General features: G+C 47.2%; 8 protein-coding genes and 1 pseudogene across 10 annotated transcripts in view; 4 read left to right on the forward strand and 5 right to left on the reverse strand.

Moving 5' to 3' along the window:
* Positions 1-13,689: 13,689 nt before the first annotated feature.
* On the reverse strand, positions 13,690-36,441 carry GABBR1 (gamma-aminobutyric acid type B receptor subunit 1). 2 transcript variants are annotated; one of them, XM_022562178.2, is made up of 18 exons: positions 36,005-36,441; positions 32,477-32,611; positions 31,937-32,107; positions 30,775-30,876; positions 30,129-30,194; positions 29,494-29,685; positions 24,264-24,506; positions 23,577-23,640; positions 22,230-22,307; positions 20,734-20,884; positions 20,107-20,239; positions 18,695-18,811; positions 18,491-18,598; positions 17,987-18,080; positions 17,234-17,361; positions 16,529-16,657; positions 16,202-16,345; positions 13,690-15,501 (listed from the first exon to the last, which is right to left on the reverse strand). In XM_022562178.2, exons 1-18 carry the CDS (start codon positions 36,308-36,310, stop codon positions 15,328-15,330), a joined length of 2,535 nt encoding a protein of 844 aa, XP_022417886.2. In that variant the 5' UTR covers positions 36,311-36,441; the 3' UTR covers positions 13,690-15,327. The 2 variants fall into 2 exon arrangements, with proteins under 2 accessions (XP_022417886.2, XP_089774615.1); XM_089918489.1 differs by having other exon boundaries at positions 16,529-16,688; positions 17,175-17,361; positions 36,005-36,165.
* Positions 36,442-40,955: 4,514 nt separating this feature from the next.
* LOC149748171 (uncharacterized) lies at positions 40,956-44,655 on the reverse strand (annotated as a pseudogene).
* A 12,004-nt stretch (positions 44,656-56,659) lies between these two features.
* On the forward strand, positions 56,660-66,255 carry MOG (myelin oligodendrocyte glycoprotein). Its single transcript, XM_022562171.3, has 6 exons — positions 56,660-57,359; positions 58,512-58,859; positions 62,623-62,736; positions 64,059-64,079; positions 64,406-64,426; positions 65,927-66,255. Exons 1-6 carry the CDS (start codon positions 57,278-57,280, stop codon positions 66,100-66,102), a joined length of 762 nt encoding a protein of 253 aa, XP_022417879.1. The 5' UTR covers positions 56,660-57,277; the 3' UTR covers positions 66,103-66,255.
* On the reverse strand, positions 61,568-74,314 carry ZFP57 (ZFP57 zinc finger protein). Its single transcript, XM_022562170.3, has 4 exons — positions 71,120-74,314; positions 70,534-70,660; positions 69,983-70,063; positions 61,568-68,929 (listed from the first exon to the last, which is right to left on the reverse strand). Exons 1-4 carry the CDS (start codon positions 71,462-71,464, stop codon positions 67,710-67,712), a joined length of 1,773 nt encoding a protein of 590 aa, XP_022417878.1. The 5' UTR covers positions 71,465-74,314; the 3' UTR covers positions 61,568-67,709.
* Positions 74,315-75,334: 1,020 nt separating this feature from the next.
* LOC149748172 (putative uncharacterized protein ZNRD1-AS1) lies at positions 75,335-82,164 on the reverse strand. The gene is made up of 3 exons (XM_089918492.1): positions 81,816-82,164; positions 81,089-81,164; positions 75,335-80,694 (listed from the first exon to the last, which is right to left on the reverse strand). Exons 1-3 carry the CDS (start codon positions 82,043-82,045, stop codon positions 79,924-79,926), a joined length of 1,077 nt encoding a protein of 358 aa, XP_089774618.1. The 5' UTR covers positions 82,046-82,164; the 3' UTR covers positions 75,335-79,923.
* A 3,535-nt stretch (positions 82,165-85,699) lies between these two features.
* POLR1H (RNA polymerase I subunit H) lies at positions 85,700-89,088 on the forward strand. Of its 2 annotated transcripts, XM_022562175.3 has the most exons (5): positions 85,700-85,843; positions 85,963-86,118; positions 86,347-86,447; positions 86,645-86,754; positions 88,859-89,088. In XM_022562175.3, the coding sequence occupies exons 2-5, from the start codon at positions 85,983-85,985 to the stop codon at positions 88,881-88,883; spliced, it is 372 nt and encodes a 123-aa protein (XP_022417883.1). In that variant the 5' UTR covers positions 85,700-85,843; positions 85,963-85,982; the 3' UTR covers positions 88,884-89,088. The 2 variants fall into 2 exon arrangements, with proteins under 2 accessions (XP_022417883.1, XP_089774606.1); XM_089918480.1 differs by lacking the exon at positions 85,700-85,843 and having other exon boundaries at positions 85,856-86,118.
* Positions 89,089-90,538: 1,450 nt separating this feature from the next.
* Positions 90,539-99,959, reverse strand: RNF39 (ring finger protein 39). Its single transcript, XM_022562197.3, has 4 exons — positions 99,399-99,959; positions 97,713-97,735; positions 97,411-97,502; positions 90,539-95,885 (listed from the first exon to the last, which is right to left on the reverse strand). The coding sequence occupies exons 1-4, from the start codon at positions 99,882-99,884 to the stop codon at positions 95,305-95,307; spliced, it is 1,182 nt and encodes a 393-aa protein (XP_022417905.1). The 5' UTR covers positions 99,885-99,959; the 3' UTR covers positions 90,539-95,304.
* Positions 91,351-93,623, forward strand: PPP1R11 (protein phosphatase 1 regulatory inhibitor subunit 11). Its single transcript, XM_022562199.3, has 3 exons — positions 91,351-91,626; positions 92,727-92,835; positions 93,275-93,623. The coding sequence occupies exons 1-3, from the start codon at positions 91,558-91,560 to the stop codon at positions 93,475-93,477; spliced, it is 381 nt and encodes a 126-aa protein (XP_022417907.1). The 5' UTR covers positions 91,351-91,557; the 3' UTR covers positions 93,478-93,623.
* A 28,132-nt stretch (positions 99,960-128,091) lies between the features above and the next one.
* TRIM40 (tripartite motif containing 40) overlaps positions 128,092-131,175 on the forward strand; it is a 14,210-nt gene continuing 11,126 nt past the window's right edge. Inside the window, exon 1 of the mRNA XM_022562344.2 lies at positions 128,092-129,231. Coding sequence (XP_022418052.2) covers positions 128,857-129,231 — 375 coding nt within the window. The 5' untranslated portion in view covers positions 128,092-128,856. The remainder of the gene's footprint in view (positions 129,232-131,175) is intronic.

Genomic DNA, 131,175 nt, shown 5'->3' on the forward strand with positions numbered 1-131,175 from the left:
ACGGGCCCAGCCGCTCCGCGGCATGTGGGATCTTCCCGGACCGGGGCACAAACCCGCGCCCCCTGCACCGGCAGGTGGACGCTCAACCACTGCGCCACCAGGGAAGCCCGGAATTCCTTTTTAAACAAGGATTTTATCTCATTAACCTATCAATTCAGTTATTTGGTTATCCTGAAATGTCAGTTCAAACAGGAAAGACAAATGTTTACTTTTCTATTTAATTGCTAATTTTCAGAGTAAAAAGTTGTGCCCTAGGTGCCAAGGCCACTGATACATTAGCCATTCTTCAAAATGGCCATCAATGAGCACTGCCTTCGAGTATTCATACTCTTGTGTATCTCCTTCCTACATTTTACCAGTGTTGGTTTGTGTGACCAATTGAGTATGGCAGAAATGATGTTATATTACTTCTAATATTAGGTGATAAAAGAAACTGTGGCACCCCAGTGTTCACTGAAGCACTGTTTACAATAGCCAGGACATGGAAGCAACCCAAATGTCCATCAACAGAAGAGTGCATAAAGAAGATGTGGTACATATATACAATGGAATATTACTCAACCATAAAAAAGAACGAAATTGTGCCATTTGCAGAGACATGGATGGACCTAGAGACTGTCATACAGAGTGAAGTAAGTCAGAAAAACAGATATCGTATATTAATGCATATATGTGGAATCTAGAAAAATGGTACAGATGAACCTATGTGCAAAGCAGAAATAGAGACACAGATATATGGACATCAAGGGGGGAAAGGAGGGGTGGGATGAATTGGGAGATTGGGATTGACATATCTACACTATTGATACTATGTATAAACTAGATAACTAATGACAATCTACTGTATAGCACAGGGAACTCTACTCAATGCTCTGTGGTGACCTAAATGGGAAGGAAATCCAAAAAACAGGGGATATATGTATATACACAGCTGATACAGCAGAAACACACACAACATTGTAAAGCAACTGTACCCCAATAAAAAAAAAAAGAAGAAAAAGAAACTGTGGCTTCTATCTTGGTCTCTCTTTTTTTCCCTTTCTCTCAGATCACTCACTCTAGGGGAAGCCAGCTGCCAGGCTGAAAAGTGAGACCCAGGTGGTGAGGAACTAAAGCCTCCTGCGAACAGCCATATGAGTGAGTCTAGAAGTGGATCCGTCAGCTCCCTGTCAAGCCTTCAGTTGACTGCAGCCTGGGTCAACATCTTGGCTGCAACCTTAAGACAGAACTAGAACCAACCCCTAAACTGCTCTCAGATTCCTGACCTGTAGAGACTGTGAGAGAATAAATATTCAATATTTGATTCTAAATTTGGGGGTAATTTGTTATGCAGCAATTGGTAACTAATATTTTTTGTTGTTTCCTCTTTCTGAGCATCATTAACTCATGGATTTTTAAAGAACATTCAAGGACTCTTAATCAATTGCACTTTTCTTTTTTTTTTTCTTTTTCTTCTTGATGTTCAAATGATTCCATCTTTGGCCAGTGGGAGTCCCTTTATTTTATTTCCTGTGCCCTTTTCATCTAACTCTAAGAGTCTTTGATGGTTTTCTTGCCTTCTGGCAGCACAAGATATTTCAGGCTCATTTTGTATATTTCCTGCTCCAGACCTGGAATCAGCCATTTCTCCAAGGAGTCCTGGTTCCTTTCAGAGGGAAGAGTGATTGCATAGCTTTGTGACTGGTCATAACTTCTTTTAAAGCTTATCAAAATGAAATAAAATTAATTATGGGATTGAATCCAGGCTAAACCACTTGGTACCTGTGTGCATAAGAACCTAAGCAAGGTATACATCGTGCCCCAGTTTCCCCAACTGTAAAATAGGTCCAGGGTGAATATCTAATTTTCGGAGTCGCTATGAGGATTAAATGAGACAATATACAGAAATCATTTAACACATCACCTGGCATCAAATTTCATCATTAGAATAATAGAATTGGAAGTCTGAAAGATACCACAGTGATGACCAAGTACAATTCATTCATTTCACACTTGAGAAACCTGAGGGCCAAGAGATTATAATTTTGTCTAAAACTACAAAGGAGGATAAAATTAGAAGAGAAACTAATGACTCCAGAGTCTTGGATCTCACACTTGGGCTATTTTGATAAAAAGCAGTCCCTCCAGCCTGATCAGGGCTTTTATTTATTCAAAAACAAAAGAGGTTAGAAAGTACTAGGCACATTAGTTATAAAATGGTATTATGGAAAGTTCATCAATCTTATGTTCTGAAGACCTGATTCCTGGCTCTGCCACTCACTAGCTTGATATTTTGGTCAAGTCATTTAACTCCTTTGCATCTCAATTGCTGCATCTGTAAAACACTAACAATAAATCCTTTAATCTCAGCTCATTGTGAGAGTGAATGTACAATATACGGTTTATGAAAGTGCCTGGCTCATAATAATTGCTAAATAATGATCATTATATTAAAAAAATTCCTTCAATCCTCCAATTTAATACAAATGTATTCTTCTCCTCTAAAGGAAATTGGGTCTTGATTAGACTGATCCCTAAGTCCCTAATTCTGAAACTGAGTTCAGTGAATACTGCACAAAGGCACTGAGCAAGAGGCTGCAGGAAAGATGCTATGCATGGTCACCCACTCTTCAGACTGTAGTCTTTCTTCCTGATATCAATCTACTTAACAGTACTAGCGTCCAGTACACATATACTCACAGGGTATATTTATGAGAGGCTTTGCTATAACCTTTGCTGATATGAAGATACTTTACTTCCACAGCAGATCCTTAGTATATGACTTTAATAATCTAGTCCACTTGAGATATAATTTATTTACATTTTTCTTGGTTAACCCCAATCTCATAAAACCTCATAAATAATCTCCTAAAATAATTAATGCTGGAATTTTGCCAGGGATCCATGTCAAGCTTTTCAGCCTAATTCCACAGTTCATCTTTTTTCAGTTTTTGAAAATTTGGATATTTGCCAGTCTTAGGCATGAGTCACACTCCTTAAAAATGGCCTCCAGGGGCCCTGTGGCTAATCTGCCTGGAATTCAGGATCCTTCAAGCAATTTTATCTGGGTACGAAGACTTGCACTCATTTAAGGCAAGTAGTTACTCTTTTACTATCTCCTTGTATGTCCTGAAATTTAATTTCCTCATATTAATGTTTGTCCTGCCATTCCCAATTTGAAGGTCATGATCCTTGATGGAGAAACAGAAGCCTGATTGGTGTTAAGTAATTCTATGGCCCCTCTGCTGTCTGTTGAAATTACCAAATTCATTTCCAGGGGCTTTTTAAAAAAAATAACAAACATTTCAGGCATACAAAACAATAATAAAAAAAACACTTAACATCTATCTTAAGATATAAATATTACAGATATAATTATATCCCCTTGTCTACTCTTCTCCAATTCCTCTCCTCTTCCTTCTCAGGTTAACTACTGTCTTGATATTGATGTTATTATTCCGATGCATATTTATATATTTTTAGTACATATGTGGGTAGCCATAAACATTTTATAATATAATTTACGTTTCCCTAATTTTATACAGATAGTTTCACTCTGTACATATTTAAGTTTGAAAGGTTTGATCTGATTTAGGTTCAATATTTTTGGCAAGAATGCTTCATAGAGGTTATTATGTACTTTGTACATACTCAACTTCATGGTTTTGAGATATATCCTTAATGAAAAATGTATCCTTAGCTCATTCATCTTATCTGTCACAGGTATTTTTCATTTTCCTTCCAACAGTCTTGTTCATTATTCTGATTATTTTTTCAGTTCAACTCAGAACTTTAGCAAGTATTTGTTTTTTGTCTTTGAGTTTATGGATTTCATTTTGTTTATATTGGCTGTCTTTTTGAAATAATTTTCTTGGAGTTTCCCCTTCTAAAAAGGTTATGTCCCATAATTTTATGCTAGCCAGTTCATATTCTAGTGTAGGAAAGAATAATCTAAAAAGTATTTGCCACTTCCTCAAATTTTTAAATATATCTTTTGTGCTTATCTTAATTACTTAAGTAATTAACTTAATTACTTCTCTTCAAGTTTCTACTGCTAATCATTATACTGAAATATAACATACTGAAAATATATTATAGAAAAATATAATACTTTAGAAATATAATATTTTGGAAAATACAGCATACATTACTTATAATGCATGCTTGTGGGTTTTCATAATCCCCAAATTATAAGATATTTAAATGTATGTGACACATAGTTCTCTTTTAAATAAAGCTACTGATCAGAGGCAAATACTGATATTAGTCAATGATGCTTTGCAGCAATATTTTTTCAGAATCGTTTCAATTCATTCATTTAACAAGAATTTCTTCAGCAACTGTTATAAGAGCTTGGGATACAGGAATGAACAAAACAGTTAAAGATCTCTGCGTGGTGGAGCTTACGTTCACGTAATTCTGATTAACTCGTGCTTCCATTTTCTTTCGTTGTTTTCCCTCTTCACACGCTGAAGAAGATCAATTTCATATTCAAGCTCATCTGTTCTCCATGTGGCAACAGGTCCAAACTAGCAAGCAGGGACCGGAACCGTCCAGCTTCTCAGGGTTTGTAGTGCTGGACCAAAGAGAAGAGTCCTCCGGGGGTCCTAGAAGGGCGAGCCGCGCGTTACCATGGAGACCGCGGAAAGAAAGGCTCTGTCTGCACTTTGGAGTTCAGCCCCTCGTCTCTGAGGTGCGGGTGGGGTTTTTCGGACCTCATCTGAGGAGGCCTTTGCGCTCCTTCGGCCCCACCGCGGAGAAAGCAGGACCCGCAAGGTCGGCGGAGAAGGTGAGGTTGCGGGGCAGGTCTGTGAGGCCCTGCCCGGGGTCCTGGCGGGAGCCCCTCGCTGGCCTTCTGGGGAGGGGCGGGGCCTGCGGTCGGAGGTGGGATTGGATGGGTTGGGACGTAGGAGGGCCCGCCTGCTGGAGCATATTTTACCTTTACCTCTTCTAATCTGTTTTTCTCTCCTTCTCCTCCTCCTTTACGCCATCCTTTAATATTACAATTAAAGTTTTTTTATTTGGCAAACTGGTGAATATAGCGCTTATTCTGGGTCAGGGCTTGTCCTAAGTGTAGTATACATATTGATATTCATTCGTTTAATTCTCAAACAACCCAATGAGGTAGGTACTATCACTACCCCACTTTTTAGATAGGCAACTTGAAGCCTAGATATGCTAAAAGCTTACCCACAGTCGCATAGCTGGTAAGGTGAGGAGAGGAAACCCAAACGATATGGTGCTCTTAGGCTTTTCTCACGAATTCTGAAACTCTCATCAGAGCTTTAACTTCCTTCCTCTTTGCCAGTTTCTTTCCCCGTCGGGCTGCTTGGTTCTTTTGTGATTTTTGTTGATGTGGTGCTACTCCCATTCATGACTTTCCCTCCCTCCCTCTCTCTTTTTTTCCTGCCCTTTTCTTTCAGGCCAGTAACCTAACATGCAGAGTGGAGCCACTGAACTTCACTGGTATCTAAAGCCATACTGCCAATGGGCAAAAAAATGCAGAGCAGCTCCTGCCCATTGGCTCAAAATGTCAGTCACTGGGAGAAGGTAGTTACTTCTGATGGGTGTTCACAGGGGTTTGGCCCCCTTGAGGAGACCTGTCCTGAGCAGCAGGCCCTGGAAGTCCTACCTGGAGAGAGATGGGACTGGATGTGGGTACATGATTCACCTAGCAGAGAGAAGGTCACAGTAGTGATGGGAGATGAAGAGCGAGATCTGGATGGAGAAGAATGGGTAAGAGGAGGTAGTGTTTCTACTGGCCAGGGAAGAGAAACAGTGAATGATGTGGTTTTCTTAAGGGCTAAAGAAAATAGTGTCTACGTGCTTCAATTGAGTTTCTTCCTTAACCTTTTTGTTATTGACTGTATTGATAGTCTTTAAAGTTGCATGCTTTTGTAGGAAAGACTGTGCGTTTCCTCTGTCTTTTTCTAAAATGGAATGAGAATTGGATTTTCCCTTTCTCTGTAGTCCAGAGAGATTGCTCTGTCATATCTTTCCTAGGATTTTAATTTTAACATGTAAATAATCCGTTTTGCTTTCCCCTTTGATGACATTCCTACATCTAGGTTCCATCCAGTGCCCAGGAAGGGCAGAGCTTGTCATGTGAGATTTTGGCATCAGCTTTCGATTCACCAGTTATTCAACATTGGCCCATAGTCATCCAGCCTGAAAACGTCATTCCTTTTTCTTGGGTCCTGCAAAAGAGAGGTGGGGAGCTAGCAGTCATCCTGCTTATAAGGTGAGTTCTGGTGGAAAAGGAGCCAGAGCATATCTTTGAAATTATGGTACCAAGAACTGATTCTTAGTTGTTATACATATGAATATTTAAAAAAATAGAACTAAGTGAACATTGGGCTGTATTATACCTGATATATCTATGGGAGGAGAGGCCAGCCCTCAGTATTATAGGGCCAGCTTTCCTTGTCAGCCCCTTGTACATCTGGAGCAGATGCTAAACAATTCATTCATTTATTTATTCATGCATTTAATTCATGCATTCATTCATACAACATTTGTTGAATATATTTTTAGTGCCAGATAATTATTCTGGGCAGTAGAGATATAAAGTTGAAGGACGTTTGGCTCCTGCCTTCAAGGTACTTCAGTCTGGTTAGGGAAACAGACTAGGACATCTGTGATAACAGTCCAGTGTGATGAATACTGTGATAGAAGCAGGTACAGGGTGTTGTGAGAGTAGGGTCAGAGATAAAATGGGAATAAAATATTTGGCTTTATGTTTGAGTAAATGTGTAGGGTACAGAAGAGAAAAGGGTTTGAGAAGCATTGTGCTAGAATGTGAGCTTTATGAAGCGAGGGACTGTAGTTATCCCTAGAACACAGTGACATATGATTCATGTTTAATAAATACCTGTTGTATGATCACTGAAAAAAACCCATGTGTATACCAGTCTCTTATTTTAGGTGTCACCGCTTGTCTACAGTCTATAGATAGCATCACTGCAGCAATATACAGTGGACTATTTAGGTTGTTTCCATGTCTTGGCTATTGTAAATAGTGCTGCTATGAACATGGGGTGCATGTATCTTTTTGATTATAGTTTTGTCCAGATATATGCCCAGGAGTGGAATTGTTGGATCACATGGTAATTCAGTTTTTCTTTAGTTTTCTCAGGAACCTCCATAGTGTTTTCCACCAGCAGTGTAGGAGGATTCCCTTTTCTCCACACCCTCTCCAGCATTAGTTATTTATAGACTGTTTAATGATGGCCATTCTGATTGGTGTGAGGTGGTACCTTATTGTAGTTAGGAGGAGACACCACCTACAATGAAATTCAGTTAGCTGTGTCCAGTGTCATCTTCCTGGTCATGCCACTCGCCCTCATTCTTATCTCTTATGGTGCCATTGCCTGGGCAGTGCTGAGGATTAACTCTGCCATAGCATGGAGAAAGGCTTTGGGGACCTGCTCCTTCCATCTCACTGTGGTCACCATCTTCTACAGTTTAGTCATTTCCGTTTACCTCCAGCCCCAAAATCCCTATGCCCAGAAGAGGGGCAAGTTCTTTGGTCTCTTCTATTCAGCGGGCACTCCTTCAGTTAACCCTCTCATATACACCCTGAGGAACAAGAAGGTAAAGAGAGCACTCAGGAGGCTGCTGGGGAAGGACGAGGACTCCAGGGAGAGCTGAGCAAGAACTGCTTGATGTGCATGAAAAGTGAGAGCAACTTCTTCATGGTTTTGTCAGGAAGTCTGTGTTCCCCGCACCTCTGCTCTCACATCCGTCATGTCACAGAAATGGATGACAGCCACGTATGTGTGCATGCATGCAAGTGTGAGTGTGGGTGTGTGTGTGTGTGACAGAGAGAGAGACACAGAGACACAGAGATTGAAAATGTGCTAAGGGGAAGTACTTATCTCTGTATGAAACATATGAATCAAATTTAATATTTTCTCTATTTTGTATTTCATACATTTCACCTCCATGGTGATCTCCCCAATTTTATCATTTCCATTTCCAACTCACCTCCTTGTCACATCATTACTATTTCTTTACCTCCACTTCTCATTTCTACCATAGTTTCTTTACTTCTCCCTCGGGTTTTTTTTCCACTTCCTTAAGTGTCTGTTTTGCATTGTTGTTCTATTTTATGCCCCAAATGACAGCAAGGAAGGGGGGAAGTTGAAGTCCAGGGGTTCAGAAACTTGCCCAAGGACATACAGTGTTAGGACTAAAACCCAGGCCTGGTGACTTCCATCAGGCAACTTCTCAAATACACACTGTTGCTTTCATACCGTCGTCAAATATTTCAGTATCCTTAGGCTGGAATTCAGAACAGAGCCTTAGTAGAAAGCTTAACTTCTTCAGTTCTAGTGTTTCATCTTCTACTGCACCCACAAATCGAAAACAGCTCAGACAGAGAGGGAGACCTCAAAATGTTTATGCCGGCAGGACAGTTTTAACAATGTGGGCTTTGGTGCCATCGACTGGCAGTATATGGTATTACAACTGGCATTCCAGACTCCTGACCTAAGACCTCTCTAAGGTCATCAGGTTTGTACTCTTGCTCAGAAAGGTGATTTATCATATTGTTATTATTAGGTATTTATATAGTGATTATGATATCCCAGGTACCATTTAAAGTAATTTTCACACATTGACTCATTTAATCTCTATTACAACACTATGAAACAGGTAATAGCGCCATCCTTTTTCAGATGCAGAAACTGAGACACAGAATTTAGTAGCAGCTTAACAATTTCAGGCATTTGGACCCAGGAGGGCTGATTCAAGTCTCCAGGCTCTTAACCCTGTGCTTGAATACAAATAGTGTCTCCCCGGCACGGGTGAGAAGTCTCATATCTCTCAGTAAACTTTGAGGAAATCATCCCACTCTAGAAATATGTCTAATTTATTAGACCCCCCAGCTGAAGGAGGTTTGCTTCCCTGGAGTAAGAGTTTATCAGATGCTCCAAAGCATCCCCTGAGAACAAGAAACATAGCTGCCTGGAGGAAGTTTTGGTAGTTCATGTAGTGTGTTCCTGGCTTAACTCCCCCACTGGATTTCACTCATAGAAGCAAGGACCAGAATGTTGCAGAAAATTGGCCCCCAATTAGTTCTATAAATGAATGAATGAGCGAGCGAGTGAATGAATGAATAAATATCTCCAAAAAATGTGTAAAGTTTCCTGGGGTCCTAACCTCACAGATGCTGTCTCCCAGCTTTCCCCATGGCAGTGGCAACAATACCAAATTCTCTCGGATACATGCTGATGAAATAAGAAAAAGGGAAATCCTAGTTTTATTCTAGTCCCAACACAAAATGGCTTTGATTCAGCATTTACTCTGGCATCAGCACAGAACGGCAGCATTAACTCTATTTTAACCCTAATCTTCATTTTAGCCATTCATGTACAAATCTTCTTGCCTCCTTGACCTCCTAATTGGATTGTATCCTATACTAAATGTAGATCCCCTGTTTTATATTTAATAATCCCAATCTCAACCCTACAAGAGATGCTAACCCTAGTTCTACTTTTCAAATCACTTATGTAATACATTTTTATCATGATCACCTCTGTCGTCTTTCTCTCACTGGGACCTGGAAGCCTCTACCTTTTTGGCCTGTTTATCAGCTCCCTGTGCCCAGAGGCCCTAATGTTCTCATACAGTAAAATCCTTTCTAGACAGACTCTAGGGGAAATACAACAGAGAATTAAATGAAGCAGTGTAAACAATCTGTTTTAATGAAAACTGATTTGTTGAATAAGTGGATTAACAGAGGTTTTAGGGCTAACATCTTATTCTGAATGCATTCAGTCTGTGTGGACAGTTATCTACTGGATACCCTAGGGGGAAACCCAGCACAAGCTTACTCAGTCACAACCCTCAAAGTGTCCAAAGCAGATCACGATGGTCAGAGACACAATTCCAACATAAGTAACCACTACACAACTGAGTTGGGGGCAAGTACGAGGCCAAAGGCATAGAGAATGAAAGAATAAAGTGTACGAGCGTTGGGTGGTGTGGGCATCAGAGAATTCTTCCCTGAGGTTTCAAACACAGCAGAGGGAACAATATTAATATGAAATATTTGCTGATTTACTGTGTGGAAAGAGCTGGCATACATATGTTGTGCATTAAGATGGGAAGATGTGGGGGAAGGAGTTACACCAGGGAGCCAAATGGCTTAAGGGGGAATATGGATTATTTTAGAAATACAGAGAAGCTACTGAATTGGATACAAGTGGAAAAGTGTGAGTGTGGGCACTTCCCTATCCAATACAGCACACGAGTTGGAAGCACTTAAGGGGACATTATTCAAGAACCTCAGGGTGTAATCACCAGTTCACTTCTGAAGGGCTCACTGAACCATGAATAGGCCCTGAAGCACAGGGCCCAGCTTCTGTTTCCCCTGTGCAGAATTAGTCACTCATGCCTGAAGGGTACCAGGATATGCCACCCCAAAATATGTCTCTTTGGCATATGGATTATTTTAAGCTAAAGGCCCATTGAGAACCAGCAGCTGCAAGAAAACCTCTAAAACAGGCCACAAGTTTTCTTTTTGTAAATTTCCTTTTCTAAAGGTGTCTCCCTCTCCTGTACCTGGAAGAGGAGGACTCTTAACAACTCTTATCTAAGGAGAAGGCACAGACAAATCTGCATAACAAACCTTACTAAACAATCCCTATTTACCACACTTTTCCTGATCACCTTCCCAAAGCTGGCCTCCACTACCCAGAAGCCCCAAACCCCTTAACCCCTTTTCCTTTGTTTAGCTCGAAATGGTATATAAGCCCCAGTTCTAGCCACCCCTCCGAGTTCCTCAGCACTGAGTATTCCCAAGCATATTCACGATGCACGTGTTAATAAACTTCAGTTTTTCTCTTTCTAATCTGTCTTTTGCTGGTCTCCACTTGCAAGGCCCCAGCTAAATAAAGAACCTAAGATGGGTTGGGGAGAAAGGTTATTTGTCCTCCCCTCCACCCCCGAGAACACTCTGTGCGCTGCTTAGTGTTACTGCCCCTCGGCTCCCTCTCCCCACGACGTCGCAGTTCCGGCACAGCGCCCCCTCGCGGGAGCCTCCGTGCGGTTCACGGCAGCAACACAGGTCTCGTCTCCCACGACCGTCTCTAGTGTTCCCTTCCTGGCTCCAGGGGCCGCGTAAGTGGATGCCTCATTGGTTAAGTATTTTGAATATCACCCCTGTATGGGGGGGGGAAGCTGTCTGATATGAAGCCCACCCTCCGATTCCCCTCGGGTTAATGGACCCTGAAGTACAAAGTAACAGAATTCCCTGCTTCAAAAACCGGAGAGAATAAACTCTATCCAGAGTGTCCTAAAATTACAATAGACAGTGGGAGGAACCACAATTGGCAGAAACGGCGAGGTGTGGGACTACCGCTGGCCTTGAAGCATCCAGAAGAAATCAAAGACCTGGGAAGAGGCTGAAAGTCAGCAAATAGACAAGACTGGGTGATGGACCTGCGAGGGTAGACAGCAGCGTGCGAGGTGCAGTGAACGGTCGCTTTGGAGTAGGCAGACCAGATGCAGTGGATCATCCTTTCCAAAGAAGGCTGCAGCAACATATTTATTGCATCCCACGTGTTCTTTTCACAGTGGGACTGATGCTCAGCCCACCATGACGTGAGGTCCACGTTTCCTCTCCTTGAATCTGGGCACAGCCTTGTGACTGCCCCAACCAATGGGATACACTTTCTCTCTCTCTCTCTCTCTCTCTCTCTCTCTCACTTGCCTTTATAACCCATGCACCATGTTGTAAGAAATTCCAGGCTGCATGGAAAGGCTAGGTGTAGGGGTTCCAGCTGACAGCTCCAACTGAAGTCTCAGCCAACACCCATCTTTAGACCCTTCTGATGATTCCGGCCCCCAGCCTTCAAATCTCCCCACTGTCCCCCGAGTTCCTGACCCACAAAACCGTGAGAGATAATAAATGATTATTGTTTTAAGCCAGCGTTTTACGGTAACAGGTTGTGCAGCAACAGACAATAGTTCACTCAGCCTGGATGCTGGCTCTCCTCATCAGCTGTGTGACCCTGGACAAGTCTTCCTCTCCGAGCTGCAGTCTCCTTGCCAGGTAACAGACATGAGTGCACAACACCTTCCCACAGCACTGTCCTGAGCAGCAGAGGTAACGACTGCAAGATGCCCACACTCCTGGCTGTTCTCTCAGGCTACCTTGTTTATTTATTTCACCTGCCTACTTACTTACTTCATCTTCCCTCTTTGAGAATGTACATCCCACGAAAGCCCATCTTGCCCACTGCTCTACCCCAGGGCCTAGAAGCACCTGCCACAGTAACTTCCCCAACAAAAGTTGTTGATTGGGACTTCCCTGGTGGTGCAGTGGTTAAGAATCTGTTTGCCAATGCAGGGGACACAGGTTCGATCCTTGGTCTGGGAAGATCCTGCGTGCTGTGGAGTGGCTAGGCCCGTGCGCCAGAACTACTGTGCCCATGTGCCACAACTACAGAAGCCCTCGCTCTCTGCAACTGAAGAGAACCTGCGTGCAGCAAGGAAGACCCAACGCAGCCAAAAAATTTTAAAAAAACAAACAATAAAACAACTTTTGATTGATTGAAAAAAATAACAAAACTAACATAGTAGCCAAGTGTTCACAAAATTCTTTCTGTTAGTAAATGACTAGGGCAGGGAGGCAAGAGGCCAAGTCAGGGCAGAGCTGGGGCCACTGAGGCCTGGCAAGCAGTCTAGAGCCCACAGTGCTCTATAGTCAGGAGGAGATCTGAAGCCTGAGGGTGAAGCCCATCCTGACCGAGGCAGGGCTGGAGAGGCCAAGGGAACAGCTCCTCCCAGAACTGCTGAGTGGTGGTCACACCACCCGGCAACACAACCTCATCACACCAGGAGCCTCTGCTGGCCCTACCATTTGACCTGGTCCCTGTCTGTGCTCCTGCCAGCAAAGAAGGTCTGGCTTGACCTTGGCACAGTAGAACTGACCCTCTGTAATTTGCAGCTCCGCTAAGTGCAAAGAAAGCTCAAAGTGGTAACTCTGGTCTGTTCTGCCCAGGGCTGGGATATAGCTGCTGCTGCTGCTTCTGAAGCCAACTGTTCACTTTCCACACTAAAGGCTTACCTAATCCACGGGCTTCTTCCCCTTTTCTCGAGAATATTCTATTGTGGGAAGAGGGGAAACTCAAATCAAGTCCTATTGGTCCAATGTGGATAATCACAGTAGAATGGTTTTCAAGTACTGCTGGTCCAAGATTTAAGCACCCATGCTCTCAGGGAACTTCAGAACTTGGCTCTTCCACAGGATGGTGAAATGAGGGCCCATCCAATCCTTGCAGCTCTTTTGCAAAACAATGAAAATCGCTTTAAAAAAATCAGTACTATGGGGAAAGAGAAAAATTGAGCTTCAAAAAGGCATTTCTCCAAGAGGACACAAAGAATTACAAAAGTCTCAAGCAATGTTTTGTTTTGTTTTCCATTGACCATTCAGTACTTTCTTTCATGTGGATATCCAGCTCCTGCCAAGATGCTCAGAGTTCTTAGACAAAGACTTTTAAGGCTGGAAGCACTCAGGGGCCATCTCATCTGCTGCCTCCTAGCAGTCATATTTTTTTGTTATTCTTAATTCCTAGGAAGAAGACTCCTCACATCTGTTCAGCCAAATGCTCCAGGCTCCCATACCTGCCCATCACTGTCAGAGAACTCATTAAACAGTAGCAACAGTGGCTAGTGTTTACCCAACATGCTCCATGAGCCAAGAACCATCGTGAGCACTTGTCCTTGCAACCACCCTGCGGAGGGCTGGGTGATGAAGATGGTGATGATGGTGATGAGTCTTATCTTCATAAGTGAGAACTTGGAGAATAAAGGACATTTTTTGCATGTGGTAGAATCTGAAGCTCGGGTAGTTAAACTCCAGTGCCCACACTTTTAACCACTAACGTCATCCCTCACTAATCTCAGTCCTAATAGCGTCCTGCTTTGCCCTGCTAAGCCCTCAATAAAACACCTTTTTCCATTCCCTCCACTGCAGTGCCTTTTCATCAACGTGGAGTCTCCCGAGCCTCCCTCCCTGGGCTGAAGCCCACTCTGTTCACAGTAAAGAACAAGGTGCTGAGTCACTCCGTTCACTAGTTTATTGAGATCTGGGGAGCTCCTTCCCCAAGAGACACCACAGTGCAAAAGGGATGCCACCTCCCGCCCCATAGGACCATCTTCCATCTCAACAGTCAGGGGTGCCTTCCTTTGGTCAGGATTCTCACCGAATATCCACTGGAAGCAGCTCCCCAAACCCGCCCCCATTTCTTCTCCTTTCTTTCCCCCAGAAAAACACAAAACCAAAGGGAGCACTCTTGGGAGAGGATGATTGTGAATGGGGACCGAGGGTGGTCCATGAGCGCAAAGGAGAGGCTGGAGAGTGCGAGCGGAAACCAAGTGTGACAAAGAGAGGATGTGGGCAGCCACACCAAACATGAATTGGGGAAAAGTGCGTAACAGTGGCCAGGGTGGGTGCATATGACTCTGTTGGAAGAACAGAATGATTTTAAGGTGCAGAAAGAAGAGGGTACGCAAGGCACCACGAGGGCACACAGGGAAAGTGCATGGATAAGCTTGGATGTGTGCACACAGGGAAGACATGCTAGACAAATGGCACACGCCCACCCACACATGCCCTCACAAGGACACACCCATGACCATGAGAGGGGCACACACAGCCATGAGGGAAGGGAATACAATGGAGCATATGCGGCCACAGGAAGGGTGGAGAAAGCACGTGTGAAACGCGTGCGCACACAGGAGCCTGTGCAGTGGGAACGAGCAGGGGAGGGGAGGATGAATGTGTGTCTGGCAGAGAGGAGAATGTGAGCCTTGGCAACAAGAATGAGTGCCCTGCAGAAGCAAAATTCAAGAGGAACAAAACTTGTGGATGTGTGGAGGGGCAAGTGGGTTGGAAGGAGATTAGGATGGTGCGAGAAATGGCCAGGCCCTGTTAGGGTAGAGAGAGCACTCTGGGGAGACCCCTGCTGGATGGGAGCAGAGCACAAAGGCAAGGGAGCTGTGGGGTTGCCGTGGCAACGAGACAGAGGAAAAGAAAAGGGTGTATGTAGTGAGGCTGCTGAGGAGCCAGTGAGTGAGAAGCTTCAGGCCAGGTACAAACTAGGTTATGAAGTAGAGATAGAAAATCATACGAACGAATGAGAGAACAGGGCCTGGCTCCGGGAGTACTGGAGACCCAGAAAACCCCGGGGCTTGCAGAGGGGCAGGTATTTACAAGAGATGGGACGGAGTACTGTTCTTCCCACCTGGGGCTGGTATCCCCTGCTTCCTCCCAACCCCCCTCCCCTTCTCCCTCTCCCTCTCCCTCCGCCTATTGGCCTGTCTCCCCTTACACCGCCCTCACTTGTAAAGCAAGTGGACTCGACTCCCATCACAGCTAAGCCGGTCGGGGGGCTCAGGGGGCCCCCTGGGCAGGGCCCCCGAGGGGTCTGGGGGTGTCGGAGGGTGACGCCGGGAGCGGAGCTGCTGCCGGGACTGGAGCTGATGGCGCAGTTCAGAGACTCGCTCCTCTTTCTGGAGGAAGAAAACAATTGGGCGAGTGGGAGACAGGAAGTCAGGAAGGGCTGGGGGAGGGAAAGAGAGGCAGAGGAAACTATGTGGGAGACGCAGGGGCAGACTGGCAGAAGAAAGTAACGCGAGGCATGGGGGAAAGAACAGGGAGAGCCGAAAGAACACAGTGGGGCACCAGGTGAAGGAAAGAGATCAGGGAGACACAGGGGCTGGGGGGAGGGGACACAGGTCCGTGCACACAGCTTCCAGTAACTCACGCACAGATTGGTGTCAACCCAGCTTGAGCACCCCCATAGCCTGACACTGCGCTGGCCTCTAGCTACAGCGGGGGCACAGTGGACACCCTGGGGACCTGCCCAGACCCCTCTCGCTGGAGGGTACACTCAAGGCCCGCAGCCAGCCACCCCCAGCCCAGGGCCACCCCCTCGGCTCCTCCGCAGGTGAAGCCAACCGTGCAGCTGTGCTCCAGAGCCGCCCCCACCTGCCCCCACCTGCCGAGGCTAGCACCCGATTTTACCTGAGGCCAGCTCCACCCTTTCCCCTTCCCTGTCCTCCTCCGCTCACTCCCTGGCCGCTTGTCTCCTGAGACCCTCCCTTGGTAAACCACAGGCTCCGGAAGGCTGATCTCAGACTCTGCCTCCAGAAGCCGGACCTGAGACATGGGCCTCCCGGACCCGCCACCAGCCCTGCCTTCACCGCACACCTCAGCAATGATCTTCTCCAGTTCACGGTTCTCCTTCTCCAACAGCCGGGACTTCTCCTCCTCGTTGTTGTTGGTCGAGGACCCCGTCTTCATGGTGTCCTGCGCCTCTGACTGCCACTCCCCTCGGGTGATCAGCCTGCGCATCTGGGGGTGGAGGTTAGGGGCATGGATGGCCGAGCAGGGGCTGTGTCAGCGCTTAGCTGACGGCGGAAAACAAGAGGAACAAGCTGGGCCCGAAACAAGGGATGAAGTGGGAGGAGGGGACATGCGACGAAGGCGTGGAGGGGACACGGGCTGGAGAGGGTGGGAGGACACCCAGAACCACACCTTGGGCACGAAGAGCACAACCAGGGTGATGTACGAGGAGAAAACTATGGCGAGAGAGGCAAAGGCGAAGGCCGCATCCTGCTGGCTGGACAGGATCATGGTGACTGGAGCCGTGATGAGACACAGGACCTGGGGGCAGAACATGTTTGGGGTCGCAGATCTGCCGGCTCAGACGAGAGCCGAGGTCTTCTTTCCCCGGGAGAGAGTCTATGGGGACAGGTTCCTGGGGAAGTTTCCATTTGAAAACGACCCAAAGTCAGGATCGTCCTCAACTCTAGGTTGAGAAGAATGCCAAACAAACTGTTCCAACCCAGCTTCAGCTCTAGGTCAACCCCTCCCTCAAGGCAGGAGCTCCCAGGACCTCTATACACACATCAGAGTCCCCGAGAGCCAGTCCCTGGGCATCCCTGACAGGAAATCTCGACCCAGATTCCAGCCTGTGAACCACAGACAAGTAATTTCACCTGTTTCTGCTTCCTCATCTATCTAGTGGGGATGCTAACATCCACTTCACTGGGTGGCTGTATGAAGATTAATGTGTGCTTTATAGACTGTAAAGTGCTTAACAAATCCGAGACATTAAAAAATGTTTGAAGACTTCCACCCAGCTGACCCCACATCTGGCACCTGATTCGTCCCAGGCCACTCCACCTGGGTTGCTATAGTCCGTCCCCAGGGTCGATGCCAGGGGTCCGGGGAGCTCACCGCCACATTGTAGATGGCCATGCCCACAGCCCGGTGGTCGTTGATCTTCTCGGTGGACACACTCTTGGTCTCATAAGCAAGAAAGATACCCAGCAGCAGCAGGAGCCCCTTGTAGCCATAGAAAATGCCTAGGATGGCAGGAAAGGGTCACGCGGGCAACCAGACCTTCAGGCTGCACTCACTCCCCTGCTCTCTGTGCTCTCCACCTGCTGCTACTCCTCCTGGTCGCCCCACAAGGAAAAGGGGGCCTCCTCTCCAATCCACCCGTTCTGACCTAGCACACCCCTCCCTGTCCGCTGCCCCCACTGTCCACCCAACTCGCCCCGACCTCACTCACACAGTGTCTCACTCCCTTATTCTCCAGGTGGGAAGACGGCTTTCCACACTGAGGGTAGGTTTGCCATTTGTGCTCATAGGTCAGAGGGATGCTAAAAAGGCCAAAGGGGGCCTGACCCCTCACAGCCCCAGACAGAGATGGTGTCAGGTCTGGAGATGAGGGTGAGGCATCATCACTGATCCCTCTGATGAATACAAGCTCTGCCTCATCCCTGCGTTAGACCTAAGCTCCTCACGCAAAAGACCAACTCTCCCCATTCTCAGAAAAGATTAGTGCAATGACAAACAGGACGACATTCGCACTGGGTGGACGTGAGCTCTCTGCCTTTTTCCAAAGACACTTCTCCCTCCAAAGCTACTGTCCCTGCCCCACCCCACCCCCTGCCTTAGTGGCATCTTCCCCCACGTCCCACACACCAAGCCATGTATTCATCTTCTTGGAGCTGCAGTGCTCCAGCTGGGGCAAAATAGACACGTCGATATCTTCCTTCGGTTCCTCCTTGGCAAAAGTCTAAGGGAGAGACAGGGCCACAGGAAAGACGGTTGCCATCCTCCCCTTCCCACCTCTGCTCAATCCCTGACTCCCAACTCTGCCCCCTCTTTCTGATGAGATCCTCAATTCTGATGCCAGATCCCGGGAGCATTTGCCTAAACACCTTAAAAGTGCTTGTTCCCCCACTTTCCATGATATCTGAAGTCTGCACATCCTGCCAGCTCCCCACCACTTCCTTTCTTCAGGGGAATCCAGAGCCTCTGGTGCAGCTCCCTCCAGGAAGGAGGTAGAGCTGCTGAGAGGCACTGGGCTGGAAAACACCTCCCACGAGCGGCTCTTCTCCTCAAGACCACATGCAGCGCCGGAGGCCCTTCCACCACTGAGCCCCCCTCGGCCTCCTGACCACAGGGCCTTCTCCCAAGCGGTACCTCAATGGTCCGGTGCAAAGGGTCCACGATCTGCCAGATGGCGAGGGTGAGGACGTCCATGCCCACCAGCAGGCCCACCGTGGCATACAGCTTCCAGGGCTCCAGGGTCTGGGTGAACACACGGAGTACAGGCATGTTGGGGTGGGGGTCCTCCAAACCCCGAGAGCCAAGGCGCTAGGGACCGAGGCATCGGAAGCAGCTCACCTTCCTCCACTCCTTCTTTTCCTCCTTCTTTGTGAAGACCGTGTGGACCCACCAGATCTTGGTGAACATGGAGCCGTAGCCCAGGCTAAAGCCCAGACCCAGGAGCCAGAGGCGGGCCTAGGAAAGGAGAGAGGGCAGGAAAGAACAGGGCGGGGCAACAGGTGGGACTGTGCCAGGATGGGGCAGGCTGTAGGAGGGGAAAGATGACAAGGAAGGCGGGACGCAGCTGGTAGGGGAGCCGGGGGGAAGGGGAGCAGCGGGGTGGTGGCGAGTCTCCCTACCTTTCACAAATTCCTCCCATCCACCTTTGCTACTTTGCCACCTGGGTGATCGTGCTAAAAGACTGGGTTTTAGTCGCTTCTGACTGTTCTCCAGTGCCTACAGGTTGCAGCCTGAACACCTCCAGATGTGGCAAGAGGCCTTTCACAACACGGTCTCACTTAAATTCCCAGGCTCATCTCCCCCCAGGCCCTCACCTGCCCCGTGCTCCAGCCCTGCTGAACTGCTCATTTGCTCGCCCTCACCCTTGAGTCTCTGCTACCCATAGGATGCTCCCTCTGCTCCTGGAGTAACCATCCTTTATTTCTCCAGCTGACAAAATCTCCTGCATCCTTCACTATTCAAATGCCGCCTTTGGTGAGGTCCGCCCCGCTACTCTGACAGTGAGCTGCTTTCTCTTTGCTCCCACAGCAGAAGCCTCTCATATGTCACTGCAGCTAATTGTCTGCTCTCCCACTGCATTAGGTCTCACTGGGGACAGAGAGCCTCTGAGGAACTGTAGGTGTATGTGTGCACAAATGCCATGTGCATGATCAGGACAGGCACAGGGCAGAGGAGAAAGGAGTAAGGAGGGGCAGGGAAAAGGGTGGGTGTTTCCCACCAGCATAAGAGAGAACCAAACAAATATTGTTGCTGAAGCAGCCCCAGAACCTTCCACGTACCAAGAGTCCCACAAGGCCTCCTCCCTGTGTGAGAGTGGTCCCTTCCCCCAGCTCTCCTTGCTGTTGGTTCAGATCCCCGCCTCCGTCCTTCCGAACCACAACTAAGGCTCCCACGGGAAGTCCCCAGTTCTTGTTCTCAGCCCCCATGCCACAGACAGGCCACCATTGTCCAAGGGTTCTCTGCGCAAGACCCCCTTCCTTCGCCTTCGATACCTTCCCCCTCTTCTCTGCAAGACATGCCATGGCAACCTTGGAACTGACAAGCGAGCTCCAGAATGAAAAGTTCTGGAGGCACAGAAAGAAGGGACGGAGCCAGACAGAGACCAGAGGGGCGATGCCAGGAGAAGGAACTGGGACAAGGGTCAGGGAAAGACAAGGAGAAGGACAGGCAGGGGATGGCGCATCACAGAAGGCACTCCTGAGGGGCCGGGAGAGCCATGCTCTGCAAGGGACCTGCCACCCCCTCCTCACCTGGCAGACGAAGGGGAACTGGCTTCTCCCGATGTGGTAACCATCCAGCCCGAGGGGGAAGACGGCAGCTAACGCCAGAGAGCAGCCCACAGCAGTCAGATTATTCAGGTTGGGCTGTGAGTTCTGGATGTAACTAGGGCAGAGGCAGAGGCAGAGGGTGGGAGAGGGAGAAGAGCAGAATTACCCCTCCTCTCCAGGGAGGCTCAGCTCCCCAAACGCCCTACAAGGGCCTGACCCCAACCTCAGGGCCGGGGGCAGAGGAAGGCAGGTTTGGAGCAGGCAGCGGAGCCTCGAGAGACAAAGCCAGCTGGGTCGTGGCGGGGCTGCAGAGGGCTTCCTGCACGGGACCCCGCCACACACAATCTATTAGAGCCGTACACTGTGCTACCCGGTCCCAAAGGCTTTTTTTTTTTTTTTCCGTTAGTTGCTTTGGAGCAAGGATGGGAGTTATAGCTGGTTTCTCCTTTTTTGTTCCCATTGGTCACTGGGAAAGCAATAATTCAGAGTGGAAACCTCAAGGATGCACAGCCTCAGAAGCTACACAGTTTCCTTCTCACTCCCTTCAAGCAAATGACTGTTATCTTGGAGAAGCAGAAAGGACAGGGAAATGTCAGAAGAGAAACTTACCGGACATGGGAGTTATAGATGTTAAAGGACAGACAGACAACAGCTAGGACAATGCCCAGGCTGGAGAGAACGGATACGGAGATAAAGAGTTTCTGTGACAGGAAGCGGAACGTCTTGATGACCAAGGTCTGGTCAGCTGGGGGGGACCCTCCTGCATGGCACAGGGGAGGGGGATGAGAAAGGAGGGAGGACAAAGGGATGAAGGTGGGGCGGGAGAAAGGGAAGAAGGACAAAGCTGCTGATGGGCACCCAGGTCTTAGCTCTGAGGACAGGAGACCCTAACTGCCCTGAATAGGGGCCGCTGCAGGTCAAATGCTCTTTGATGCTAGGGCTCTTAGGAAACAATCAGAAATGAGGCTAGAAGATGGAGCTAGAAGCTGAGCTGTATCACTGAAGTTGTAGTCTTTTTTTTTTTTCGTTACTGTTTGTTCTTTGTGTTTTTCTGTCTTTCTTGTGGCAAAGGAAAACAGAGGGGAAAGAAGGGGATACTGAGAAATAAATTTTATGAGGTCTCTTACAACTCAAATCGAAAGCTGCAAAAGACAATCACAGAACCATGAAGCTAAAGTCCCTCAAAGTACCGAGTCTGGCCTCCTAACCTCAGGAGGAAATTTTTTTCAAAAACGGATCCGTGATTTTACTGCTGTCGGGGTGATATTCCCAAAGGTGTTTTTCAGTTATTATTAAAGGGAAGCTCAAACTTGTCAAAGAGTTCAAAGAAAGGAAAAAAAAAAAAAGACTAATTTCAATTTGCTTAGCTTTTTTTAAAAAAAGCATAATTTAGGCCATGAAGCATTTATAGCAATACAGACACTGTCCTAAATTCAAATTATAAAAAAAATTTCCAAACTCCAGCAGTACTGAGAACTACTAGATTTCAGCTGGGCAGGGCAGATGGCAGCTGTCTTCCACGGCTGTGTCTCCCCTCCCTCCTCAAGATGCCAAACCTTTGTTTGATCAATAGAGCCCTCCTTTCGCCCACCTCGAGTATCTTTCCCATTTCCTATCATTTAGCTCACCAAGCACACAAAGAACATAATTGCTTCCTTTTTCTCTTTAAAAAGCACATTTTAGCAGAAGACAATTCAATGAGGTTTTGCAGCCTCTCCTACAGTTTAAGCAACCATTTTCCTATCAAAGCTGAAGAGGCAACTCTAGGATTAAAGTAGCTGGTTTAGATACCTCAAGTCACCAGAACATCTGGGAAACCCAAATGGAGTTTCCATTTCCCACCCCCTGCCTCTAATCCCCAGTCATCCCAGCAATGTACTATTTTTAAGAGTGCATTGCTACCAACCGCCTATTCCTTCTCCAAATACACCAGTCTCCCCTACCCACGTCTTGGTGGTTTTATTCCCTTTCTCTGAAACCCAGCCCCTGGCCCATCTCCCGGCATATTTCAACCTAATGGCACCTACCACCCCACCCTCATTCAAACACCATTTTTCTGAATTGTTCAGAGGGGTTGAAGGAAAGTATAAACAGGATCCACTTACCAATCCACTTATCCGTTTTGGACCAGGAAAGGTCATCCTTGGTGCTGTCATAATAGCCAATCTTCTTGTAGCTGCCACCTGGATGGACGATCATAGGAGTGACCACAGGTAGGTGAAGAGCCGATCCCAGGCATTCTCAACCTCCCACTTCCCTAAAGTAGTTCTCCATGGTCGTATCTGATTTTCCCTTCACCCGAGCCCCTGAAGGATACTTGGGAGGACCTGGGGGTCACTTGAATCAGCAATCTGACTTAAAAGCACTATAGGGTGGATTCCAAGGCAACGCAAACAAATAAGAATATCTTATATGCTTAAAGCCCTTCAGTGAAGAAGGCTGTACAGTATGTCTGCCACCCATTCCACAGGCTCACACCTCAGCAAGATGGCTCTCACTGTGATTCTGGCTTCTAAACCTTTCAACGTGTTTCTGCTTATTCCCCCTCTCATGATAGACAGAATCACAGGATCTATTTTCCCAGAGGCTTTCATTTTAATTTTAGAAATTTCTCTTCCGTTGACTTGGCTTCTAATTCCTTAGACAAGTTGCATCTGCCTCTTAAAAAGCCACGAAGTGAAATTCAGTCACTCCTAAGATTTCTAGAGCTGCCCCAGTTACCATAACTCTCCCTTCTAAAGCCAATTCACACCCCTTTGACCATGACTGAAGTCTATTCCCTCTTGTCCTGGTTACAAAGAAGATCTGACAGGGTGTGGGAGGTGGGGGGAAGGAAAGAAAGAAACTTTTCACAGGAGGCCAAGAAATGGTTCTTTTGGCCCTGCTCTAAGAGGCTGAGATGGGGGTGGAGTTGAAAAACTAATTCAGAAGTTTTGCAAATACGTGAAGTGTGCTAAGGTATAAGAAAATACCATCTAGAAAAGCCAAACTATACGCACTACAGAAAAATTAGAAATAATTATTTACAAATCAAGGAAATGCAATGGATTCCCTTTAAAAATAGAAGGTTTCCCAGATTCGGCTTTTCTTGAGTCCATGAGTGTGCCACTAACAATTCATGAACCCCTCAACTCAAGCCACCGAAGGGAAATCTTTCAAATCAAAATGGGGGCCACTGCGGAAGGAGAGTGGCTGTTTTCAATCTGCATGCACAATCACTGCAACTCAGAGAAACCCACCCATAGCTAAGCTTTTTATTATCATTATTATTATTATTACTATTATTATTATTTAGAAGCTTGATGAAAACAATTAGAGGAGCGGGCAGGAGGTAGGGAGGCACGAAGGCAATCTTTTGATGTCTCCTCCTGGTGTTCTCCTCCCAGACGGTGCCCTAGCCCAGCCCCAGCCTGGCCCCCGACCTCCCCGTTCCCTCACCCCCCTGTGCTCACCCTGTAGCTGCTCGATGAGCGTCCACGCCATCCGAGAGCCACTGGCATCAAACACCACATGGCCCTGAGGGGGAGAAACATGTGGAGGAAGGCAAAGCGATAAAAGCAAGAGCAAAAAAGAACATCAGGAACTCTTTGAATCCTTATGTTTTTGATGTAATCGAGCTTCTGAATGAATTCTATTTATGGCATTTGCCTGCATATAGGACATACCCCAGATGCCTATACCCTAGATTTTAGAAACATTATTCTTTTGAAAAGAAGCTTCACCCAGGAGATTTGAATGGGAAAAATCCCCAGATAGAGCACCAGGGGACCTGGCTTCTGGCTGTGTGACCCGAGAAAGCCACCAAATCCCTCTGGACGCTGTTTTCCCCCACTTTAAAAGGAGTAAGTAGATGATCTTTCAGGCTGTTTCCTCTTTTAAAATCCTATAATTTTCATCTGACTCATAAATATCGGGACTGAAGAGAAGTGAGGGGAGAGGTTGAAAGAAACGGAATATACCATTTCCCTTCTAGCCTTCCATGGGGCTTTCTGGTTTGGGGGCTCCTACTTCCCTGGTCTGAGGCCGATTATTGCAGAGAGGTAACTGAGAGAGACAGAACGCGTGTCTCCAGGAGAAGGAGCTGCGAGGGCTCTCTCTGGACGGGAGGACAGAGGCAGGTGAGGGTTGCTGTAACTCACGGAAACACCCTCGAAGGACGAGGAGTTCATTGCCCGGTAGATCTGGTCTGTTATGGTCTGGTTGTTGTAGTTGAAGTCTTCCAGGCGCACTCCCGAACGGCCGCCCCCTCCAGACGTCTTGTTCAGGGCCAATGCCAAGGCCCAGATGGCATCATAGGCCAGGGGTGCCTCCTGGAAGCCTCCCGTCTCCTCAGGGTGTCTTTTTAGTCGTTTGGTCAGTTTCTCCACAAACTCCTGGGATGTCTGGGGAGGGAAGAACAGGAGGAAAGGATTGGAGTGGGGCTGGGCTTCTGATTCTGCTCCGGCACTTCGACTTGAAAGGATGGTTTGCGTGCATGTTGTCAGATTGAGAGTATGTACATTCAACATCTTTAACTATACCCACGTGTCTGTCTCAGATCAGAAGCTACTAGACTAGAGCAGGAGTTAGCTGGGTCCGATGGCCTTAGTGTGCACAGCTGCTAGCTCAGAACTGCAAACAGAGAAGTTTAATAAATAGATGCTCTGCATAATGAACAGCAAAGGATAGAAAGCAGAGAGGGCAAAGCAAAGACCTGGCTACACCAGTGACGAGTGGCAGCGTTGGTGTTCTGTCAGCCTTCAGACTTTCCCAATAGAGCTGACGCAGGAACTAACAGCTCCTCCAATTCTGAAAGAGCCCGGAAAAGGTGACACCACAGCCTTCCTCACTCTGTCAACCAGGAAGATTTTTCTTTAGCATGCTAACTTCCTGCCAACCTCGTGTGCTTTCAGTTCACTGTCTCTTGGAGGGTTTTCAGAAGACTTGGGACTGCAGGAACACCCTTCACACATTTGAAGTCAATTATTCAATCCTTACCCACACCCTTCCCAACCCTCCGTCTTTTTTTTTCCAAGAAAGCTAAAAAGAATAATAGCTCCTTTAGCTCTGTCATGAAATGGATCAAGAGACCTGAATTTCTATACCTGGCAGTAACATTGTTTAGCTAAATGACTGTAAGTAAATTGCTTCAGTTTTTGGAAATGTCTTCCATGTAATGGGGAAAATCACTTCTGCCCTTCTTTATCTCCCAGAAACTGTACGAGGAAAGGTTCAGTGGCCACCTCGTGGCATGGCACAGGTAATACACAGGGGCATTACACAACTCTGTTTAGATTTGGAATTTATTAATATACAAACATACTCTAATGAAGAAATGAATAGATGAATGAAGAATACATATAAATCTTTGTTCCTGGTGCCCTGCCTACTTTTCCTTCTATTCAACTTTCTGGAGACACGGGGGAGTGGGAAATGCAAAGGACGGGCAGTGTGGTGCAGTGGAAGCAGCCTGGGCTTTGAAGACAGGAAGGCCTGGGCTCTACTCCCCTTGAGGACAGGACCAGGTTCCATTCTGCTCTTAAACCTCAGCATCCAGCACTATGCCCAGCCCATTCTGGACAAATAATAAGTGTCTATAGATTAGGGCAGTGAAAATGCTCTGTTTGGTGGGTACATGTCATTATACATTTATCCAAACCCACCCAGTGTAAAACACCAAGTGAGCCCTCATGTAAGCAATGGACTTTGAGTGTCAATGATATATCACCGTAGGTTCATCAGCTATAACCACTCTGTTGGGAAAAGCTGATAATGGGGGAAGCTATCAATGAGTGAAGCAGGGAGCAGACAGGAAATCTCTGTACCTTCCTCTAAATGGTGCTGTGAACTTAATCTGCTTCCAAAAAATTGTCTTTAAGAAAAATGTCCATTGGATGGATAAATGGAAGGATGGCTTCTAATTCTAACTAATCCACCTACCTGCTATATAATCTGAAACAAGTTATTAAACCTCACTATGTAGTTATTCAGCTTTAAAATGGGAATAATATTAACTACCTTGAAGAGTTATTATAAGGATGAAATAACAACATGTATAAAATGCTGGGTATAAAGTAAGTTACATTTTCTCTTTCAACTTCATTTTTGTTACTAACATTGAAATCTATAATTCCAGCTCAGTATTTCAAGTCCTGAATCTCCAACTGTCTCTAAGGCATTTGTAACTATATAATCAATAACCTGAAATTATAAGTATCTAAGAATAAGCCCTATTTTTCCAACACTCCCCAGTTTATAAGATTGAAACCTTAGAATCACCTTAGACTCTTTGAAATCTCCAAGTCCTCTTAATTCTTTTGTTGAAATGTTTCATTAATATCACCACTCCTTAAACAGAATAATGTTAATCATAATAATAGCTAACATTTATATTGGCCTTACATATATCAACTTGTTAAATTCTCAAATAATCCAATGAGGTAAATACTATTATATGCCCATTTTAGAAAGAGATAAGGAGACTAAGACACGGAACAGTTTCACTTGCCTGAGGTTATACTGCTAGTACGTGGAAGAGCTGGGATTTAAACCCATTCAAAGTCCATACTCTTCCAACTACCCTACACTGTCTCTGTAAGCTGAAATGTCTCTCTCCGAGAGCACCCATTGACAGACATTAGATAGCCTGAGACTTTCTGAGTCATGCTTCAGCCTCCAAGTCCATCCGACCATCAGTTCAAAGTAAACACTGCAGCCAAAAATCACCCAGATGGGAAGAGGATCATCTGCTCCGCACGTCGCCGTCCCCTGCCCGGATCCTCATACTCTCTGCTGGCTCCAGGTCACCACCACTAACACACTTGACCACTGGGGGCACCACTGTCCCCACCCATGACTAAAATTACCAAAAAAATCTCTCCCCTTTGGATCAGCAAAGATGGTTGTAAATTTTCAAAAGCAAATGCTACAAGGCGGCTTAAGGAAAACTGAAGAACACAAATTCTGCAACCCATAGAAATTAGTGAAATGACCAAGTACAAATTTACGACCCTAAATTTTTAACAGCCCTGTCTGGCTGTCTCTCTGCATGAGAATAGGTGCCCAACGGTGATCTAAAATGTGTATCCTGAGGTAGATTTTTATTTTCTATCATACCCAGGTCTGACGGGACCTCTATCCCAATCAGAATCTACTGACAATCTTACCCCCAGGTGTGCTGCCTCGTACCTGATCTCTAGTACAGCTCCAACCCAGAGCTACTTTTCTCCAAAACCACTCTAATCCACTCTCCCATATCTGGCTCCTAAAAACTCTTTCTCTAAACCAGAGTTTCTCAATCTCTGCACTATTGCCATTTTGAGCAGGATAATCTTTTGTTGTAGGGACGATCCTATGCATTGCAGGTTGATTAGAAGCATTCCTGGCCTACTCACTAGATACCAGTTGTGACAACCAAAATTGTCCCTAAACATTGCAACCTCTGATTGAAAACCACCACCCTAAGCGTCCCCAAAGTGTGTTCCCCAGACCAGTAGCATCTACATCCCCAGGGAGCCCGGTGAAATGTGAAGTCCCTGTCCCCACCCCAGACCCACTGAATCAGAACTTCCAAGGGAAGAGCCCAGTTCTGGTTCTGACAGAAGCTAAAGTTTGAGAACTACTGATCTAAACATAAGGCCATCCTTACAGAGTGAAGGCAACTCTGCTTCTTTTCTAAATCTCCTTGGCTCTGGGCCATAGACTCGACCCTTGCTTCTGGTCCACTTCTCTTGGTCCTATTTGATTCATCTACAACCTCTTCTCTAGTCAATTGTTAAGATGGCATCTACCCTCTGAAAAATCTTGGCCTCTTCACCTGGCATTTTAGGCTACTGAGCAGGCCTAGCAGTAGCTCTAGACCTCAAAGGCAGACACCATCTTTCTCTAGAGATGAAGAGCCAGAAAGAGACCCTCCAGCTCATCCTGTTCAAAAGCCCAGAAGTCCCCGTACACCCCCAACCAAATCCTTGTGTCCTATCAGGAGCTCCTCTAGTTCCCTGCTATGGGGCAGAAGCCACTATTGGCAGGTCCTGGGCTCAGGGTACCAACAAGCCTTTCTGGCTTTGATTACCAGCTCCTCTACCTCCACAGGTTCTCAGGGACAACTCACTTCTCAGGTGCTCTACAGGGATGTGATCTTGCAGAATTTTTCCATCGTATTTTTCAACCAAGATCCCTTGGAAATGTCCCAGGACAGTATCCATGATCAGAGTACCTGTGGCAACTGACCTTTCCATCACAATCCACGGCAGAATAAAATTCCTGGATTTTATTTCTCCCTTGCTCAAAAACTGTCATCTGCTAAACAGTGTTAGCTGATAAAAGTACAAGCTTGTTAGTGAGACTTCAGGGTTTTCCATGGGAGGTGATAGAGCAGAGGGTTTGGAGTTAGATTCAACTAGAATTCAATTCCAGCTTCACCACTCAGTAGCTGGTGACCTGCAATAAATCACTTAACCTCTCTGAGTCTCAATTTCCTGGTCTATAAAATGGAAATGAAAAGTCTACATCAGAGTATTGCAATGAGGATCACTGAAATCATGTATCTAAGCTCCTGGTTTACTACATAAAAGTGATTATTACTACAACTTTTAACAAATAAGATATTAGGTGGCTTTACAGTCATTCACTCGCCCCTAGCATGCTCTCCAAAGCAGGTATTCCAGACCTGGGGCTACACTTGGAATAATAAGCAGACACATAGGTTGCCCTTATCAAGCTCACCCAAGATTCTCGTACTCTTTAAGATGCAGTGCAGAGCAAGAAAGCGGTCTCCCCGCCACACCACACCCTACTCACTTGTGCCCCTCACCTGTAGGCTGATTCCCACGCCAGAAAGTGTGTCTTTTAGCTCCAGGTCTGTCACTAACCAGCTATCTGGGGCTAACTGATTTCAAAAGTCCCTTCTACTTCTAAAATTCTAAAAGAGAATCATTAAAAAAGCATCAGAAGCCAAGCTAATTGAGTATCAGTCAGGAGTGAATATTAAGCAACTCTACAGTGCTCTGAAGTCACCAAGAAAATAAAACGAATTTTTGCCCAGGAACAGCGCTCCTATAAAGGTGTGCTTGCAGATACAGCATCTATATTGTCATTAGCGCCTCTCCCTCGTTTGACTTCTTGCCGACTGCTCCTTATTTCCATGGTAACAGCTCTGCAACTCACAGGGGCCCACTGAACACACCACTCTCTTAACTCTCTCTTTTCTGCCCAAGGAAGTCACAGCAGAGGTGGAATCCACAGGAAACACGATGCAAACAAGTTCTGGGTAGGCAGAGGCCCCTTGCCTTCCTAGACCTCCAAACTCCATACCTGTTCCCCTCACCTAAGAGACCGCTTCAGTCCCCTCCATCTGCCCAGGTGCCAGCTTCCAAGTCCTCACACACTCACCATGTTGGAAATGCTGCGGGTGTTGGCAGGGTTCAGCATGACAATCTCAGTGGTGATGTGGCCCTCCACCGCCTCGGTCATCTCGTCCACTGTGCAGTTGATGGACGGGTCATAGATCTTGAACCAATTGTCGGCATACCACCCGATGAGGAACCAGACGTACTTCTTCCCGAAGAGCCGCTCCTTGTACACCTGAATGCAGAGGAGGAGGGGGGCTGGGTCTTTGTTTTGTTTCTTTGTCTTATCTCACTTGACACTATGCAGCCTCTTCAGATTCAGAGAAGAGCAGAGAATTGAAACAAGAAATCTACAAGTCTGGGGGTAGTAGGGAAGGCTGGACTCCTCCTCCTTCTAAGTGCCTCCCCAGCCTCTATTTTTAAGTGGTCTTTTCCAGCCAGACAGGGAAGATGGGATTCACAGGCTCCTCCAGAAACACAAAGCGATAGGAAAATAAGACCTGGAGAGAGTGTCACATGTGTGAGAAGACAAGGTGTGGAGTCAGAGCCAACAGACAGGGATTTCGTATTAATCCTCACCTCCGATCATTCGTTCAGAGATGCAGAGGGGACAGCCCAGGAGACACCCAAGGCAAAGAGCCCACCCAGTGCCCCTCCATCCTCAGATTCCAACTCCACCTCACAAAAAACTTTCCGGGCTTCGGTCTCATAGAAAAGTCCCACGATGATCCGGGCGTCTTGGCGCTACAGAATGGAGAGAGAACAGAGCTTCTGAGGGACGCCGGAAGGGACTAAGCCAAGCACTTTCACAGCTTTGATTTCCTGTCCCTAAGTGCTTAGTGCAGGGTTCTGTTCAATGGGTAGTAGATAAATGTCAGCCAGAAGATGGAGCTAAACTTCCCCAGGAGATGCTACTGCCTCACAGAATCGAAATTATGTGACATGATGCAGGTGTTAGCTAATGCTACAACGGTAATAAATTGCAATAGATTAACGTACCAAATCAACACATTGTACTTTTTTTTTTTTTGGCCGTGCAGGCATGTGGGATCTTGTGGGACCTTAGTTCCCTGACCAGGGATCAAAACCACGCCCCCTGCAGTGGGAGCACTGAAAGCGCGGAGTCTTAACCCCTGAACCTCCGGGGAGGTTCCAACACGTTGTACTTCTTAAACTTACGCAATGTCATATGTCAATTATACCTCAATACCAAAAAAAAAACAAAAAACAAAACCTGTCCCTGCGTGACTCTCCTTTCCAACCCACCACTGTTTTCCCCACCCAGACCCTTGCAGGCTGGGCCCATCACCCCCTGCCATCCCACCTTAAGGTTTTTGACGGGCACAGCTGGATCTGAGAAGAAACTCTGACGGAAAGTAATCTCGATTCCAGCCTCCTTTACCCGTTCCTCCAGGTCGTCCAGAGTCTTGGGTGGCGATGAGGAGCAAATAGAAAAGACACGGGGTGCACAAAGGAGTAAAGACCGGAGGTAGTACAGGGGGCTGCGTTCTCAGAGCAAAGGAAGAGCCGTTCTGAACCTCCCTTCAACAGCCCTGTCCCCGGTGGGGAGAGTTCGAAGGAAAGCATCTGGAGTCTTAGGATGTAGCTTCCAGCTGGGAAGGTGCTTGGTGAGCCCCTCCTGAGGATCTGTGCCCAGGGAAGTCACCCCATCACCCCACTCCTACCTGACAACCAAAATGGGGGAAAGGAAAAGAGAGGAACCAGAAAAGACGAGGCAGGGTCTAGTACAGGCAGGATGATGTCAACCTCAAGAGGCAAGTGGGCAGACAGACAAAGGCTCAGAGAATGTCCTGAGTCACTGAGAGAAGGTTGGGGGGAGGATTAAAGAGCCACTGAACATGAGAGTGAATAGAGGACCCAAAGAACAGAACTAAAGAGAGGGAGCAGACTGTCTTCTCTGGGTACAGAGCCAGGTGTTTCCTTTCTTCCCCCACAAGTTTCCCTCTTCCCCTCCACCTCTCCTTGCATGTCCGCATCTCTGAATCAATTACCAGACCATGTACATGCATGCGTCTGTCTGCCTCTTTCTTCTCTTTTCTCTCCTTCTCCCTCCGTCCTCCTTCTCTATTCCCTCTCTTCTCTTCACACACGCCCACCACCTCCCCTTGAGTGCCTCTGGAATCTACTACTTCCATAGGTTCTTATCTCATATTCTCTCCCTTATCTTGCCTCAACTTTAGAGTGAACCTACTTTAATAGAACTGGGTCACTTGGAATCTCTCTGTCTGCGGGACAGAACCTCAAAGCAGGAAAAAAAAAAAAAATCCTAAAACCAGAAAGTTGGAGAGGGTCCCAGAAACTCAACTTGTTCATTCCTCTGGCTACAGGAAGAACATGCACTTAACCCACTCGGAATGTGGGTTTTTGATAAAGAATCAAGGTCTTTGCCCCCCAAATGAATCCCGTGTCACATCTCTCTGTGCTGGGATTTAAGCGAAGGCTCCCTTCACCCTGTGCCTCCTCACCGAGGTGAAGACCTCAGTGGTCTGCTGGATGGTGGCGATCTTCTTCCAGCCCCACTTTTCGAAGAGTTTCACCCGGGTAGGATTATGGAGTGTGGCTGACGGGTGAGTTCGGAAGAACGTAGGAAAGCGTTGCCGGTTTGACAGGGCCGGTGAACTGGAGCCATAGGAAAGCTACGAGAGATGGGGACAGGATGACGTGTTTACGGCAGCCTCACTAAGGGCTGCCAAGAATTCCTTCAACCCCTCCCCGCCTCTGGGATTCTCTCACTCTATCCAAGCCTCCCTACCTCTGCCCAAGGAAAAGTGATTCTCAAAAGCCCCCTCCATCAGGGTGCCCTTTCACTGAGCTGACTTCCACTCCTTCTGATGGAGAGCAGGTCAGCTGAAGCCCTGGCAGGCCAGTGTTGCTAGGAGGCCAACTAGCTCAGGTCTGCAAAGGACTCTATCTCGGAAGTGGGCCCGCTGTGGTCTGCAATACCCGCCCTCTTTAGTACAGCCCAGGGGACAGCCCCACCTTCTGGCCCCCAGGGTCTTGCTTACCACAATGAGGTTCCACATCCTGGCAGCCTCAGCCACGAGCGTGGACACGGAGCTGCAGCCAGGCATGAGGATGATCTTGATAGGGTCATTGTAGAGCAGCTCGTACAGGTACTTGGTGGCTTGGCCTGGGTCACACTGAACAAGGAGGAAGGGGATGAGGGAAGCTCCCCCAGGGCTCCTACCCTCCCTGCAACACCTACTCTTTTCTTTTCCCCCAACAGCCTAGTTACTTCCCCCACTACCTATCCCTCTGCTGAAACCCTTTTGTCATTATCACCATTTCTTCTCCTTCCTGAGTCTCCTTTCCCCTCATTCGTGAAACACCCTTCTCTGTCTTCCACCTGGCGCCTTACCCACACCCTCTCCTGCACACCCCCCATCAGTGTGTATGCAAACACTGCCTTCCCTCCTTTCAGCGCATCCTCAGACATCCCCTAGCCCACCTTCGCTCCATCACCCCGCCCCCTTTCCCCGGGTTTCTATGCTCCAAACATCTGTGAGTAGAAAAGAGTCTGCAGGAATATGAATAAATTTTTCCTCAAGTCCCCAGACAGCCTCCATAAAGCCATATTATGAAGAGTCCTCCCTCACCTCTGCAAACACCCTCTCCCACCTACTATTTTTTCTCCCTCTTCTTTTTTCAGGGCTAGAGATAAATAAACAGGAGAGAACAGGGACAAGACCACCAGGGGGTCCTGGCTCAGCGGATCCATGTCCTCCTGCTGGGCTCTGACATTTGACGGGTGCATTAGAAAAAAAAGACATTCAGGGGCAAAAGGGGGTGGGGAGAAACAAGGATGAGGGAAGAGCTGGGGAGAATAAATAGAATGGGATGCTCAAGAAACCAGATGCTTTTAGGGGTGCCTGAAAGAGAAGAATGGAGCTGGGAAAGTAAACAAGGCGCTGGAGGGGAGGAGGGGAGGAGGGGAAGTGAGGGGAGGAAGAGCCAGCCATGGAGCTCCCACTGCCTGTTCCCCTCCTGCTGAAATATGACATTTCAGAAGCTGCTGGAGCCCCAAACGAAGTGGGGAAGAAATGGAAGCCAGTGGGGAGCCAGGGCAGAGGGGACAGACAGGGGACAGAGGGGACTGGGGAGGGTGATATGGGGGTGGGGGGCAAGCAGGAGGAAATAAAGAAGGCCCCCTAGGGCCTGCTCGCTTCCCACTGAGGCCTGACATTTGGGACACGGTGGGAAGTTGGAGAAGGGGGAGCCAGGGGAGGCTGGCCCAAAGAACCAGCTCCCTGCTGCCCGCCCACCCACACCCCTGCTAAGGGCAGCGCTCAGTGTCTGCTCCACTGCGCGTTTGGAAGGTTCTGCATCCCTCCCACTTGGGCATCTTTGTGTATCTTTACCATTCTCACGTCCCACCTTCCCGCATCTAACACTCCAGATCCTGCCCCCAGCTTCTCCCAAGGGCCCTCTGTGGCCCTCTCTTTCTTGTCTGAAGAGAAGGTTAATAGAAACAATGAGGACAGATAAGAACACATAAGATACAGGCAAACAGGGCAATGTACGCTACTCCAGTGTCTCTCCTGTCTCCTCATTCCTTCCCGACCTTCTCTTACACCCCTTTCCCCTTCCACGCCCTATTCATCACCGCACATCCCTTGCGCCGCGTGATTCTCACCCCCTCTCCAATAGACTTCCTCCGCTGCTGCTCTCGCAAGGAGCAAGGATCCGGATTTGCAGGCAGGAAACGACACTTTCCAGTTTGTCTGCCTTTCCATCTCCCCCTCGCTGCCTCTGCTATTTTCTCTTCCAGCCCCCCTTCTCTTGGGTCCCCATCTGCTCCCCAACACCTCCAGGGAATCACCTGTCATGGTGCATGAGTTTGAGCTCACACCCAGGGCTCCCCTAGCTCCCTTCAATCCCCTGTTCTAAAGCCTGCACCCATCCCTCCCTGTCCCTCTCCCCATACTCCCCCCAACCCCCATAGCCAGTTACCTCTCTTGCTCTCCTAAGCTTGACTCCTCCACGGGATCTGACCCTCTTTCTCTTCCTGCCTCTCCTACCCTAACTAATTCTTTTCCTGTGCCCTGCGGCCCTTCCTATAGGCATCCTGGGGTTAGCTTCATGGGATTTTGACTGGAAAAAGTGCAGATCCTTGGGACTCATCCCTGACCAAGGATTTAGAACCTGTATTTTTAACAAACTCCTCTGGGGATGCTTAGGTACACTGAAGTTTGAGAATCACTGTAAAAGCATCAGAAGGGATTCAAAGTTCCCTAAGAGTCCTTGTGCCGTCTTCTCCCCAAGCGCCCTATCTTCAACCCCGCTTCTGCCCGCTCCTTCCTTACATACCTATATCTAGGTGTAGATTGCTGTTCTAAAGAACGAATATAAATCCTCAGTCCACCCCAGGTGTTAGATCACCAAGGGCTCCCCTCTGTACTCTTTCACTCTCCCCCAATCCCTTAAGTCTCCGGGGCCTCCTATGAGAGAAGATAGATTTGAGGTCCCAAATCGCCTCCCTTCCATGTGCCACATCCTTCCCCCATACTCCCAATCATTCATGTAGGGGATAGGGGTGGGAAAGGAATCTTGCAGGACTATCCCCTACTACCCCTGGACCCAAATTTTCTTACTTTCCCCCCTCTCCCTCTTCCCCACCCCCTAACCCTACATCCCATTTCCCTTCTCACATCTGAGAGGCCACAGTGCTGCAGGGAAGACACTTAGGAGCCCAGTTCCACATGGTGCCCCAGGGTCTCTCCCCAGGGTCTCTCCCCAGGGTCTCTCCCCAGGGTCTCGCTGTCCCCAGCCCTCCTCCTGGTCCCCCTTCCCCACTGCCATTCTTTCCTGTTCGCTTTCTCTTCCTTGCGTCCCGACTCTTCACCATCCCCATGCTCTGCGGGGGCTCCTGTGTGGACCTGTAATCCCATCATTTTCCTAGTGCCTCTGCCCATCCCTTGACCATTAGCCTTCCCCAACCATAATATGCCATATAGTCCCACAATCCAGGAATCTGCGACAGGGCTGGGGATGAAGGGATGAGAAAGAGTCAGGTAGGGACCACAGCTACCTTGCTGTTTGTTGTGATACATAAACTAGAGCGCTCAAGTCCCTCCAAATTTTGCTCATTGGGTCCCTATTCCTTCCAGCTCCGACCTGCTGCCAAGATTTACCTTGTTACCATGGTAAATGTAAACCCCAGATCCAGCTCCCGCCTCATTCCCTCTATCCCCCAACCCATCCCAGGGTTAGTTTACTCTCTGGAGGAACTGGATCAGCTCATACCCCAAACCCATCCCCAGTTTCTCCAACCACCCCCTAACCCCGCACTTCCAAGGGTCTCCGGGAGCAGAAGGGTCAGCCTTGCAGCGTGATTAACCACCTTGAACCCCTAGACCCTCATCTTGAACCTCCAGCCCTTGAGACTCTCCCCGAGCTCGCGCACCCCCAGCCTGTCTTCTGCTAGTCACACATGGGAGGGGTCTGCCTGGCAACCCCAGGAGCGACTCACGCTAAGGTACATGCAGCTGGCCCCCTGCCCCCCACCTCCCACCCACTCCCATGTCCGGGGCTACCTTGCTGTCGTGGTGGATGAGCTTGAGCTCATAGTCCGGCAGGATGTCCCTGCGGCTGTTCACGTCCTCCAGCGCCATCTCCACCGCGGGCTGGCAGGCCTGGCCCCCCGGCCAGCCCCCGCTCATGGGAAACAGCGCCCCGATGTACACCGCGCGCCGTTCTGAGGAGGGGTGCGGGGGGACCCGCGGGTGAGGCCGCGGGAGATGAGGGGAGTGGGAGGCCCACACCGGAGCCACCCCCGCCGCCATCACCACCAGGAGCGGCAGTGGCCACCCCAGCCGGGGAGAGGGGAGCCCCGGACCCATGGCAGGGGGCGGGGGTGGCTGCTGGGGGAGGAGGAGGAGCTCAGGGAGGACACTTCTCCCGGGGAGGGCTGCTGAGGGGATGTCGGGGAAGCGCCTCCATCCCTGGTTTTGTGCGGAGGAGGGGGATAGGGCCTCGGGGAAGCAGGGGAGGTTGGCTTCGTACGGCCCCCACGGCTCTAGCTCCCGCCACCGCCACCGCCACCGCGGACTCTCCTCGCGGACTGACTGACCGACCGAGGGGAGGAGGAGGAGGGAGATGCAGGGCTGGGAGGGGGCTCTGACGTCAAGGGCGGCGCGCGGCAGCCGGGGTGGGGGGGCAGAGTTAGGGAGGGAGGAAGCGGGCGGGGATGGAGGCGAGCGCCGCTGTGGGAACCACAGTGTGAGAGGAGGGGAGGAGAGGGAGGATGTGACCCCTAGGGTGAAAGAGATGGACGAGGAAGGGAAGGATCCCACCTAAGGGAACATCGGTGGAGGAGGAACGAGGCGAAGGGGCGTGCCGGGAGGACGGGGTGGGCGGAGGCAGCCGCGGGAGGCTGAAGCCACGAGGGGCGAGCGATGGAGAAGGGGAGGACGAGAGTGGGACGCGAGAGAAAAGGGGCTGGCGCCTAAGCGTCTTAATGGGGGTGTGAATAGCTGGGGTGAAGGACTGAGGGTGGTGAAGGAGAGGGCGATGGGAAAGGTTTTGGAGAGAGAGGGAGAGCTGGGTGGGGAAGAGGGAGGGCCGTGGTACAGGGGGAGGTGATGGGGGTAGAGGAAGGGAACACGGGGCTCGGTGGACAGAGGCTGAGAAAGGGTGGTGGGAGAAGGAACTGAGATAAAAGAGAAGGGGAAGGGCGTAGGGAAGGAAAGGATGTGGGGAGGAGCTGAAGGAGGGAGAGTGAGGCCTGGCAATGGGTGAGATGGCTGGGCCAGGCTGATGGAGTCAGCAGGTGAAATCCTAGGAAGGGGGCAGGCAGGGAAAGGTTCCAGAGAAGGTCGGAAGGAACCCCACAGGGGAGTTCGAGGTGGAAGCTCCGGGTCTCCCAGCACTCTGCCGCCCCCTGCTGGGGCTCTGCCATTAGGCCGAAGCGGAGTCTGGGAGGAGGCGGAGCCGAGGGGCGTGCAGCCAAGCGGGGAGATGGGAGGGACCGCAGCCTCGCAGAAAACCGGGACTGGAGGCTGGAAACAGGTAGGGAAAGAAAGGGCCAGCCGCGTACTGGGGTGGGTGGGGGAAGGTGGGGGAGGAATGGGAAGGATGAGAACTCATAGCCTAGGGGCAGAATCCCTGGGGGTGGAGGGTGAAGAGTGAAGGGTAAGGGGATTGCTGTGCACGCGATGAGGGTTTCCGATCTCACCTGAGTGTGGCGTTCGATTCACTGGCAGCAGGAAAGACGGGGATCAGAGAAGAGTTACCAGTGGTGCCCGGCTTCCCAGGCCTGATCCCCAGCCCCCTCCCACACCTGTCCATGCCGAAGAAGACCGGGGTGGGGGGGGGAGCAGAAGCCTGCGTTTCTGAGGGGAAGGTGCCTGGGGATAAGAGCAAGGTGGGGCTGTGGGTCAGGACTTGTTGGTTTTCTTTTATTGCTCATAGGACAACAGAATTTGAGACAGGTGTGCCAACAGCTAAAACATGGGCAGATCCTGGTTTTGTGGAGCCTAAATATTATAATTTGGGGGTCTCTCTTTAAGTGAAAAAAATTACAAATGCAATTGATTTGAAACTATTGCTGTTAAAATATCTTACTTTTGCAATTTTTACAAAAACCTATGACCATGTGAACACATTATTAGAACCTTCTACATTATTCGAGCACAAGAAGAGGCCTGTGTAAGTGAGGAACCCTGGAGCTTAAACTTCATTAGCTTCGTAGTAAATCCACCCCTGGCTGGGAGTCCCACTTTCCAGAATGGAATGGCAAACTACAAGCAGAATAATTAAGTGAGGAAAGCCACGTCCAAGGATCTTGAAAGGTAGAGTGTCTACAAAGGTAGAGGAAGCATGAAGTATGCCTGCATCCCAGGAGAGAAGACTGCAGAGGGAGAATCTGGGTGCCCAGGAAAGGGGGAAGTTTGCAGAACTAGATGGAAAAAAAGGGGGTGGTGGACACAAGACGGATTCCCTTGGGGAATGATGGAGGTTGTCCAGGAGGTATAGAAAAGGACTGTCCTCTTCCCACCCCATCCCTTGGTTGTCCTTAATACTCTGACAATTCTGCCCCCACTTTTAAGTCTTTTAAATTTTTACCCTGATCATTTTCCACCCCGGATAGTCTTTTCAATATTATTGATTTTTCTAAATATGATATATGATTTATTGCTGAGTCTTTACAATAATTCAGGTATAATGAAGGGAGAGGGATCAATTCTAGAAGAAGGTTATGCATAGAAAGTTCTAAGTTTCGAGAAAGGAACTGAGGCTGGGGAAAACTGGAGTAGTTAAACCTTAAGAAGGGTGATGGAGGGAGAGATTCACAGGAAAGGAGAAAATGTGAGACCCAAGGATTGGGAGCACGGGGAAGATATTAAAAAAGAGAAAGGTAAAGGAAGGAAGCCACCAGCATAGATAAAGTGGACACGGGGGACTGCAGCAGCAAGTTTGAGGCAGGTGGATGGAGGAAAGTGTTAAGCATTCACCTCTGCCTCCCCCATGCCCCCCATTTTGTATAGCACCCTATGTTTCCCCACCATCCATTCCCACCCCACCCCCATCCTCTGACAAGCGTCCTCATCTGCTGCATGCAGGCAGCTGTTCCCCTCACCCTGGCAGTGGGGCTTGGGGGTGCTCCACTGGCCCTGACTACAGATGCTCCGGGAGCTGCCCACCAGATGGAAGTCGGAGTCACACCGGAAATCCACCCGGGCTCCGTCCAGAGCTGGGAGGTCCCCACCCGTCAGGAAAACCTTCCCATTTTCCAGGGTCAAATAAGACTTGGAGCAGATTCGGACTGTGGAGACAGGAAAATAGAGACAGGCGAGTTGGAGAAGACTCCTTCCCCCTAGGGAGCAGGGAGGGGGCTCAGATTTGAGTTTGGGTCCACAAGCGTCCTACTCTGCAGGAAAGCAGGCGTTAAAAGGATTAGCTTCTCTAGCCGCCACTCCTCCCTTAACCCTGTAAGCATCCACGCATTCCAAAAAAACAGAAAAAGAAAAAGCATTTCCATCCTAGGAACCCGAGATGGAGCTATAAGCACATAAAATGGGACCTCTTCAGAGTCAGCTACAGTGGGCGGTTCTTTGGCTTTGAAATGTGTGGCTGTATGTAACTTTAGATGCACAGTCAGATTTGCCTTATTATCGTTGGCTTATACTCATGTTAAACTGGGTTTTAGTTTGGGGGTATATGGTCTCTCCGTTGGAGACAAGTATTCGAAAATGTGATGAAATCATTTTAGAATATTTTTGCATAATCTGCCACTAATAATCCTCAAAGAGACTAACTCACAAGATGAATAACCAAGTTATTTTCTCAAATGGGCAGTGGCCTAATGAAGGGAGGATGAAATAAAATGTGCAGGCTGCTAACTTTGCTGCCTGCAACTGCACACAGCAAAGCCCCTCTTACATAGTAGTTGTTCAGTAAATGTACTTGTGAATTTAGTTACAATGGATTTACAGTGCTGACTTGCAAGCAATGATGCTAAGTTTGAGACAGGAAGAAGAATTCGCTTGAAGAGGAGAGGGGCTTTGAGAGGCTACTCACCACAGCGGCTGGGTGTGTCCATATCTGTCCAGGAGCCGTTGGCCAGGCACTTGCGTACCTTAGGCCCCACGACCTCGCGCTCCCCCCGGCACACATACTCAATCTCATAGTCCACGGGCAGGAAGTTGATAGCCTTCACCTGGTCTCGAGTCAGGCCCCTGTACCTGATGCCCCCTTCCCAGGGCGGGTGTATGATCTGGCAACCTGAGGGGGTGAGTCCAGAGGCAGGCGGAAAGAGAGGGATGGTGGGGAAAAAGGAAAAGGCAGAGTCAGCAGCGGGAGGCAGGGGAGGGTAGGGCGTGGTCAACGGGCAGGTGGAGGACAAAGGGGATGGGATGAGGTGCGAGAGGGTGAGAGTGGGGAGGGGTACAGACCCTGGGCGGAAGGACACAGCGGAATGAGCCACAAGGAGCTCACAAGTGGGAAGGGAAGGGTGCTGGTTGGGGTAATGGAGAAAAGTAACTAAGAAATCGTGAAAGGGTATGCTATGCGAGTGAGTTTGCTAAGAAAGGCTAAAGGAGAATCTGAGTTGAATTAGCATGGGGGGGGGGTCTTACAAGGCCACCTGGGCAGCAAGGTGGGACCAAGGAAAAGGCGGAACTGAGGTAGCAATGGGGGGCCCAGAAAGAGGGGCGGGGTTGAGGGAATAATGCGGGGTCACAGAAAGGGGGCCTAGTGTGGTAACCGGGGGCCAGAGAAACGGGTGCTGGGTAATAATGCGGGGTGATGGAAAAGAGGTCAGGAGTAGTAAAGTGGGGCCGAGGAGACGGGGCTGCCAGGCCGGGATGCTACGTAGGGCCGACGGGATAGTAGAGGGGATGTGAGGAAAGGGGGAGTGGAGTGGAGGGGTGCCCGAGGTCGCCGGAGAAGGGTGCACCTTCCGAGGTGGCGTTGGGGGCCTGCGCCCCGCCCGCGCCCGGGGGGCGGAGGAAGAGTGGCGCCAGCGGCAGCAGCAGCAGCAGCAGCAGCAGCATCTGAGTGAGAGGCGGCCGTGAGGACCGGACCGAGCCCCGCCGGCGCTGGCCGGGACCCGGGAGGCGGCCCGGCCTCCCTCCGGTCGCCTCCCGGGCTCCGACCCGGCTCAGCCCGGGGACCCGAAAAGCGCCCCGTGGAGGAGGCGGGGGCGGAGCCCGGCGCGGGGTGGGGGGAGAGGAGGAGAGAGAGCCTGTCCCCACCCTCCTCCTGCCTCCCTCGGCCCCCCCCACCCTCCCGGGACTCCACCTCTCACCACCTCCTCTCCCCCGGCCCCCGCGGCTCGCCGGAGCCCGGCTTCCCCACGCTCCCCGGATCGGCCGCCTCGCCGCTCCCGGTTCCTTCCCCGCCGCTCCTCTTCTCCCGCGGCCCCCCGACCCCCGGCTCGGCCCTCCCCGCGCGCCCCTCTCCAAGCACTGCCTCCCCCGGGCCCTGGCTCTTACCTCGGCGCTCCGGCCCAGCTCCCCGGCTCTCCCGGGCCTCAAGGCCCCAGGCCCCGCCGCTCCTCCCCGCTCCCCCCTCCTCTCTCTTCCACCTTCCCCCTCCTCCCGACCCTCCTCCCCGCGAATCCGGGCTCCTCGCCGGCCAGGGTCTCTCCTCCTCTTTCACCTCCCCCAAACCCCACCCCCGTCTCTCCTTCCCCGGGGCAGCGGCGGCCGCGGGAGCGGGGGGCCGGGAGGGAAGGAGGCGGCGCCGGGGACCGGGGAAAGCTCCCGGGCGGAGGGAAGAAGGAGGGTGCGGGAGGAGACAGGGCGGGGGGAGACCGGGGAGAGGGCACCTCCCACAACCCGAGCCCCGGGAGCCGCCCGGATCCCAGCCCCGCCCTGGACCGCCCACAGCGCCGGGGGGCGGGCGGCAGGGGAGCGGGGCTCCGAGGTAGGGGAGAGGGACGCCGGTGCACAAGCACACACGCGCGGGGACCCGCAGGCTAGACCACTGGAAGCTGAGGTGGGGGCGAGGGTGCCCGAGCCAAAGGCCGAGGAGCTGGCGCTGAGACAGGGAATCTGGGATGCAGGTGGAGAAAGACGGCTGCACAAAGAGAAGGCAGCCCTGGTTCGGGGTGAGACGAGAGAGGCAGAGGCCGAGGGCCAGGAAGAGAACGAGACGGGTGGGAGAGAAAGGAGAAGCCAGGGTCAAACAGGGGATGGGCGGGGAGGGGAGGGGGTGAAGGCCGGGAGCCGCCTCAGCGCGACAGGAGTTGGGTGGAGAAGACAGAGCTGGAGACCAGAGCTGCTCCGTGGGTCCAGCAGCAATGCTACTCGCCTGCTTCGGGGAGGGAAGGCGGAGAGAGGATTGGAAGCAAAAGATGGAGAGGGTAGCATCAAGGAGAGAAATTGAAGTAGGAGGGGAAAAAAGAAAGAAAGAAAGAAAAAGACCAGGAAATAAAGAGCCTCCAAGTGGGCAGAAGCCAGCATTATCTCTACTCCAGCAGGGCCTAGCAATCAATATTTCTTGACTAAGGAAGAACTGGGAGCTCTAGAGACAGTGGGGGAAGTGCAGGCCTTTTGACAGTTCCGGAGGCTCCAGGCTGTTGTCTGGTGATGGAAGGTGTGTGCCTGTGTGTGTGTGTGTTTGTGTGTGTGTGTGAGAGAGAGAGAGAGAGAGAGAGAGAGTATGTGCGTGCGCGCGCACGTGTGTATATTGTTCATGGGAATGAGTTTGGGCTGCCAGAGGAGAGAGAGGGCGCCTTCTGGAGGATGGGGTAAAACAAAAAGCTTCTTTCTGGCTTGTCCTGGGAAGGAGGTGGGGAAAAGCCAAATGCTGTGAGACTGATTAGAACTGAGGTTCTCAACCTTCAACCCTTGAAACATTTTGTCATGACTCCTTTACTGTGCTGAATTGAAGCTCATAGAGGAAATAACCTACCTACACACAGAACTTTTTAAAAAATCAACATGATTCCCTGTCTGTGACATAAGAAAAAAAGTAATTTGTAGTAAAAGAACATAAACAGTATTTTAACGAGTATTGAAGTCATGATGAAGTAGGCAGATGCTTGCACTTATCCATAGAATTACGGGGCTGGAACTGCTACAAATGCGGGATGATACAGGTGCTGAGTTGGTGACTCAACTACCTCCAGCACGTCGCCATCAATGAGGTGACTTAACGAAATGTTGAACAACTCTTGATAGCAAAGACAGTCTTCCCTGAATTCACGCAGAACCATAATTGCATTCCTAGAAAGTTCATTGTATATTAAAACCACTTTTAAAATTGTATTAAATTCTAGGCTCCGATAATTAAACACAAGTTTTCACCTACATGAATGTCCTAGGGGACATTTGAGAATCTGGAGGAGGGACAGTTCTTCATTTGTTCAGGCTGTGCTTTGAAGAGTATCTTATTCCCCTACCCTACCCATAAGGGCCCACAGTTCCCCCCTCATCACTGTAATTACAAAAAGAAAGCCCACGAATCTTCAAACTGTTCCCTAGGGAGTGGCTGAGAACCACTGAGCTAGAAAATGGGCAGAAGAGAAGAAGAGAGTGGGGCAGGATTTCTAAACACTGAAAATGATAGCAACCCCTCCTCTGAGTGCCCTGCCGTTCTTTCAGCAGGGCAGAATAAAAAATGTGTCTGTCAAGTTACTGGCAGCAGAAAAAGCATCATATGCATGAGAATTTTCCCAGATTGCTTTAGAAAGAAGAGTTTCCTGTCTCTGTGCCCTGTCTATGGGCTAGGTCAGCTCTCTGGTCTCGGTGTTTTTTCATGGTCCTGGCAAGGTTGAACGCCCAGAGGACACCCTTCCCTGTCCCAGCAGGGCCTTTCTGTAGGGGAATATCTGAGTAGGCATTCTCTCAGGAGCCCACAATTTCCTCACCTAGTTTTTGTGTTTTTTGGTTTTGGTTTTTGTTTGTTTGTTTTGTTTTGTTTTTTGCCACATGCAAGGCTTTTGGGATCGTTGTTCCCTGACCAGGAATTGAACCCGGGGCCCTAGATGCTGAGAGTGCCAGGGAATTCCCTTGTCGTTCATTCTGGAAACTTGTCTCTGGCTTCCCTGAAGTCCTGAGTCCTTTACTATGCTGAATTGAGGAGGATGGAAGGATGGAATCCCCCCCTGGAAAAGAGGAGTCTATGATTCTATGAACTTGAAAATTATCTTGGTAATATTAATCACCATACTCCTGATGCTAACCCAGGAAAGGAAACAACTTTAATGTCCAAATCACAGAGTGTTTATTGATTCAATAAATTAGAATGTAGTCTGTTCAAAGGAATAGTTATAAAAACATGTTCAAAAGAGTATCTAATGACATTTACATGGGAAAACATGAGAGTTTGGAAAAAAAAATGCAGAATACAAAACGTGTACAACAGTGATATAATATGTGTTTAAAAGCTGAAAGAAAATACATCAAAATGTTAGCAGTGATTACCTCTGGGGCCATGAATTATTAGATAACCTTTTTTGGTCATATTTGTTCAATTTTTGTTCAAATGTTTTACAAGGGTTACCTTTATAATCCTTTCTCTTTTTAAAGTTGGGTTTTGTTTTCTTTTAACCTTCCAAAGTACATTGAAACAGTCTAGCCAATATCTGTTATTCAGTGGGCAGAGGCATTTGAGGGTGTGGAGAGAGGCACCAATTATATTCACTATACAAACCACTCACCTTTTTCCACCAGTAGCTGCAACTTCCTCCTTTCACACTTTTTATCTTCCAATATAGCTTCCCAGCTTCCCGGTCCATATTCCTCAGGGACATTTATTGAGGTCCTTCCCCACTCACGACTTGAGTACCCTAACCCCACCCTCCCCACAGCCAATCCACTTCCTCCTTCCACACCAGGCACAGAAGTCCTCTCCTCTGGAAAAGTCCCTGGACCTGATTCCATCCTTCTGCCATCACTCCTGTATTCTTTGTGCCTTTGGAGAAGCCACCTCTTTTCTCAGTTTTTGACTGTTTTTCATAGAGATGGTGGTGTTCCCACTTGAATTACCTGAGAATGACCAATCTCCTTGTTCATTTTATTTCCCATACTTCCACTCCCTTTCCTGTCTTCTGCCCAACCCTGAGAGCAAAGAGCCCAGAACTTAACACCTTGTAAGCTCTGGAAACATATTAACCAAAGTAGCTTAACTTATTGATGATCTGCTAGATACTAGGTGCTTTCGGGGTGAGGGGATGGTATCCAAGTTAATTCTCTCACAACCATGCAGAGTAGATGTTAGTGCTTTAATTTTGGAGCCAAGTAAACTGTGATTTAGAGAAATTAAGAAGCAAATCAAAGGGCATCTAGCTACGAAATCAACAGAGCCAATATTTGAATTCAAGTCTTTTACTCCATTTCCAAATTCTTTCCAAGGCATTCAGAGACTTAGTCTCAAGGCACTTCTCTCACCCAAGTCCCACCTCAAGGCATTCTTTATCAAAGGTCAAACTGCATTTCAGTTCTGTCTTCCATCTAAAGCAGCAGTGGTGGCTGTGTGAAGGGAGGATATTGGTGCTCTCTTACATTAGGATGAAAGACTTACCTTCAGGGGGGGCGTTTCTGTCGTACACAGCTCTTGCTGTTTAGAACATGTATGGGATGAAGATTTAAAATTCAAACATGAAGTTATTTACATGCTGGACTTCACTCAGGCATATACAGAGGAACCCAGTCTGGAATTCACAAAACTTCAATAAAATAAAAAAGCCACACTGTGAATGCCTGGTCGAGGGCTTACCTCCCCTACCCACAAGGTGCTCTGGGGTCATGGGGAGCACTGTCTCACAGGATCTCAGGGCCAATAACCAGATTACAAAGTTGACACCATGAGTTACCTCTGCAAATAATTTCTCCATAAATAAGCCCTTCTATAATAATGAATGAACACAACGTAAACCTAAACCACAAAAAAGGAAAATGGTAAGTTTGTCCCTCTTCTAAAGGGTATATGAGGTCAGGTTAACAGATTTAGAAAATATTCCATTCTCACAAACAAATTTAGTGTGTATTTCTACTCCTGGAACTATGAGACAATTGGATTTTTAAGGATTTAAAAATAAACAAGTATTATGTTTATTTAAATATATATAATTAAGTAGATACCAGGTATGAGTACCTATACATAATTATTCATACCATTTCGAAAAGTACGTGCATCTTAATGCATGTATGAAATTGGTTGGTGGGGTTTTTGTTTGTTTATTTTGCTGCAACAGATTTGTCTCTTCTGATATGTCCAATTCATGTACCCTATAATGATTCTCACTTATGCTAAACACGCTAGTACACTAACCAAATAATACTCAGAGTAAAAAGACACATCACCCAGATTTTTCTATTAGAAGCTACAAAATGTTGGTAACTCTTATTATTTGATATGTATATGCAGGTCTCAAGCCCATAATAAACACAATTATGTTTCTGCAGTAAAATGCATGACTATTAAGATTAGGTTGAGTAAACAAAGACTATAAATAGCGTCGCCTCTGGCTTTGCCACAAAATGGATGCAAGTCAGGCCAGGTTTTGCCACCCAAATGAGTTAGAAACAAAATTTTTGGTTTTCAGAACGTTGCGGACTTTGGAATTACAGAAAAGCATGTGTGGAAACGACTGTATAACCATGAGAAAATTTTTACAAATAGATGTTTTTAGGAGTCAGATGAACACATCTGAGGCAACAGACTAGAAATGTCTTTTTATTATTTTTTAAATTTTTATTGAAGTATAGTTGATTTACAATGTTGTATTAGTTTCCAGTGATTCAGTTATACGTGTGTGTGTGTACACATACAGACTAGAAATTCTATTTATGGAAATACCATAAAAACACCATTGAGATGGGGCTTCCCTGGTGGTGCAGTGGTTGAGAGTGCACCTGCCGATGCAGGGGACGCGGGTTCGTGCCCCGGTCCGGGAGGATCCCACATGCCGCGGAGGGGCTGGGCCCGTGAGCCATGGCCGCTGAGCCTGCGCATCCGGAGCCTGTGCTTCGCCACGGGAGAGGCCACAAGAGTAAGAGGCCCGCGTACCGCAAAAACAAAAAACAAAAAAAAACACCATTGAGGATCTCCATAAAGGCACTATATGAAAACCATGACCCTATTACAGTGGGGCAGGTGGGTCCTTCCCTGGTCCAGAGAACCATATGTACCATTCAAATCCTAGCAGAAGGCAATGCCTAGAACAGCTGTGAAGCAAGCTCTGCTTTTAGCAACCTAGAGTAAACAAACACCTGCTGAGTTTTAACTCTTCCCTATTCTTCCAAGCCATCACTCTGAAACTCTAAAAACCAACATGACTCATCCACACCTTCAGATGCTTTCAGTATTCATTGCACTTAGATCAGCACAGAAACATAATACCTTTATTGGTGCATAATTTACAAAGAACTCACATCTCTCTTAATCCTTTCAACTGCTTCAGTGTGGTAATATCTCCATTTGTCACATGAGAAAACTGCTGCTCAGAAAGTTTAAATGACCTGCCCAAGGTCACACAGGCAATAAATAGCAGAGCTGGGCAAAAAACCCAGGTCTCAGGTCCTCCCTCCTCACTCATGGTGCTCCAGCCATGCTGGCCTGATTTCATTTTTTAAGCTGCTCAAATACAATACTTTCAACTCAGGAGACACCAGTCTCCTCTGCCTGGAGATGCCCTCCTCCTCCTCCACCTCCCCACCCCATACCATCTTCACTTCATTAACAGCTTAAATATCACCTCCTCAAGGAAGCCTTCCCTGAATTCCTCAGACTAACCTAAACCCCCTCCCCACCCTGCTAGGTGCTCTCTTGGCACACTGTATTCATCATTCAAAGCACTTATCTCATTGGTAATTAACTTAATTGTGGAATCATTTACTTAACATCTGCCTTCCTGACCAGATCTTAAGCTCCATGAGGGCAGGGACTTATGGTGCCCATTTTTTCCCTCCTACGAGAGCTGCACAGTGCCTGCTATTTGGTTAGAAGTTTGATAAAAGATCAATCAATAAAAACATCTTCTGACTCAAAGATCAGTATTCACTCCACTGTACAGAATTATCACACCATTTTCCAAGCCTATTACCCTCTTGGTGGTCTTTGTTGTTTGTCAAAGACCTTCTAGTTATTGGTGAAATGGGTACTTTATTCCACAGGCCATAACGGTGATACACCCTCCACGCATTTAGGTCTTTCCACTCTGTGAGTTACAGGGTCATAACAATAGCATTTATTATAAACAGTTTGGGGTTGTGTACTTTACTTGGATTGTCTCACTTGCTCCTTATAACATTCTCTGACATAGATATCTTTATTTCCATTTTGTAAATGGGGAAAATGAAACGCAAATAAATGTAATAATTTGCCCAATGTCTCACACATAATAAGCCAAGATGTGAACATTTATCTGACTTTAAAGACCCTGCTCATCCTGATGACCAGCTGTGGGAAGCATCCCCAAGGCACCTAGGGGTCTGTCTCCCTGAGAGTTATCTGCACATCAGCATTGCTAATGTGGATAAAACCGACAGGGCAATCATTATGTGGGTAAGATTTCTGTTAGGAGTAGATTCACCCTGCCACAGAGCAGGGAGCTTGGTGGGGACACAGGCAGGGTCCCTCTCCAAGAAGACTTCTCCAGTGTTTTTCTGTATGTTCCCTTTTAGCAATATCTCTACTTACTTGCCTTATTTGCAGGTGTTGTTGTTTTGCTGTCCACAATGCTGGGATGCCCATACCCTTCCCTTGCTTCCCAGTACCCTTCCCTTACTGCCCAGTAGCCCTTACGGTTAGCAGACTGAAGCTCCCTCACCGGCATTAGGCCTGGCAGGACCGCTGCTCATCTCCCACCACTCACAAGTCCTCTAATGGCATTACGGGTATAATTTCTGAGGCATGCACAAGTTTACATCCACATGGCAGCTCTAATGGTGGCCCAAGTCAGACCACTATACTAGTACAGCAAGATGCTACCAGGAAGATGGTCCTGCTGCCTTTCCTGCTGCTCTTAAGGAAGTGCCCTTCCAAAGATCAGCCTTCTTGGTCTTATTCCAAGATCCTGCTGTGAAATAGGGACAAAGGTGGAGAATTTCCAACTGTATCTGGAGCAAACTTTCATTCTGTCTTGATAATTACAAGTAGGACAGAAGAAGGGGACAAATAAAAAGAAGAGGGAGACCAAGACCCAGTAGACCTTAGGAGAACAGGTGACCCTCTTGTCCCTGGTTGCTGTAAAACAGCCAGCAGGCAAGACAGGGTGTCTTCTTTCATCTTCCTTCTGTACTCACTGTCCTAAATCCTAGAACCAATGCCCTTTGAAGTCTCCCTCCCTAAATCCAACCCAACTGAAGCTATTGTGGGGAACTTTTTAAATAGCAGGAATGTACCAAGCAAGTATCCCTGAGTTTGCTAGCTTCTTACCAACATGTTACTAAAGGGATTGAGGGTAACAATGTAGCTTCTAACTCTAGGGGCCCATGATGGAAGAGCACAAAGTAAACTGGAGGTTAAAGTGGGAAGAGCAGGATGGTGGTCAGGAAGGAGGATGAAATGGCTCCAAATAGAAGCACGACTAGCATGGGCTGAGCACCTACAACCATTTTTCTCTAAGTCCTGAGTAAATGTGAGTTCATTGATGCATTAATATTTCAGTAAGTATAAGCTCTGTACAACTTTGTCAAACGACTATGGTATGTCGTCCACTAAGTAAGTACTCTCACTGGGGCAGATCCCGACTGAACTCCACCCAGTGTCTTCCCAGCGCTAGCTTTGTGTCCAACCCAGAGCAATAACTTAACCTGACCACTAGATGGCACTAGTTACAAGGCAACCTTAGATTCCCTCCAGAAACAGTATTTTTCCCAACTAAGGAGACTTTCCAGGTTTGTTTGTTTTGTAACTTTTTAAAAAATCATAATTATAAAGGCCATATGCTCACTGTGAAACTATATCAAACAGTGTATGAAATAAAAAGGAAATGCCTCAATTCTGGCAGCTTCCTAGCCTTGATTTGAATACAATAGTGTGTAGCCCTGATTAACCCCAGTTAGGCAGAAAGCTGTGCTGGGCTAATAGAAATCACCATCATATCTCAAGGCCACACCAGAGGTATAGCCATACCCAACACAAAACCACTGTACCCAGGACTATTCCCCCCTCCCCGCCCCACCTACCTCCAGACACACATGTCTCCACGTTCAACTCCACTCTCACTAATTTTAAGGCCTCAGTCCCCTTTATAGTTTATCATCTCCTTTCAAAATCCTTGTCCTTCTTTGAGGGAATAGCATCACCAGACTAACTGAGCTGGTTGAACTTCTGTGGTTTGTTAGTAAGTCAGTACCTGAATCAACGGTTTCAGGAAGCGTATTAAAAATCCTACAGTCAAAGATATTAACATAATAGTTTTTTTTCCTCCTCTATAACATTTTTTTCTGAGATAAAACTATACCTAACATGCCTCCTTTATCAGATGACTTGGCAACACCAACCATTTGGAATGCTGCTGAGAACCAAGGGTAAATGGGAATCAAATTGATCCGGTTGGTCAAAATGGCTGTCCTAAAGCTCATTCAACAAGAAAGACTAAGTTTGAGTCAGCTTGATTGATTAAAAAATCTGGACATCGGTTTTCTCATCTGACACTTGAAGGATTCTTGAGCAGCTGGGTGCTGTGGCTCCAGAAGCCTCAATGTCCCCTGAAATATACACAGAAATGGGATTGCTGCTGGTGGGTAAAACTAATGTCTTCCTTTCCTGGAGCAGCAGGGAAGATGACACAGAGAGGAAGACTTGGGTCCTGTGAGAGTCTTGGAAGCGGTGGAAGTGGCCATGGGGAATAACATTAAGAGAAGGGAAAGGTGAGGGGGAAGTGAGAGGAGATGCTGGCTCCGGCTAAACCACCTTTGGCCCCTGAAAATCAACCAAAGTCATTTATCATTTGTCATCCCTACCCCTCAAAATAGCTCCCTCCAGGCTAGCAGACACCTGAAGTTCCTCATCACACAAAGCCCTTAATCCAGGATTCAAGGTCAAAAGTCAAAAATACTAACCTCTGGGAACTTCCCTGGTGGTGCAGTAGTTAAGACTCCGCGCTCCCAATGCTAGGGGCCCGGGGTTCAATCCCTGGTCAGGGAACTAGATCCCACATGCATGCCACAACTAAGAGTTCGCATGCCAGAACTAAGGAGCCCGCATGTCTCAACTAAGACCCAGTGCAACCACACACACAAAAAAACAAACTAACCTTTGAGTTAACAAGTTGGTGTGATCTAGATCAAGTAAGAGCGTAAATATTGACCTAGAGGGATTACAATGCAAGAAGGTGCATGAAGGGGGAACCCACAGCCTGAAAGGGAGGAGACTACAAAGCAAGGAGAATAAAAAGGCTGGAGATCAGAAGGTTAAGATTCCAGTTTGCCATTCATTCTTTCCACAAACTTATTCTATTATGTATTCCTCACTCTTCTAGCCGAGGAGGATACAGGGAAAACAAGATAAAGTCCTGCCCTCATGGCCTGACTTTCTATGCCCAGGCCCTGCACAAAAGGTGTTATTATGGTTTTTGAGAGCCAGACACAGACCTAAGTACTTTGCATACCTTATATTCAATCCTCACATCAACCCCATACTCCCCATTATACAGTTAAAGACACGGAAGTTTCTTTACTTTCCAAGGTAACAAGTCCTCCCACAGGACAGTAAACTGGAGTCTGGCATGTTTATCGATCAGCTGCATGGAGCTGAAATTTACATCTGAGCATCCAGGTATATATATATTTATTTATTTATTTATATATATATAGATATATATTATATATATCTATATATATATGGAGACGCAGGTCCGCCATATTCTGGAATAGGGATATAAGGAGTCCTGAAAGAGCTTTAAGATTTCCATACTACAGAATTCTCTCTCCATATAGTTTTCTCTGCTGGGGGGCCGGCGGGGTGCTGTAGGGGCCAGGCTTTAAGATGATGGCCAAAATGACAGTCGCCCAGCTCCAAAATGGCCACCACTGTGTTTTCCTTCTATCGGAGCAATCGTGTAGTGACTGAAGGGCCATCACTGGTGGGTGCTCTCAGGAACTGGGCCAGATGCCAAAATGGCCACCTGGGTCTTCCCTCTCCTGAGCTATTCGCCCCGCAACATTTACGCCTCCATAATCCAGGCTGGACAAAAGCAGAGGAACGAAGCGGACAGGGGAGGAAGGCAGGTAACCAAGGGCGGTGGGTCTGAAGTGAAAGGGCAAGAAAAGGTTTCCCTTTGGAACTGGATGTCACTGCACGGTCCGCAGGCGCCTCGCTTTTGCCTGAATATGTGTAGTCACCGCCTTATTCTCCGCCCCCAAGGGCTCCTGGCAACCAATTATCGGCGGGAAGTTGAGTACGTCAGCTGTTGCGGGGCAGACTGGGAGTGCCTCCTGGGCCTTCCCCTGCAATATCCTTAGGGAATGTTGGTGGAGAGTGAAGGCGTCGGGGAGATTGTAAGGAGGCGGCAGGAGGGGGAAAAAAAGACGAGAAAGGAAAATGTATATTCTTGTAGGGTCTTATAGCTAGGGAAAAACCTTAGAGTTACCTAGCCTAACTTCCCATTCTATGTTGGCTGGATGTCCAGGGATGGGAAGCGCGCTCCCTCAGTCTCTGCCAGGGCTGGACGATTCTGATGGAGAGAAGATTCTCCTTTGTATTGAACTGAAATCTACGGTCGAGGACTTGCACCTAATTGTTTTACCCCACGAGGACCTGCAGAACAGTTTAATGCCTCTTCCATAGGACAACTCATAACATTTTGCTCAAAATCAGCACAAATGCATTCCTGTTTATTGGGGGGCGCGGGTAAGTAAGCTTAAGTGTTTGACTCACCTGATTCATAACAAGCTGAATGTTTTTCTTTTTGAAAAGTGAAAATTTTTCAGAATAATAACAAAAAAGACACCAAAAATGGGGGAAAATGTTAATAGATAAAATGTAAACCTTTGGGTACAAGAACTCACTTGCTGGGTACCTGCATCAGCTTGATTCAGATCAGTGTTCTCATTTTTCCTGCAGACCCATGAAACACGGGGCTAAACAGATATAAATTAGACATTTTACAGCCTATCGGTCATTGAGTCTCCATGGACTTTGCAGACCAGTTTAAACACACATATACTATGAAAATAAGACCACTAAAGTGGAAAAGAAAATATCAATTTCCTCCTGAGATTTATACCACTAGAGGGAGTTCCAGAAGAAAAATCACTGCAAGTGAGAGCTAATAACGGCACTTACAGAATGTAAGTGTACCATTCACAGTTCCCATGGGTCATTCATGTAATTCTGTTCACAGCCCTAATGAGGTGGATGTCAGTATCCCCCATTTACAGAGGAGAAAGCTGAGAGGTATAGTGTGTCCACCTGTACGAAGTATACAACTTTGTGCTGGGTAATTTATCAACATTTATTAAAACTGCAATTGCCCATGCGCTTTGAGCCAACAACTTCACTTGTGTAGAAGGCAGTGAACTTCATGGGCATTTGACGGGCAGTCACGCAGGGCCCATGCTTAGGAAGGGACACTATGTTTGGGCCATGATGCTCTGTGTCACTATCTTGAAATTCTTAATAATTTTCTTTCAATTTGTGTTTTGTCAGTGAAGTCTGATGGGGTAATAGAACATGTGCTGAGGGCTTGGAGCCGAGGTTCAAGCTTGATCTCACTTCTCAGCCTCCCCAGGACTGGTTTTTAGTTGCCTTCAACTCCCCCCAGGAACCATTGCCACTCTCTGTGCTGCCCTCTCCCAGCAGGAGCCTGGGCACAGGGGAGAGGTGGGGTCAGACATATATACCTGTCTTGCCAAGTTGAGAGGCAGGACCCCAGGCACATGGGAAGGCCTGCATTCACCCCCCTAAGTATCCCAGTGCCTGAAGGAATGTGATATTAAATAGCAAAAACAAAAACAAAGCCACCATGACAGGTCAAGAGTAAAACCACAAAGAAAGCAAGAACATTCTTGGGAATTCCCTGGCTTTCCGGGCTTCCACTGCAGGGGGCCGGGGTTCGGGAAGCTAAGATCCCACAAGCTGCAGCACAGGGCGGCCAAAAAAAATTCTTTTTTCTTCATCTTACTGAAACTTTTACAATCAGAGCCTAATATAAAGCTTGACGCACATCGTTTCTGTTAAATATTTATTGATGTAAATTAATTGAATACATTTTTATTTAACCTAGTAAAATGGATATTTTAAAAATTGAAACAATCTAAATGTCCTGGGAAACTAGTTAAATAAGTATGATACATTCATGCCATAAAATATTGTGTAGCTGTGTAAAATAACAAGGATGTTCTTTAGGTACTAATATAGATTGTCTCCAAGATAAATTGTTGTTACCATTTATGTTAAAAAGGGAGGGAGGGTAGATTAGTTCTCACACGAAGAAACTTTCTTGTGGGGCTCCCTCTAGTGGCACATATGTGGAAGGATTCAGAGAAAACAAGTTGGCCCAGGATGGCTGGGCGATTTTCAAAGTATGTCATTTTATACCTTTTGGATTTGGAAACAGAAGCAAATGAACACCCAAATAAACAAATAAATAAGAACCCATTTTCAAAAGTTCAAGAGGGCTATATTATGTATTAATATGGAATTATGCATTATTAAGTAAACACCACAAGAAGAACACAAGAAGCAGAACAGGGCAAGATATATATTTTACACATTCTCTGGAAAAGCTTACGCAGTACTGCTATTGGGTAACATCTAGGTAAGCTCCCATTTATTGAGTGCTTACTATTTTACATACGGATAGTGTGTTAATATACACATGAACATATTTATAGTATGTCACTTTGCATACATGACTGTGTACACGGCCTGTTATCAGACTTGGTGAGAGGTGTAGATCAAATGGAAATTACTGAGGAGAGTAAGAAACAACCCAAGAATATTTGCAAGATCATATAACATACGCCACACAAAATTAAAGTAACTTTTAAGAGCTGAAGGAAATGACCAGCCTGACCAAAAACACAGGGTTGTTAGACACGTCCACACCATGCACCATGCCCAGCAAAACCCAGATGTTCCTATACCCAGATTTCTGTAAATGGCAACTCCACTGGCTTTGTTTTGCTGGTAGCCCTGCCCCTTTCCCTTGTCCAGAGACCATGTCATCCAAGGGACTGCTCACCCCAGCTCCAGAAATCCACCCCCTTTCCAAAGATGTGAGGCAGTCGAGGACGTGGAGGCAAGTGAGGTGAGCTCTTCAGAGGTAGGGGGTGTAGTCGTTATAAGTGGTTTTGGTTGGTTAGCTCCTGACCCTCTCTGATCTTTAAACCCTCCACTCCACCCTGATCTCCTATCCAGCTTTTTTTTTTTTTTTTTTGTGGTACACGGGCCTCTCACTGCTGTGGCCTCCCCCATTGCGGAGCACAGGCTCCGGACGCGCAGGCTCAGCGGCCATGGCTTATGGGCCCAGCCGCTCCACGGCATGTGGGATCTTCCTGGACCGGGGCACGAACCTGTGTCCCCTGCATTGGCAGGCGGACTCTCAACCACTGCGCCACCAGGGAAGCCCCCCTATCCAGCTTTTGACAACTGGACGAGTGCCAGACAAATTCAAGCAACTTACGACCCCCAAACCCTGTCCAGGAAAGCATCTTGTGCATAACTTTCTTACCTGAACCTGAACTTGTATCTTGGAGGAAGAGCATCACAGGATATGTTAGGTTCTAGAAGGAGAGAATCCCCACGTGAGAGGAAGTCAGGCAAGCACAGAGACTCCTCTTCCCACCTCGTTCATCCCTCCAGACCTTGACTTTCACCCTCACGGCTTCAGAATAGCCAGCCTGCTTGTGCCCAAACTACAGCCGCCTTGCAGAAAAAAAGAATACACCACTCCCAGACTCAGCTGACTGGAGTCCATCCTTCTAGCCCCTCATGCTCATCTCAGACAAGAGCAGAAAATGTCTGTCCCTGTTCTGTTCCTGGCCCTTGAACGGTGCTGCCCAATATAATTTTTTGTGATGAAGGATCTGGTCTATATTTGTGCTGTCCGATGCAGTAACCACTAGCTGTATGTGCTACTGAGCGTTTGAAACATGGCTAGTGCAATCAAGGAACTGAATTTTAAATTTTATTTCATTTAAATGGGCACTTGTGACTAGTGATTACAGTATTGGGCAGCATGGCTTTAAATTGTCCATCCTGACTTTTTTTTGATGAGACATCCTTAAGATTGGAAAATATATTTTTCAAACTTGGTGCTGATACTGGTCTTACTCTTTAGTGATCAGCCGCCAAGTCTGGGGATAAGGAGAAAGATCGTATTCCCATCCCAGATCTCACTTTCCCCTGTGACAGAGGAAATTGGAGAGTGATGCCCAGGCTGGGGGCTGTGTCCTGACTGCTGATCTGTCCTCAGTGCCTGTATTGATTGACAGCCGCTGACTTTGCAGATCTTGCTTTCTTCGTGCCTGCTTCTTGGAGCACAGGTGACCATCAACTCCTGACACTTGACTTGTGACTTTATTATTTTTTTAAATGCATTACTTTTATATATATATATATATATATATATATATATATATTTGGTTGCACCAGGTCCCAATTGTGGCAGGCAGGCTCCTTAGTTGTGGCATGAGAACTCTTAGTTGCAGCATGCATGTGGGATCTAGTTCCCTGACCAGAGATCGAACGCAGGCCCCCTGCATTGGGAGCATGGAGTCTCATCCACTGCTCCACCAAGGAAGTCCCAACCCCGTGACTCTTTGAAATGTATTCTTTGGGAGGGAGAAGCTAAGTCCAAGCAACACATCTGAACATAAGGAAGGGCGTTTGGATTTGCGGTGGGAGAGAGAAAGGTCAGACATCAAGAGGAAAGAATGCCCTGGTAATGACAGTTATGAGACCATAGAAATAGGAAACCAAGTCTAAATGTTCCTTCCTTTTTAAAAATCCAACACAGATCCCTATCTTTTGGCTAATACCTGGAGGAGAGGGATTGAAGGGACCTTGCAGATTGCACCGACAAGCTGTAGCCTGCGGGCCAGTGAGTGATCCATCCCAACAGGTCAGATCCTAGAAGCCCCCTCAAAGGCTGGCCACCGGGAGAGAGTGGGGGAGGAAGACCTAGTACCAGGCAGCCTCTGCTCCGTAGCTCTGAGGGGGTGGGGAAGGCAAACCCTGGTCATCCCCTGGCTCTGTAGTCCTTTTGTGTAAGTGCCTGGCAAGGGTAACGTGGGACTGTGCCTGGGAGCACAGCTGCGACTCTGCTGGGGAGGAAGCAGGGCCAGGGCAGCTCTGTCCTCCCCGATCCTCCCCTGGGGCTTCTTCAGCCGTGGGGACACGCACCCCGAGGGCCTCTGTTGGCCTGACCCTGCTGCAGGGGCTCTCTTTCCCCACTGACAGTGGAGATGGCCAGTTTTTTGAGCTCCTTTCTGCCCAGCTGCCTCCCCTCCCTCCTCTTCCTCCTCCAGCTGTCTTCCAGCTCTGCAGGTAAGATTTCTCTTTATTCCTGCCCTGGGGAGACCCTGAGAACAAGAAGGCTAGTTCCCTGGGCTCACCTCCTTCAACTCACCCTCAAGTTGCCATGCAAGTTATCTTTTCAAAACATAGATGTGCTGACATGGTTCCCCTCAGATACCACCAGTGCCTCCTACAGCCTTCAGAAGGAGACCCAAATCCATCATGCGACCTTAACTCAGGGCTCTCCTTGAACTTGGTCTTACCTATCTTTCCAACTTTGCTTTCTCACCTATCAAACGGGGAATATCATAATAACAGCCTCTTGGAGTTGCTGTCAGGGTTCAATTAGATAAGGTATATATAATATGCTTAGTTGTGCCTATCCCATGGTAAATCATGATAAATGTTTGTTGAGTTGTAGTGTCTCATCATGTTTGAGAGTTCTGTCTCACACTATCAGGCACTAATAAGTTTTTACAGAGGATCCCTGCTCTCCGAAGACAGATTCCCAATCTCAGGGAGCCGCCTAACAGAGAAGGCTCAGAACATACACTCCCTCGGGAAATGGCTGCAGGTCTAATGGAGAAACTAGCTTCATCTTCTAGTAGCTCCAAGGCTGACAAGGAGATATATCCCACAGAGGAAAAAAGACTGGGAACATGTACAGGGCAGGGTCCAGGAGCTGTAGAGAGGGCTGAAGATACAGAGGAAAAGAAGAAGGAGGAAAGAAGGAAAGAAGATCCTCCACCTCTAGCGTGGAAGATCTCAGAGGAGAAGAATTTGGGACCAGGGTGTGAACAAATACAGAGGGCTGAGAAGTGATGGAGAGGTGGTGGTGGAGGAACGACCAAAGCAAAACCTCTAAGGGGAGAAGAAGGATCAAGTTGGCCAAGACTGAACAGGGAGGCCCATGGGACAGTTAAACTGCAAGATGCTGGACCACATTCCAAGGTGGGACCTAAAGGCTGGGATGACCACATGCTAGAATGTTCTGTCCAGGGAACTCACGGTATCTCTATAACCAGAGACCTTTAAGAAAAATTAAGCTTCTCCCTGGCTCTAGAATTCTATTTAAAAATCAAGTGTCTTCTTTTCCTGTTTAGAAGCAGCCCTTCCCATGAAGGGCTTGTTTGCCAAGGTTCCCTCTGATGCTCAGTTTCTTTTCTTTTGTGTCTTGGATAGGACAGTTCAGAGTAATGGGACCAGGGCAGCCCATCCGGGTGCTGGTGGGGGATGAAGCGGAATTGCCCTGTCGCATATCTCCAGGAAAGAACGCTACAGGCATGGAGGTGGGATGGTACCGACCCCCCTTCTCCAGGGTGGTTCATCTCTACCGAAATGGCAAGGACCAAGATGAAGAGCAGGCACCTGAATACCGGGGCCGCACGGAGCTGCTGAAAGAGACTATTGGGGAGGGAAAGGTGACCCTCAGGATCCGGAATGTAAGGTTCTCAGATGAAGGAGGTTTCACCTGCTTCTTCCGAGATCATTCTTACCAAGAGGAGGCAGCAATAGAATTGAAAGTGGAAGGTGAGTAGTGTCTATAATAGTAGGTATTGTCTGTTGGGTGGCCAGGACCTCCCTTTGAGCCTTCAGTCATTCTCTCAATTGAGATGAGATCCTTCAACCCAAACAGCTCATTCCTGGGAATTAACTCCATAGAGATACGTACATCAGTATCTCTGGGAATTCATATGCTCACATTGTCTGTTACATCATTATTCTGTAATGATGTAAGGAAGCCAGAATCAGAGTCCGTGCCCATGAGTAGGGAAGTGACTGAGTAAACACTGTTACCCATACAGTGAATATCATGATGCCATTTAAAAGATTGCTGTAGGGCCATTCCAGACAGCTTGGAGGCATTTTACAAGGTATTGTTGAGTGATAAAAGCAAGCTACAGAATCTAGGGAACAAAAAATTTATCCATTTATATAAAAGTGTGTATATAACATGCACATTTGTGGGTACGTACAGAGAACTTTTAAAATTTTTTAAATAGAAAAAATGAAAAATGTAGGCAGCAAAATCCAAAATAATCCATTTGTGGTTATTTTGTGCTACTAGAGGGGAATATTACTTATCTGAAAGATAATCAAAGTATGCAAGTGGACCTTTTCCTTTCTTGTTTTGCTTTGGATTGTCTTTTCATTTATTTGTTATAAACAAGGGCCTTATTCCTAAGGAGTCAAACTGGTCAAATCCTATTACAGTGAATTCCTCAGTTGATGTGTTTGTGGTGTTTTATTAGATGAGGAACATTATTAAACAATATATTCCTGGTAAACATAGTTGCAAGGAATTAAACAAGTAGAACTAATGTCTGAATATAATCATAGAAAGAGATGTTACCTATAGATTTTACCTCCACTGCTTTCTTTCTCCAGAATTTCATTTGTGGTATGTTTGTTTTGTTTGTTTGGTCGGGTTTTTTTTGCGGTATGCGGGCCTCTCACTGTTGTGGCCTCTCCCGTTGCGGAGCACAGGCTCTGGACGCACAGGCTCAGCGGCCATGGCTCACGGGCCCAGCCGCTCCGCGGCATGTGGGATCTTCCCGGACCGGGCACGAACCCGTGTGCCCTGCATCGGCAGGCGGACTCTCAACCACTGCGCCACCAGGGAAGCCCTGTGGTATGCTTTATGTGAGGGATGACTTTGAAACTTATTTTTTTGTTTTATCCCCGAGGGGTTAAGACACGGACAAGGAGGGGGAGATTTGCAAGTTAATTGCTATTTAACTGAGGAACAAAATTATTCTGAGGCCTGGGCCTCAGGTCATTTCCCTTCCCTCCTCCCCACCTGCTGGGCAAACATCAGACAATTGATCACTTTTGTATCTCAAGGGCCACTGTTGCAGTACTGGGACCAGAAGATGGCATTGTATGCAGGATAACAAAGCACTATTTCTAGAGACGGATCTCAGGGATGTGAAAACAGCTTTGTGTGTCACAGAATGTTCTTCATACAGCTGTTTACACTGGGGGATTTTTACCTGCAAGGAAGTCCGATAGTGAGGATCTCTCCAGTTTTCCGATTTTCCTCATTCCTGTTCAGTAGCTTCCTGGCTCAGTAACTGCCTCCCCCAGTACATCCCCACCCCACCCCAACAAGCAAACAAACAAACAAATGAACTGCCCGGGGAGAAAGTTTTCCTTTGGGTGGATTTCCACATTCCCACCCTCTTCTCCTTTCTCATAATCTGCATGCCTAAGAGTCTTTTAAAAAAGAGAGTTTAATGATGGACCACCCACCTAGCGTGAGGAAGCTGAGACAAATTTAGGACTGAAATGCAGTAACTATGTGATTGCCAAGTTTCAGGTGTAATTACCTCACCTCTTTCTCTAAAGAGTTTCTAATCTCTCCTTCCAACTTTGTATTTTTCTTGTCAGTTTTGTGATTTCATTACTAGTTGTCTCTAAACCTTTCTTTAAACTCTTCATTATGAAACTTAAAAATATATACAGAAGTAGAGAGATTATTATAATGAGCCTCCAAGTTCCCATCACCTGACTGCAGCAGTTATGACCCAAGGACAGGCCACCTGTTTCACTAGACCCCACTCATCACCATCCTCCCCAAATGAATTCCTCCGGCAAATCCTAGGCAGCATTATCGTGTCATTGCTAAATCCTCAAAACCGTATTTCTCAAATAGAAAAACTCAAAAACAAAACAAAATCATAACCAAAATACTATTATTACATCTTTAAAATTTAACAAAAATTCTTAACAATACTCAGTCTGTGTTCACATTTTTATGATTGTTTTATAAATATATTTTTACAGTTGGTTTGCTTGAATCCAACCCAAACAAGATCCACAGGTTGGCATTCGCCCTGTAGAGTTTCCCACGATCTAGATTTTGCTGATTTCATTCCCATGTTGTTTAATACAATGTTCCGTACCTTTTATTTTCTGTAAACTTATAGGTTAGGATATGAACAATCAGATTCAGGTTTGATTTATTTTGTCAAGCATATTTCATAGGTGATGCTATATACTTCATTCATATCACTTTACATCAGAAGTCTCATAATATCTCTTTTTCTCTCTTTTTGTGATCCTAACCCTTTGTTAAAATATAAAAGGTGTACAAAAAAAGGAACTAAAATATGTAATTGTTAAACCATGTTGCTCCAGGTAACTTCCAATGAGAACTTTGAAAGCAGAGCTGGCTGTGTTTTCTCCTGGGGAACACAGTAACAGACAAGAGCCTGAAACCGCAGCTTGAAGGATGGTATTTATACCTAAGAAACCAGTTTGATGTTGTTTGCTGTGACTTAATGCCTACCCTGATGGCAGTATCTTTATCTAGCCCCCTAACTCAGAGAACAAGATGTCAAGGGCCGGTCCTGAACATTGAGATTATACAGGGAAAGCTTTGGGGCACTGAGCCGACTCGAGAATGGGCAATAGATGGCGCCAGAGAGCCAAAGGTCATCCCCTATCTCTTATCTTTCCCACTCCATGTCCGCTCAGTTACCAAATCCGGCGGATCTTACTTTCTCAAAAGCTCCAGAAGAAAGGTTCTTAACTTTTCTTTGTGTCATGCACCCTTTTGTCGGACCGGTAAAGTCGATGAACCCCTTCTCAGAAGGATATTTGAAATGCATAAAACATACTTGTACTGAAATACAGTTATCAAAATATTAAAGTAAGATATGGGGTGGCCCTAATAATAGTGTCATTTCAAAATGAACATAAGTGATATTTTGAGATTTCTGTACCGTGATATGAAAATATTTGTGATTTTTAGGGATGACAAAGTCTCAGGTTTTGTTCATATTGTTATGGAGTGTTGCCTACAAACATAATTGAAAGAAACACTAAATTTCAGCTTAAAGTTTACTGAAAATACGTATTTTTTTTCCTATTTAAGTTCACCTTGACTTCCTACACCGCCACCACTGTCCTAGGCTCATGTGTTTTACTTTCACCATTACCATGGCCTCTTAATTGACTGCCTTCGATCCCCTCCTCTAGTCCTGCAGTCAGTAAATCAGATCTTGTCACTCCTCAGCATGAAATGCTTCAGTGTACCCCGTGACCTTGAGGATCAGATCTAAGTCCCTTTCGTGGTTCTCAGAATTCTCCAAGACTGGCCCAGTATACAGCCTCGACTCCTGTCATTCTAAACCACTGGCCCTTCCCAGAAACAACCACTTACTTTTCCTTTAAGCCTAAGCTTAGGTGTTAGTTCTGAGTCATCTTCTTTGATCCTGACTCATGGAGCCGTGGGCACTGTGCTGGGTGTTGATGACACAGTGCTGGGCCCCCCGGTTCTGCCTTTCAGATCCCTTCTACTGGATCAACCCTGGAGTGCTGGCGCTCATCGCGGTTCTGCCTGTGCTCCTCCTGCAGATCACTGTGGGCCTTGCCTTCCTCTGCCTGCAGCGCAGACTCAGAGGTACAGGCTGGAGGGTGGCTGGCTGGGGACCCTTCCCTGAAGTGCCTGGTCTCTTGAAGCTTGGTCAGCTAACGTTTATTTTTGAGGGACTTCTGGGTTCAGAACTCCATGACAAGTTTTACATCCTACCAAATGTAAATATCATTTAGATAATAGGGCCTTTCATTTTCCTATGAGGTTGGGCTGATATATAATAGCCCCATTTTAGAGAGGAAGCAACTGAGGCCTGGAGTGGTTCAGAGATTTACTCAAGCTGGCACAGCTTATAAGTGGCAGAGCTCAGGCCTAAACCCCTATCTTCTGGCCCCTGAAACATACACAGCAGCTCATGCAACTGGGGGACTGTGAGCTTCAGAATCAGGCAAGTCTGTGCTACTAGGTTTAAATAAAGATACTGTAAGTAAAAGTCCCTACCACATAGTAGGTGTTGTTTCCTCCTTTTCCATCCAACACTGAGGACATGGGTTCAACCGTCTGAAGCTCCTCTCTTGTGCCCAAGAGCTCTCATTTTGAGACTTCTCCCCGCCACCAAGCGTTCTCAAAGCCAAAGCCCGCAGGGCCTCCAATTCTCCTCCCCCTCCCATTCTTAAGAGGATAAAGCAGCAAGGAGGGCTTGGAGTATATGAGGGGGGATATTGGTGGGATCTTCTCTTCCCTTGACCTCATCCCAGATACTCAGTTACCTCTTCTCCCACATGAGAAAGGTCTTCAGCCCACATGGCTGAGCAGAAAGAACCTGATCAGTGGAGTTGGCCAGCCTGGGTTTAGATCCAGTTCAGACAATGAGGAACTCTCCAAGCCTCAGTTGCCTAGTCTGAGTCAAGTAGCGATAACACCCTCCCTCCTACAAGTTATGGGAGGGTTAAAGGGGATAGTGTTATGTAAAGCATCTAGTACAGAGCCGGTCACAAAGCAGCTGCTCAACTAAAAACTTAGTTCCTTCCTTCCTCATTCAGATGCGAAGTAGCTTTAGATTTCCTAAATGACAACCCAGCGGGGTGGAGTGACATTGTGAACTGAGAACCAGCAAGAAAAGGAGCAGAGAGCAGTGGGGGCGCTCATAAAACCTTAGATTTGTTTGGGGCATTGGTGAACATCGCTGTCTACTGAGCTTCTCCACTTTCTTTAACCCAATACTTAACCCAGGCAATAGCCAGGGAATGAGCCTGAACTCCTGCTTTCAAATCTGGTGCTCTTCTCGCTCTAAGGGTGTTCATGGGCTACTGAGAAACAACCTGCACAAAGGCCCAAGGCAATGGGTGTGGAGGGGCCCCATCTAGTGCCTGGGCTGGAACTAAAAATGTCGCCTTTTTCTATTTTAGGAAAACTTCCAGCAGAGATGGGTGAGTTCCAGGCACCTTCCCTCCCCATGCCTCCCTCCAGGTCTTCTGGTGTAACTGAAATGGTCATTTTCTCAGACCATCTCTGCCTCTGTCCCAATACCCTGTGCTCCCTTCAGGCAGGAACTTCACTATTAAAACTCCTATAACCAGTCATAGAGTCTTATTCCTCTTCCCTGCCTTCAGCCAGAGTAGAAGTAAAATCCTACAGCTTCCTTTCCTCCATCGTGCATCACTTACAATTTAAAGTGACTAAATAACAAAGGCTCAGAGGAGAAAAGATTGTTTTGAGTGCCATACTAATAATCCCTTTCCATTTGTTCTTTCAGAGAATCTCCACCGGACTTTTGGTAAGTCCTGGGGTACCCAGCCCCCAGGTCAGCTTGGTGCTTCACTCGGCTCCTGTTACCTGGGGACGTAAGGACCCCTGGCTTCTGGTTGGTTTCCTCCCTCTTGTTCTTTCTTTGAATGTCATCACCTGCACCTAGGATGGGTTAGATAACAGCAAACACTCACATCACGCTTTCATGTACCTGGCACTGTAACAGCTTCCCAAATGTTAACGTTCTAGGAATTACAAGTACTTTATGTACATTACTTCTTTTTTTAGGAACTACAAAAGGGAGGTAAACAGATCCTTTGCACATCAACTTGATGTCTAGTTGGGGAGGTGATACATATACATAAATTACTGGAGAACAAAGTACATATACATCATCGACAACTCACAGAGGAATGAGTTTTCACAGTACAGAATGAGTAACTACATGTGACTCCGCAGGGAAGGCGACTTGGGGGAAGAGTGAAGACATCAAACCCCACTAGAATGTTGGCCTGGACTTCCTGGTGGTCCACTGGTTAAGACTCTGCACTTCCACTGCAGGGGGTGAGGGTTCAATCCCTGGTGGGAGAACTAAGATCCCGAATGCCATGCAGCCAAAAAAAAAAAAAAAAAAAGAATGTTGGCCCTAGGACATGGTCTCTGTCCTTTTTGTTCACTGCAGGTTGTCCAGTGCCTAACGACAATGCCTACAATAGAAGGGCACCCAAATATTTGTTGAATGGGTGTTGCAGAAATTATAAGATGGTCCCTGCTCCGAGCAGCCTTCCTGAACAGCCTCTCCTCCTGAGGCTGGAGGTGCCCCTGGCTCCACGCTAGCATTTAATCAGTGTGCAGGAAAAACAACACACATAGTCTGCAACTCAAAGGGAAGGAACAGGATCTTTGTTTTACAGGATTCAAAAAAACAAAGGTCTTAACTTTTTGTACTCTTTGGCAATCTGGTTAAGCCTCACGGACCCCTCCCTTCCCAGAATGTTTTGAACTGTACACATAAAATATAACACATAGGATTACAAAGAAAACCATTGTTTTGAAATAGTTTTCGAAATATAAACCAATTTGTGATAAAGTAACAAATGTACATTAAATAATATACACTAAATACAAAATATACATTAAATAATAAAATGTAGCAGCAGGTCTAATAATTTGGTGATTTCAAAATATTGATAAACAGTATTCTGAGATTTCTGCAACAACTCTGAAGGGAATGTGGTTTCCATTGGTGATAAAGTCACAGGTACTGCCGATAACTGGTTTGTTAGCTACATTTTTAGTGTAAGAAAATGCTAAATTCAGTTTGAAGTTAGTGAAAATAAAAATGGAATGCTTTTCTCATCCAAATTCATGAACTCCCTGGACTCTATCCACAAACTATTTTGGAACCCAGGTTAAGAACCTCCCCCCTCCACCACCCAAAATAAACCCAATAATAAATGGAGAGGGGTGGGTGGGACACAAGGGGGAACACATGTTAATCCTGCTTGTTCTGTGGCAAACGATTCAGATCCCCACTTCCTGAGGGTGCCCTGCTGGAAGATAACCCTGTTTGTAATCGTGCCATTTCTCGGACCCCTGGTGGCCTTGATCATCTGCTACAACTGGCTACACGGACGACTAGCAGGTGCAGTGCTGGGGCGGCAAACAGGACCACTGGGCAGCAGGGGATCAAGCCAGCCCTGAGTGGGAAACATAAAGAGGGTGGATGGAACCAGGGCTCAAGATTCAGAGCTGGAATTTCCTTCCTGCTCTGTCCACATGGCCAACTCCAGGCTCCTCAGAGAATCCATAAAGAGAGCCACTTACTGAGATCTGTGGGGTCCCTTAGTGGAAAGGGAGGGGGGGGGGACTATGAATTCTACAGGGAGGATGTGGGAGGAGTTAGTCATCTTCCACTCATTACCTATTTCTCTTTGTTTTCAGGGCAATTTCTTGAAGAGCTAAGTAAGTTTTCTTCTCTTTCTTATAAGCTGAGAGCAAAAAAAAAAAAAAAACAAGGAAAGCAGCAAGGGGAACAGGGGGCTATTTAGGGATCAAAATCCCAAAGGAAAGGAAGGGCTGGTGAGCCTGGCTGGAGGGAGGATTCCTCCTCCACCTTCCTGTTCCAAAGCAAGAATCCCACTCCAGCTGGCCTCCTTTCTCAATTGTTCCCTACAGCAGCTGCCCTGGGCCTCCCCTCCAAGGCCAGATGACTCCACAGGGCTTTCTTCTCCCTGGTGTGACAGTTTCATGACAGAAACTGTTGACAGCTTTTTCAAGTCATTTTCTCCTCCTTCTAGGAAACCCCTTCTGAATGATGTCGCATCTTGGCAGGATGGAGAAGAGCCTGGTTGGCCCAAAGACTGGTCCTCGGGGATGTCACATCCATCAAGTTGCACACCCACTGGCCTCTCTGCTGTGGGGACATTCCAATCTGCACTTGCAGGAACGCTCTGAATTCCAAATAGGATCAACTTCTCTTCTGTCATCTACTTTGTCTCTCCCCTTCCCCAGCTCCTTCCTTCCTCTCCCCCTTTATGCTGCCCACATATTTCTACTCCTTGGTCTATCTTCCATCTGGAAGCCCTCTCTGGTTACAGCCAGGCAGCTGTTCTTCTCTCCATCAGAGGGCACCTGTGCTGCAGAGTAACACAGACAAGAGGGTCTCTGCCATGAACTGGAGACCAGGAACCTCCTCACTGCAAATTATAGCACACCAACTTTGCAAATGGTGGTCATTTCTTCCAAGATCTCAGCCCTGCTGGGAAGGAGCAGGAAAAGTCCAAAACATCCAAGACAGCACCAAGTGACCTGCAGAGTGAGGACATGGGGAGCCCTAACCAAAAACAGGAGATGGGGAGAAACCCGCAAAACACTGGCCAGAGCTCCATCTTGCCCCAGGCAGCCTACCGAGGTGCCAGGGGAGCAAGGGGTCAGAACTGGGCCACACACCTGCTTTAAAACGCCTGCCTTCTACATCTGGCCCAGATGGGTCCCTCACACTCTCTCCCCCACTTATCTTTTTTCTCCCATCTTCATATCTATTGGAGTGTCCACTGTTGTCTTCAACAACTACTACTTGATGGTCTGTCAGACACAAAGAAACAAGCTGGGTGCTAATTAATAATACTACAAGTTTCCATGTGCCACCTCTTGTCCCTTTTCCTTTCTGTATTTCCTTCATTATTCCTTCACCTCTCTCTTCCTCTACCCCAGTCTCCTTACCCTGGAGATTAGCCCTCAGGAAAACCAAACAGAGAAAGACCTTGGGTGGAAAGGCCATTTATTTACATTCCAAGACCTTCACTGCCTTATCTGCTTTCCTCTGCTGCCTTCTCCCCTCCCTTCCTTCCCGCTCCTAAGGGTATGGATCCAGGAGAAAGATCCATCTCCTCCCCTGCCACAGTGGGCGCATCGGGAAAGAAGCCAAGCGACTGACCCAGGATCGCCCAGCATTTATGGGGACTGCCCAGGCAGAGCCCCTTGCCCCTGTAGCCCCCCCAGTGGCCCAGAAGGTCCTCTTTCTCCCCAAAGCAGACGTCGCAGATGGGGCAACAGTAGAGCTTCTGTTTCCAGTGAGTCTGCTGGTGCCTGACCAGCCCAGAGAATAAAGCGAAGGACTTGCCACAGTGGAAGCAGCAGTTGGACTGCTCTGTGAAGTGGGCCTTCTGGTGGCTGGAGAGACAGCTTTTCTTGCTAAAAGTCAAGGGACAATGAGGGCAAGAGAAGACCTTGAGTCTTGAAGGCTTTCCTGGGTGAGAGCTGGACTTGGTTTCCAGGCAGGCGGTTCTCGTGTTGGCTGCCTGGGTCCTGGTCACAGGCTCTGCAGTTGTAACGACTGGGCGCTGAGCCTTCCCAGTGACTACCTGGTTCTTGGTTGCAGGTGCCGGGCTCCTGTCTATAGATGGCTGGGTCTGAGCCTCGGGACCGGTGGTTTTAAATGAGGGTCCTTGGGTCCCGGCCACTGGTGCATTGTTTGCAGTTGCCAGCCCCTGGAATCCAGCTGTGTTGTCTGGAATCTTCAGGATATGCTTCTGGTTTCCAGCCCCCAGCTCCTGGCCTTGGTGTATCTTCTGGTGGCGTTTGAGCTCAGACTGGTCCCGAAAGCACTTCCCACAGAAGGGACACGAGTGGGGCCGGTAACCCAGATGGACACGGCGGTGACGGCTCAGTCCAGAAGCATCACAGTAGGTCTTGTCACAGAGCGAGCAGCAGAAGGGCCTCTCCCCAAGGTGCTTGCGCCGGTGGTAGCTGAGGTCCTTGGGGTTCAGGAAGGACTTCCCGCACTGGCCGCAGCTGTGAACAAACTGGTGGTTGTAGAGGCTGGAGCGCTTGCTGAAGCACCTGCCACAGGTATGGCAGGTAAAGGGTGGCCCAGCCCAGGATGCTGGCAACACTGGTGTCCTGTCCAGGGGCCCGGCTGGAGCAGAGGATGGGCCTGCTCTTCTGCAAGCAAGGGAGACCTTGTCATCGCTATTTCCCTCATCTCCCAAACTCTGGCTCTGTTCTTGAAGTTCCTCTCTCTTGCCTCCTGTAGGGAATGAGGAATAGCGAGATTCACCATGACAACCCCAACACAAGCTCTCAGTCCAAGCTACTTCCCCTCTTTCTGCCCTCCCTCTCCCACCTGACATTCACGCTCACTCTTAGACCTCAGAGGCCAGAGATAAGAATAAACTTTGGGGTTTTCCAATTAAAAGCAAATAAAAATTTAACTGGAATCTTCCAAAAATATCAGAGATCAAAATTTTAACCACATTTCTTGAAATCCATTTCCTTTCATTTTTTTTTTAAATTGAAGTATAGTTGATTTACCATGTGTGTTAATTCCTCTCATTTTCAATTTTGTTCATACTCCCAGACACCCCAGATACCTACAGGTGACCTCATAATATATCATGCAAATTGGGACACTTGAATGACGGGAGGTGCTATTAACAATCAAGCTAGGATGAGAAGCACAAACCAGGACTGTCCTGGCAAACCAGGAGTGTGGTCAGCTCAGACTTAAATTTCTCTCAAGTCCTTATTCTACTTTTAAGAACAAGTCTCCCCTGCTCCAACTCAGCATCAAGCTCATCTCTCTTCCCTTTCTTTTCTTTTGGAAAGGACTCTTAAAAAAAAAAAATTTATTTACTTATTTATTTTGGCTGCACCAGATCTTAGTTGCAGCATATGGGATCTTTTAGTTGTGGCACACGTGTGGGATCTAGCTCCCCACCCAGGGATCAAACCCGGGCCCCCTGCATTGGGAGCATGGAGTCTTACCCACTGGACCACCAGGGAAGTCCCGGAAAGGACTTTTTAATCAAGGCGGTATCACTGACATAAGCAACTGACATGGAATCTCTCCATCTCTAGAAACAAGATATTCATTTGCCCCGAATGCTTTAGATACTCATCTTCTTGAAGCCAGGGGACTTGAGCAGATGATGTCAAGGGTTCTTCCAGCTCCACGTCTGACCAGGCAGGGAGGATGCAGGCTCGGGACGGGTATGCACACCCCGATCCTCTTAGTCATTTCCATCCTCCCAAGGCATGTCCTGGGTCCTTTTCACCCTCCTCTCTCCTTTGCAATTCTTACCTGAATGAAGGCCTTCTCCGTTTGGGGGACGGAGACCTGCTCTCCACTGTTTCTCTTCTTGTTCAAACTTGGCGATCAGGTCTGGATTAGACAGAAAGATTCTGACTGGGGAGTGGGAAGGAGAGGAAGAGTTGGAGTCCCAGGCTCGGCCCCTTCACACCTGATGGGGATAACAGGCTACCTTCCTCCTTATCTTTGGTTTAAAAGCCATAATCTGGGACACTTAGGTGCAGGGAGGAGACACGCAAAAGGCCAGCTCTTAACAAAGTGCCTGGTATATAATAGGAGTGACTCCGTAAATACTAGTTGGATGAACAGGCAGATTTGCATACTTTGAGAACATTATCGTCATGTCACAAGCCTTATCTTTGCCTTCATGCAAGCTTTCATTTCTTCTTTCACCCTGAGCCTAGTAACCCAGATCTTGCATACCTGGAACGTATAGAACCAAGGATCAGTGAAGCTAATTGTGAGCTGATCTACCTGCCCAGGGAAACAAGATGTCCCAGAGGCCTGGGACAGAGGGCTTGTGAGGAACCCCAGCCTCTTACCCACAGACATCAGGTTTCTGAAGGTCTCTGACATAACGTCCTGGTAGAGGACCCTCTGACTGGCATCTAGACATTCCCACTCTTCCTGGTTGAAATTCACTGCCACATCCTCAGAGGTGACTGGCTTCTGGAAGAACAGGAGAGACTCAGAGAGTCTGTATATAGACAGACAGACATCCAGTCTCAAGATTCAGACAACTAAGAGAAAAAGAAAAACATGGAAGGAAGGGAGAAATAGGAAAAGACAAGTACAAAGCCAGCAACTTTAATGTACAGACAGGAAAGGAAGGATGGAGAGGAGGGAAGAACAATGTGGGGGGAGAAAGGAGGGGTATATACTGAATATAAGTAGGAAGAACGCAAAGGAAAAAGGCTGCCACTCTGATGAATTTCAGCAAGGACTCCTTGAAGGATGCCAGGGTGGTGTGGAGTCTGAAAAAAAGTCCTTGAAACCCCTTCTCCTGAGTGCTGTTTATCTTGGAACACTCTTGAGATTCCATTTGTTCTGTAGACAGGATAATGGATGAAAGAGCTCCTGGAGTCCAGGACCCAGCCCCTCCCTCTGTCTCTCGCTTGGTCTCCTCACCTTCACCCATGCCTTCCACCAGCATTCTCCCTTCACGGCTTCCTGCAGGGCCTCCTCATCCACCTGAGGGAGCAGCTTCTGTACAGGTTCAATTGGCTTCAGCAGGTCAAACACCACCTCTTCCCTAATGTCTCTTTCTAGCTTTATCCACTCCTGGTCTGGCCCCCAAGGCTGACTGGGCTCCTTCCTGGGGCTATCTACCTCCCAGTGACTGAGCAGATGGAGAGACTTTGAAAAGGCCCCAGGGTTTGATGTGGCCTCCAGTGGCAAAGGTATCTGCTCCAGGGGGCTATCTTCCTTTTTTGTCCTGCTGTCCAAATTCTCCTCTTTCACAGCTGAGAGCATCTTTGATTCTCTCCAAGCCTAGGCCACAGGGTTCAGGAACCTGGTCACCCTCGGCTCAGCAGCCACTGTTCGGTAATGCCAGCTTGGGGCTCGGAAGGCGTCGTCTGCCTTCTGCTTCACCCTGTTTCTAGCCGCTGGCTGGTGCCCACCTCTAGGAACCTGAGGTCAGAGAGAAATCATATCAGCAAGAGGGGGAGTGAGTGAGGAACAGCAGTTTCCTAATTTGGTCAGGGAACACCAAGAGTTACTGAACTCCTGCTTTGTACCTAAAACCCCTCAGCACTGCCCCATGAGGTAACAATTAATGACCCCATTTTAAGGAACCTAAAGTAGAGATGCTAAGTAATGTGCTCAAGGATACTCCCGGTCCACAGCTCAGTTTGTGTTCAAAGCCTTGACTCTACCACTGAGGACATGATTTCCACTGTCCCAAAGCCCTCTCTAGAGCAACATTACGGTATTCTGGAAAGAAAGCATGTGCCTGAGGTAACCAGCCCTGGATCTGTCACAAACCACCTTATACAAGTTTCTTCATTCTGATCTGGTTTTACTGGAAAGTAAGATTAAAGGAGACTCTCTAAGATCCCATCCAGGACCCAAAAATATACGATTCTGTGGATTTTTAATACATACAGATCCTTGTAAAGAATGATAATGGAGGAACTTCCCTGGTGGTCCAGTGGTTAAGAGTCTTAGCTCTCACTGCAGGGGGCATACGTTTGATCCCTGGTCCAGGAACTAAGATCCCACATGCCTTGAGGCATGGCCAAAAAAAAAAAGAATGATAATGTTAACAACCCAACAGCAAACGCTTCTGCAGGGCTCCCAAGGAGCCCGGCGCTGGGCTGCCTGCCCAGCCCAGGAAGTTCCTGCTCTGCCCACACGTGGCTGAACTCCCACCTCCTCCTACTGACAGCCGCTCACCCCGCTTCTCCTCCCTCCAGATGGAATGAAAAGAATGAAGACATAAAAACCTGTTGACTTTCTTCCTTTCACTTCTTTGAAAGGTGGTAGAATTGAAAATGCCAGCAAGGAAAAGGGCATTCAACAATGGAGTTAGTGGGATAGCTAAAAAGAAAGCTGACAGGAAAGGTGCATTCCTGGGAGGTGAAGTTGAGTCCCTCCTTCCCTCCCTCCCTTCCTTTCTTTCAAGACCATCCACAATCATTGCGTGAGAGGGGCAGGTCTAGATTATTCTCCTACTCTCCAAACACAATGAAAGTAACACTTCAAAACAGTCTCAGTAATAGTATCCTCAAGGTCCTGGCTTTCCCGTTCTCCCGCAGGAAAGACCCACCCCTGTCAGTCATTCTCAAAAAGCATTTGCTGCACGTGGTAGCCTGAGGCCCTCGGTCCAGATTCTAAGCTGGTTCTCTGGTTTGGGAAGGGAGCATGACTATGGAGACTGAAATTTCTGGCAGCTGCTGCCTGCCTCTGGCACTTTTATCTCTATAGTACTTTCTACATCCACACGCCCCAGAGCTCAAGCCGGCTGGGCCGCGATGGAAAGTGGCTGGATATAACTCAACAGACTTTCGGCGCAGACCGGTTTATCTGCCGTCCCTGCCCTTCCAGAATGTAAATCCCTCGAGGGAATGTGTCGCCATTTTCCAGTTCTCTGAGTCCACCCAATCTCTCTCTAACCCCAAACCCGTCCATGGTTTCCCATAGCAATTCTGAGAACGACCGAAATCCCCACCACACCTGCCAGGCTTCGTGGGGTCCGCCCTCGCCTCCCCCCACCGTGGTGTTCCAGCCACTATTGTTTTCTGCCTTTCGGCCAAGCAAAAAGACCCTAGGGCATTAGCCCTTCTCACCCGGTCTTCGGGTGTCTGCTCTGTCCTCAAGGACCCTTTGCAGCTCCTGCCCAGCTCTGCCGGACCAGATCGCGAGCCCACAGGGCGTACCTCCCGTCACTGCGCGCCCAGCCCCACACTCCGGTCTCGGGGGCTCCCGCGGGCAGGGACGGAGAGTTTCGCTCACCACTGCGTGGCACGCTCGTTAATACCCACTGGTTGGGGTTTCTGTGCGCTGAACTGGTCCCGTTGACTGGGACGGCACTGCCCGATGCCTGTCTGCCCCGAAACTTCGTTGCTGGGATCCCGACTTTTTCAGCACGTGCCAGGAGCCCGTCCTCTTCGCCGAGTCCCCCACGCGGCCGGAGTGGTCGGCGCCCTGGGCCATACCCTAACCCAGGTTTCCCCATGGGCCCCAGGGGTTGGAAGCTCCCCCAAGATCCGGGGCGCGATGCTCCCCTCGCCTGCCTAGGTCAGAGGCGGAAGGTTGCGGGACAAAGACCTTTCACTAACTTCCACCACCGCGAGCTCAACTACCCTCTGTCCTACTCACCCGCCGCTGCCGAGGACCGGGACTTTGGGACGTAGGGTTTCCGAGGGGCCAGCGGCGAGCCCGCTCCACTCCAGCGCACGTTTTCCGGCTGCCCTAGACCCCGTCCCGGCCCCACCAGTGCATGGCACCGGCCTCGCTCTCCTCGCCGGTTTCCGCAAGGCCACCGTGCACCCTGCCGGGTTAAGCTTGTGGGCCCGCCAAGGTCAAGAGTTCATAGTCTAGGAAGCTTAAAAGGAAGAGGACTCGCCCCGCCCCACTAGCCCATTCCTCCTACCAATTGCAGCCGCTGGTCCCACCTAGCGCTCGGATCTCGTTCCCAGTCTTAATTTAGTCTTGGGGGGTTAAAGGGATTAAATAACCTCTGATTAAAACACATAATCACCAACCACCATCACCTAGAGCCCAAAGGAGAAAAATGAGACCTTTACGCGCTTCCAGAAACAGACTTGGAGGCACAAAGCACCTTAAAAAAGCAAAGTAGGGGTTTCTGGTGGCGCAGTGGTTGAGAGTCCGCCTGCCGATGCAGGGGTCGCGGGTTCGTGCCCCGGTCCGGGAAGATCCCAAGTGCCGCGGAGCGGCTGGGCCCGTGAGCCATGGCCGCTGAGCCTGCGCGTCCGGAGCCTGTGCTCCACAACGGGAGAGGCCACAACGGTGAGAGACCCGCGTACCGCAAAAAAAAAAATGCAAAGGCAGGACTACGCTGGTGGCACAGTGGTTAAGAATCCGCCTGCCAATGCAGGGCACAGGGGTTCGAGCTGTGGTCCAGGAAGATCCCACATGCCACGGAACAACTAAGCCCGGGGGCCACGACTACTGAGACTGCGCTCTAGAGCCTGCGAGCCACAACTACTGAGCCCGTGAGCCACAGCTACTGAGCCTGTGCGCCACAACTACTGAAGCCCGCGCGCCTAGAGCCCGTGCTCTGCAACAAGAGAAGGCACCACAAGGAAGAGAAGCCCCTGCTTGCTGCAACTAGAGAAAGCTTGTAAGCAGCAAGGAAGACCCAATGCAGCCATAAATAAATAAAATAAAATAAATTAATTTAAAAAAGAGGGAAAGAAAGAAAAGTGAAGGCAAACCACTGCCACTTAAATGGTGACAGCAGACAGAGGTAGGGGAGCAGAGAGGATATGTTCAGGTCAAGTTCTACTTACCTTGGCCACTTACCCAAACCCAGTTTGACCTTTATCAGTAATGCCTTTTTTTTTTTAAAATCAGCTCAACGGAAATCACATTTATTTCCTTTCCACTTAATTAGCATTTACCATATACCATTTTGTATCATGATCATACCTTTTTTTTTTTTTTTTTTTTGCGGTACGCGGGCCTCTCACTGTTGTGGCCTCTCCCGTTGCGGAGCACAGGCTCCGGACCCGCAGGCTCAGCGGCCATGGCTCACGGGCCCAGCTGCTCCGCGGCATGTGGGATCTTCCCGGACCGGGGCATGAACCCGTGTCCCCTGCATCGGCAGGAAGACTCTCAACCACTGCGCCACCAGGGAAGCCCCTATGATCATATTTTATATTTCACATTGGCACGGGGTTTTGCAATTTACAAAAAAAAAAACCTTGTAAACATAGCCTCCATTAAATCCTCACAAACATCTTGTGAGGTAGGAATTTGTTATTCTGTCTTCACAGATGAGGAAACAGGCTCAAAGATGTTGAGCCTTGCCAAAGCCCACATCTGGCTGTACTGGGACAGGAAACCAGACCCCCTGCTTTCAAGTCTGTACACTGGAGTCTTGGATCCATGGTTAGTACTGGATGGCTGGCAGATGCAGGTTTTAATCTCTTAGTGTTCCCAAGGTACCTGACCCTGTGATCTGCCCTTGTGGACAGACCATTCATGTGGGTGGGCTGAGGAGGCTCCCACAGGGTCAGATGGAGACAGTAGTCTGGTGGAGATGGTGATGGAGGCAGCCTGTGCTCAGTGGCACCCCTTAGGGTTCTGGACCTGCCACCTTCCTAACATGGTTACTGGGTACACTCATCTTGAAAAGCAGCATCAGCTTGCTACTGGGCTCCTATCGAAACTAAACACCTGACCCATGGAGGCCTTCTGACACTCTAGCTTAATGCTCACATTTGGGGGTAGGTCAACTTGGACTCAACTTCTAACAAAGTGGGAAGGACCCAATAATCCTCATTTGGAAATGGTATATTTAAGGATGTGGCCTGGCTTCAACATCTCTACTTTACATGGAAAAGTGGCAGATATCCCTCTAGGAAAAACTTTATCCCCTACTCTGCCAACTGAAGCAAAGCTGCTGGTTCCATGGGGCTCTCAGTTCACAGAGATTCCCCTAAATGCCTGGCCCTGGTTCACTGTGGTTCGGCTAGGCTGAAACCCAGCGCTGTCCCTGGCTGATGCAGCCATTCGACCTCATTGCCAGTGATGCAGAGCCAAAAATGGATGCTGTCGCTCCTCTTGGTGGGCAGAACACAAGGCCATTTCATAGCTCTCGCCAATAACCTCTTTGATCAACCTTCCTATAATTTTACTGACTCTTGTGCTGTTGCCTACCTACGTGGTATGCCACTTGAAAAACTAGACTGGTGAGACATCTGTCTTTGGAGCTGCAAACTGTGGAAATAAACCATAACTGCTTATCTAACCATCTGAGTCACTCAGGTGAATGCCCACAAGAAGAGCCTGGTTGCTGACAGAATTGACTGGAATCAAGCTGCTGATGGAAACATGTTTTGTGAAGACAGTCCCCACTGCTGCCTGAGTCGATCATCATACTAGACATGGCAAGACATTCACCATCATAGACTGGGCACAAAGTAAAGGACTCAGTTTCTGATTTGGATTTGCAATTACTGCCAAAAGTTGACTTGTCTTACGATGAGGGAGGCCACGTAGCAAGGGCCATTGTCCTCATGTGCTCCTGGCAGATGGACATTATTGGCTCTTTGAGCCCCTCAAGGGCTATCAGTGGTGCCTCACCACTGTTGACACTGTAGGGTACAGTGCTGTTATTCTAGCCCAGCCTTCTCCATCTATACCATTGTGCCCCTTGAAACTAATCTGTGCCATGTGTTTGGCCTCCCAGAAAACACAGCAATGGTTTGCCTTTTATTTGCCTATGCTAAATGGCCTTGCTGATCTGCTTACCATCCCCCTTGAAGGATAAAATGTACTCCTGTTCAACCTTACTGTAATTTGTACTGCTACTCCAACGAAAGACTTTATAATTAGTTCTATTTAAAACAACACACCAACCTTGTACACCTTATATCCTGAGGCTCAATTTTCAAGCCGCTATGACTTCCATGGTTAAAGATAATATCAGGCATGCTTTAATGAGTTCAAATTCTTATCTCATGTAACTGACTCAGTATGAGGGTTATAGTAATTATCTGCTTTGTCTCCTGCCCCTGTGACCTGATAAGCTCTGTTTCTATTTTGGACTTTCTTAACCCTCCACTATTGGTTCAACTCAGCCTAAGACTCAGACTTGTCCCATCCCTAGTGGAACCCAATTCAATAGTTCTACGTCCTGGATTTGTCAGTGCTTCTATTCCTATTCTTGTGTTTTATCCTGAGTCTTATAACTGTTTGTTTATCTTATTCCTTTGGTACCCTACTCCAGTTCCTTAAATGGGTTCCATTGGTTCCCTTGACTGATCTCCAACTTCTAAGGACTGTTACTCTTCCTTGGCCTCTTGTTTTCTGTGTCATGCGTTCTTACACTTGAATTGTTGATCCCTCTTGCTGCCAAATGCCTATCAGGTCTTCTGCCTGTTGTTGGCACCTTCTCCTTTTCCTTCCACCCTTAACTGTCCATTGGATTTAGCCACACGGAGCTCTTTGCTGATGACTCCGTAAAAAGGAATTTGGTGGATTGACGGGCACTGAAACTAGAATGCAGGGAGCTGGTATAGACTTTCTAAGGGACTTGGCTTTAAAGGAGTGCAAAGAAAGAGCATAGTAGCTTATTTATTCTTTTTTAAAATTTTTTTGGCTGCACCGCTCAGTTTGTGGGATTTTTCCCTGACCAGGGATTGAACCTGGGTCCTCAGCAGTGAGAGCAGAGTCTTAACCACTGGACCATCAGGGAATTCCCACATAGTAGCTTATTTAGATGGGAGAGATTTGAGTACATTTATAGGTCAAAAGGATGGTCCAGCAGTGAATATCTTCATGGTAAACAATTACCAACAGTTATATATTAGGTTACTTTTCAATCCCACTCAACTCAAAGGCTGTATCATTACCCTATTGATTTGAATTTCTAAGTCTTTTGCCTCTACATCCTGAGGAACCACATCTTTGCAAGGTACAAAATCTAAAGCTGCAACATGACGATGGAAGACAAAAAAGATAGGACAAAAAAGTCTGCATGAGGCAAATCAGGTGGGTAGGAATGAGATTTTCGTATGTGTCCTGGTCAAATTCCAGAAGGAGCAAAGGGAGGGCTAGTTTCTGAACCCAATTTAAGCAACTTCAGCCACCTCATTTCCACACAGAATTTGCCTACAGTGCTTTTTGAATCTCTTCATGGGATTAAGGAGCATCTCAAATATAAAGGAAACTAAACTTATACTAATGTAAGTGAGCCGTGATCTATTATACCTGCAAATATTGTCAAAGACAGAAAACAGATGGTGGGGTTGAAGTCTAGAACACAGGAGTTATATTTATCTAGTGCCATGCTATACAATACAGCAGTCACTTGCCACATGTAGCAATTTAAAATTAATTCAAATTAAGTAAAATTAAAAATTCAGTTCCTCAGGTGTACCAGCCACATTTCAAATGCTCAGTAGCCACATGTGGGAAATGGCTACTGTATTGAAGAGCAAACCTATAGAACAGTTATATTATCGCATAAAGGTCTATGGGACAGTGCTGATCTAGCAATATCCTGGGTAAAGGGTGTCCTGTTAATACAGAAGGGTGGGCAAAGGATTATCACAACTTAAGTATAATATTCCTTAGGTCATCCAGTTTCAATTTCTCTGATTCTCTACTCACCAATTCTGAACCCCAAATTTCCCAACTTTTGGAGGACATCTATTTGAGAGAAGGTGAGTTTGGTTACCTATGAGCGAATCCAAACATTGGGAAGGTCTTGCTTAAGTGGGTGACTGAAAGTGACAAAATATGGAGCTGGAAGTAACATGAGAGATTACTACACTCCATTCTCTGATCTCCTTCCTCCTCACCCTGCTCACCTAGGCCAGGTTAGATGTCCCTCCTCTGTACATACATGTCCCTCCTCTGTACATACCTGTGCATACCTCTATCATAACCCTATTTTATTATCTGTTTTTAGAGTGATCTACGCCACTAGTTGTAAACTAGCCAAGGGCAGGGATATCTCTTTATTCATCTCAGTAACTAACAATACCTGGTACATAGGAGGTTCTCAAGCTTAAGTTTCTCATACAGAGAAATTGTATGGTACAGTTAGACTTTTATGGCCTGGTTAGCAGTTCCCTGATAAAGGTATGAATGGAAACTAAAAGACCACATAGTGACCTATAGCAATCTCATCAAGATAACCTTTGAGGTTGCAGGCAGGGGGACTGGAAGAGGCAGATTAGAACAACTCCTTATTCATCATCTTTGTCCAACCCAGGTCTTTCCAACTGGGAAACCCAGCATTTATGAAACATCTAATATATGCTAATGCTTCACAAAAATGAAATTCTCCTATAAATGCTATGAACTATTATTTTCCCACTCTACAGATTAGGAATGAGCATCAAAAAGGATAAGCAACTTGAACAAACACAAGGCAACTAAAAATAGCCAAGCTAGTTTTAAAGTCCAGAACTATCTGACACTTCTGTATCAGATATAAATGGGAAAACAGTCACTGAACCCTGTAGAAGAGAACTAGCATTAAAAAAAAAAAAAAGAAGGGCTTCCCTGGTGGCGCAGTGGTTGAGAGTCCGCCTGCTGATGCAGGGGACATGGGTTCGTGCCCTGGTCTGGCAAGATCCCACATGCCGCAGAGCGGCTGGGCCCGTGAGCCATGGCCGCTGAGCCTGTGCGACCGGAGCCTGTGCTCCGCAACGGGAGAGGCCACAACAGTGAGAGGCCCACGTACCGCAAAAAAAAAAAAAAAAAAAAAGGTTAATTTAGGAGACATGACTTTACCATGAAATCACTGAATCTTTTATTTTTCCTATTTGACTTCCCAAAAAGGGTGGTATAGTTAAGAATCTTCTTTGATATGGCTTGATAATTGTACTGTCTTCTCTATTCTGAGACTTTTCCATAAGAATATTCACTTTAATCCGACTGCTACTGCATGGCTGGAAGAGTGGATATGCAATAACGCTTTCATACTCTTTTATCTCTTTCTTTACACTCTCATGCTTCTCACGTATAGGAGGCTGGCTCTGGTCTTTTCTCAAGACTCCTTCCTTGAGTTTTTGCTGTACAAGTTCCCTTCCTCGAATCATGCGTTCCTGGTGAGCTTTAATTTGCATCTGTTCCCTCTCATTTACCTGCTTTCTTCTCTGTGCGTCATGGATGCCATGTACTTCTGGCACAATTTTGGGCAATTTTATTTCACTAGGGCATGGTGGTAATTGTCTAAATGTTTTATTCTTAAACTCTCCGACCTGTTCAGCTCGATGTATGTGCATTTCTACACGTTTCGCTTCTCTCTCAGGTACCAAATAATATCGTTTTTGTCCTTCTATGCTTTGGGTTGTTTTCCCCTCCAATCTCTTCTTGATTTCATTGCCTGTCTCTTGTTCTTTCATCATTTCCATTATTCTTTTATTATAATAAGGCTCCGCTTTGGCAAGCCGGTAGTCAAGAGAAAGACCTTGCTCTCTACTGAGTGTTTCATACTCCTCCTGATATTTTTGAATTATCAGTTGTCTTGCTGCTGTTGTATGCACGCCACCTAGATTCTGTCAAAGTGAGGTACAGAATTTTATAATATGACCATGTTTTTACTTTGAACATATTTAAACAGGAGCTTACGCTCACTATTGACACCAAGAAATGACCATGGTCTTTCATTAATTTCGGAGCAATAGTGATTTTACTTCCATCATTCCTAGGTGAGCTTGTGAGCTCTGAAAGTTGGAGTTCTCACCACCAAAATCAGTAATTAGTTTTTTAAAAACATAGGGTTGGGAGTTTTAAAAATAATACTTTGTTTTGCAAGTAAAGATTTAACTGGAAAACATTTGCCACTGTAGACACACTACTGGAAAGTGTCACTTGGACAGAAGGATTTTAAACTTAACTTTCCTTCTCCTAGTCATTTCAAACTGTATGATGTTAAGATAATTTATTTACCAAGATTTTTTTCTCCAGTGGGGACTGTTGACCTGCAGCAATCCTAGGGTCTTTAGATACTTTAGCCCAGGACAATCTGTAAGACAAAAAAGCAAAGGTAGATTAGAATGCGGGAGATGTCAGAACAAATCTGCTCTCATACTGACTAAACCAAAAAACCCAATTGTTTTGGTCATGGTCAAGGGTACTTCCCTCAGAAAGAAAAAACCTGGTAATAGGTAGAACTACAGCAGGGCCATTTCCAATGGGAAACCACTACATTCCTATGGTAACGAATAATGAATGCTCTTTTAATAAGAACATATAAATAAGAGCACATACAGTCATCCCTCGGTATCCACGGACACCCCCCCCCCCGTAAGGTCCCTTGGTTCCAGGACTCACCACCCCCACCCCAGATACCAAAATCCATGCCCTAGTCCCTTATATAAAATGGCACAGCATTTGCATACAACCTGGGCACATTCTCCTGTACACCTTAAATTATCTCTCAATTACTTGTAATACCTATTACAATGTAAATATTATGTAAATAGTTGTAAATACAATGTAAACACTATGTAAATAGTTGCCAGTAAGTGGCAAATTCAAGTTTTACTTTTGGGAACTTTCGGGAATTTTTTTTTTTTTCAAATATTTTCCACCCACAGTTAGTTGAATCTGCAGATGGGGAACCCTCAGATGTAGAGGACCAACCATAATCCTTTCATATAAACTTAAAGCATACTTCTCCTGTGGACTCAACATGAACCATTCTGAATCTTGTACCAGGGACTGGGCAAGGGAAGAGACAGGCTCCTTGGTGAAGCTTTGCCCAAGCACATCTATGACAGATTGCTCAGTCCCACTGCCTCCTTTGTCTTCTGAGATAATTCTAGACTTCAGTGTTATCAGTTCATTCTCTTTGTGCAGTTTCTTGATCCGGGCCCTCTCTGCCTCTATCACCACATACAGCATCTCTGCCCTATAATCTTTCGTTCTGAAATTCTGTTCTTATTTGATCGCCCACCCCTCTGCTTGCCTGCCTTATTCTGCCAATCATCCTTCACCCTAAATCCATTATGAAACCATTCCCTGTTGATCCGTTTGGGATGAGACTCTGTGGTTACTCTGGGTTTATTTATAGGGACAGCCTGATGGCAACACAAGTGAAGACTACCAACTTTTTGTGTGTCATCCCTGGTCTAATCTGAGCTCACTGTGAGGTCGTATTTAAGCCACTGAGGATGCCTGGCATCTCATCTCTATGCCTTTATTTACACCATTTATGGTTTAGAGCATGGGCTTTGAAGCCTTACAGGGCTATGCTTGAATCCTAATTCCACCACTTCCCAGTGTGTGACTCAGGGCAAGTAACTTAATCTCTCTCTAAATCAGCTTCCTCATCTACAAAATGGAGATATAAGACCAAAATTTGCCTCTTGGAGTTATAAAGAACAAATGAGAATTAGATTAAAGAGCCTGGCAAAATGCTTGATATACAGTAAGTTCTCAATAAATGGCAGTTGGGGTTTCCCTGGTGGCACAGTGGTTAAGAATCCGCCTGCCAATGCAGGGGACATGGGTTCGAGCCCTGGCCCGGGAAGATTCCACATGCCACGTAGCAACTAAGCCCATGTGCCACAACTACTGAGCCTGCGCTCTAGAGTCCATGAGCCACAAATACTGAGCCCACTGCCACAACTACTGAAGCCCGTGTGCCTAGAGCCTGTGCTCCGCAACAAGGAGGGCACCACAATGAGAAGCCCACGCACTGCAACAAAGAGTAACGCTCCGCTCACCACAACTAGAGAAAGCCCACGTGCAGCAACAAAGACCTAATGCAGCCAAAAAAATAAAATAAAATAAAAATTTAAAAAATTAAAAAATAAATGGTATCCATCCTCCACAGGTCAAGCCCTGACTATAAAGTCTTTCCAGTCTACTCTATGTAACAGTGATTTTTGCCATGCTATGAATATGAACACAACATTTTTTATTTCTACAACTCATTTGAAAATCAATCATGGTTTCCACTGTGCTATCTGCATCCATATATCACTTTTAACATTTTGATGATGAAATTCAGATTCATAAAGAGTTGGAACTATAATTTTTCAATCTACAAATACAATGATCCATCTATCATATCAGAAAGGATCTGATAACAAATACTGGATCTCACTGACCTCTTGGGCATATTCTTATTTGCCTGACTACATATACCTATTTTGAGATTTTAAAAATATGACCACCTTACTTTTATTTCTCTGTACATATTATCTAGCACAGTATTTAACATTAGAGTCTGTAATCCCAAATTCTCAAAATTAATGATTTGTTGATTGGTGATTATCCTCATCACATAATATCTGAGTATCTTTCTCTCTTACATTCCCCATGACACTGTATCTTTTTATTAAAACATTTACCAGTCCTCTTTGTAGTATACAGGCCTATTTGTTTTATATGCCTATCCTGGGCTCTCACATTTTGTCCTATAAGTGTACTTTCATTGCATTCTAATTATTCATTTGTACTCCTTAAGGTCAGAGACCATAGTTTTCAGCTTTGCAGCCCCAACTTCAGCTCCAAGACTGACATAGGTGCTTAATAAATACAAACTGAACAGATTGTGAGCTTTTGTTGGGAAAGGGCCATGCCTTATAATGCTTAGTTCCTTTACTGCATTAGGACAGTATTCAACTCATGGTGGATCTTCACTGAATTTTGTCAAACTTTAAAGGGAAAGTTGGCGAGAAAAGACGGCTGATTTCAATTTCCATTTTCAAAGGAGAAAGACACACAGAGAAGAGAGAATAAAAACTTGCCTACCATCACGGGCTCAGCAACAGACCTCTCCTTGTAGGACAAATTATTATGAGGCTTGTCACTCTCCAGTAGCTTGCTCAAAGAGTTTTAATCCCCTCACTACTGTGAGTGTTTCCATTATTGCACAGAGAAGTAGATCAAAGCCTCTCTCTAGGAGAGATCACAGCTTGTCTCTTTCAAAGGAGAAAATAGTGATGGCTCCAAAACTTTTATATGTAAGGAGCTTAGCACAACTATCAGGTTGAGCGGGGTTGGATGGACTGAAAGCGAACTAGGAAATTCATTTAGAAGCTGTCCCTTCAGGACAACAAGATTCTATACTTTAGGGACTTCCCTGGTGGTGCAGTGGTTAAGAATCCACTTGCCAATGCAGGGGATACGGATTGGATCCCTGGTCTGGGAAGATCCCACATGCCGCGGAGCAGCTACGCCCGAGCGCCACAACTACTGAAGCCGGCGCGCCTAGAGCCTGTGCTCTGCAACAAGAGAAGGCACCACAACGAAGAGTAGCCCCTGCTTGCTGCAACTAGAGAAAGCCCGCACACAGCAACGAAGACCCAACTCAGCCAAAAATAAATAAATAAATACTTTTAAAAAAAGATTCTATATTTATTTTTGGCTGCATTGGGTCTTCATTGCTGCACGCGAGCTTTCTCTAGTTGCGGCGAGCGGGGGGCTACTCTTTAATGTGGTGTGTGGGCTTCTCATGGCGGTGGCTTCTCTTGTTGCGGAGCACAGGCTCTAAGCATGTTGCTCCACGGCATGTAGGATCTTCCCCCACAAGGGCTCGAACCTGTGTGCCCTGCATTGGCAGGCGGATTCTTAACCACTGCGCCATCAGGGAAGCCCAGGTTCTATGCTTTAGATGGTAGGTTACAGATGAATTAAAATAGCAAGATTTAAAAAATACTTGTCCTCATGCTTTATAAAAGTTCAGGGGAATGTCAGCTGTCCACCTAAGGGATGACGATGATGAAGTAGAGTTGGTCCATGGGAGGCGGGGGACAAGGTGGAAGGGGGTCCGCAACTGAAAGCCCAACTCGACCAAGTCTTACTGAAATCCTACCCAAGGTTGCTCCCTTGACTAATGCTAACCTCCCTCATCTGGCAGGCATCTAAAGAGGAAGGAGTCCCAACCTCTTCTGCTCCGCCACCTCCAAGGTCCTGAGCCCCTTCCCAAGTGTCCTACTTCATCCCTGTTTCCTATCGTGCCTAAGGACTAGATGTTCCTCCTCCGCCTTCACCCTCTCCACTTCCTGCACCGTAAGAAGTCGACTCACCCCTTCCAACGGCCCAGAACAGCCCCCACAGCACGCGAGCCAGGAGGGGCTCTGCAGAGAGCCCTTGCTTAGACCGCGAGGTCCAAGGAGCGCTAGAACTGTAACTCCCAGAATGTTTCGCTTTGTTTCTAACCACTGCCCGGCAGCTAAAGAAAAATATCAACTCAGGAACGGAGGAAGCAGTAGTTCTCTCGTCCAAAGAAATTAGTACTCAGTAAGGTTAGTACGATTTTTCAGGAGAAACGCTCCCCGCGACTGCGTCCCTTTAAAATTCGAGAGCAATAAAATAAACACCCCAGTACTGGGTCCTGAGGGGAAAAATAACCGGAGGCACATCTTCAATCACCTGTTTCCTTAGCCGACGTCACAGAACCAGGCTGAAGGCGGCGCTAAAGCTTTCCTTCAGAGAGGTTCCTCCCCGTCTCCAGGCTCTCGGGACCACGTTTGCGATTAATTATGACGTCACAGCCAATCGTCAGGCGGGACGCATCGACGCTCTAGCCCGCCGTGCTCTCACTGCTCCGCTGCCGCGTAGAGCCGGTCATCTAGCCCGCGGAGCTGGCAGGCCCCTCACGCCAGCCCCAGATAAGCCCCCAAGTCGAAGTACCGGACCCGGGCTTGGAATTCCGGATATTTGGGCTCCTTGGTTGCAGAGGCACAAGGCGTGCGTGGGAGAAGGGCTCGGGTTCTGTATGCTTAGGTCCAGTGACAGAATAGGAAGGACCCTTCAGTGGGGAGGGAGTTACTCTCTTTCTTTTATTAATACTCTCGTCCCCTTCCCAGCCCTCGACCACCCGTCCATCATGGACCTCGCCAGCACCTGCTCCAGCTTTCAGTCTGACCTGGATTTCTGTCCGGATTGCGGCTCGGTCCTGCCTCTTCCCGGAGCTCAGGATACGGTCGCGTGTACTCGCTGTGGCTTCTCCATCAACGTGCGAGGTGAGGGGCTCATACGCAGCGGCCCCGGCAGAGGGCCCAGCGTGGAAGGGTCAGAGGCTTTAGGACCTCAAGATCGGTTGGATTGAAGAGGGGGACCCTAAAGCAGGGTATCAGGCACTTTTGGTCTTGGGTCGAAATCGGAAGGGAAGAATATAAGGCCTCCTGGCCAAACCGAGAGGGAGTTGTGGGTGTCAGCCCTCTCCAAACCAACTCTTACTGCCTGCGCAGACTTTGAGGCGAAGGTTGTGAAGACCTCATTTGTGTTCCACAAACTGGGAACAGCCATGCCCGTGTCGATGGAGGAAGGACCTGAGTTCCAGGGACCCGTGGTAAGTGAGTGACATGGAGGACTGGCCCCGTTAGGAGGGTGGGAAAGAAACGAAGGGGGTATTGCACAGATCTGGAGTGTTTTGTACCCAATTCTAAGAGGGAAGAGGGGTCTTTAAAACAGCAGTGTCTGAGGAGTGTGATAGCCTGATGTCTGTGATCAGTAGGGGGAATTATTAACCCGCCAGTTGCTTCCCAGGTTGACAGGCGCTGCTCTCGATGTGGGCACGAGGGAATGGCATACCACACCAGACAGATGCGCTCCGCTGATGAAGGGCAGACCGTCTTCTACACCTGTACCAACTGCAAGTGCGTATCCTTTCCCTCCCCTCCGCCCTTTCTCAGTCTGTTTGCTACCTAAACAAATCCAGCGATTTACTTTTTGTACTGAATAAACAGTTGTTTCCTTTGGTCCCATCCCTCATTTCTGTACAGTTCAAGTAATAGGGAGATTTGTGGTCTTTTTTTTTTTAATTACACTTTTCTTATCCTTTTTATACCCAGTGAATTAAAGCTTTTAAGATATTTAAAAGGAAAGACAAAAATACAGAAGGCAAGTATTGCTTGGTGATCAGTGTGTTATGTTGGAATCTTCCACTGCACTCAACGTAGTTTTACTTTGGTGAGAATTACTCTTGAGTGATTTAAAAGAACACGGGATAGTTTTAAGAACTCCTCTTTCTCTTTGGTGTTCTGCAGTTTCACTACAATATATCAAGATGTGGCTTTCTTTTATTTATTGTGTTTGGGATTTGTTGGGCTTTCTGAAAGTAAGGATTGATTTTTTTTTTCCAGCAACCTTGGAAAATTATCAGCCATATCTCATTGAGTATTGCCTTTCCCCTATGTTCTCAATTCTCACATTCTGGAGCTCTAATTAATTAGTTGTTTATTAGACCTTATCTTCTATCCTCCATTTCTCTCACCCTGTCTTTTATATTTTCCATCTCTTTTTATTCTGCCTCTGGGTAAATTCTTCTGGTCTTTCTTCCGGTTCACTAATTCTGTCTTCAGTTTATTTCAATTATTGTTACTTAAAAAATTTTTTTTGAGTTCTACTTGATTATTTTTCAAATCCCCTCCTCATTTTTAATACTTCACACTTCTTTAATCATATTTTAAATTGTTCCTTTTATTCTTAAAATATATATTACATTTAAATATACTAAACATGATATTTATATTCTGTCTGCTAATTCTCATACCCACAGTTTTTGTGGGTCTGATGCTGCCATCTGTTATTTCTACTGACTCTCATGGTGCTTCTTTTCTTTTGTGATTTTTGATGATAAGCTCAGATTTTTTAGAATTTGGACTATGGAATTCTTTGAGGCCTGGGGTGAAAGCTGTATTCTTAGCATTTGTCTTTCTTGTTCAGGTGCCTTGAGGTGCTACCAAGCTAGAATCACTTTAAATAAATTCTCAGCTTCATGTTTTTTGGAGCACATAGGTAGTATGAATTTGGACTGCAAATCCAATGTAAAGGCCAGCTTTTGGTTAGAAATTCTCAGGGGAGATTTTTTTTTTATCCCTCTACCTTGTGAGACAGTCAAATTCCTCTTCTGAAGAGTTGGATTTTTTTTTCCTTGTTCCCTTTTATACAAAGAGGTAGCCCTTTGGCGTCTCAAACTTATTCAGAGTATCTCCTATCAGACATTGTAGGTTTGTCTCTAGTTCACCCATGTGGCTATCAAAACAGCAAGGGCACCATGGTAGCAGGGGCTTCAGTTTTAACTTACCTGTCTAGATTCCTGGTTTTATATCATTTCAGCCAGTGTGAAGGTTGCCTTTACTTTCTTGCTTTCTCACCAATGGATTAAAAATATTTATAGTTAGATGTGCCTTTTTTTTTTTTTTTTTTTTGCGGTATGCAGGCCTCTCACTGTTGTGGCCTCTCCTGTTGCGGAGCACAGGCTCCGGACGCGCAGGCTCAGTGGCCACGGCTCACGGGCCTAGCCGCTCCGTGGCATGTGGGATCTTCCTGGACCGGGACATGAACCTGCATCCCCTGCATCAGCAGGCGGACTCTCAACCACTGTGCCACCAGGGAAGCCCTAGATGTGCCTTTTGCGAATATTTTTTTCCCAGTCTGATCTATTTGTTTTCTTAACTTTTTATTTTTTTTTAATGACCAGAAGTTTTTAATTTTTATGAGGTCTAGTTTATCCTTTTTTCTTTTATGGCTAGTGCTTTTTGTTTTCCTAAGAAATCTTGGCATACTTCATAATTTGCAAGATATATTTTTAATCCCAGCATTTTTAGTTGTCTTGAATTTGTGGAGGGTTGTTTAGGGGAGCTAGTCCTCCACGGTCATAAATGAAAGTCTTTCTTGATTATTTAATTGATTGTCGTATCTTACACTGCTAGAACCTCTTCGTTTGGTCAATATAACAAGTCCTTTCTTTCTCTATAGGTTCCAGGAGAAGGAAGACTCTTGATTTTTTTTCTGAGTGACTCAACAATCTCTCCTTCTCTTCCTTGGAAGGTGAAAGATACTGGGTTCTTAGATCCTTTGTCCGTCTCCTGATTGCGGTGTTTTGCTCCCAGAGGAAAAGCAGATCATCATGTGGGGATTACCATTGTCCCCAGAGTACTCCTACCCTAGTTGAGTTTCCTTTATTAAAGTTATAGTTTTCTATATGAGCCAGACGTATGTATGTTATTTATAATCTGTCTTCTTCCAAAAGAAATTTATGTTAGCTTAGAGAGATATATTTGTCCTTTCAACAAATATATCAGCTACAAAAAGAGAATATAAATTAGTGCAACAAAAAGAAAAAGGGAAAAAAATAAATAAAAAACAAGGACATAAAAATGGAGCCAGGAATGAGGTTAATATAAAAAGGCAATTATAAGTACTCCCTCATTATCTAAATCTATTTGGTTCCTGAGTTTAGGGAAACAAAGAGTGGGAGTTTGGATAGTGGGAGGTTCAACAGAAAACGTAACCAGATTCAGTTGATATGTAAGTCTGGACAATAAAACAATCTGACACTCAGATACAGGTGGACACTTTGGAAATTTTTTTTATTGCTCTTGAGATAAATGTAATATATGTATATATATTTTACATTGTAATAGATTCATATATAGAAAGGTAGAAAGAAAAAAGTAAAAATCAAAAGGAATCCCATTCCACAGAGATATTTGGTTTTTTTTTTAATGGGATTTACTATACATGCTGAGTTGTATCTTGCTTTTTTCAGTTCAAACCAGAAACTTAAAAGGGAAGCAAATGCTTAGTCCAGGCACAATAAACATTCAAATTTCAGTCTGGGAATGCTGATTCCTGCATTCCTTGGTTTAAATGGCGACCAAGAGGTGATGGTAACGATTATCTTGTAATTGTGCAGCCCTTTATATATTGCAAGCTCTCTAACATACACTATCTTGTTTGATCCCACAGCAACGTGGAGGGATGGGCAGGGCAGTTTTCTCCACTGTATGTTTGAACAGTTCTCCTGCCTCACTCCTGAAATCTAAAACAAATCTGTTCATGTTTCTACCCTGCTTTAAGCCTTTCACCGACTGGATAAAGTGCAAGTTTCTTAGCAAAGCATACAGGGCGTCTTATATAACCACGCCCACCTGTCAATCACCATTTGGCACTCCCCTTACATCCCTTCAGTATTAAACTGCATTTCCTTCAGTGCGCACAACTACGACTTTGTAGGCTGCTTTCTTTACCTAAAAAACCCATTTGTCTGCCTTCCTGCTCTCTTTTTGCCACTCTTGTGCTCCCTGAGAAACATACACATATTTTTATCTTATAAACTGGCCTATATTGTAACTTATGACAATTTCTGTGCTTAATCTTACTCATCTCCACCCCAGAGCAAGGGTAGGCAGTATGTAACTAAATTCAGTTTCATAGATGAGACTTAAATCTATGTTAATATTCCAATGTCTTATATTTCTGTATTTATGCCAGTCTTTCCCATTAGACTGGGAGCTAAAACGCAGGGTGTGAGTGTTTTATGCGCCTCCATCTTCAAGTTACAGCACAGTGAAAGGAAAAAATCCAAGTTGAAGACGCATTAAGCGCCCTGCTCGAACACCTACAGGCATAGGGCGAGGATTAAAACCCAGATCCTTTTTTTAAAATAAATTTGTTTATTTTTTAAATTTTATTTTTGGCTGCATACAGTATTTGTTTTGCTCTTTTTGGCTGCGTTTGGTCTTCGTTGCTGCGCTCGGGCTTTGTGTAGTTGCAGCGAGCGGGGGCTACTCTTCGTTGCAGTGCATGGGCTTCTCATTGCGGTGGCTTCTCTTGTCGAGGAGCACGGGCTCTAGGCATGCAGACTCAGTAGGCGTGCAGGTTCAGTAGTTGTGGTGCACGGGTTTCGTTGCTCCGCGGCATGTGGGATCTTCCCGGACCAGGGCTCGAACCCGTATAGTCCTGCATTGGCAAGCGGATTCTTAACCACTGCGCCACCAGGGAGGTCCAAACCAGATTCTTAATCAAGTGTGTTTCTAACTGCTCCCAGGTGTCGATTCTTTAATTCCCAGACGAAACAATAAGAAAACAAAGCTAGGCCGTGGTAGGATCATTATTATTGCCCCTTAGTTTTCTCGGCGCTCCCACACAGCCAAGGGATGGGGGTGGGATGGACTCAGCTACTGGACATCTGAACCACGTGCGGTAACCAGTCTGCAGGGGGAAGCCCAACTCTACCCTCCTCGACCGCAGGTTCCAACTCAATCTCTGAGGCGCATGCGCGTGCTGCACTTGATCGCCCCGCCCCTGCTTCCACATCGCAGCGACGCCCCTTCCGCCAAAGTTGTGTAGCCTTCTTGCGGCGCCTGCGCACTGTCGCATTACGGCGGAACTAATCCGGCGACCTTGAGCTTAGACGCATTTAGTGCCAGGAAGGGAAAAGGGGGACCACAGAATGCGTCACACCCGGAAGCGGAGATCCGGAAGTGGGGTTGGACAGGTTATCCCCAGGGGTGGGGCAGCGGAGGCCCAGGAAGAGGGGGAAAAAAGAAGGTGGAAGATCCTGGCTACTAATCTGAATCCGATACTGATTCTCTTAGACCTCAGAGACACAGAAAAGACAGAAGGGTGCCTCATCCCCCTTCCTCCCCTCCTCCCTCTCTTCAGCCTTAGCCATGGCGGAGGCAGGGGCCGGGCTGAGTGAGACCGTCACTGAGACAACGGTTACCGTGACAACCGAGCCCGTGAGAAAGGCGGGGGGCGGTGCTGTTTAGGGGTTGGGGAGATACCGGGAGGGAAGGGATAGGGCTTTGGAGAGTTGCTGGAGGAGCTGGGCCTGGGGATATGGGAGGAAGTGGGGTTGGGAGAATCTCAAGGTATTGGGAGATTTGGGGTGTGTCAGAGTTGGTGCAGAAGGCTGGTCAAGAGACAAGCAATAGAGTTAGGATATAGGTGATGCTTCTTGGAGTGGTGGTGTGTATAAGTAATGAAAGAACGGGAATTTGGAGATTAAGGAGCAAGGGATGTGCTGGGGGGAAATGAAGGGCTGTGTGAGAAAGCATGGTTGGAGGCCAGCTGCAGGGGAATTTGACTGGAACCATACTTATCAGTAAATATTTGTTGAAGGAATGATTGTAAAAGGAAGCAGAGGGAATGAGGGAACAAGAAAAGGGAGATGAAGATAGTATTTTGAAAAATCAGAGGAGATATAAATAGAGAAAAATGTAGCATTTTTGCAAAAACAACTTAAGCTGCCTTCAAAGGGAGAAGGTTGTGTTGGGTTTAATAACTCTTGGACTAAGGGAGTTTAGAGTAATAGTTACTAGAGATGCCAGGATGCTGGGGAATAGGTGGATAACAGGTGGGGAGGGCTGGGCTTGAGGATGAGAGAGGTGAGAACAGAGTTCTTTCTTTAATGGGAAAAAGAGTAGGGGGTCTGGAAAAAAAAAAAGGGAGATCAAAGATTAGGCATTGGTGACTGAGAAAATAATTTCCATGTATTAATACCACCAAGGATGATTTGGGGAGGAAGACGGAGAAACAGCGAGGATTATATTTTCCTTTGAAGATTTGCTGGGACCTTTCCTAGGTTAGGAATTGTATCTTCTCTGTATACTAGTGGTTACCAAGAACAGGAAATAATACTTCATGATTCCTCAAGGGACTCCCTGAGGCCAAAAATCTGTTCTATTTTATCTTCTCCCAGCCCTTAGCTCCTCTGGCACTATGTCTGATCCTGATTGAGTGGAGGAAGGGAAGAGAGGAGGCCCCCGGGAGGAAGTGGGAAAGGTTAATAGGAGGGGACTAGCTAGGTATGGCATGGCCATCCTTCTTAACGTTCCAGGAGAACCGGAGCCTAACCATCAAACTTCGGAAACGGAAGCCAGAGAAAAAGGTGGAATGGACGAGTGACACTGTGGACAATGAACACATGGGCCGCCGCTCATCAAAATGTGAGTAATTGTTGGCCCACAGTAACCCTGGAGTCCTGGCTCCCCTCAGCATGTCTTCTGCCTTCTTACATTCACTGACCTTCCCGAAGCCCCCAGATGCTCACAATCCTCTGGCTGTCCTGGTGGTTCTCCAGTATCAGGGAGAGAAGGTTAAAGATAGAGAAACAGAGGTAGGGAGAGGCTTGAATTGGGATGTGCCAAGGCTTAAAATCAAGAGGTATCTGAGGCGGGAGAAATGGAGCTTCGGATTCCTGGCTGGAAAGGACGAGGGAGTTGGGTGTCTGAGTCCCAGGGTGTGGGCCTGGGGAAGTTGGTTCCTGGAAGGTAGGAGGAGAAAATGGTGAAAGTAGGGATTTTTACTGAGATCCAATGGGAATGGAACTGATGCTCCATCTTCTCTCTTCCTCCTTTTTAACTGGGCTCCTCCCTCCAAATCCAGGCTGCTGTATTTATGAGAAACCTCGGGCCTTTGGCGAGAGCTCCACGGAGAGTGACGAGGAGGAAGAGGAGGGCTGTGGTCATACACACTGTGTACGGGGCCACCGCAAAGGACGGCGTCATGCAACCCCGGGACCAAGCCCCACCACCCCTCCCCAGCCTCCTGACCCCTCCCAGCCCCCTCCAGGGCCAATGCAGCACTAAATTCCTCTCTGCCCCACCATTCCTGTGTCTGTCTGGCCCTGAATGTATTCATGTGGCTACTCGGGGACTTAACCCATGGTTTGGTCCCTTCTCCAGCCCCCTCCTCCCCTCTCCTCTGCCTGATAGAGGGAAGAGGGGGAGGAGGGTGGACAGAGATCCTGGAATTCTGACTTGCTGCTATTCCAGAACCCAGGCTTCTGGGCTCCCCCAGCCCTCATTTCTGCCTCCTCTCTTCAGGGATCCAGGCATCTTGGTCCCAGTCTTTTCCCTTTGTTCTCACTGCCAAACTACCTGTCCTGTGATCTAATTATCTTGGCCCTTGCACTCTCTACTTGAGTTCCAAACAGTTAAATTGGGTTTCCAATAGCCCCAGCTTTCACTGCCAGGGTCCTAGTCAGATTCCAGGCAATCTTGCCCCAGCTATGCTTGTTAATCCTGGCTTAGAGCTTTTCCACTAATGTATTTATGTCATCCTAACTCTTAGTCCTTGCCTGTGGGATGTGAGGTCTTATGTGAGACCTCAGGGCTCCTAGCCCTTTCCCTCCTCTCCTGCCCACTCCCGTCATGCCCTTAAGAGGAGTTAGGAGAGAGAGAGGTCTTTGTCATTCTCACCTTGGGAGAATGGGAAATGGAAAAAGAAATAGTCATGTCCTCTCCCCTCACCCTTCTCGTGTGACCTAGGGTTTCTGACAAAGCTGGCTTCAAGACTGGTCACTTAGAGCCAACTATCTCCTCAGCCTTTGGTCTTCCAGCTTAGGAGACAGATCCAACACGGTCCCAGGGGCCTGGGTCCATGGGAGAGGAAGGAACTGGGAGGGAGCAAAGAGATGTACTCTCACCCCTTCCTTCCTAGGCTTTGATGTCTCTGCCAGCCCAGATGTCCTGGCCTTCCCCACCCCTTACTGGGATCTAGATATCATTTTCCAGGCCTCTTGCCATGCACAGTTGCAGAGATCAGTCAAATCCATACCACCACTGAGATCTCATTTATTGCCACAGATGCACAAAATAAATAACCCAACATCACAAAATGTGTTAAATACGGGCCCATTTATACATATGGGGAAAGAAGTGAGGCTATATACAAGGGTGAATTTGGGGTGTCTGGGCCATTCCCAGGTTGAGGAAAGGAGAGGTAGCACCATTGGTTGCTTGTTGTGAGTATGTGCAGGGGGGAGGTTTTAAGAAGGTTCTTAATGGGAAAAGGCTGTAAGCATAGAAAGCCGCCATGGTGGAGTAGAACTGGCCTGCCCCCTTCTCCCCCAAAAAGAGGGCCCTAAGGCCCAGGCGAGAGTCAAGCCTCTTGTTTTGGGGGAGGAGGCTTTTGTTTCTCTTGAGGAGAAACCTCAGAATGGACGAGGCAGGGAAGCCCAACCCTCAGACCTGTGGAGAGGGCACTGGGCCCTTCTTTGCCAGGAGGAGAGGCAGGGGTGGGAGGTAAATGTTTGACCGGCAGGGCCTCTGTGTATTAAACATGGGCCAATTACCAGTACTGATGGGGCAGGACCTGTTCCCCAATTCAGGCCTGGGAAAGATAGAAAGGGAGAGATCCCTTGGGAAGTACTGGGGTAACCAAGGGAGAGAAGCATCCCAAGATTTGGTGGGGGGAGCAGGAATGAATTAAGCTTCGGGCATGGATGTGGAAACTGGAGGCCAGTTGAGGTCCTAACTATCTGGAAGAAAACAGACAATGTAGGTGGAGGAGTGCTTATCAATACACCGGCAATGGGCGTGGACATGATGCCTGGAATGAGTAAGGATTTCCATGCCCAAGAGGAAGCAGACTTATTTCTGACCAAGCCAGAATAAGGGTTGTGGGTGAGCTTCTCAGCCTTCCGCTGGCACGAGGCAGAGCGGGACGCGGGGGTCGCGGGTGCACAGCAGCGGGAAGACGCGCTCACCCAGGGGACCGGGCGCCTGGAAGGCGAAGAGCAAGTCCAGGGAACGGCCGTCGTAGAAAGCCACGCGGCCCCGCTCCCAGTCCAAGTCCACGCGGATGCGCCGCGGCTGGGGCCCGGCGCCGCCCAGCGGGGTGGGCTCCGGGGCCGTGAGCGCCCACAGGCGGCCGCCGCGATCCTCCACGGCCCACACAGCCTCCGCGGGACATAGGCCTACTCTGCCCTTGCGTCGCACCGACTCCCCGGCCACCCCCAGGGCATAGCGGCTCTCCCCGTCGTCCTCATCCTCCCCGGAAGAGTCTCCGCGGGAGGCGGTGTCGGCGATCTGCACCTCCCAGCAGTGGCGGCCAGCCCTGAAGCCCTGCGCGCCCAGCACCGCCGGGAGCTGATCGAAGCGCCCCGGGCTGTCGCGGGGTGCGGGTGTCCCCGGTGGGGCCAGTCGGACGCTGCGGCGGTCCGCGGAGACCAGCAAGCGGCGGTGAGCGGTGCCAGGATCCAGGGTCAGGTCGGCTGGAGAGGAGAAAGCAGGGGGAGGACCGTGTGAGCTGGCTTTCCGAATCAGAGGAGGGATAGGATGGAGAGGATGCGCGGAGGGTACACAAGAGGCCCACAGCAGCTCAAAAGGCTGCTGTAGGACCGAAGAGGGTGAAGGCATACGAAGAGCAGGCTTGGGCAAGACCCAACCTGCGCTGATGGGCCACTTCCTTCTGGAGAATTGGACTTGGAGAAGGACCCTGCTGGCCCAGGGCAGGGGGCACAGCGCAGAGACTGAAGGAGGGGTTGCCCGGGATTGCGGGCTTGGCGGCAGAGTGAGGCTCGTCTGACTTCTAGGGAGGGTGAGGACTGATACCTCAATCTGTAGCATCGGGGGTGGGGGTGGGGTGGGGGGGCGGAGCTGGGTCAACAGGATGGAGAAGATGGAGCTAAAGAGGAAGACTGATACCAGATAGCAGCACCGCACGTGATAGAGGGGAGGGCCAGAGTATCCTGAGAGTATCCAAGTATCCTGAGAAACCAGCCCACCACCCACAGGAACAGGTGGGAGTAGACAGGCCTATTTCTATAGGGAACGCAGGGCAGAGGAGAGAGAAGGTGGTGATAGCCAAAGGGACCAGAAAGAACTAATCATTGGCCTTGTGTGTATGGGGTGCTTTGAGGAAAGATTTCTGGATTAGGGGTGCTAGAAGCAATCTGGGTTGGGTGGGATGGTGGGTGACCAAGAGGGCGGAGCACCTTCTCTAGGCAGTTTAAAGAAGGGCAGAGGGCAGCCTTGGAAGTGATGGAAGGAACTCCCCAGAAGCTGCAGAGAAGGCCCAGAGCCTCAGGGGCAAGGAGACACGGGAATCCTGGGAGACTTCTGGAAGGGAGTGATGAGAAGTGGTGGCAGCAGGGATTCCCCAGAAGCAGCTGACCCCCAGGGGTCTGTTGTGTGAGTGTATGAACAGGTAAGAGGAGAGAATAGCTGGAATATGAGGAATGAAGGATAGACCTTGTTATAGGTTGAATTGTGTTCCCCCCCCGAAAGTTGTGAAGTCCCCCCAATACCTCAGAATTTGACTGTATTTGGAAATAGAATCTTTACAGAGGTAATCAAGTTAAAATGAGGTCATTAGGGTGGACCCCAATCCAATATATCCAGTGTCCTTATAAAAAGGGGAAATTTGGACCCAAAGACAAGTGTGTATAGAGAGAAGATGCTGTGAAGACAGGAAGAATGCCATCCACAGGCCAAGGAAGGCCTGAGGCTATCAGAAGCTAGGAGAGAGTCCTGGAACAGAGTCTCCCTCTCAGCCCCCAGAAGGAACCAACACTGTTGACACCTTGACTTCTACCTCTAGAATCATTTAACTTCTGCCTCTAGAACCATGAGACAATAAATTTCTATTGTTTAAGCCACTCGGTGTGCAATGCTTTCCTATGGCAGTCCTAGGAAACTAATACAGACATCAAAAAGGACTTGATCATATTTGAGAGAGAAAAGGGAATAAACTGAAAACAGCCTCTCATTTAGTTCCCTCCCTTGTGCCTTCCTTACCCGTCAGTCTATGAAGCATGTTTTTGACCACTGGGTAATCTTCAGGGAGATCGTCCTCTGAGTTAGATGACTTGGGAGTTGGGGCATCAAACCTGGATAGATGAGGGAGAAGGGTCAGGAAATTGGTAGACACCCTCTGCCCTCTGATGTCCCCACCTCTATCCCACTCACATCTCTGGAGCAGAAAAGGGTGAGGCCACACCCACAAAACCTGTCTGAGTGGGACAAAGATGTGGCCCCCGTAAGAAGATGGATGTGGCAGCTGATAGTGCAAAAGAAAAAACAGTGAAAATGGAACTCACCTTCTCCATGTCCTCTTCGTATCCTGGGGTGGGCAGAAAAAAACATGGATGTGAGCTCTGGGCTTCATACTGTGGGGAGCTCTTCCCCCACCTCCTCAGGTAGCTGGGTCTGATTTGGTGAGGTCCCTCCTCGCATCTCCGACTGATCTCACCTCTTTATCCCCTGTGCTCCCTTTTCCTCTCATTCTCCCCCTTCCCTTTTCATGACCTTTCCTTCCTCTCAGTCACCACTTTCTCATCCTCCTAACTCCACCCCTACCGTCCTCCTCCGTTTGCCGTGCCGCAAAGCCTCTCAGTTCCCCTTCCCCAGCCTCATCCAGGCTTTTTTCTTGCCCCCAGAGTCCTCACCGTTCCCTGTTTCCTCCCAGCCCACCCCCCTTCTCTTTCTCAGTGGCCCCCATCCTTATCCACCTTACTGAGGGTGTATCCCAGATAAACATGCCCCGCCTCCTCCATCACACAGACCAAACACATACTTAGAGTCCTTAGGCTAAGAGTTCATTTATAAAATCCTTATAATAAAGCTGCTTCCCCTCTTGCCATAAAAGCCCAGTGTCGTTTATAGGGCCCTTTGTTCTGTGTCTCTCTACCCTGACCAAGGAAGCAGCTGGACTTGGATGTGTCCCAGAAGGCCCAGCAGATCTGCAGGGTACCATGAGAGCCAGGAGAGGGCGCTGGATGCTCCCCATCCAAATACTAGGATTCCCTCTTCCGGCTTCGCAGTCTAGTGGGAAAGACTGGGGCAGACCCGTAGGGTGGTGAAGGGGAGAGAGGAAAGGCAATTTGCCTATTTATGCCAATTACACCTAGACTAATTAGGTGTATGTAGACTTCAAAGGGTGGAAGCAAGACTCGAGACCAGCTCGGCTGCTGGCGAGAAGCCAGGCGGGAATGCGGGGCGCCTGGGGGTCGGCAAGGGAATGGGGTTGGTTGACAGCCAAAGAGTCAGGGCCCAGGAGGGACGCTGGAGGCTAGGTGGGTGGGTGATCAGGGTGGGATGTGGAGAGGAGCCAGAGGTCCCAACTTCTGTTTTCCCGGACCTTGCCTCCACCCGTGGCCGCCTCTGCCTGGGGCCCTGGGAGGAGCGGAGGATAACAATAACAACACAGCAAGGCCCAGGCCGGAGCCCGGGGACCCACCCCACGACACGGCAGGGGACTTTGGATCTGCCTCCCTCCCTTCTTCCCAACTTGTGACAGCCGCCTCCTTCCCCGCCCCTCCACTTCAGCTTTTTGTCCATCCTCCCTCCTGCTTCTCCGCTGGGCGAGTTCTGGTCTCCCTCACCAACCTCCCAGGCACCCAGCACCCTCCCCTCCGCCTGGCCTCCGCCTCCGGGGCGCCTAGCGGCGTCTTTTCCCAGCCTCCCAGTTCCCGCGCTCTTCGCCGGGCCTTAGGGGTCTCCTCCTGTTCTGTCTGGTGCCCCAACCCCTTCCCTCCAGCCCCTCTCCCAAGACTCAGGCATCCGTCCAGCTTCCCTCTGGGCAAAGCGTCAACTCCCTCCCGGCATCTCTCACTTGACAGCTGCCGCCCCCTCGTCCTCTGCTTTTCTTTCCCCAGCTCCATCTTTTGCCTAAACTTCGAGAAGGGCCCCAGCTCTGGAGGTGACATTCTCCGCTTCCCCAGGGAGCCCGCGGATGGCCCCTTCGGCCGACAGCTGCGGACTCGCGAAGCGCACCCCTGCCTCACCTCTCCGTGCGGGGCCAGGCAGCCCATGGTGGGGATGCGGCCCCCTCGGCGTTTCCCAGTTCGGGCCCCGGGCTCGGCCAGCTTCTCCCGCAGCTCGCGGCTGATCCGCACTTCCACCGCCAGCCGCACGTTAGACCTCAGGCTGCGGCGGGGGCACGGCCGGCCGCAGCACGGGCAGGCGGTGGGGGGCGCCTCGGGGCCGGGGGGCGGCGGGGTCCCCCAGCGGCGGTCCAGGCACGCGCGGCAGAAGCTGTGCTCACACGCCAGGAGCACCGGGTCCTCGAAGAGACCCCCGCACAGCGGGCACGTCGCTAGCTGCTCCAGGCGCTGCACCAGTCCCCGGCCCAGCGGCTCGGATGCCTCCATGGGGAGCCAGCGTCCGGGCGCCGTCCCTTCCGCGACCGTCGCGACCACCTTCGGGCTACTCAGGTGGCTGAGCGCCTCTGCTGCTGGTTGCGTCGCTGCCCCTCTCTCCGCCTCCCACATTAACTTTCTGACGCTTTCTGGCGCTCTCCTGGAATCGCCTCTCTCTTCAACCAGTCTGTCTCCGCCAATCTCCTCACTACGTCAGGCTTTATAGGGAGGGAGGAGGCCCCTGCGGGAGGTAAACATCAGGGCTTGCGTAACACCCCATCTGGTTCTCCCGCTTCCCCGTGAGGTTTGGAGGAGGAGGGTGGAAGGGACATCTAGGTCTCGAGCCAAAGAGGTGTTCGCTAGGGGGCGCTCTGGGGGCAAGGTATCAAGGTGTGGGGTGGGTAGCCCCCGTCACCCCCCCGAATTGCTCGAATCTCGCCTCCCCCTTGGCCTGCTGTGTACAGGTGGGCAGGGCGCCCCGGCTCGCTTTTGGCATGTGTGCCCACATCGCCAGGGTATGTCATTCTAGGTGGCTGGCACACCTACATCTGGGGGCCTGGGGCCAGGAAGCAGGGATCCTGGTTTGTGCGGCTTTGGCAGTCCTCTGAGTGTTGGTGTGTGGCTGTCATTCCAGAGGCCTCTCTCCTCTCCATCTTTCTGCCTTACCTATTAAGGGCTTGAGGACACTGAAGCTGTGGGGTAAGGGGTGGAGAGCAGGCGCCCACACCCCCACCTCAGGGAGTCAGCGTAGGGCTCTCTCAGCTGTACCTCTGGCTGGCTCCCATGGCCTCCCTTGTTTCTTCCTATGTCTCTCTCTCTAGTTGTCTGTCTCTCTTTTCCCTGTGTATGTTTTTATTTCCACTTTTCTCTTTCTCTCCTTCTTTGGCATGTACCCAAAGGTTGTCTATTTTCACTCTTTTGGTCAACTGAGGCCCAGAGACCTGGCACTATCAAGGTCACACAGTAAGGGAATGACCTGAAGTGGAGCCATACCCAGATCTTCTGATTCATGGCCTTGCTGTGATTCCACCCTGCCGCTTTTTAATTTCAGATCCCTAGAACTCCCTTCTACTTTCTGATTTTTTTTTTTCCGGAGTTTTCCTCATGCCCTCTTCCCTCACCTCCATCTCTCTGTCTCTTTCCTCCTTCCCTCTCCTCTTCCCTCCTTTCCTTCCTTCCTCCTTGCTCCCTCTTCTTCCTAGTTCCTCCACCTCTCTCATGCTAGGCCTTTCTGTCTGGTACCCCTGTGCGGTTGTGAATAAGTAAACATTCAGATGTCTACAACTATGATCACACACACTGTTGTACAAACATGCGTGTGCATCCAGCAATGTCTAAATGCCCCGAAATGCACAAATAGGCAGATACTTTCATATAATGCAAAGTCACAGATATGCTCAAATAGTCTCATACACCCTGAATATCACTGGGACGGACATCCAGGATTATTTAGGGACAGATAGACGTACTCAAAGAACACATGCAAAGAGACACTCTGTCATTAGTTTTATTGTCAATTAGAACAGCAATGCAACAACAGTAGGTCTTTATGAAGCAGCAGCATGTTATTAGGCAACTCCTCCAGGCATCCTTCTCTCCCCTACTTATCAGGGAGACACTCAAACATGACACCCTGATAAACAAGGTACACAAATCAACACACTCATCTTGGAAAAGCCTCCCAGCTCCATAAAACACACAGCTATCCAAGAAAAAGACTTCAGATATGACCAAAGTCTATTTTGTAAAATGGACATCCATGTAATGATAGGTAGAATAAAGTCCCCCAGAGATGTCTATGTCCTAATTCCTGGAACCTGTGAACATGTTACCTTACATGGCAAATGGGAATTAAGCTTGCAGGTGGAATTAAGGTTGCTAATCAGTTGAGTTTAAAGTAGGGAGATTATTCTAGATTATCCAAGCGTCCTTAAAAGTGGACGACAGGGACTTCCCTGGCGGTCCAGCAGTTAAGACTCCACACTTCTGCTGCAGGGGGGCGCTGGTTGGATCCCTGGTCGGGGAACTAAGATCCCACATGCTACGTGGTGAGCCAAAGAAAAAAAAGAAAAAAGTGGAGGACAGAAGCCGAAGAAGACAACCAGAGAGATAGAAGCTTATCTCTCAGCCTGACATTGCTGGCTTTGAAGACTGAGGATGGGGGTTCATGAGCAAAGGAAGTGGGTGGCCACTAGAAGCTGGAGAAGGCTAGGAGATGGATTACAGATGGAATCCAGCCCCGCCGACAGGGCTTGATTTTAGCCCTGTAAATCCTATTTTAGACTTCTGAACTACAGAACTATAAGATAATAAATGTGTGTTGTTTCTCAGATTTCAAACAAAAGTTTGTGATAATTTGTTACAGCAGCAAATAGGAAACTAATACACATGCTTTCCCTTTCTCCCTCAGTCTCTGGCCCTTTGGGACTGTATGCACTTGTATTTGCCCCTTCCAGTTTGTCACGTTTTTCGGATTTCTCTGCCTCTCTGGGCTTTCTTGTCTGTCCTCTTCTGTCTCTCTGTCTCTGTCTCTCTCTCTTTTTTTTTTGGACTGCTTCATTTTCTTGGCTCTATCCCCACCCCAAGGCCTCTTGGACATTGGGTTCTTTCTGGATCTGGGCCTGGAATATCAGAGAAATGCCTCTGAGTCTCATCAGGAACCTTGTATCGTCACCAATCCAAGAGCCTTTCTATGACCTTCAAGTCCTAGTCGATGGTTCACATCCTTTGTTGCACATTAAAGTCATTGGGAGAACTTTTAAACTCCTGATGCCCAGGAGACACCTCAGATCAATTAAACAGAATCTCTGGGGATGGGTCCCAGGAATCAGGAGTTTTAAAAGCTCTCCAGGTGATTCCAATGTTTAACCAAGGGGGGACCCACTGTCTTACATGTTGAGGTTACAGGTGGACCTTCCCCTCCCCATTTTGCTCCTTATGCTTTACCTGCAGTGCCTTATATTTTCTGTTCCTTGAGCATAACAAGACTGACATTACCGCCAGGCCTTTGCACTCATGTTCCTTCCTCTAGCAATATCCATGGCTGTCTCCACCTTCTCATTCAGGTCTCAACTCAAAGGTAACATATTCAGAGAGGACTTCTTTCACCACTGTATGTCAAGTAGTTTTCCTCCAAAGTGCTCACTGTCTCTTTACCCAGATATATTGATTCATGGTATTTATCACTATCTGAAATGATCTATTTATCTGGTTTGATCTGTTTCTATCCAACAGAAGGTAGTTTTATAGGAAGAGGAACCTAGCCTGGTCACTGCTGTTTTCCCTGAACCTGGAACCGTGACTGGCACACAGACGGTCTCAATAAATATATAGCCAGTCACTGAACTGCCCATCACCAATAGGGCAACGCGAAAGGGTCTTTTGACTGACTCTGCTTAGATCTTCTAAATGCCAGATACAGATATTCTTTTTTTTGTTTTTAAATTTTTGAGTTTTATTTTATTTATTTTTATACAGCAGGTTCTTATTAGTTATCTATTTTATACATATTAGTGTATATATGTCAATCCCAATCTCCCAATTCATCCCCCCCCCACCTCTTTCCCCCCTTGGTGTCCATTACAGACACAGATATTCTTATCCTTCTCAATCAACAGTCATTCTTCACTGGCAGACGCCAGGCCCAGTGCTGGGGGATGCTCATGTGAAGTGAGACATGGTGTTCAGTCTGGCTCAAGAAGTTCATGATCCAGCTGAAACTTGCGTTCTATAACCAGATGATGAGGATTACTGCTAAAAATGCTTTAGCTCAGCTTTTAAGCAGTAGTTGCTGTGAGTCCACACTTAATGATTTTAGGACATGTAGTGCAGGGAAAAGGCATTTGGAAACAGACGTTGCCAGGAAATGTCTCACTTTTCAAGACTGTCTCCCTCCCTTACCAGAATCTCCATCAACTCTGCAATTGATCCTCTAATTCCCCCTTGGGTTTATTCTATCTCCGGAGAGCTGGGTGGGTGGAGGTGATTTTTAGTGTGTGTTGGCTTGGCTTGGCTTGGCTTGGCTTGGCTTGCTCTAGTTGACCGTGACTGGATCCTGCCTCTCTGTTAGCACCACATCTTCTTAATATAGGTGTCTCCCACATAACTGTTCGCATCTCTTTCCAGCTCTCTCCAGGATGTCTGCTTGTGGTGTTGTGGAATGTTGCAACTAAACACCCATGCATGGCACTGGAGATGCTAGAGGTGCGAAGGCCTTACCTAATCCCCTCATTTCTTTTCCATCTCTTCCTTTTTTTCTCTCTTTTTGTTTATTCTTCAGTTTATCTCTCCCCCATATCAGTAACATCCCCATCTTTTTAAACAGCCTACAAGTCTTGGGACTTCCCTGGTGGTCCAGTGGGTAAGCCTCCGTGCTCCCAATGCAGGGGGCCTGGGTTCTATCCCTGGCCAGGAAGCTAGATCCCGCATGCCGCAACTAAGACCCAGCGCAGCCAAATAAATAAATATTTAAAAAAGTAACAATAAAGAGCCTACAAGTCTTTGGGAGCCTTGGAGAGGGAGAGGTAGATATGAAAAGGTGTTTGGGAGACTGATGACAAGCCAGCCAAGGTCCCTGCCCTTAGGAAGTATGACAAGGCAGGTAAAGTATATCCATCATCATCCAAAATCTGCCATTACTGAATCAGGGAGTGTGATGAGGCAAACAAGGTATATCTATCATCAACCAAGATATGTCATTACCAAATTGTAAAGGTGTGCTGAGGGGAGAAGAGTGAGTGGAGGATTATGTTTACAGATCAGAGAATGAGTGAAAACGATTTCAGGAAGACTTCCTGGAGGAGGTGGCTTATAAATGAAGGATGGGTTGGGTTGAGCAGGAGACAAATGAAAAAGCCTGAACAAAGAATGTGAAGCATCTTTGGGGAAAAAACTGGAAGTGGGAAAAGAGGCCCAGGGGTAAGAAGCACAAATGAAGGAGACCATTACTCTTTCTCAATTCCCACTTACTCTTCCCTTTCCCAAAGATTTTCTTCGAATTCGATTGCTTCCAGAAAGACCCTTTTTTTAAAAGACTGCTGTTTACAATGTGCTTTAACAGAACTGAAAGTCCTAATAGAGCACGGCTCTATTAGGAATAGGAATAGGAATATTTCCTATTCAAGGGCTCCAGGAACTCTGGGTAAAACACCCCCTGATGCTCAGGGCAGCTTCAGGAAGGGTGAACTTAAGATAGAGATAGACGACGAGGATTTGACCAGATTAACCAAACAATCCTGATGCTCAAAAATGTGACCAAGGTTATATAGGACTGTCATCTTTATTGCCTGGTCTCTTGTTTAACCTTTTAACAGCTGCGGGGTTGAGAGTCCAGCCATTTTACAGTGAGGAGTTGGATTCCAGCACGGTAAGGGATTTGCCTGGGCTCAAACAGCTGGTTAGAGGCAGAGCCAGGACTGAAATGCAGATCTACTGCCTCCAAATTCTGTGCTCTTCCCCTTAAAAATTACTTCGTCTCTTCTGAGACTTTATTTTCCCTCCTGTAAGCCTCCTTTGTCCCTCTCACTTTAAATCCCTGCTTAAGGCTAACAGTTTCTCCAAGATGTTGCTCCTCCTCAAGTTCATTCTGGATACTCATTTATTCTCCTTCCTTCTGACAACCCCCCATCAATGTCACTGACATTACTTTATCTATCCTTTAAATTCCCCCTTAAACATTTGCTAATCATTCTTCTCTTCTCAGTGCTCCCTAAGCCTTCTTATTCCCCCATCCTTTAGCAGTGTTCCTTTAAGAGCCGTGCATTTATTCATCCATTCATTTAATCATTCAAGAGCTATTTACTAAGCACCTACTGTATGTCAAACACTGTTCTAGGAGTTAGGATACAGTGGTGAACAAGCCAGCCATGGTCCCTTTCCTCTGGCAATTTTATTTATTTATTTAGGCTTCGTTGGGTCTTCATTGCTGCGTGCGGGCTTTCACTAGTTGCAGCGAGCGGGGGCAACTCTTCCTTGCGGTGTGCAGGCTTCTCATTGCGGTGGCTTCTCTTGTTGCGGAGCACGGGCTCTAGGTGCGCGGGCTTCAGTAGTTGCGGCACCTGGGCTCAGTAGTTATAGCTCCTGGGCTCTAGAGTGCAGGCTCAGTAGTTGTGGTGCATGGACTCAGCTGCTCTGTGGCATGTGGCATCTTCCTGGACCAGGGATCAAACCGATGTGCCCTGCATTGGCAGGTGGATCCTTAACCACTGCGCCACCAGGGAAGTCCCCCTCTGGCAATTTAGATCCTATTGAGAAAGACTAACTAATAAGCAAGTAAACAAATAAATTAACAAGATAACTATAGATGTGATAAGTGCTTTGGAGAATATAAAGTGGGTAATATACAAGGAATTAACTGTAGGAGGTGCACACTGCTTTTAAAAGGGTGTTCGAAAAAGCTTCTCTGAGGAGGTGACATTTGAGCTGAGCCCTGACTGATAAGAGGGAGCCAGCAGTAAAAAGAGTTGGGGGAGAGCTTTCCAGGCAATGGGAACAGCAGGTGCAAAGGCCCTGAAGTAAGAAAGATCTGGATGAAGATCACATGCTATGAGGTGTGATGAGAATGGTTTAAAATGAGATTGGAGAGGTACTAAGAGCCAGGCTGTGCAGGACCTTAGGGACCAGGATAAGAAGTTGAGTTTTGTTCTACAAAGTGCAATGCCACTGATGGGCTTTAAGAGGGGAATTTACATGGTCCAATTCATGTATTTAAGACATTCACTTTGTCCTAGTCATCTTTTCTTTCCATTTCCTTTTCTAACTCTCATCCTGTTTCACGTATTCAAGATGAGCATCTCATTTCCAGCCCATTTCCCCATCAGGGAGAATGAGTCTTCCAAACAAACAGTGTATTAACCTGTACAGTGCACGAAGTGTAGCTAATTTGACTCTGATTCCTGCCTATATTACAGAGATTTGTAGAATATTAGAGTTGAAAGGGGCTTTAACCCTTATATTGCAGATAAGAAAATTGAGGCCTAGAGGGGGTGTCCTAACTTGTCCAAGATAACTGGTAAGTGGGGAAGCCTTTGTGGACCTCATCCTTCAAGAGCGCAAGAGCAAATTGCTTCCTGTTTCTTAGACACTCATTTCAATTAAAAAGGTATTAACTGACTACTCAGTATATGCCCAGAGTTGGGGCCCAGCTTGACAAGGAATAGGAAGAGCAAATGACAAGGTCCATTCACAGCCACACTGGGGTGTGATGGTGGGCATAACAACAACTGCCCTCAGGCAGCTTAGAGTCTGAGGGTGAGAGATACTGAATAATCACACAACGTATACAAACAGTGATATGAAGAAAGGTACAGGGTGATGAGAGCTGTACCAGGAAGGCCTCAGCACAGGAAGCAGAAATCACTCTAGGTACTTTAAGTAGCAAGAGATTTAACACAGGGAAGTAATTGACAAGAAAATCATTGAAAGGCCTGGAGAATTAAGTCATTAGGTCCTAACTGGACTCTTGGCTTCAAGGTCAATCACCATAGGTGAGAAATGCTGCAGCTACTGATAGCATAGCAGCCACTGCCCCGAGTGTCCTACTCCCATGCACCTCTCATGTTTATTGGAGATTGTCCACCTGACCATCTGCTATAGGAAAATGGCTTCCACTTCACTTCTGCCTTTCAAATCTCATACAAACACATCTGGGACTTCCCCAGTGGTGCAGTGGTTAAGAATCCACCTGCCAGTGCAGGGGACATGGGTTCGATCCCTTGTCTAGGAAGATCCCACATGCTGCGGAGCAACTAAGCCCGTGCACCACAACTACTGAGCCTGCTCTCTAGAGCCCGTGAGCCACAACTACTGAGCCCACGTGCTTCAACTACTGAAGCCCGTACGCCTAGAGCCCGTGCTCTGCAACAACAGAAGCCACCGCAATGAGAAGCCCGCGCACCACAACGAAGAGTAGCCCCTGCTGGCTGCAACTAGAGAAAGCCCGCGCACAACGATGAAAATCCAATGCAGCCAAAAAATAAATAATTAAAATTAGGAAAAAAAAAACAAACACATCTAATTGGCCGAACTTAATTCATGTCCAGGACCCTAGCTGCAAAAATCTCTGAGAAATAGTTTTTTACTGTCCAACCAGATAGAATGGGAATAAAGTCAATCCATGTATCTAGAGTTGCCAGGTAAAATACAAGCAAATTTGAATTTCAGGTAAATAATTAGTTTAAAAAATATATAAATATCTTCCAAATATGTTTGGGGGCATACTTATACTAAAAAAAAAGATTCATTATTTATCTGAAATTCAGATTTCAAGTAGGTGTCTTGTATTTGTACCTGCTAAATCTGGCAACTTTATAAAGATCCAGCACAGAGACTGATAGCAGGGGGCTCTAATTTAGATGAGGGGCTGAGGAAGGCCTCTCTGAGGAGTTGACATTTAAGAGGAGACCTGAGAGATGAATAAGAGAGTTCATCAGGCACAGAGAGGAGGGAAGAGCGTTCCAGGCAGAGGGAACAGCTTTGCAAAGACTCTAAGGCAAGAACAATTTGGGCTAATTTAAACAAAGCTGGGGGAATTCCCTGGCGGTCTAGTGGTTAGGTCTCAGCGCTTTCACCGTCAAGGGCATGGGTTCAATCCCTGGATGGACAGCTAAGATCCCACAAGCTGTGCAGCATGGCCAAAGAAACAAACAAAAACCCAAAGCTGGTGCATGGGGAGCTGGGGGGTAAAGATGGTATAAGGTGGGGAAAAACTTAGGCAGAGACCAGATATGCAGGGTCTTAAGGTTTTTTTTGTTGCTATTTATTTATTTATTTATTTATTTATTTTTGGCTGTGTTGGGTCTTCGTTGCTGTGCGCGGGCTTTCTCTAGTTGCGGCCAGTGGGGGCTACTCTTCTCTGCGGTGCGTGGGCTTCTCATTGCGGTGGCTTCTCTTGTTGCGGAGCACGGGCTCTAGGCGTGCGGGCTTCAGTAGTTGTGGCTCGTGGGCTCTAGAGCGCAGGCTCAGTAGTTGTGGTGCACGGGATTAGTTGCTCCACGGCATGTGGGATCTTCCCGGACTGGGGCACGAACCCGTGTCCCCTGCATCGACAGGCGGACTCTCAACCACTGCGCCACCAGGGAAGCCCCATTTTTGTTTTTTAAATGCATTCTTTTCCTTAATGGTTAAAGCAGATGCATGCTTGACAGGCTGTAAGACAGGCTGTTCTAGTTAACATATGATCAAGCAAATCATATATTAGCCAGAGTGACTTCCCCATACCTCAACATGTGAACCTTTCTTCCATCAAGCCCTAGGTAAGCATATGACATTATGAGCAGTGACAGAACCAAAAAGAATAGTTCATGTTTATATAGAAATTTATAATCTTTAAAGCTTCTTATTATTTTTAAAATTTCACTAACTGCTCCAGGGGAATTACAGGGACGAAACCAGGGCCCAGGCTTGCTTGCCCAAGGTCAAGGCTGCCGAGGTGCACAGTCAAGACTGGGATTCAAGGGCTTCTTCTCCCAACCCAGTGTTAGAACCCTGATTCCTGACTCCCAGGGACAGAGACACAGAGACACAATGAGAGTCAGAGACATGGATTATGAGTCACAGAGACCAAGTCAGAAACATGAAAGCAAGCGTGAGGCAGAGCAGGGGCGCCCTTGAGGGAGACAGCAACACAGGGAGTGACCTAGAAAAGCCTAATGAGCTGGAGAGCTGTTGAGAGAGCCCCACGTGCCTCTCAGGTCTTGACCCACATGATGGACCGTCCCTCCCTCCCTTCCTCTTCCCAGGTGACCTGTCGCCAAAACATCACTGGCATGCTGCTGGCATCCAGCCTGTCAATTAGTTCAGGAGCCTCTCCCTCTGACTTCCTCCAGAGCCTCAGATGTACTCCTTGTTCCTCCCCCTCCCTCAACACTCCCCTGCTGCACAGTCCCGCCCTGCCCTGCGTCTCTGGGAGGAAAACTGACTTCGGGACCTGGGGACTCTGCAGCTTCCCTCATCAAACCCGTCCCTGTGTAGAGCGTGGCATCTCGCACCCTTTTATCTCCCGTCTCTGAGCACCTTTGCGAGCGTCTTGAAACCAATGCTTGGTAGAGGCATCCACCGGTCACGCCCGGCGGCCCCCTGACCGCCCCCCACCAGGGGTGGTGTGTGTGGCAGGAAGGACAGGGAGGGGCTTCCAGGAGGTGGAGGAAAAGGACCCCACCAAAGTTCGTGGGATGGCTCCGAGGAAGCTGTAAAGATTCATTTACACGTAAGAGGAGAAAGGCAAAGGCTGCAGAGAAGGCACAGGAGGAATTAGTGGAGAACAGGGCCCATCAACTTAGATGAAGGGGACTGGAGAGTGAAACAATAGCACCAGGAATGAATGGGGAACAGAGATGGAGGGGAGAGAGATGGTCTCATAGAAGTGACTGGACCTGGGGAGAAGATTTGTCAGAACTAAGTTGGAAATGAGATGAGTTTGGAGAAGGGACAATAATAATACTTGTTACTTTTTAGAGCACTTTTTATATATTTTAATTTATTTCATCCTCATGAAGTAGATATCTTTACCCCCATTTTACAGATGAAGAAACTGAGGCTCAGAGAGGTCATGTGACTTGCCCCAAATCACACAGCTAAGACTCTAAATGGTCTCCTTTATCCTTTATACTAAAAGTGCTGCTGCTTCTGTATGTGGCATATTATATAGAAAAGAGAGATTAGACTTTCAGGAAGTTGAAGGTTTTTATCCAACAAATATTTATGGGGACTTTTTTATGTGCCAGGCAATGTGCTAAGCCCTGAAGATGCTAAGACGGTCTGCCTTCAAAAGGCTGAGCTAGGGACTTCCCTGGTGGCACAGTGGTTAAGAATCTGACTGACAATGTAGGGGACACGGGTTGGAGCCCTGGTCCGGGAAGATCCCACATGCTGCGGAGCAACTAAGCCAGTGTGCCACAACTACTGAGCCTGCGCTCTAGAGCCCACAAGCCACAAATACTGAAGCCAGAGAGCCTAGAGCCGGTGCTCCACAGCAAGAGAAGCCACCACAATGAGAAGCCTGCGCACTGCAACGAAGACCCAATGCAGCCAAAAATAAATAAATAAGTATATTTTTTTAAAAGGCTGAGCTAATTGAGGAGTAATGTGAGCAGTACAAATGGGACAGGAAGGCAGCCCAGATGACTGAGGGCTCTTCTCTGGGGGAGAGCAGCTTTCACAGGAGAAGTGATACAGTCTGGTCTCGAAAGAAGGGAAATATTTCCCCAGTGGATGGAGAGAGGGCGGGTGGGAGAGGGCCTTTGAGGCATAGGCAAGCCAACACAGTGTCTGGGAGAGCTCCAAGGAGTTGAGTGGGTTAAAAGAGAACAAAGGAGGGATATGAGGGGAATTGGATGGAGATCAGTAACTTTTAATTCACGACCTATTTAAAACCATTGCATAAACAAAGAGAAGCCACCGCAATGAGAAGCCTGCACATGAGAAGCCCGCACACCGCAACAAAGAGTAGACCCTGCTCACCGCAACTAGAGAAAGCCTGCGTGCAGCAATGAAGACCCAACACAGCCAAAAGTAAATAAATAAAATAAATTAAAAAAGAAAAACAAAAAAGACAAGGGAATTCCCTGGTAGTCCAGTGGTTAGGACTCTGTGCTTCCACTGCAGGGGAGCCAGGTTGGATCCCTGGTTGGGGAATTAAGATCCTGCAAGCCACAGGGTGAGGCAAAAAAAAAAAAAAAAAAAAAGGGCAAGAGATAAGTGATGGGAAAGATGTGGAGAAAAGAGAACTCTGTTGGTGGGGATGTAATCTGGTACAGCCACTATGGAAAATATTATGGAGGTTCCTCAAAAAATTGAAAATAGAACTATCATACAATCTAGCAATCCCCTTTCTGGTTATATATCCAGAGGAAAGGAAATCCATATCTTGAAGAGATAGCTTCATCACATTCAACACTATTCACAATAGCTAAGATATGGATACAACCTAAGTGTCTGTCAATAGACGAATGGATAAAGAATATATGTTGTTCATCCATAAAAAAGAAGAAAATCTTGCCATTTGTGACAACATAAATGAAGCTAGAGGACATTATGATAAGTAAAATAAACCAGGTACTGAAAGACAAAAAAAAAAACCACTGCACAGCTCTTGTCAGGGTTGATGAGGGATCTCACAACTATACAGTTAAGGGAAAGTGAGAGTGCTCCATTATGCTGGAGTAATAGGAACTTAAGTGAAGTAAAGAAACATCCATTGAGAATTTCTATGTGCCAGATAGCATGCAAAGCAGTTTCACATACATTATCTAATGCAATTCATGTAGCTATTAAAAAGGATGTGGAAGACCTCTTTGGAGTGACTTGTGAAGATCTCTAAGACCCATAGCTTAAAAGTGCAAGACAGGGGACTTCCCTGGCGGTCTTGTGGTTAAGACTCCATGCTTCCACTGCAGGGGGCATGGGTTCAATCCCTAGTTTGGGAACTAAGATCCCACATGCCATGTGGTGTGGCCAGAAAAATAAAATAATAAAATAAAATAAAAGTGCAAGGTAAAATAGAGCTACCATATGATCCAGCAATCCCACTCTTGGGCATATATCCGGAGAAAAGCATAATTTGAAAAGATACATGCACCCCAATATTTATTGCAGCATTATTTGCAATAGCCAGGACATGGAAGCAACCTAAATGTCCATTGATGGAAGAATGGATAAAGAAGATGTGGTACAAATATACAATGAAATATTACTCAGCCATAAAAAAAGTGAAATAATGACATTTGCAGCAACATGGATGGACCTAGAGATTGTCATACCGTGTGAAGTTATACAGAGAAAGACAAATACATGATATCGCTTATATGTGGAATCTAAAAGAAAATGGTACAAATGAACTTATTTACAAAACAGAAAGAGAGTTACAGATGTAGAAAACAAACTTCTGGTTATCAGGGAGAAAAAGGGTGGAGGAATAAATTGGGTGACTGGGAATGACATATACACAATACTATACAGAAAATAGATAACTAATAAAGGCCTACTGCTTAGCACAGGGAGCTCTACTCAATACTCTGCAATGGCCTATATGGGGATAGAATCTAAAAAGGAGTGGATATATGCGTATGTATTACTGATTCACTCTGCTGTACACCGGAAACTAATACAACATGGTAACTCAACTATACTCCAATAAAAGTTAATTTAAAAAATTTAAAATATAAAAGTGCAAGATATTTTGCACTATGAGTTATGATCCATATTAAAGACACACAGGGAAGTTTTGGTCAGAGGGAACAGGGAGTACAGAGCCAGGGAAGCCCAAGAGAACAAGGTGCGTCTGGAGAAAGGTAGGTAGTTAACCTTGATGTTGTATATGGTACTGATGTTTTTGTGCCTGGGGCTGGAGCTGAGAGGGACATGGAGCTTGCCATGCAAACGGCTTAATATTAACCCTGCTCTCCTAGGTGGGTCTCAGAGACATTTTTTCTTTACTTTTTAAAAAATTGAGATAGAGTTGATGTACAATATTATATAAATTAAGGGTGTACAACACTGTGAGTCACAATGTTTAAAGGTTATACTCCATTTATAGTTATTATAAAATATTGGCTATAATCCCTGTACAATGTATCCTTGTAGCTTATTTATTTTATACATAACAGTTTGTACCTCTGAACCCCCTACCCCTATCTTGTCCTTCCCTCTTCCTTACTCCCCACTGGTAACCACTAGTTTGTTTTCAGAGAATTTTTAAGTGGGGAGAAACACACCCTGATGAAGCACGTTACAGAAGCGGTTCTGGCTGCAGGTGGAGAATGGACCAGAGTGGGGAGGGAGACCACGAGGGCTGTACAAGGCTGGAGCGTGGGAATGGAGAGGAGGAGGAAGAAGGAAGTGTGTGAACTGGTCTGAGGGGAAAAAAACAAGGAACACAGAACACAGGTTGTTTTGGGGGAGTGTGATCGAAGTTATACCTGCACGTGAAAAGGCAAACAATGAGTTAATGAGAAAAACTCACAGCCCCACCCATATCCACCACTTTCAACTCTTCTAGCTGATTTGCTTTTTGGTATTTGTCTCCATATCTGTAAACAAGATTATAATATTACTGCATGCTTTTTCCATTTTAGGCATGATCTTTTGATTTGCTTTTACAAAGACACAGCTTTTTTTTTTTTTTTTTTTTTGCGGTACGCGGGCCTCTCACTGTTGTGGCCTCTCCTGTTGCGGAGCAGAGGCTCCGGATGCGCAGGCTCAGCAGCCGTGGCTCACGGGCCCAGCCGCTCCGCGGTATGTGGGATCTTCCCGGACCGGGGCACGAATCGGTGTCCCCTGCATCGGCAGGCGGACTCTCAACCACTGCGCCACCTGGGAAGTCCGACACAGCTTTTTATTTTAACCATCAACCTCATTTGGTCCACAAACAGATATCCTCACCATCCCCACCATCCTCACTTTATACCTGTTTTAAGAATATATACACACACATTCACCTAAATATGTATGTAAATGCACAGAAAAATGTCCTGAAGGACCACATCTAACTAGGATCTAGGGGGACACTGACTAAAGGAGACTTTCATTCTACCGGTCTGGTTTAAACTCTTTACAAGTGAATGTATACATTAATTACATGCGTAGTTAAAAAAAAAAAAAACTAAATCACACAACAATAGTAAGAGGTAATTATCATTACCACAGTTTACAGATGCAAAAACTGAATCCCAGAGACTTAATTAATCTGTTCAGTCTTACAGCAAGCAAGCACAACTGGTAAAAACCAGAATTGAGCCTGAAGGAAGAGAAGGAACAAGCATCAGAGCAGGACAAAGGGAAGTGAAAGCGAAAGCCGGGAACATTTAACAGGAGAGGTGCCATCTTTGGCAGAAAGGCATCAAGAAGGCAGGAGGTGGGAGGCAGCAGCATCGTAGCTGTTGTTTGGAAGGAGATGTTAAGGGCTCTGTGGGGGAAGAGGACTCACTAACAGACAGGAGCAGTGGACCGAAGGAGGCAAGGTCACAGCCTCATGCCCGCCTGTCCTTAGAGAGTATCCCCAGAGAACTCAGGTACCAGGCATCTGCAGTGAGTCACTGGATACCAGAAACTGATGGCATGAGTGAGATCATCAAAAGGCAGGGAGCAGAGACAACAAGGCTCTTGGGGTCCAGGGAGTTCAACCTGTCTGGTCAGAGGCCACTGTCACAAAACCAACAAAAAATTCATGTCTGATAAGTTTTCCTCAGGGCTCAAATGAATAGGTAGGGGAGTAACTGTGAGGCTATGATACCAGGCAGGATGACAAGCAAAAACAGCCAGGCCAAGGAAACAAGCTGCAGAGACTCTGTCCTGGGAGAATGAAGGATGTCGGGAGAGGTCGCAGCCAAGGCCAGCCAAGGCAGCTGGCCCCTCCCTAATCAGGACTCAGCTTCACCAGTGCCAGCGGTTACCAGTCCCCTCCCATGGCCATGGGGCTGATGACCGTAAGGGCTGAATGTGTCAGCCCTGTGACCTGGGATCATATGGCTGAGTTGGGGGTTGGACACTGGAGATAAACTCAAGCCTCGCTCTATTTGAAAAGTTTCTTGCATTGAACTGGATTCTGCAAAGATAAACACACATGCCCCAGCCCCACTAATTCATCCTTTGCCCAATTCCCCACCTAAACATGGAGAATGAACAAAAGAGCCGCCTCTGACGTTCAGAAGCTGGCTTGACACTCACAGGTAAACCATGTTATTCTTCTATTAGGCATAAACTATCTTACAAAACAATGACCTCAGACAAGTTTACTCTGAAATCATATGAGACAAAGCAAGCCCAGCTCGTAAATCTATCCGAGCACAGATGAAGAAACAGTCACTATGCCACCCACAAAATACCAAACACACCTTCCCTTGGCCAAAAAAAAAAAATGCTTCTGTTACTTCTTTACCCTCATTCTGGTCTCCCCTCCCTGTAGAGAGGATTGACTGAGATAGTCATAGAATCTACCCTGCTTTCTGACAGCATTCTATCTGGAGCAAATCCCTACTTCCTCAGACCCTCCCCCAAATCACCTAACCAAAGCCCAAATCCTATCATAGGTTTTCGTTCTAACACTCTCTTACTGAGATGTTCCACAGTTCCCTATGGTGTGCATTCTCTTTTGATGCCAAGAGTAATAAACCCAACTTGTTCATCTACAGGTGTGTTTCTGGGGGTCTTTGGCTGGAGGACATTGATAACATTCAGTGTTTCTTTTCTTCATTCTTAGCCTCTGAGATCCTACCTTGAGGATCTGGACCCAGGCTGTGCGGGAGAAGATGGGACAAAGGCAGGAGGTGCTATCAGAAGAGACAAAACAAAACATGCATTCACTCAACAAATATTTATTGGGGACCCACCCACATATGCCACACACCGATCTAGGTGCCAAGGACAATAAGCAAATAAAGCAGGAGCCATGATTTTTCAGGAAGCTCTCATTTGGGGGCAGAGGTGGGAAAGACACATAAACAGATCATTATGATTTATAGAGCTAAGTGCAGTGATTGAGGGAGGGATGCCCTGGGGACTGTTGCCTGCTCAAGGAGAGGTGCATCTACAGTAATGTGGTAAAAGGCAGGTGGGGTATCAGGAAAGGCTTTCTGGGAAAGGGGATACTTGAGGTCCTGGAGGCTGAGGACAATCTCATGAGAAGGGACAAGAAGAGCAGGGCAGGGAGGTGACAAACTAGATGGTGAGTGGGGAATTTTTTGATCTCACTAGAGTGAAAAGTAGGAAGCACATTGCAGGAGGAATTAGGCTGGAGGCACTTACAATCATGATACGGAGTTGTGTTTGGGCTTTACCTTTAACAAAAGGGTGCATCATGGAAAGTCCATTGAAAGTTCTGCAAGTCCTGACATGATGAGATTATGTTTTTAAACATCATTTGAATGTCTGCAACTTACTTGAAAATGCATAAAATTATAAAATGGACTGATGGATGGATAAAGGGACGGATAGATGGAAAAAGCACTTGATAAAGTGATTATAGTAAAATGCTAATGATAGAATCTAAGTGGTGGGTATTTGGGTGGCCCCTGTAAAATATTCCAACTCTTCTGTTTGAAAATGTTTGTAATAAAATTTGGGGGGGGGGAATTATGTTGGCCTCCGTCATGGAGAATGGACTGAGCAGCGTAAGTCTAGAGGCAGGGAGACTGGATTGATTCTTGTAGAAAGCCAAGGAAGGACAAGGATTGCCAGCAAACACAGGAATTTGAAGGGGTAAGGAAGGTTCTTCCTTAGATCCTTCTGAGAGAGCATGGCCCTGTTGACACCTTGATCTCAGACATTCAGCTTCCAGAACTGCGAGAGGAAAGTTTTTCTTGTTTTAATCCACCTAGTTTGCGGCAATTTGTTATAGCAGACCAAAGAAAATAATACAGGAGTTGAGGGTGTCAAGGTAGAAGGCAATACCATGGAAAGGTTATTATTTGTTATACCACACTATCATATATTTTATAGTATTTTATCTTTTCAAGATGGCTTTTGTATGTGCTTTGGGTTAACAAACCTGAGTCTGAGCATCAGTGTGCCGTATCTGGAATATGGGGAGGTAATGAAACCTAATTCAAGAGGTTTTGAGGAACAAATGGAGTAATGTGTATAAAACTATTTGGTAAACTGTTAAACTCTGTAAACAAGTTGTTGTTAGTACTGTTATCAGCGCGTGGAGGAGCAGAAAACACCTTGAATTAGAGAATGGAAATCTGGGCCCTCGACTTCAGTGACCATGACTTCCCAGCCATATCACTGTGTGAGTGGCCAGGACCCTCTTCAGGTTTGTCAGCTTCTGAAAGATTCAACAGTGCTCCTCTCGGAAAGGGACAGAAGAGGGAGTGGTCGCAGTTCAAGGTCATGGATCGGTGGGGAAGACCTCCCCAGATTTAAACCGTGTCACACAGTGTCCCTTCATTCACTAAGAACTGTGCAGGAAGGGTGGGAGGGTGAAGCCAGAATGAGTAAGAGGCTGCTTCTGCCCTCAAGTTCACAGTCTCCTGAGGTCAGTGCCACCACTTTGGGAGTGTGCACCTTCCTAACAGAAGGAGCCGGGAACCGGACTGGGGAAGGCATCCTGGAGGAGGTGAGGTGAAGCTGGTCCACAACAACTGAGTGGGATTGCCAAGACGTCCTTTGTGGGAAAGAGGAATTAGAGGATGGTTTCAATTTAGTAAATGTTATCAACTACCTCACTGAGGATCTGCACTAAGCGTCAGGGGTTAGGGGAGGGAGAAAGAAAGTATGGAATCAACATACATCAGTCCGGGAAGCTCCCCTGTTCTAGCAAGGAAACTAAATCTGCATACAATTAAAGGAAACTACGAGATAGTGTGACGTCAACGACTCGGGCTTTGAATACCGGATATAGCGAATGTGGACTGTGTCAGGGATGATTCTGAATGAATGTTGGGGGCGTGGAGGGTTGTGTGTCCTGGTCCCCGTGTCCCCAGTCGTCACCTAACAGGCAGATGACGGCTGTTTATATAATCGACGGCGCCTCGCGGGCGACCGGGGGAACAGGATGGGGGAGCCGGCCGGGGCTGAGCGCGCGCTCCTGGAATCCGCGCTGGGGTGTTGTCTCTCCCAGGCCCGACACCTGGGTCGGCTCTCCCACTGCGGAGACTGGCGCGCGGCCTCCGAGAGGTCGGCGGGCGGCCCGCCAAGCCTCCTGTAATCCAGCCATCTCCCAACTGGTACCGGGCGGCTGTAAATGCCCGGGAAGCCCGCCCCACCCGCCTACCCCGGTTGAAGGGAGTCGAAGAGGAGGAAACCGATAATAATCTTGAACTCTGGCGCAAATCCTGGGTCTTGCTCTCCGTAGGTCATCTTGTCACCCCGTTGGCTCGGGTTTCCAAGCCTCTCGCCCCTTTTACTTTTTCGGGATCATCCTGGAAACAGGGGCGGTCCTTCTCTGAGTCAAACTTCGATCCCTCACGTGACAACACTATATTAAGATTTTTGCTGCGCGTGGTGGTGGTGGTGAGGGTTAGAGAGGAGGATGCATCTGGTCTTGAGATTAATTTTGAGGAAGAAGAAAATGCAGACGGTTTGCCTTTGAAAGGGAAACTATTGATACATCCTCTTAACCTCCAGGTTAAGCCAATCTTTGGTAAGAATCAAAATCTTTTCACACCTTTGAAAGGATGTTTGGGTTCTGAGTCAGATTCACTCCTAAGTATTGACTGTGGGAGACCACACTTACAGGATCTCTTTAAATTTTTGTGTCAACTTTTTTCATATGGAAAAATTCAAACATACATGAAGTAGAGACAATAATATGATGAACTCTTGTGCACCCATCAACCCCTTCAACAATGATCAACCCATGACCAATTTTATTTCATCAATTACCTCCCACTCATCCTTCCCCTTTTCCCAGTGTGTTTTTTTTTTTTTTTTTGGCGGGCCTCTTACTGTTGTGGCCTCTCCCACTGCGAAGCACAGGCTCCGGACGCGCAGGCTCAGCGGCCATGGCTCATGGGCCCAGCCGCTCTGCGGCATGTGGGATCTTCCCGGACCGGGGCACGAACCCATGTGCCCTACATCGGCAGGAGGACTCTCAACAACTGCGCCACAAGGGAAGCCCTCCCAGTGTGTTATTTTTAAGGAAATCTCAGACATATTTTATTAATAAAACTTCAGGGACTTCCCTGGATGGGGAACTAGATCCCACATGCATGCCACAACTAAAGAGTCTGCATGCCACAAGGAAGATCCCGCGTGCCACAACTAAGACCCAGAGGAGCCTAAAAAAAAAAAACTTCAGTATACCAAAACCTCATTTTTAAAGAGGTTTAATATAAATGTACAGTCAATGTTAAAATTTCTGTCTCATGTTTTAAACATTAGATTACAATTAATTTGTTCAAACCGGGATGCAAACAAGTCTACCACTGCATTCTTTTGATATGTCAAGTCTCTTTTAATCTATAGGTTCCCTTTCTCTCATCACCCCCCCAACCCTTTTTCTTCTGGAAATTTATCTGATGAAGAAAACTGGTCCTTTGTCCTGTGAATTTTCCCAGACTGGAATTTGCTGACTGCATCTCTGTAGCGTTTTTTAAACGATTCTGGTAGATCCAGAACTGTGATGCGTTTTAGATTCATCATTTTCGGCAAGTATCAAGTCATTACCTCCTGTTGTATTACATTGGAAGGCACATAATGTTGGATTGTCTTTCTTTTTATGATGTTAGGACTGATCAGTGCGTTCCGGTGTTGTCAGCCCGATTCGTCACTGTAAGATTCCCCATCGGCTTTTCACATATGCTTCTAGCAGCTGTTGATTGCATAGGTCCATTACTTCATTGGGAGTTACAAAAGAATGATATTCTTCCATTCTGTCTTCATTTATTAGCTGGAGTTTGTAATAAAAACTGTCCCTCAACCATTTGGTATTCTTAGATATATTTGTACTGGTAAACTGAGTATTTACCAGTGTTCAGAAAGTGGTATAGTTTCCTAGCATTCTCCAAAAAATGACCAATGAGTTTAGTTTTTAGTTGTCATGATGAACTGATGGAATTTTTTGCATATATGACGTGTCTCAATCAATTGCAGTTATTATCCTTATTCATGCCAAAAGTATCCCATCTTTAACCCTTCATGTTGGCTCCTGAATCATTTTTGACATGACCCCAGTAGCTTTCTCACAATCTGATGTGACAAGATGCTCCGGAATCATCTTGTATATTTTTCCTCCCAGACCTAGAATTAGCCAGTTCTTTAAGGAAACTTTTTTTTTTTTTCTGCCACACTGCGGGGTATGTGGGATCTCAGCTTCCCGACCAGGGATCGAACCCATGCCTCCTGCAATGGAAGCAAGGAGTCTTAACCACTGGACCACCAGGGAAGTCCCAAGGAGCCGTTTTCTTTTTGGTGGGAAATAGTAAGATCACCATCTGGATGTAAGCAGTGCTTTTGCTCAGTGTATCCAGATAGGCTATTAATATTAGGCCTTCTTTATGAAGGGAACTAAGAAATACATTTTATTATGTTTTAAGAGAAAACACATCATGAGTTTATACTGATTTTCCAATTCAAATTTGGGATCACTGTGTTTTTATTTCTCTTCTTTTATGTCATAATCATAAGAGAAAACCTAATCTTTCAGGTTGAAAATCTTGGTTCCTGGTAACATTAACATAATTGCTTATTTTCTTTATCCTATTATATATGTGTATATATGTACATGTACATAATATATAATATATTCAGAATAACAACAAAAATATTATTACCCAGATGATAACTGAAAAATTTAAGTTTTATTTTCACCTCTTTTTGTCATTAGGCTACATCCCACTGGGGATATACAGCTAAATTACTGCATTTTAAAGTCACCTAAAATAACTCCTCTCTAAGGAGTAACCAACTTCCGAGAGTTTAAGCTACCAACTACACACACAGTTAGTTTCATTTTGTTTTAACTTAATTTTGTTTTATAGTGATGTAAAACATTTACATGATTCCAAAGCCAAACATACAAAACAAAGTACATTTAGAAATGACTAATTTCCATCTCTTCCACCTGGTTTTCCTTCCCCCCCCCCCACAGGTAACTGTTTTTGTTAGGTTTTGGTTTATCCTTCCACTTAAAAAATAAATATAAGCCCCCCAAAATGTATATTTACATTTCCCCTTTCCTTAGGTAAAATGTAGCATGCGGTGTGTACTGTTCTCCACCTTGTTTTTTTCACTTAATATATCCTGGAGGTCACCATAAAATAATACACAGATAGTCCTCATTTGCAAAATGGATAGAAGGCGAGGGGGCAGACCTGACTGAGTCGCCTGGGGAGACAACATCCAGCGGTCCAGGTCCAGCTGGTCCTGCCAGCTGCAGCATATCCCAAAGAGAGGAAGGAACGGGGAGGAGACGGAGAGAAAGGCAAAGGAACAACTCTAGGGACTCAAGGTGATCTGTGTGCCGGGAAACAAGAGCCGGAAGAAGGGGAAGACATGCCCTGGAAAGGAGGCCTGGAAGGTGTAGATGTGGTTGCTGGTAGTGGCGTCGTAGAAGACTACCTCCCCGCATTCGTGACTCACGTGGACGCCCACTTTCCTGGGACAGACCAAGAGATTCTCCCGGGTGCCGGCCTTGGTGAGCGCCTGGCACTCGGAGCCTGCGAAGCGCAGCGCCCAGAAGCCGGTTAAGGGCTCCAACGCCAGCATGCCGCTCCGTGGTACTGGCTCTGAGTCCACGCCCACTACGCAGCCCCCGCCCCCGGGCCCTTGGAGCTCCGCCTCCCAGGCCTGGCAGCCGGAGGAGAAGCCTGGCAAGCCCAAGGACACAGCGGAACGCATGGAAGCGCTCAGGGTCGGTGGGCTCAGTCCAGCCGCTTTGAGAAGCCTGGTCCAACGTCACTGTCTTCAGATCCTGGGAAATGATGAGATCCGCGTGAGCCGAGGCCGCATCCAGGGTCACTGAGGCTGCGGGAAGATAAGGAGGAGAAAGAGGGGCAGCCCCAGGTCAAGTCGTCCAGCCCCCTTTAGGATGGCTTTCTCTTCATAGTCACAGTCCTCTTTGTCCCCAGAGAAGTCCTATCCCCCCCTCCCCCTCTTCGAAGTTAATTCCTAAATTTCACCATATGCTGCTCTGAGGGTGCTCTCCATTTGTGGTGAGGGGGGTGTCATTTCATCACTCAGCTGAGACTATCTCCTCTTCCTTCCCCGTTTCCTGTGGTCCTCATATCTAGAAGAAGATTTGAGGCTTGTGTAAGAGATGTCGAAGCTCAGGCTATCTGAGCTCGAGTAATTTTCTGAAGTGTAGCCCCTCAAAAACAGGCATAAATGGAGGGGTGGAATGCAGAAGGAGGGATAGTCAGCCCCGGTCTCACCACAGAAGAACACATTTTTTTTTTTTTAATTTAATGTATTTACTTATTTTTGGCTGTGTTGGGTCTTCATTGCAGTGTGCGGGCTTCTCATTGCGGTGGCTTCTCTTGTTGCAGAGCACGGGCTCTAGGCACATGAGCTTCAGTAGTTGTGGCACGTGGGCTCAGTGGTTGTGGCTCGCGGGCTCTAGAGCGCAGGCTCAGTAGTTGTGGCACACGGCCTTAGTTGCTCCGTGGCATGTGGGATCTTCCCGGACCAGGGCTGGAACCCATGTCACCTGCATTGGCAGACGGATTCTTAACCACTGCGCCACCAGGGAAGTCCCCATTTTTTTTTTTTTTTTTATGTCCGCGTGGCCATGGGGGATCTTAGTTCCCCCACCAGGGATCGAATCCACACTCCCTGCAGTGGAAGCGTGGAGTCTTAGCCACTGGACCATCAGGGAGGTCCCAAAACATGCACACTTTTAATTGGATTTGGACATTAAGTTATAGTTTGTCAAGGCTAGAAGGCCCCCGTCTGCCCTCTGCAATTGCTTGAGTGGCTGTGGTTCCAGTCTTTGCCAAAGACTTAGGAATGGGGGCCTCATTCTGCCTGTTGTCTAATTTGTTGTCTGATTTGTTATCTGATTTGTTGTCTACTTTGTTGTCTGATACGTTGTCTGATTTGTTGTCTGATCTGTTGTCTGATTTGTCGTCTAATCTCACACCCTCTTACTGTAATATTACTTAATTTTTCCTGCTGGATGGGGGGTGGGGAGAGATGGAGGATGTGGGAATGTGGGGAAGAGGAGAAAGAGTGACCAGGTTCATGGGGATGAGTTAGGTGAATTGTGGCCCAGGCAGTCCTTACTGGTCTCTAGAGTCTACCCTGGCTGAACTGATGCCTAGGTAAATAGTTTTAAAAAAAGAAAAAAAAAGGGGACCGGAGCAGTCAACTATAGTGACTTCCTTTATCCACCAGGGGGTACCACAGCCAAAGCAATAAGCAGAAGCCAAGCTGGGGCTTCCAGGCCATCTTCCTCATTTTGCTTGAGAACCCCCTCTTCCTTCTCCAAAGCGTCAACACTACCCCCATCTCCCTCAGCCCAGCTCCACTCAGGGACCCTGTCTCTGAAGTCTTCTCTCTGCTGGGGTCTCGCTTCTGTCTGCCCCTCACTCAACACCTCACCTAATGTCACGCTCTGCTCTTGCTAGCTCCTTTTCATTCTTCTCCCTGCCTCAGTGAGCTTGGAATTTCATAAATTCCCCTATTTTGCTAATTGTATAGCTCCATCCTTTTGTTGAAAATAGGTGTGTCCAACCAAGTACTGATGGTAAGTCAGCCACTTGTACACTTTCCACTCAGGGTGTATTCAGCCCTTTCTGCAACCTCTACAACCAAAGCATCCATACAGGTCCATTTGGCTGTGCTTCTCAGGAGAAGCTGTTCTATAGGACTCAAAATAAGGACTCTATCAACCTGGTGAATGACTAATAGCCTCAGTACATTTCAGGCTGTACTTTCCTCCATGCCATTGGGTAGAATCCAGGAGGTCCCACCAAGAACGTGTTACTTTCATTAGCAGCTCCTAAGGCCTCTGCTGAATTCTCCATGTCTCCTGAGTTTCAAATCTTGAGCTCCTGTTCCCCCCACCCCACCTCCTTTTTCATAATCGTGGAGCAGATAAAGGTTCAATATTACATTTTGTGTTTTAAAATTCTTGGCTATTTCTGCCACAGGACATCTTTCACTGGCGAACTTTCTTCCTTGGTCCCTGCCTTCTGCTGCTCTGCAGGCTGTTTCTCCTGGGCTGTACCCCTCTTCCTCTTACATAGTTTGAAGGCCCTTTCTCCTTCCTCCCTCCCTCCTCCTGGATCTGCATATTTCAGAGCTAACTTTCCACCGCCAGGTATTCCTTGCTCTGAGGAATGTCAAGGCCAGATTTGAAACTATCATTTTTTAATGAAATGTCCCAGTGCCCTGAGTCATTCTCCCTCCCAGAGACGTGAAAATAAGGTCCTGTCTTGGGAGACAACGCCACCTACTGCCCACTGAGAGCTGCCAAACACACAGCTGAAGGACACTTTTTATTGCCTGTTCTGGGTAAGGTCGCAAATAATCCAGGTTAGAATAATTTAGAATTGAAGTTGAGGTGGTGATGAGACATTCAAGGATGCACAAGAATTTAAACTTGGTAAGTACATCAAGACCATAGATAAGGATCTGGATGGTCCTGGGGCTCAAGGGGGTTACAGGACCTGCTTAAGGTTAACAGCTGCAAAGTGGTGGAGTGGAGGTCTGAATCTGGCCCATCTACCTTCAAAGTCCATGTAGCTCCACCTCATTGTGCTAGGAGGGAGCGGATCTCTGGTAATGAATGGTAAGAGAGGTGATAGGGAACCCAACAGCCAGCAGAGATGAGAATTTCAAGGAAGGGACTGCTGACGATCTCATGTTTCAGAGTCATCAGTTTGGATGTGGGCTGAGAAAGCATCACTAGGATTTAGTTGGAGACTTGAAAGAGTGGCTTAAGATGCCCAGCATTGAGCAAGGCATCAGAGGGTAAGCAAAGATGGGAAGATATAGTCCCATCCCTCACGGAGCTAAGCATGAGCCAAAGTCAGGGAAGTTGGCAAAAAATGTAATGGTAATAAATTAGGAGGTGGTTCATAAAAGAGAGAGAGGTATATAGACCTGCAAGTCCCTCTGACACCTTTGTGCAAATTAGAATAAGCCCCTCCCCTTCCTCAGGGCCAATCATGCTCTTGGCTGCAGAGGCCCATGGCTTGGTAAGTAGACTGTGGGCTGGGTCCCAGTTCCGACTCATCCACTCTCCTGGCTGCTCTTGTAACAGTGAACAACCTGCCCACTGTAAGTGGAGGCCCCGGAAGGATGACGACTGAGTAGCTAGGAAAGTTTCATGCAGGAAACTGGGACGTTGAGCTGGACTTAAACTGATGTGAGAATTTAGAGCAGCTGCAAGAAGAGGTAGAAGGGCTTCTCTGCTGGAAAGTGTCGAGCAGAGCCAGGAAAGAAGTGATGAAGGAGAGGGAAAAGATGCAAATCACCGGGCCCCTGGCTCCAATACTTTGAAGTTGGCAAAATTAGGTAAAATCACTCATTCAAAAACTATTGATGGCCTGCTATATGCAAGGAGCTATGCTGAATAGGTTGTGAGGCAGGGGAATAATAATAACCTCTAACAATTGTGCATTGGTTTGTAATTTATAAAGAACCTCCATTCCCAGCTGTGACATTTGATCCACTTTCCTGGCAAGGAGGCTGTGGTCGTGGTTGTCTCAGAACATGAAGCTCCAAATCTCAGAATTAGGATCATAATCCAGATCTTTTGGGTAGTTCAGAATTCCTTTCATTCTAACCACATTCTTCTTCTTTAAATGTAAGTAATTGTTTAAATAGATGATACCCTTACTTGGTTCCAAATTTAAAAGGTACAATGGGAACCTCCAACCCCAGTTCTCCAGCCATCTAGACATCTAATTTTAGTGCATTTTAATGTGTGTTTTCTTCATGTGGGAGAGACTGAGCATCTTTTCATATGTTTTAGAGATATTTTGTCCTATGAATTGTCTGTTCATTTCCTCTGTCCAGTTTCATCCTTGGTAGTTAATTTTTTTTTTTCTTTTGTAAGAGCTCTCTATGCATTAGGGGAATTAGCCCTTTGATTTTTTATTTTTTTTAGCCCTTTGATTTTGATGGTAGCTGTTAATATGTTTTCTTTTTACGCTTTCATTTGGTCCTTTGTCTCTTGACATTGTTTTTGTAGATTTTCCCCCCATGCAGATCTTTTAAAATATGATTGAATTTATCTGTCTATCCTTGTATGATTTCTATATTTGAATCATTCTTTTTTTTTCGTTTTGTTTTGTTTTGTTTTCTTGGCCATGCTGCGTGGCTTGTGGGATCTTAGTTTCCCAACCAGGGATTGAATCCGGGGCCCTCGACAGTGAAAGTACAGACTCCTAACCACTGGATCGCCAGGGAAGTCCCTATATTTTAATCATTCTTAAATTGGTGTTAAGTACAGTGGGTCCTTGACTTCAGCTTGTTCAATAAGAAAGTAGGAAAATCAAGAAAAGTACCTAAATAACTATAAAAGAAATTACCATATGGTCAGTACTCTAAATTTCTTCATCTGTCTATCCAGAATCCAGTTATCAATCTATCTGAAAATTCACCTTTCCATTTATTAAGGCTTTACTTAACTCCTTCTAAGGGCAAGGAAAGGTGTGAACAGATGACATTTTGTGGTGATGAGGCATGTGGGCTAAAATGACAGAGATCCAGATCTGAATCCCAGCTCTCTGTTTACCCCTCTGTGGCCTTGGGCAGGTTACTTAATCTCTCCTCATTTTTGTTTCTCATATTATCTCATAAGATGTGACAAATGAGGAATGTGGAGGGGTCAAGGATTAGAGACTAATGAACAGATGTGTTAGTGAGAAGCTTAGGGAGAGAGATGTAAGATGAGTCCGATGCCTAGATTTGTGATGTCAGGTGGTGAAGTCTGTTCTGACAAGGACCAGAGAATGGTCACTAGTGTGGGCAGCAAAAGTAAAGGTCGCTGGATGTGAGCATGTCAATGAGCTGAAAGACCTCAGTGTTGATGGTCATCTACATCGTCCTTGAAATCACCCAGGATGGTGGCAGGACATGGGTGGCTCACAAGGCTCAATGGCTCATCGTCGGCAAATCAAGGGAATTGGCTCTGTGGAGAGCAGCAAGGCAGAGGGAGAGCGTGGGCGACCAGAGCTCCACACATAGGGGCTTTTATCTGGCTCTGGGGACCTCACGCTTAGGAGGTGGTGTATGGAGTGAGGAAGATGCTCACCCCACCCGTGACCCTGAGATTCGAGGGAGCCATCCCCTTTGATAAAAAGGCCAAGGAACTATGACTTACGGGGAAAGTGACTTTTTAATAGAAACCCTACAGCAGACAGTGGTCAAGTGGGATTAAGGAAGGATAGTACGGAGTGAGATTTGAACAAGAATGTTGCACCTTTTAATACAGCCTCAGCTGGCAACTCTCATTAGTGTTGTCCCCCCTGGGACCCCAGTGTCGGTGCTGAAACCAGCCTGACTGGAGGGAAATTGGAAGACAGTGGCTGGGCACTTGGTTTTCTGGTATCCTGAGCAGATGCCGTGGTTCTCTGACGCCTGGATCCCGAGGTACCTAGGCGGAGGCTCTGGGAGGTCTTCATTCTGTGCGTTGACTCTCACTTCATGTCATACTTACATCAGAGGCACCAAGACTTTCCTCCTCCCCATGTGCAAACAAGCCACACCTTTCACCAGCCAAAGTCCATCTCACCTTGCACCTCCCCTAGATCAGTCACGCAGCCATGGGAAGATGGGCCTTGTCACCTCTCCCCCATGTTTACTAACGCGTGAGCATATATAATCGGCACGGTCTAAAAACCATTCACCTGCTGGCCATCTCTCCAGATCTGGAGCATGAGATCATGGCCTGATGTCGTGGCAAGAGAAATTGAAGTAGGATACCAGGGGAGCTTTTCTGGAGGAGGACTAGGCAAGAGGCTTAGGGACTGAGTGTTGAATGCAGTGTTTAAGTGAAGTGGGGATGGGGGAGTACTTTCTTCTTTGGGTCTTCTTTGGAGATGGCTTGAAAGGAAGGCGAAAGGTCTCCAAACTGCTCTATGTCCTGTTCTCCTTCTCTTTCCCTTTCATTGCAGAATCTGTGTAACCGTGAGAGGGATGCTGGTTGGGGGAATGAACAGCTGACAGAGATGCTGATGCAAATAGCCGGGTAGTAATTGACAGCAGTAGCCAAATTCTTAGAGTGTGACTGCGAGCCTGCAAGTATCACAGTGTGGTGCTTGATAAACTCCTGCCAGCTTCTCTCAACTGAGGGCAAATCAGAGAAGACGTTCACCTTTTAAGTTTATGAATCTCTGGCTTCTGACCAGGATACTCTGGCCTTTTAACTTTGAGCTGTAAAAATATGCACAGAAAGCTCTGAAGAGGAAAACTGGTCTTTGAATCACCTGCTTCCTCCAGGTGTGTGAAAAGGAGTGATTTCAAGTTTAGTAAAGACAAGGAAACCAGAGCGTGTGTGTCAAAGTTGATGATTGATTCCTGAAACCTGTTGCAGAATGGTGGTTTCTGTTGTCCGTGCTACAGTTCTGTTGATGGAGAGTGGGCAGCTGCCTGCCGTTGGAGGGCTGAATCAGGTCCTCTGAGCTGCTCCAGGGCCGCCTCCTTCCAGCTGGGCCATCTTACCTGGACTGTCTAGGGTGGCAGGCTGTCCAAAGCTCCAGTGGGGAAGGAGGCCCTATAGATGGGAGGCTGGCAGTGTGAGGTGGAGGCCATGCTCCCTCTGCGGGAGGACAGCCGGGAAGAGGGCATCTGCCCCATCTGCCAGGAGTGCCTGAAGGAGGCGGTGCGCACTGACTGCAGACACCTCTTCTGTCGAGCATGCCTGGCCCAGCACCTGGAGAAGGCCTCAGCCTCCGGGGTCCTCAGCTGCCCCCTCTGCCGGAAGCCCTGTTCCGAGGGGGTCCTGGGGGCCGGCTATACCTGCGACAGCCACCAGAAGAAGGTGTGCTTGTTCTGTGAGGAGAGCAGATGTCTTCTGTGTGTGGAATGCCGGGTGTCCCCTGAACACAAGTCTCACTGTGAACTGGCCATTGAAAATGCCATCAGCCACTACAAGGTAAGGCAGGGTCATCACAGCCATCCCTCTGCCACCACCTCCCTGAGTTACTCCTTCCTACTCCCTGTCCTTTATGCCTGACGTATCATAGAGGCTCGGTAACTGACACTTTTCTTTGTTTCTCCTGCTTTATTCTGTTTTGGACCCTTGTCTTCACTTTTCTGTGTTTATCTTGCTACTAATGTTAAAGTTTCAATGCATTAATAGGAGTCTAAGAGGAGATACGGTCACACGATGTCAGATTCCCAGGAAGCATGAGCTCCTCGCATTTTGCTCATCTGTAGCACGAAGGAATTGGACTAAATAATGCAAAACTCTTTTAGTACTAAGACTGTATGGTTCCCCTGTTTGATAGTACTAGAAAATTGGCTAGAAATATAATCAGGTTTTACATATCCTAATGATTAACCTGTAAATACATTGAAACCTGGAAATTAGCACATGATTCTCTCTCTCTCTTCCTTCTTCATCTTTTCTTTCCTTCCTTTCTATAGTGATTATTTTTATCCTATTTTTAAATTTTTTTATCATAAAACTAGTACATTCAGACAACACTGTAAGGTATAAAGTCAAAACTAAAAATCTTTCTCCCTGCTTTCCCCCATTCTCAGTCCCCAGAGGTAACCACTGTTAGATTTTTGTGTATCATTCTTCCAGAAACTTGTGTGTGTGTGTATGAATGCAGTCTCTAAAACACACACACACACACACACACACACACACGGATTCTCTATATATTTTTCTGTAAATCGTTTTTATCATCTAAAAATACATCTTGGACATTATCCCATTTTCCCATCAGTACATCTAGATCTTATGAATTCTTTTCAACAACTGCATGGTGTTCAATTCTACGAATGTACTATAAACTGGCGGATATTGAGCTATTTCCAGGTTATTGTTTTGTTTTGAGGTCTCATGGAATATTGTAATGAGTATCCTTCAACATATATTTTGGAGGACTTAGAATATCCGAGCTGTATTTTGGTGAAAGAATAACCTAACTTCCAAGTTTTGATCAATTTTTCCTATCACTATTTACTGAATAATCCGTAGTTCCCCCACTGATTTGAATGCCGACTTCTTAATCTGCCATGGGTACGTATAGACTTGCACATTTTCTTGACTCTCCATTCCGTTCTATTCTTCTATCCATTCCTGCTTGTGTGTCAAACCATTTTAAGCACTGTACCTTTGCAATGTGTTTTAATGTCAGTAGCTCTTGGAACCCTCACAATATTCTTATTTTTCAGAATTTTTGTGGATATTCAGATATATTTATTTTGCCAGTTAGCTTTAGCATTTTTTTCCCAACTATCCTCTACCCCCATCCTCAATTCAGTTAGTATTTGATTGGACTGACAATTGACATATTTTCACCATGGTGTCTTTCTATCCAATAACGAAGGATGAATTTCCAAGTCTTCTTTTAGATACTTGACTTTTTGAACATGTTATAATACAGGGTGAGAAACTGGGGAGTCCAGATTGAAGGTGACTATGGGAAGGTAGAGAAGGTAGAGAAATAACTCAGAAAGCCAAAGAGGCAAAATTCTCTGGTTCTAACATCATTCCCTCTAAGCGCAGGGTACCACAGGAGGGCAGAGAGAGCTCTCCCACCTGCTGATGGGCCAGTGAATAGATGGAAAAATCTATTCACTCACTCAATGATTTATTCAGGCCTGTGCTTTGTATAGGATGCCATGCTAGGTATTGTAGGAAGTATAAATATGATTCATAATCTTTGTCCTCAAGTTTACCTTTAAATTATGACAGGAAAACTAAAATAAATAAATAACAATATTTGTTCATTTAAGAAAGACTTAAGTTCCTGTAGTGTATTGGGAACTACCATACATGCTAGGAGTACAATGATGAACAAGTCAGATGCCATCCCTCCTGCCAGGGACTTTGCAGTTTAATAAGAAAGACAGACACGAAATC

This window comes from Delphinapterus leucas, chromosome 10 (assembly GCF_059928025.1).
Source record: "Delphinapterus leucas isolate spDelLeu-1000000601 "Yukka" chromosome 10, BTC_Dleu_Yukka2, whole genome shotgun sequence".
Lineage (NCBI taxonomy): Eukaryota > Metazoa > Chordata > Mammalia > Artiodactyla > Monodontidae > Delphinapterus > Delphinapterus leucas.

Excerpts from the sequence above, each read along its gene's own strand:
- GABBR1 (XM_022562178.2), bottom strand. The coding sequence starts at position 36,310 with ATGGGTCCGGGGCTCCCCTCTCCCCGGCTGGGGTGGCCACTGCCGCTC. Across the intron at positions 23,641-24,263 it reads CGTCCTTCGAGGGTGTTTCC|GGCCATGTGGTGTTTGATGC; the intron begins GTGAGTTACAGC and ends TCTCCCCCTCAG. Across the intron at positions 20,885-22,229 it reads CAAAACGGATAAGTGGATTG|GAGGGTCCCCCCCAGCTGAC; the intron begins GTAAGTGGATCC and ends TGTGCCATGCAG.
- MOG (XM_022562171.3), top strand. The coding sequence starts at position 57,278 with ATGGCCAGTTTTTTGAGCTCCTTTCTGCCCAGCTGCCTCCCCTCCCTC. Across the intron at positions 57,360-58,511 it reads GCTGTCTTCCAGCTCTGCAG|GACAGTTCAGAGTAATGGGA; the intron begins GTAAGATTTCTC and ends TGTCTTGGATAG. Across the intron at positions 62,737-64,058 it reads CCTGCAGCGCAGACTCAGAG|GAAAACTTCCAGCAGAGATG; the intron begins GTACAGGCTGGA and ends TTTCTATTTTAG.
- ZFP57 (XM_022562170.3), bottom strand. The coding sequence starts at position 71,464 with ATGCTCTCAGCTGTGAAAGAGGAGAATTTGGACAGCAGGACAAAAAAG. Across the intron at positions 70,064-70,533 it reads CAGAAACCTGATGTCTGTGG|ACCTGATCGCCAAGTTTGAA; the intron begins GTAAGAGGCTGG and ends TGTCTAATCCAG. Across the intron at positions 68,930-69,982 it reads CGGAGAAGGCCTTCATTCAG|GAGGCAAGAGAGAGGAACTT; the intron begins GTAAGAATTGCA and ends CATTCCCTACAG.
- LOC149748172 (XM_089918492.1), bottom strand. The coding sequence starts at position 82,045 with ATGCTGTATGTGGTGATAGAGGCAGAGAGGGCCCGGATCAAGAAACTG. Across the intron at positions 81,165-81,815 it reads ATGTTGAGTCCACAGGAGAA|ATTGTCCTGGGCTAAAGTAT; the intron begins GTATGCTTTAAG and ends TTTGTCTTACAG. Across the intron at positions 80,695-81,088 it reads CACTGGAGAAAAAAATCTTG|AATCTAGGTGGCGTGCATAC; the intron begins GTAAATAAATTA and ends TCACTTTGACAG.
- POLR1H (XM_089918480.1), top strand. The coding sequence starts at position 85,872 with ATGCTTAGGTCCAGTGACAGAATAGGAAGGACCCTTCAGTGGGGAGGG. Across the intron at positions 86,119-86,346 it reads CTTCTCCATCAACGTGCGAG|ACTTTGAGGCGAAGGTTGTG; the intron begins GTGAGGGGCTCA and ends CTGCCTGCGCAG. Across the intron at positions 86,755-88,858 it reads TACACCTGTACCAACTGCAA|GTTCCAGGAGAAGGAAGACT; the intron begins GTGCGTATCCTT and ends CTTTCTCTATAG.
- PPP1R11 (XM_022562199.3), top strand. The coding sequence starts at position 91,558 with ATGGCGGAGGCAGGGGCCGGGCTGAGTGAGACCGTCACTGAGACAACG. Across the intron at positions 91,627-92,726 it reads TTACCGTGACAACCGAGCCC|GAGAACCGGAGCCTAACCAT; the intron begins GTGAGAAAGGCG and ends TTAACGTTCCAG. Across the intron at positions 92,836-93,274 it reads GGGCCGCCGCTCATCAAAAT|GCTGCTGTATTTATGAGAAA; the intron begins GTGAGTAATTGT and ends CTCCAAATCCAG.
- RNF39 (XM_022562197.3), bottom strand. The coding sequence starts at position 99,884 with ATGTGGGAGGCGGAGAGAGGGGCAGCGACGCAACCAGCAGCAGAGGCG. Across the intron at positions 97,736-99,398 it reads GCCTGGCCCCGCACGGAGAG|GATACGAAGAGGACATGGAG; the intron begins GTGAGGCAGGGG and ends TGCCCACCCCAG. Across the intron at positions 95,886-97,410 it reads CATGCTTCATAGACTGACGG|CCGACCTGACCCTGGATCCT; the intron begins GTAAGGAAGGCA and ends TCTCCTCTCCAG.